The following is a 132,757-nucleotide window of genomic DNA, read 5'->3' as shown; positions in this document are numbered from 1 at the left end:
CCTGGGGCAAAGACACTTGAGAATCACTAAAACAGGCCCCTCCCCCAGAAGATCAACAAGAAGCCCAGCCAGGACCAAGTTCACCTACCAAGGAGTGCAGTTTCAATACCAAGGAGAGCAGCAGAATTCCAGAGGAGGAGAAAGTAAAGCATGGAACTCATGGCTTTCTCCCCGTGATTCTTTAGCCTTGCAGTTAATTTAATTTTTTTTTCTTTTTCAATTTTTTTCTCTTCTTCTGCTACATTTTTTTAACTTTTACCCTTTTCTTTTTTAACGTTTTTTTAACTAGTTTATCTAATGTATATAATTTTTTTCTTTTTTATTTTTTTCTCTATTCGTTTCCTTTTTTTAATTGTTTCTTTTTTTTTCTTTTCTTTTTTTTTTTTTAGAATTTTTTTTTTTCCCCTTTCCCCCCCCCCCCCCCCACGATTTAGGATCTCTTCTGATTTGGGTAAAGCATATTTGCCACCCTTTCAGTATTTTACTTGCTCCTTCATATACTCTTATCTGGACAAAATGACAAGGCGGAAAAATTGACCACAAAAAAAGGAACAAGAGGCAGTACCAAAGGCTAGGGACCTAATCAATACAGACATTGGTAATATGTCAGATCTAGAGTTCAGAATGACGATTCTCAAGGTTCTAGCCGGGCTCGAAAAAGGCATGGAAGATATTAGAGAAACCCTCTCAGGAGATATAAAAGCCCTTTCTGGAGAAATAAAAGAACTAAAATCTAACCAAGTTGAAATCAAAAAAGCTATTAATGAGGTGCAATCAAAAATGGAGGCTCTCACTGCTAGGATAAATGAGGCAGAAGAAAGAATTAGCGATATAGAAGACCAAATGACAGAGAAAAAAGAAGCTAAGCAAAAGAGGGACAAACAGCTACTGGACCACGAGGGGAGAATTCAAGAGATAAGTGACACCATAAGACGAAACAACATTAGAATAATTGGGATTCCAGAAGAAGAAGAAAGAGAGAGGGGAGCAGAAGGTATATTGGAGAGAATTATTGGAGAGAATTTCCCTAATATGGCAAAGGGAACAAGCATCAAAATCCAGGAGGTTCAGAGAACCCCCCCTCAAAATCAATAAGAATAGGTCCACACCCCGTCACCTAATAGTAAAATTTACAAGTCTTAGTGACAAAGAGAAAATCCTGAAAGCAGCCCGGGAAAAGAAGTCTGTAACATACAATGGTAAAAATATTAGATTGGCAGCAGACTTATCCACAGAGACCTGGCAGGCCAGAAGGAGCTGGCATGATATATTCAGAGTACTAAACGAGAAAAACATGCAGCCAAGAATACTATATCCAGCTAGGCTATCATTGAAAATAGAAGGAGAGATTAAAAGCTTCCAGGACAACCAAAAACTGAAAGAATTTGCAAACACCAAACCAGCTCTACAGGAAATATTGAAAGGGGTCCTCTAAGCAAAGAGAGACCCTAAAAGTAGTAGATCAGAAAGGAACAGAGACAATATACAATAACAGTCACCTTACAGGCAATACAATGGCACTAAATTCATATCTCTCAATAGTTACCCTGAATGTTAATGGGCTAAATGCCCCAATAAAAAGACACAGGGTATCAGAATGGATAAAAAAAACAAAACCCATCTATATGTTGCCTACAAGAAACGCATTTTAAACCCGAAGACACCTCGAGATTTAAAGTGAGGGGGTGGAAAAGAATTTACCATGCTAATGGACATCAGAAGAAAGCAGGAGTGGCAATCCTTATATCAGATCAATTAGATTTTAAGCCAAAGACTATAATAAGAGATGAGGAAGGACACTATATCATACTCAAAGGAGCTGTCCAACAAGAAGATCTAACAATTTTAAATATCTATGCCCCTAATGTGGGAGCAGCCAACTATATAAACCAATTAATAACAAAATCAAAGAAACACATAACCACTGATCCAATAATAGTAGGGGACTTTAACACTCCCCTCACTGAAATGGACAGGTCATCCAAGCAAAAGATCAACAAGGAAATAAAGGACTTAAATGACACACTGGACCAGATGGACATCACAGATATATTCAGAACATTTCATCCCAAAGCAACAGAATACACATTCTTCTCTAGTGCACATGGAACATTCTCCAGAATAGATCACATTCCTGGTCCTAAATCAGGTCTCAACTGGTATCAAAAGATTGGGATCATTCCCTGCATATTTTCAGACCACAATGCTCTGAAGCTAGAAATCAATCACAAGTGGAAATTTGGAAAGAACCCAAATACATGGAGACTAAACCGCATCCTTCTAAAGAATGAATGGGTCAGCCAGGAAATTAAAGAAGAATTAAAAAAATTCATGGGAATAAATGATAATGAAAACACAACGGTTCAAAATCTGTGGGACACAACAAAGGCAGTCCTGAGAGGAAAATATATAGCGGTACAAGCCTTTCTCAAGAAACAAGAAAGGTCTCAGGTACACAACCTAACCCTACACCTAAAGGAGTTGGAGAAAGAACAAGAAACAAACCCTAAACCCAGCAGGAGAAGAGAAATCATAAAGATCAGAGCAGAAATCAATGAAATAGAAACCAAAATAACAATAGAACAAATCAACGAAACTAGGAGCTGGTTCTTTGAAAGAATTAATAAGATTGATAAACCCCTGGCCAGACTTATCAAAAAGAAAAGAGAAAGGACCCAAATAAATAAAATCATGAATGAAAGAGGAGAGATCACAACGAACACAAAAGAAATACAGACGATTATAAGAACATACTATGAGCAACTCTACGCCAACAAATTGGACAATCTGGAAGAAATGGATGCATTCCTAGAGACATATAAACTACCACAACTGAACCAGGAAGAAATAGAAAGCCTGAACAGACCCATAACCAGTAAGGAGATTGAAACAGTCATCAAAAATCTCCAAACAAACAAAAGCCCAGCGCCAGACGGCTTCCCGGGGGAATTCTACCAAACATTTAAAGAAGAACTAATTCCTATTCTCCTGAAACTATTCCAAAAAATAGAAATGGAAGAAAAACTTCCAGACTCATTTTATGAGGCCAGCATCACCTTGATCCCAAAACCAGACAAGGATCCCATCAAAAAGAGAACTACAGACCAATATCCTTGATGAAAACAGATACAAAAATTCTCACCAAAATACTAGCCAATAGGATTCAACAGTACATTAAAAGGATTACTCGCCACGACCAAGTGGGATTTATTCCAGGGCTGCAAGGTTGGTTCAACATCCGCAAATCAATCAATATGATACACCACATTAATAAAAGAAAGAACAAGAACCATATGATACTCTCAATAGATGCTGAAAAAGCATTTGACAAAGTACAGCATCCCTTCCTGATCAAAACTCTTCAAAGTGTAGGGATAGAGGGCACATACCTCAATATTATCAAAGCCATCTATGAAAAACCCACCGCAAATATCATTCTCAATGGAGAAAAACTGAAAGCTTTTCCTCTAAGGTCAGGAACACGGCAGCAACATCTTCCTAGGAACATCGCCAAAGGCAAGGGAAGCAAGGGCAAAAATGAACTATTGGGATTTTATCAAGATCAAAAGCTTTTGCACAGCAAAGGAAACAGTTAACAAAACCAAAAGACAACTGACAGAATGGGAGAAGATATTTGCAAACAACATATCAGATAAAGGGCTAGTGTCCAAAATCTATAAAGAACTTAGCAAACTCAACACCCAAAGAACAAATAATCCAATCAAGAAATGGGCAGAAGACATGAACAGACATTTCTGCAAAGACGACATCCAGATGGCCAACAGACACATGAAAAATTGCTCCATATCACTCGGCATCAGGGAAATACAAATCAAAACCACAATGAGATATCACCTCACACCAGTCAGAATGGCTAAAATTAACAAGTCAGGAAATGACAGATGCTGGCGAGGATGTGGAGAAAGGGGAACCCTCCTACGCTATTGGTGGGAATGCAAGCTGGTGCAACCACTCTGGAAAACAGCATGGAGGTTCCTCAAAATGTTGAAAATAGAACTACCCTATGACCCAGCAATTGCACTGCTGGGTATTTACCCTAAAGATACAAACGTAGTGATCCGAAGGGGCACGTGCACCTGAATGTTTATAGCAGCAATGTCCACAATAGCCAAACTATGGAAGGAACCTAGATGTCCATCAACAGACGAATGGATAAAGAAGATGTGGTATATATACACAATGGAATACTATGCAGCCATCAAAGGAAATGAAATCTTGCCATTTGTGGCGACGTGGATGGAACTAGAGGGTATCATGCTTAGCGAAATAAGTCAATCGGAGAAAGACAACTATCATATGATCTCCCTGATATGAGGGAGAGGAGATGCAACATGGGGGGTTAAGGGGGTAGGAGAAGAGTAAATGGAACAAGATGGGATTGGGAGGGAGACAAAACATAAGTGACTCTTAATCTCACAAAACAAAGTGAGGGTTGATTGGGGGAGGGGGCATGGGAGGGGGGTGGGGTTATGGACATTGGGGAGGGTATGTGCTGTGGTGAGTGCTGTGAAGTGTGTAAACCTGGCGATTCACAGACCTGTACCCCTGGGGATAAAAATATATTATATGCTTATAAAAAATAAAATTAAAAAAAAAAAAGATACAGATGAGAATTTTTTCTAACCTGATGACAGGCATCAGCCAGATTCTTCAGAGACCAAAGAATCTCAGCCAACTCCAGAAAGGATAAATATAAAGAAACAATTTATGACAAAACATAGGTAAAATGCTCAAAAACAAATAGAGAAATTTTTCGATCAGGTAGAGAAAAAAGACACATTACCTTCAAAAAGCAAGTAAAAGACATATGACTGACTTTCCAAAACTAACAATAGAAGACAATGGCAATGGAACAACATCTTTAAAGCAATGAAATGAAAAAACTGAAATTGCTAACCAAAATCCTATATCCAATAGAAATATTTTTCAAAAATGAAGGTGAATTAAAGATGTTTTCAGTCCCTCCTCAAGAAAATCTGAAAGAATGTGTTGTCAACAAACCAGCACTACAGGAAACATTAAAGGAACTTTTTTAAGTTGAAGGGAAAGGGTTGTAGATGAAAACATGAAAGAAATAAAGAACAGTAGAGAAGTTAAATACTTGGGCACCGGGGTGGCTCAGTTGGTTGGGTGACTGCCTTCAGCTCAGGTTATGACCTCAGAGTCCCAGGATTGAGTCTTGCATCAGGCTCCCTGCTGAGCAGGTGGTTTGCTTCTCCCTCTGATACCTCCCATCTTGTGCTCTCTCACTCTCTCTCTCTTAAATAAATAAAATATATTTTTTTAAAAAGTTAAATATATGGGTAAATTGAAAGAAAACTTATGGTTTAAAAAATAGTAATAAGTATGCTTTATGAGGTCTGTAACACACTATATGTATAAAATATGACATATCAATAATTCAAATGTGGGAATGGTAAATGGAATAAAAAGTACTCTAAGATTTCTGCAGTCTTCAAAACTGATAAGAGAACCAACTGTATATAAATTAAGGATATTTGTTCAAATCATTACAGTAATCACAAAAGAATAAAATAAATAGGGTTTTAGCTAATATATATAGTATATAAATAAAGGATTAAAAATATTGGTTTATATCAAGGAAAGAGGAAAAGTAAAAAACGGGGGTGTCTGGGTGGCTCAGTGGGTTAAGTGTCTGACTTCTGATCTCAGCTCAGGTCTTGATCTCAGGGTCATGAGTTCAAGCCCTGCACTGGACTCCACACTGGGTGTGAAGCCTACTTAAAAAATTAAAAATATATATAAAATAAGAGCAAAAAAATGAGACAAATCTTTTTTAAAAATTGGTAGACAACCTTACATATAGGTCTATATCCATAATTACATCTAATGAGAAGGGACTAAATGTTTCAGTTAAAAGACCCACTATGGGCACCTGGGTGGCTCAGTGGGTTAAGCCTCCGCCTTCAGCTCAGGTCATGATCTCAGGGTCCTCGGATCAAGCCCTGCATTGGGCTCTCTGCTCAGTGGGGATCTTGCTTCTTCCTTTCTCTCTCCCTACTTGTGATCTCTCTCTGTCAGATAAATAAATAAAATCTTCAAAAAAATAAATAAAAGACCCAATATTGTCAAACTTCATTAAAACATAATATGTTCAACTACATATTATTTGAGACACTTTAAATACAAGGACACAAAAGGGTGAAGAGATAAGCAATGGGAAAAAATGAACTAAGCAAACACTAACCCAAAGAATGCTGGAGTTGCTACATCAGTATTAGACAAAAGAGGACTGGAACCAGGGTAAGACAAGCAAGTACAAGTTATTAGGTTCATTGCATGGGAGAGTGAGTGCCTTTTGAAGAATGAAGCATCTAGGGCCCAAATTTTGAGGAGGCCATTATCCTCAGGGCTGGAAAAGTGCAGAATCAACAGCAGAGGATTTCCTTACATTTTGCATTCCAGTTCTAGCCCTACAGCAAAACAGACTTGCAAGCAAGAGCTATTATTAGACCTAAAAAAGGTTATTTCATGATAATAAAGGATGATAATAATCTCAAATTTATATATGCCTAAAAAAAGAGCTTTAAAAAATATAAACCAATAACGGATACAGCTTCAACACATACACACACACACACACACACACACACATGAAAGAGTAAAACATAATCATACATGGATATTTTAACATACCATTCTCAGTAACAGATAGCACATACCTTTGTCATTATAAGACATTCTTTCTGCGTCTCTGTACCTTTAGATGACTGTTTTCTTTCACAGTATTATATTAACAGACTGTTCTACTCCAGTGTGACCTCATCTTATCTAATTACATGAGCTACGATCCTATTTCCAAATAAGATAAGGTACTGCAGGTTATGGGATTCATATCGTTTTTGAGGGGGCATATAATTCAACTTAAACAGACAATTAAAAACGAAATGCTATTATTTGTATTTACATTTATTTAAATGTGATTAAAATTTCTTTTCATGTTTACTGAGCATTTTCATTTTCTGTTAATTGCCTATTCATAGCATTTCTGATTTTTCAATTGGGTTGTAAATATTTATACTTTCAGGGGCTCTCTATAAAGTACAGAAGTTAATCTTGCTTGTACATCATGTGTGTTTAGTATTTCTTCAGTTTGTCATCTGTCTTGACTTCATATATATTTACATATAAATAATTTAAAATTCTATGGATCAAATTTCTCTCTTTTTTGTTTAGTTTAGTTTTGCTTTAGGATTTCTAAGTTTCAAGTTTTAATGTGAAATGCCTTTCCCACCTCCAGGTTAATGAATAAAGCCATCTATACTTTTCAAATTAAATCTTCCAACCATTTGGAATTTATTTTGATGTTAATGTGTAATACCCCTTTTATGGATAATCATATAAATAGTCAGTTGTCTCAGTAACACTTACTGAATAATTTGTCTTTCCTTTTCCCCTTAATTGTAAAGAAATGCCACTTTCTGCTTTGGTCTATTTCTTATTTCCTCTGTAGTATAAATTTGTTTGGATTTTTGTAGCTTTGTCTTTTGTTTTAGCATATGGAAGGGCCATTCTCCCATTAAATTCTTTTTTTTTTTTTAAGATTATTTATTTATTGATTTTGACAGAGAGAGACACAGGGAGAGAAGGAACAGGAGCAGGGGGAGTGGGAGAGAGAGAGAACAGGCTTCCCATGCAGCAGGGAGCCCAGAGACAGGGCTTGATCCCAGGATGCTGGGATTCTGAGCTGAAGGCAGACGCTTAATGACTGAGCCACCCAGATGCCCTAAATTCTTATTCTTAAACCTTCCAAAAGAATTTTTTTGTCACTTGGTCAAATTATAAAATATACTGCTGGCATTTTATTTGATATTTCATTTAATTAAAAAATATGACAACTAGCATTTTAAAAACAACAGTTCCCTAGCACACAAATTACGGTCTCTAAATACTGCGTCCTAGTGAAAGAAAGTAGCGGTCCTTGGGGGCATGGCTAATTATAAGATCAAAACAAAAGCAAAAACAAAACAAAAAACAAAAACCCCAAAAAACAAATATGAGGATCCTGGGGCATATTTTCAGAGTAAATAGCACAGAAAAAAGTAAAGCCTACTCGGGTTGTGTCAAAAGTACTCAAGAGTATATTTTGAAATGTTTGCCACTGGCCAAAGTTAGGATATTCTAAGTATTAAAAGGATAATAACTGTAATAGATTGGCACATATAACACCATATGTGTTTTACATATATATATATATATATATATATATATATATATATATATATTGGCAAATATAACACCACACAACAACTGTAACAATAACAAATTGGTCATCATCGAATGATGCTAGAAAACTGAATATTTTTAAAAGTAGAAAATAAAGAGAACAAATCAAGAATTAATCTTGTCTTTCTACATAAACTCTCCTATGGGTGATCAAATAGTAAATGAAAGAAATTTCTCTTTATAAATATATTCCAGCTAACAAAGAAGGAAAAAGAGAATATCGTTGTTTTTCAATACTTAATAAATTAATGCACTTGGACATTACTCATCAACAAAAAGAGAGGCTACCACAAGTTATTTGCCTTTTAATGGAAAAATACATGATCAAAGACAAAGTCATTTTGCTATATTAAAAAAATAGCCTAAATTAGAGCAAACCTCCACATCCAACTAGCAATTTATACTAAATACACAAAAAAGACAGAAATGTCCCTACCATTAAGATACAATCCACAAAATTCAGACTGTAGGATGCCTTGAAGGACAAATGGTTTATTTTTTAAAAACTGCAAATGGTAGACTTTTGGATTCTAATTCAAAGGAGCAAACTGAAAAACAATATAGTATTTATGAAGCAATTGGAATTTTGAGCACTGACTAGATTCTTTTTTTTTTTTTTTTTGTTCATTCACCAAAAAGAGAAAAGGGTATATCAGTTTTACAACATGAGTATTTCTTATGGGATTTCCAGATCACTAATATCTAAACTTTGAGAGTTATTTTTTTTTTAATTTTTTAAATCATTTTTAAAATTTATTTTCAGCATAACAGTATTCATTGTTTTTTGTACCACACCCAGTGCTCCATGCAATCGGTGCCCTCTTACACTGTTGGTGGGAATGCAAGTTGGTGCAGCCTCTTTGGAGAACAGTGTGGAGATTCCTCAAGAAATTAAAAATAGAACTTCCCTATGACCCTGCAATTGCACTACTGGGCATTTACCCCAAAGATACAGATGTAGTGAAAAGAAGGGCCATCTGTACCCCAATGTTTATAGCAGCAATGGCCACGGTTGCCAAACTGTGGAAAGAACCAAGATGCCCTTCAACGGACGAATGGATAAGGAAGATGTGGTCCATATACACTATGGAGTATTATGCCTCCTTCAGAAAGGATGAATACCCAACTTTTGTAGCAACATGGACGGGACTGGAAGAGATTATGCTGAGTGAAATAAGTCAAACTGACTAGATTCTTAATAGTGGAGAGTTACTTTTAATATTTACATTTGACAATATTATTTTGTGTTTAAATTTTTGTTACAGGTACTTATTGAAATATTTAAGGATAAAAGGATTTATCTCCTATTTGCTTCAAAGTAATATGAGGTTGAGGAATAGGGCAGATAGACATAAACCATGATCAGTCACTTACTGATAATTATTGAATCTGGATGAGGGGCATGGTAACTAACCATCTCTGCCTTATGCACGTTTAAAATTTTCTATAATAGGGCACATGGGTGGCTCAGTGGGTTAAGCCTCTGCCTTCAGCTCAGGTCATGATCTCAGGGTCCTGGGATGGAGCCCCGCATTGGGCTCTCTGCTCAGCGGGGATCCTGCTTCCCTCCCTCTCTCTTCCTGCCTCTCTGCCTACTTGTGATCTCTCTCTGTGTGTCACATAAATAAATAAAATCTTAAAAAATTTTTTTTCTATAATAAATTTTTTGAGTTTTCCTATCCAAAAAGGTATTGTCTTTTATTTACTTCAGTATTTTGTTCTCGTCTTAGGAGAGATTGATTAATTGATTGACTGATTTTTAGGAGATATTTAAAGGTTTCTCCTTTTATTCTTAAATGTACTTCTAAGGATTTTGTTTGCTACTGTAAATGGTATGTTTCCTGCCATATTTTTTTCGAGCTAGATATTCTTTGCATATAGAAAAGTTATTCTTGTACAATATTAATAAAGAAGCCCTCTATTCAATTCTCACTGTTTCTCAGACATTTTCAGTGTGTGTTTTTAATTTATATAATTGTTACAGACTGTGTCTCCACTCTTCCTCACCCCCCAAATCTATGTTGAACCCCAATCCTCAATATAATAGTGTTAGAAGGTGAGACCTTTGAAAGGTGTTTAAATCATGAGGGTAGAATCCTCATGGGTGGGATTAGTACCCTTATGAAAAGACCCCAGAGATTTCCCTTGTCACTTCCACCCTGTGAAGACACAGAGAGAGGACAGCAGTCTGTGAACCAGGAAGCAGGCTTTCACCAGACATCTAATCTGCCAGTGTCCTGGTCTTGAATTTCACAGGCTCCAGAACTGTGAGAAAGACATTTCTGCTGTTTAAGGGCTACCCAGCTTGTGTTATTTTGCTATAGTAGCCTGAACTAAGACAATAATCATATAATTAGAAAATGTTGATAAATTTGCCTTTTTATTTTCCCTAAATTTATACTTTCTATTGTGTTTTCTTACATAGGCTGTTAAGGCCAAAGCAATGCTATATTCTAGTTATAAAGGAGTATTCTTATCTCATTCTCAATTTCACTGGTAATAATTCTAAGTTTGGTACTGATTCGTTGTTTGGGACTTTTTTTTTTAAAGATTTTATTTATTTATTTGTCAGATAGAGAGAGGGAGAGCAAGCGAGCGAGCACAGGCAGACAGAGTGGCAGGCAGAGGCAGAGGGAGAAGCAGGCTCCCTGACGAGCAAGGAGCCCGATGTGGGATTCGATCCCAGGACGCTGGGATCATGACCTGAGCCAAAAGCAGCTGCTTAACCAACTGAGCCACCCAGGTGTCCCTGGGACATATTTTTGATCATGTAAGAAGTACTAGTATGTTCATATGCCTTTAAGTTTTTGTTATGTTTTGCTTTGATTGGAAATAGATTTTTTTAAAAACAATGTTTCTTATTATAAACATATGTAATATACATTTCCACTTAAATTCATTTGAAACTTACAGAAAGTAACCAGAATATAAGCTATTTTTAAAATAAAGGGCAAACATACTCGTCCTTCAAAAGTTCGGAGGTATGATAATAAGGTTCTGTGAAAAAGCAACAACACTGGTACCAGCATTTTGGTTACAAATCGGGTTTCTTTCCCAATACCTTTACATGAAAAATCTTTATGCAATAAATTTTCAATTCCCAGAAAACAGAAATAGATGGAGCCATAACAGTCTAGCACAAGGGGGAAAAATGTGTAAGTACCTGGTTCAATAAGTGAGAATTGTCCTGTTATGGCATAATTTTAATATAGTGGTAATTTTTTATGTTTAAATATTATAGTGTTCCATAGAATCTAACAATGTAACTAAAACTAATTTGTAATTTTAATACACTTATTCTTTTAATGAATGTGCAGAGAACTGGATCAACTCTCCATTCAATGAACTTTTCTTATATAGATGAAGGAAGAGAAAAAAGTGTGAGTTAAACAACAAGGACAATATGTCCTCTGAATTAGACTGATATTTAGTAAGATTTCTGTTATTTGGCAATGATTTCCTAACAGAGCACATTTCTGAAATAATAATGAGAAATATTGGGATATATAATTAGACAATTTTTCACTCCAGCTTCTATTGTTAAAGATTACCTCTAATCACTAAATTGAAGGTGAAGTATAATTTTTTAAGAGAATGAACACTAATTGAGATCATAATTTTCTTGACTTCTCTTGGCCTCTGTTTTTCTCTCTATAAATAAGGGGGTGGGTCCAGATGCCCTCTAAGATATTTTCCAGCTACCAACTTCATTTAGTTACCTATTTTAAAAGTCTCTAATAAATAGTTACAACTGTATATAAAAAAATGACAATCTGGCAGTTTTTAGTCTATCCTGTTTGTATGTATGCATATAATAAAAATTGACCTTAAATCTGTCGTCTGATACATATTTTTTGCCATATTGCTTCCTTTGTTCATATATTTTTGCTATATGGATTTTTTAAACTTTAAATTGTATATATTGACACTTCTCTATGGAAAACTGAAAAAAAAAGTACACATTTAAATTTTGTCCCACTTATTATTCTCTATAGCCTACTCTTTTATCTATATGTTTTATCATTTTTTAGTCCTTCAGAAAGTTGCCTTCATAGTCTTAAATTACCTATTTAGGTTTCTATGTCTCAAATTCTCCATTCTAAGTATCTATGAACTCCCTGCTAGGAAAAATGAAGAAAACAGTATATCTACATTTCTTTTCATATCCCGGCCCACACCCTTATTTCCCAACTCTCTTGCTGTTCTTTATAACATTAGTATAACCGACATTCTTATCTAAGTATTTCATTGTTCCTTTTATTGTTAAGCAGACAAGAAGAAAGAAGTGATAACAGGCTACAACCCAATTTAGATGATTTAGGACAGTTAGGACTTTTGAGCTGATGAGATTTAGAAGAGCTTTTTGGACTTTGAATTGATGCTGTAATAGGATGAGACTTTGCATTGGGATGGATGTAAATCTTTGGGAACCAGAGAGCAAATTGTGGTAGGCTTAAGTTCACATTCTAATTCCTGGAACCTGTGAATATGTTATTTACAAGACAAAATAGACTACAGATCTTTTTTTTTTTTTTTTTTTTTTTAAGTTACAGGGCTTGAGATGGGGAGATTATCTTGGATTGTCTAAATTGGGGTGGATACAATTTAATCACATGATGTCATCTGAGCCTACTGTTGCCACTTAAGTAGAAAGTTTCTCAACTAAGTAATGTGGGTGGCCTCTAGAAGCTGGGAATGACCTTCAGTTTACAGCTAGTAAAAAAATAAGAACTTTGATCCTACAATCATAAGGAAAAAAAAATTCTGCCAGCAACTCCTATATAGCAGGAAACAATTCTCCCCTAGAAACTCCAGAAAAGCATGCAGCCACCTGCTTACTTGAGCTGGTCCACTGAGACCCACAAGAGATTTCTGATCTTACATAAATGTAAAATAATAAATTTGTGTTGATTTAAGACACCAAATTTATGGTAATTTGTTAAGGCAGTAAGGGAAAGGTGGAAACTGTTTTAGTTCATTTTAATCCTTCCTTATATTAAGAGCATTCCACTCATGTAATCTCTACTTACTTCTTGACCATATCAGGATCCTATTAAGAGGAAGGAGTGGGTGGTAGGGATAATAGACAGCGATGGCCAGTGCCTGCCACAGGTAACTAGTCCCCCTGATTTGGTTTATGTCTCTAGTCCTACCTCTCAGACTTTCCCCTCATGCTTTATGATCCAGCACTTCTAATCTATGAGATTATCTTCAGTTTCTATGCTCTTGGTAATTCAGTTCCCCCCCTTTCTGGAACACCTTTAGCCAATTGCTTCATATTATCCTATTAACCCACCTCCTGGCTCCCTTTCACTCTCCTACTTCTTAAGGCATATTCTTTCACTAAGTCTTCTTGACTTCAAGATTACATTACAGTGTTTATTCAGTTCTGTGTCTGCCCTTTATCCATACACAATTATGCTTTTGTTAAACCTAAAGCTAGCCAGTTATTTCACTAGCAGAATGAGTTTATTTGGGAATAGCAGAGGAATTACAATTCAGGACAAGCAAACTATAGTGATCATAGGCAAGTCCAGAGAACCAATTGAGAGAGGTTTATTTCTATGGAAGACAGGACAAAACTGTGAAGGACTTTCCTGAACAAAAGTGCATTGGAGGGGCGCCTGGGTGGCTCAGTGGGTTGAAGCCTCTGCCTTCAGGCTTAGGTCATGATCTCGGGGTCCTGGGATCGAGCCCCGCGTCGGGCTCTCTGCTTGGCGGAGAGCCTGCTTCCCCCTCTCTCTCTGTCTGCCTCTCTGCCTACTTGTGATCTCTGTCTGTCAAATAAATAAATAAAATCTTAGAAAAAAAAAAGTGCATTGGAGTGGGGTAAGAGTTTGAACTTTTTTAAAAAAAAAAATTTTAACAATTTTATTTGAGAGAGTAAGAGAGCGCGTGAGTGATGAAACATGAGTGTGGAGTGGGCTGCAGACTAGGGGAGAGGCAGAGGGAGAAGCAGAGGAAGAGGCAGAAGCAGACTCCCCACTGCAGACCAGGAAGCCCAAGGTGGGGCGAGGGGGTTCCATCCTACGACTCCAGGATCATGACCGGAGCCTGAACCAAAGGCAGATCTCAACTGACTGAACCACCCAGGTGTCCCTAAAGAGTTTGAACTTCTCATTGGCTATTCCTATTGCTGGGCAAGGAGAAAAGTTTACTGGGGCAGTAAATTAAGCTTCTTCCTGCTGAGGATGCAAGGTATGGCTCTTCCCTCCCTCCCCGCCCCCCCTTCTCGGCATGCAATTGACAACCCGTGGTAGTCCCAGAGAGCTCTCCCTTCAAGGCTTCTCCTGCTCCATTTGAGATGATATTTCCTTTATTTTCACAGTATATACCATAATAAATTATGTTTGTGTTTACCTTCTGTCTCTCTTTCTGACTCTTACCAGTGGCTACCGCTATGGTCAAATGTTTGTTAATATGATCATTATACCTAATAATATTCATGACTTGAGTGTTTGAATTATGTGTTCTTTATAAAGAAATTATACTGAACAGTACTCACTATAGACCTACACACACTTTTCATAGTTTACATTATTAAAGTTTTTTTAAATGTACAAAAGTGGAGAGATTATAATTAATCCCCATTAACGATACTTCAACTTCAATAATCATCAATATTTTCATATACATTTTAAAATCAGAAAGCCAGTACTATATATCCCAGCAGCATGACCTATTGTCAACAGGGATTGACTTACATCTAAAATGAGGAAACATATTTCAATTCTCCAGGATTATAGTTCTGGGGAACTTTAACAGCAACGACAGACAAAACACTCTCAAAAAGAACCATGAAGTACTACCAGTGACCAAGAAGGAAAAAAAAGAAGGTTCTCTTACAGACTAGAATCTGAAAAACAAGTGTCCTGGATGGCCATCACATGCTACAGGTCTTGTCCATGAAAGCCATTCCTGCCAATTATGACTTAATTCAAGAGAAAGCTCAAGTATTTTGTTTTCGTTTCCGTTTACAACAGCCGACTTCAGTATTAGCAATTGAGAAAACGCGTCCCTGCTCTCTTGGATAAATGACATTCGCTGAAGATTGCTTGAACTCATTTATCCCAAAACAAAAGCAGCGGGCTGATGATGTCATTAGAAGTTAACACGGCTGTCCCTCCGGCCTTCCTCTGCGCCCGCAAGGAGGTAGGGGTTTCTCGTAGGACGGCGGGAGGGGTGTGCGGTGTTTAGAGGAATCCCATCCAGAACCCATCCAGATCCCAGGCAAAGGAGCATTCTTTAAAAAGGTAGGAAGAACGAAAAGACAAAGGCTCTGAACCTAGGCCTGGGATAGGAACACGGCTTAACAAAGCGAGCACCTAAGGTTCCTCACTCTCCCTACCTCGAATGGGGGGCGGAGGGGGGGGGGGGAGGAATAGGCCCGAACTACACTTCCCAGAATGCAAAGCAGTGGGGCGGTGCTAAAGAAATGGTGTGTTTTTACCTTAACGTGGCTCCAGGAGCTTCGGGTTTGATTATAAACTGCAGTCGCTCTTCTTGGCTCTCCTTAACCTCAGCCTAATTGGCTCCGTAGTAGTGGCGTGGGAGGGCGCTTAGACGTCACGGGCAGCGGTTGAATGGAGGCTCTCAGCCCCGCGACCTGACGGTAAATGAAGTCCCATCTCTGGTCAGAGCCGTAGCTTCTCTAACTATGTTGGAGCAAGAGAACTACATTACCCAGTAAGCCTCGGGGCTGGGAGACGGCGTGGGGGCGGCACCTCACGTCTGGTACAGTCATCCCAAGCCTCTTCCGCGGGACTGTGATGGCTGGAGAGATGACGATCTTAGGTCAGTGACCAGGGGTTCCTTGTGGTTGTTGTGGGCACCCGCGCAGTTTGGGGAGGCCGGGATGGGCGTGGGTGGTTGTCACTTCCTGGGTCCAGTTGGCGCAGTGGGAAAGATTCCGGAAAGGTGACTTAAAGGCGGTTTTTGGTTCTTCGGGGCGCCGGATTGAGGGTCGCGTCTAGAAACGGTCTGGGCCAGAGTAGGCCATGTGGGGCCGGCGGCGACCCTCTGCGTACATCCCAGGGACATCGGGCCTCGGGAAGGGTTCTTTTCGAAAAGTCGTTGATTTTGAATCGTTGGTTGAATTGGGGCCTTTGGGAGGCTGCAAGAACGTGCGTCTCCAGGACCCCTTTGTAGAGCAGTACCGGCGGCCTGAGCTGTAGACGCAGGGGATGCTGCGTTTTGAGAAGGCCAGGCCTCTTGGAGGTATAGTCTGATGCACTCTCCGCCAGTCTGGGTTAGTAATCAGCCGTCCCCGAGCGAGAAGATAATGAAATGTTTCTGGCGTTCTCCACGTAGGAGCTAGAGGAAAGTGCGGTTGGCACTTGATTTCTTTTCTTTTCTTTTCTTTTCTTTTCTTTTTTTTTTTTTTTTTTGAGTTATGTGTTGATGAGGATGAGCTCACAATTAGTAAAACAGACTCCTGCCAATTGACGTTTTGGGTCGTATGTAACACGTATGGACATAGTCTCCTGAAACCAAGTAACAGATTACTTGTAAATTCGAAGTGGCATCTTTCTTCATCCCTAATGTTTACGATCTGCGTGGCGTTTGTTCATATTTGTGTGTGTATGTATGTGTGTGTGTTTCTTTAAATCATTATTTGTTGAGAATCTGCTGTGTCCTAGGAGCCATTCCTAGTGCAAGGGATACAACAGAGAATAAAACCTGCCTTCAGGGAGCTTTATGTTGCATTTAGGGTTAGACATTTATGGTTCTCCTTCCCTAAATATTAACTTCTGCAAGAAGTATTTGCTTAATTCGTATTTAAATACAGAAAAAGTTAATTGTTTCTGTTAATTAATTCTGTTGTAAAGTAGCAGTTTCATATTTAAACAACTTTCAAAATAATTTTCCCAATTTATCCAGTTCATCCTTTTGAAAGGAAAAAGAACATGAGGGGATAAAAAGTTTTAGCCCTTCAATAACAGAGTTTTTGCTGTCGAAATTCTAATAATGGAGTTTCTTTTTAGTAATGATAAAGTTGTCTATAAAGCTATGAGATCTAAATATTAATTGACCAAGAAATTGAATTATATCTATATTCCATTTATCTAGTTTTTGGTAGAGATAAATGGCTTTTCCTGTCAGCATCAGCACAATTATTTATGTTTTTACTTTATCTTCACCCATAGGTGACGTAGTCAGACATACAACTACAGGGTTTTGGTTTTTGTTTTTTTGGTTGTTTCTTCATTTTAACAGTATTATAGTCGTTTTGCATTATGAAAAACTTGATGTCTGAGGGAAGTGTTATCTATAGTACTATAAAAGAAAATATTTGAGAGTGCATTAGTCTTGTTTCAAAGAGTGATATTAAAGAGACTTTGCTATGGTAATTTAGCATATTGTACTAGTTTAATAAAACATATATTTTAATTTGCCTATATTTCAGGATCAGCTGTTTTGACTCTCCTGTTGGCTGGCTATTTGGCACAACAGTATTTACCGTTGCCTACTCCTAAAGTGATTGGCATTGACCTTGGTACCACCTACTGTTCTGTTGGCGTGTTTTTTCCTGGTACGGGAAAAGTAAAGGTCATTCCAGATGAAAATGGGCATATCAGTATACCCAGCATGGTGTCGTTTACTGACAGTGATGTATATGTGGGTTATGAAAGCTTAGAGCTGGCAGATTCAAATCCTCAGAACACAATATATGATGCCAAGAGATTCATAGGCAAGATTTTTACCCCAGAAGAGCTGGAGGCTGAAGTTGGCAGATACCCATTTAAGGTAAGTGATTAAGCTAAAAATCTATTGTAATTTTAGTTCAGCATACTGTTTCAGTTGATGCCTTGGCCTCAAGTTACAAAACCTTCTGTTTCAATTTACTGAGTCTGCATGGAAGCTACATTATAACAGGTTGTCCTACAGCAATTCCAGGATGAGTTAATTCATGGGCTTCACAGAGCTACTGTGTTCTTGCTTTGCCATTTTCAGAATATCTTCTCTCAGAATATCTCCTTAGCTCTTTTTTCACTGTAGCAAGAAAGCTGATGAAACCCCATGAAATATGGTTGGATGGAGGGATGATGGATGTCTGCTTGCCTGCCTGCTTAGCTCTTCCATTGTAGCAAGAAGGCTAATGAAGCCCCATGTACTATGGATGGATGGATGGATGTCCAGATAGATGGATAGATGCTCTCTGTGTTAGGATAATCATATTTATATACTTAAAAAGAGAGAGAGTAGGAGAAGAGTAAATGAAACAAGATGGGATTCGGAGGGAGACAAACCATAAGTGACTCTTAATCTCACAAAACAAACTGAGGGTTGATGGGGGGAGGGGGTTTGGGAGGGGGGGTTGGGGTTATGGACATTGGGGAGGGTATGTGCTATGGTGAGTGCTGTGAAGTGTGTAAACCTAGCGATTCACAGACCTGTACCCCTGGGGATAAAAATATATGTTTATAAAAAATAAAATTTTAAAAAAAAGAGATAATAGAGGCATGCGATTTTATGACTTGTTTGAAACTCAACAATATGACATGGTTCCTTAGAATGATATTTGGAGTTTTTTAAGTTTCTAAGTGTTGTGATTTTTGTTGTTTATGTTTCATGTGGGATCTGATAGGATAGTGTCTTTGGGCCTCATTTTAATAGTATCTGTAGCTTGTTTTTATTTTTCCCTGATAGGTTGGTAGATAGTCAAGTTTTCATCATTGAAACCTAATTATGTAGTCTAGAATGATGGGGGTAGAATTCTTATAATTTCTTAGAAGAATAATTCCCTTTACTCTTGATATGAATAGTCTTTGGTGAAAGTAGGATAGTATGTTTTAGAATTAACCTAGTTTTTTAAATGCACAACCACATTAGCAGGGATAGTGACCTAATACATGTTTTCATGGAAATATGAATGTAAGTGATATTTGATTCTTTTTTTTTATTTTTAATTAAAATTTTTTTATTAACATATAATGTATTATTAGTCCCAGGGGTACAGGTCTGTGAATTGCCAGGTTTATACACTTCACAGCACTCACCATAGCACATACCTTCCCCAATGTCCATAACCCTACCACCCTCTCCCTACCCCCCTCCCCCGACAACCCTCAGTTTGTTTTGTGAAATTAAGAGTCTCTTATGGTTTGTCTCCCTCCCGACCCCATCTTGTTTCATTTATTCTTTTCCTACCCCCTAAACCCCCCATGTTGCTACTCACCTTCCTCAAGTGATACTTGATTCTTGGATAAGAACATAATGAAGTACTAAATTATTCTTGTTAATATGTTCCAGAGCATTTTTTCAGGTATCTATTATTTTTGGAAACAAGTTAACTAAATAAAAAAGATCCTAAGTCAAATACATGATCCAGCAACTTTTATTCCTTATATATTTCATCTTTTTTTCTTTCATTCATTTAACATATATATTAAGAATCTTCTGTGTTGCCTTCATATGCTTGATGATGGATTATTTTTATTTTGCTGTTATTGTAGATTTCACTTTATGGATTTTTAAAGTATAGCTTTTAATAACTTCTAATCTTAGTAAATGATAGATTACAAATAAATGACCTTATAAAGTTTTTCTTGAGTAAGTCCAGTGTGTATGTATATATTTAAGTATATGTGTGTATGTGTATATGTATGATTTTACTTTTCTTTTTTTTTTTTGGCAAATCCTATCCACAGGTTTTAAACAAAAACGGAATGGTTGAGTTTTCTGTGACAAGTAATGAGACCATCACCGTTACCCCAGAATACGTTGGCTCTAGACTATTGTTGAAGTTAAAGGAAATGGCAGAGGAATATCTTGGAATGCCAGTTGCCAATGCTGTTATTTCTGTACCAGCAGAATTCGATCTAAAACAGAGAAATTCAACAATTGAAGCGGCTAACCTTGCAGGTAATATCACCCTTGCTTGAGCTATATTTTTCTCAAAATGTTCTTAGGTTGAAAATCTTCCGTAGTAAGGTGTATCACTTTGAAAACCACCTAACTAGGCACATAAATAAACCCAAAGTGGGTTAATTAGGTGGATTTTGATATGCTTACAAACAAAAATTAAGAAAATTCTATAGCACAATGTAAGTTGCAACATACTATGACAATAGCCAGTCAGGTAGGCCTCTAACAAAGGCTGAGAACGTGGGTGCACATTAGCAATGAGGAATTTTTTTCTACAAACTTTCTTTAATGTTAAGATGACTGAAATATTTTTTTGAAAATCTGAGGTAGAAGAGAACTCATTTGAAGCCATTCATTAAATATCGAGTGCCTTGGTAAATGAAACAAATAAATCTCCGTTCTCATGGAACTTATATTCCACTGGAGGGAAACAGAAAGTCTGTATTAAAGATAAGTATATTCTGGGGTTTCCCACTCTTAGCATTATTGACATTTTGGGCTAGATAATTCTGTGTTGTGGGCAACTGTCCTGTGCAGTATAGGTCAGTTAGCTCACCCCTAACCTCTGCTCTTTAGGTGCTAGCTGCCCTTTCCTCTCCAAGTAGTGACAACCTTTTGTCTTCAAATGCTGTCAGATATTCCCTAAGGGGCAGAATTGCCCCTGGTTGAGAACCCTGATAAAACATACATCAGAAAGTAACATGCTATGGAAGAAAAAAAGAACAGAACAGGAAGAGGATTGCTGGTGGTGATCAGGAAGTGGGGGACCTTGCAGGTTTTAGAGTGGTCGGGTAGGCCTCATTGAGAAAATAACGTTTAAGCATATTTGAAGGAGACGACGAGGTTGTTAGCCAAGCTGATGTATAGGGGAAGGGTGTGGCAGGGGAGAGAATAGTCAGTGTAGCAGCCATAAAATGGGAATTTGCTAGTGCTTACGAAGATGGGAAGTTGGTCAGTGTGACCAGAGCGGAGTGAGAGAGCTAAGGGAAAAGGTATGAAAGGTTTTTAAATAAATTCTTCAGAATTGGAATAGTTTTTTATGGCTCCTGATACATAAATGCCATATTACTTTCCAACCACTCATGACATGTGGCAGTTGGTTAAAGTAGGAAGTTTGTGCAAGGAAATCTGATCTTTTGTGCCTAAACTTTCACTGTTTTGCATTACCTTCAAGATCAGATTTGCTGTATATTTCAGATTTACATTTGAGAGTCTTAAATTTTAAGTACGTTTTTAAGAGTCATTGTACCGATGGGAACGCTCTATGGTCTGTGGTGTGAGTGGGAGGGGTAGAGAGGAATAAATCTACATCTAAAATTTTTTTATAATCTCTTCTGTTTACTTACCTGCTTTTTTTCAAATGCTCTGCATTTGGTGTGGATTTGCTTGAGATTCTTTACCCCTCTGTTCCTCTCCTTGCTCGCACGTGCGTACGCTTGCTCTCTCCAAAATAAATCAATAGAAATAAAAAAACAAAATTTTTTTTCACTGCGCTCACTTTAAAAAGAGCGTAGTAAGCTTATTTCATTTCCACAGGAATTTATTATAGTGTATAACGATTAAAGTTTTATTACTCTTCTATTCCCAAGTAAAATAATGAAAATTAAAAGGGGCTAGGATTTTTTAAATTAAATATTAAATAATACAGAACATAATGATATATTCCACTAAATCTGGGCTTTTCTTATATTAATAATTTTTAAGATGATTTTAATGATTCCATTTAGAACAACCAATATTTATCATTCCCATTTCACTATTTTTTTTTAAAAGATTTATTTATTTATTTATTTATTTGACAGACAGAGATCACAAGTAGGCAGAGAGGCAGGCAGAGAGAGAGAGAGGGGGAAGCAGGCTCCCTGCTGAGCAGAGAGCCCGATGCAGGGCTTGATCCCAGGACCCTGGGATCATGACCTGAGCAGAAGGCAGAGGCTTTAACCCACTGAGCCACCCAGGCGCCCCCATTTCACTATTTTTGATGGGTTTGTGACTGCTCCCATTGTTACTCAGTGGAGTCCTTGTCACATAAAACACATTAACATGGTATGAGGTTGAGTGGGAAGGAATTTTGATAATGCTGTCCTCTGATGACTTGTTCTTCCTTCCAACCAATCTTACAGGACTGAAGATCTTGAGGGTAATAAATGAACCCACAGCGGCAGCTATGGCCTATGGCCTCCACAAGGCTGATGTCTTTCATGTCTTGGTGATAGATTTGGGCGGAGGAACTCTAGATGTGTCATTGCTGAATAAACAAGGAGGAATGTTTCTAACCCGAGCAATGTCTGGTAAGAAAAATACATGGAGACTGAAAGAGGTTCAGACGTGCTTTTCTTATTAGCACACCTAATGTGTTGATTTTAAAACTTTTTTCAGGGGGCACCTGGGTGACTCAGTTGGTCAAGCATCCAACTCTTGCTTTAGACTCAGGACACAATCTCAGGATTATGAAATTGAGCCCCGTATGAGGCTCTGCATTTGGTGTGGATTTGCTTGAGATTCTTTACCCTTCTGTTCTTCTCCTTGCTCGCACGTGCGTACGCTTGCTCTCTCCAAAATAAATCAATAGAAATAAAAAAAACAATTTTTTTTCACTATACTTGGACTTCATTTTGGTGGTCTGTATATGTGATTTTATAACCACCATTTATATATATAATAATAACAAAAAGTGAAGTCTAAAAAAAAATGAGCACCCTATCAAGCAAATAAATACATTGCCAGTTGTAGCTCACTCAGCCAGTAGGACTTCACGGCTGTGGTGAAGGGAACAGAAAGCAAGAAAAATCCTTTAAGTATTTACCCTAAAGAGACAAATGTAGTGATCCGAAGGGGCACATGCACCCAAATGTTTATAGCAGCAATGTCCACAATAGCGGAACTATGGAAAGAACCTAGATGTCCATCAACAGATGAATGGATAAAGAAGATGTGGTATATATACACAATGGAATACTATGCAGCCATCAAAAGAAATGAAATCTTGCCATTTGCAGCAACGTGGATGGAACTAGAGGTTATTATGCTGAGTGAAATAAGTCAATCAGAGAAAGACAATTATCATATAATCTCTCTGATATGAGGAATTTGAGAGGCAGGACAGGGGGTCATGGGGGGTAGGGAAGGAAAAAATGAAACAAGATGGAATCAGGAGGGAGACAAACCATAAGAGACTCTTAATCTCACAAAACAAACTGAGGGTTGTTGTGGGGTTGGGGGTAGGGTTAGGTTGGCTGGGTTATGGACATTGGGGAAGGTATATGCTGTGGTGAGTGCTGTGAAATGTGTAAGCCTGATGGTTCACAGACCTGTACTCCTGAGGCAAATAATACATTATATGTTAATAAAAAAATGAAAAAAGAAAAATCCTTTAAAATGAAGAGTGATCAGTTTATTTCATTTGATAACATGTTTTACAAAATATGTTTAGAAAATCTAGTAATAGTGTTCCCTAGGAAATTATAGGATTTTGTATTCTAAATCTTTTAAGTTTTTTTTTTGTTTTTTGTTGTTGTTTTTTTTTTTTAATTTCAAGAATGGAGGCTGTTTGAAAAGTGAAGCTATAAGTTATAGGTTGTCTAACTTTAGCATTTTTCTTTTTCCTACCTGGACTCTTTAGAACCGTATTCAATGCCAGGGATTTGTATTAACATTAATCTTTTGCTTTTAAATCTCTCTCTCTCTCTTTCTTTTTTAAATTTTAGCTCTTAAGCAAGCAAAAGGATTGAAAGAAAAAGATAAAATAGCTACTGTTACTTTTTAATTATTAAGACTTTTTTTTCTCTTGAGAGTAACATTCAGTGTTTTTAAATTGCTATTAAAAGCTAATCTTTCATCAACTTTTATCTTTGGAAAAATTATTTGATATCATTAAGTGATAGTTCATTTTTTATTAAAAATTTTTAACCAGGGGCTCCTGGGTGGCTCAGTGGGTTAAAGCCGCTGCCTTCGGCTCAGGTCATGATCTCAGGGTCCTGGGATCAAGCCCCGCATCGGGCTCTCTGCTCAGCAGGGAGCCTGCTTCCTCCTCTCTCTCTCTGCCTGCCTCTCTGCCTACTTGTAATCTCTGCCTGTCAAATAAAATAAATAAAATCTTAAAAAAATTTTATCCACTGTTTTTAAATAATATACATTAGAGTTAAAATTATTTTAATCCAATTATTTTACATCAGTCTTTGAATAAAATCTAAATAGTTAAGTATGTTAAGCAAGAGATTTGTTATTCCTAGTATATTGTTTTCATACATGCTACACATATATATATATATATACATATATATATATATATATATATACACGTACACATACAAATACATAAGTATAACATATGCCTTTTTATTTCTAACTTAGGAAACAATAAACTTGGAGGACAGGACTTCAATCAAAGACTTCTTCAGTATTTATATAAACAGATCTATCAAACATACGGCTTTCTACCCTCTAGGAAAGAGGAAATTCACAGATTAAGACAAGCTGTGGAAATGGTCAAATTAAATCTGACTCTTCATCAGTCTGCTCAGTTGTCAGTATTACTAACAGTGGAGGAAAAGGACAAGAAGGAGCCTCAGAATAGTGACACTGACCTGCCAAAGGACAGATTTTCTCCTGCTGATGGCCACCATGTAAACAGCGTGGTTGGAGCTGGGCTTTCTGAAAAGAAAAGTGGAGAAAGTCAGGTGTTATTTGAAACAGAAATATCACGGAAGCTCTTTGACAACCTTAATGAAGATCTCTTCCAGAAAATACTTGTACCCATTCAGCAAGTATTAAAAGAAGGCCACCTGGAGAAGACTGAGATCGATGAGGTGGTTTTGGTTGGGGGTTCTACTCGTATTCCTCGAATCCGCCAAGTCATTCAGGAGTTCTTTGGAAAGGATCCCAACACTTCTGTAGACCCTGACCTGGCAGTGGTGACAGGAGTGGCTATCCAAGCAGGGATTGATGGGGGCTCCTGGCCTCTCCAAGTCAGTGCTTTAGAAATTCCCAATAAGCATTTACAAAAGACCAACTTCAACTGAATTATGGAGGAATGATTATTTGTGATTGTCTGATGAGCACTTCCTCTTTATCAGACCACCTCCTCCAATAAAGAAAAGTCTCTAAAATACTCAGAAATTTACCTGAAAGGTAGCATTTAGATACACAGAATTTTACATAACGTTTGGTTTTAGGATTAAATGTGACCAGATTGAGCCTACGTGATTTTGGAGAGATCTCATTCCGACAAATACTTTTCACATGATAGAGTTGAAGTAAAACTGTTGCAGGAGCATGGGTGGTTTTGTTTTCTGGATTCTGTAAGTAGATAACCACATGCACTTAAAAGGACATTCTGTAAACATTGCCTAGTGCCAATATTACGATTCCCAGTTCTTACTAAATTGTATTAGCAGGAGCTGGTAATTGATTTACTTGGATATCACATGTAACTATTAGTTTGAACTATACTTGAAGGACAGTATTGGTGTCAGGTTTTTACATTGGCTGGGAGATAGCAGTATTAGGAATATAAGCTGCATATATAATGTTCAGTAACTGCCATATTATGTAATAAATTTACTTTCACAAATTCCATTACGTGTCCTATTTACATAACCTGCATTCTTCAGATTTTTAAATTATTTATTGTATCAACTTTCTTTCTAAAATAGCTACAGATTTATTCAGGTGTTTTAATACCAGACAGTAAATGTAACCAATGTATATTCCAGTTCTTTGGTTGACATCATCATCTTTCTCTGCTTGGATTTCCATGATTCTGCCTGATTAAACACAGTTGGGAATTATTTATTTCATTTTACACATGTCTTAATGTTACAATAGAGCCATCATTACTATCTCTTCTTTGTTACCCAAGACCTTTGCAGACATTGATAAGTACCAGTAATTAGCCACAGTATTTATGTTTTTGTTTCTTTGTTTATTTTCAGTAAGCCCGGGAGCATGTAGCTTGCATTTGAACTATCCAATCATACTTGATTCAGTTTTTACTGAGATTTTTTTTCCATGTATTAGTTTTGAATGAGGAAAACATGCTCACTTGTAAAATATTGTTGTTTCCCACTATCGTTTTACAGTAGTCCCAGTTGGACTGCTTTTAGCCTTAAGGTGGTTAGTATGTGATGCGAGTAAAAAAAAAAAAAAATTAAACATTGAAAGTAATGTGGCAATATAATGTGGAGGGCAATGTGGAAAAATTTCTACAAATCAGCATTTGTAGCAGTTTTGTTTTGATTTTGTTTGTTTCCTTTTAGAAATGCTACAGGGACCAAGAAAGAAAATGTAGCAAGTAGTTCTATTACTGTGATGCCCAAAGTTGAAGGATTTTTTTTTTTTTTTTTCTTTTCCTTAATGCATGCTTCATACTAATATTCAAAGATTATACTCTGGTCAACATGTTTGTTAATGTAAAAAGTATGTCTGCTTTATCTGTTGTTGAATTTAAAGGTTATTCAATTTCCAGTCACCGAAAAAGAGAACTAAGCAGACATTTCAGCAACATCGAACATTTCAGCTTCTCACAGTAAAAAGCTTAATGTTAATATTTTTTGCAGATCTAAAAAAAAAAAAAAATTGTAAGCGATGAGATTGCTGTTAAAACACAATTTCAATCACATAGTTTTGTGTACAGATTGTCTAGTAAGTAGATAGAAAAGTAAAAAATGTTTGTTGACATATTTTATTTTAAAACTAACGGAGAAATGCCAAAGATGAATCCTTCACTGCATTATGGAAATCTTCAAGTGTTCTCTTGGACTTGATATGAATCTTTAATAGACTTTAAAATTGGAAAAGATCTTTTTGCTTAGGTCTTAAGAGGAAAGTATTCAATCTATCAAAGTCTCCACATATATTATCAGCTTTAACCTAAAGCATTTTAACATTTTTTAAAAAATCTTGACTCTCTCAAATACATGAGATAGTTCAGGAAGATCTGTTACCACTTTTTAGTGGAAACAGTTTGCAAAACAGGGCAGCTAATCTCATACTAATGTTAGAATTTAAATAATTTGATCGTGTCCAAAAAAGAGAACGGCGGTGCTGGAACTTGGGGGCAAAAGTTTAGCGTATTCTTTAGTATAGTTACGCCTTTAAAAATACAAAGCAATGTCTATCTTCAATCATATTTTAGGGGCCTCTGTATAAATGGTCTTGAAATCAATGTAGTTTATTTATTTAAAAAATCAAAATGCATCCCAAAAGGGATCGTTTATGCCTCATAATCTTGACATTTTCCGTAAAAGAATACGTTTTGGCTGTACATGTAACTAGTGTTTTTTGAAGTGCATTAACTTTTTAAATATTAACTGTTGTATGAGTAGAATATGTGAATGAGTAATTTATTTTGTATCAGGAATGTTTCGGTACTGTGTTTTCACTCCAACCACTGATTGAACAGATGCTACCATGTATAACATGTACTGAAATTTATATAGTTATTGTGCATAACAGATTGTGCCTCTTAAATTTGTGTGTGTACAGGTAATTCACATTTGAATGTAAATAAATACCACTTTGCAGTTTGTTTTTTAAACTGTGTACTTTCTTTTTCCATGCACGGCTAGGCCAGAGTACATTTTTGAGGTTTATAAGTGAAAAGGGAAGCAGGGCCGGCTGATGGGATGCTCATGGCGCGTGAGCTCGGTGGCTCTTGCCCTCTCCCCTGCATCCTGATGCTGGGGTTGCTTATGTCCTTTTCCACTTATTTTCCTAATTTAGAGGTGACAGTTCCTTTATCATAGAAGCAGCAGTTCCAGAATTCTGAATACCAATTCATGACCTTTGACTATAATGGAACAAAGACCTAAATTAATCTATAGTTAGTGAATAATCCTACATAATAGACTACTGTAATTCTTTGGTGGATTCAGTAATACTTCATCATTTTCTAATAAAGTTTGTCTTCTTTGGATAAAAACTATATATACATATTTTATCTATTTAAAGAAATTCATTTGATTAATGTAGTCTTTTCAGATGAGCCCTTGAAGATAGTAGACTTGACTTTCCAATTGTTCCTGTGATTCCTTCATGGTTTTTCTAACCACCATTGCTGAGGGACTCATGAGGAAATACAGTGACACTCCCGTATTTAGTTTATTTAACCAACAAAAACACAGTAGCCCACTGAGATAGGCAGCCTACAGTGTAGCTTTCAGTGACCCCTATTTTCTGGTATTCATCTTTTGTGATCTTCCCTTGAATGTGTGCAAGATGGGAGGACTCCCTGCTAATGATGGGAGGTAGGTACATGGAGGTGAATAAGCTCCCCAGCGGACAGCACCAACTTCCGGCTGTGAGAGCCTTCTCAAAAGCGAGCCCTCTCTTCCTTAGATAATGCGGCCACAGTTGAAATTCAAGTATAATCTCATGAGAGATTTAAACCAGAATAGTCCAGCTAAGTGGATTCCTGACCAAGGAAATTATATTTTTGTGGTTTTAAGCCATTAAGTTTTGGATTAATTTGTTGTTCAGCAATAGAGTACTATGTACCAGTACTGCTCTAAATGTTTAATGATAGGGGCACCTGGGTGGCTCAGTGGTTAAGCGATTGCCTTTGGCTCAGGTCATAATCCTAGGGTCCTGGGATCAAGTCCTGTGTTGGGCTCCCTGCTCAGTGTGGAGTCTGCTTCTCCCCCTCCTTCTGCCCCTCTCCCCGCCACTCACTCTCTCTCAAATAAGTAAATAAGTAAAAATCTTTAAAAAAATGTTTTAGTGATGACCACTTAAGTTTTGTTCCAGCAAACCAATGAGTAGGTACTATTATCCCCATTTTCAGATAGGGAAATTAAGGCACAGGTGTGTCAAGAAATTTCCCTAGGATTGATTATACAGCTAGTAAGTGGCACAGAGTCAGGATTCAAATCCAATCCATGCTCAAATGCAGTGCTGTGCTGCTTTATCCATCACATAGTAAAACTCCATAGGACCGACTTTATTCAGTTACTTAACTACTGGATGGTATCCATGGAAGACTTCTTATTTAGCAGATGATAGTAAAATTAAAGATTTTGATAATGCTATTTAATCCTTTATACTTCTGACTAAATAACTGGTTTTTGAGAGTACCTAGAGCAAAAAAGTACTTGATATTACAAACGGCTGTAGTAGAAAGATAAAGAAATAAGCAAAGAAGTTCAGTGACTCGCCAATTTATGTGGGATTGTAAGAAAACGCCACAGTAAAATAGGTTATTATTTTACCTATAACTCTCAAGCCCCTGATTCTATAGTTCTCAAGTTTCTGCAAGTTACTGAAAATTTTCCTGAAGTATGAAAGAAAATAAATTTGCCTTGGTAAAGCATGTATTTACTTTGTAATAGGAATTAATTGACATTAAGTAAAAAAAATTTTTTTAATTGACATTATTTGGATGTTAAAGCAGGACCAAATGCTGTTTTACACCTTATTGAATTAATTATCATCTAGCTTACCTAAAAAATCTCCTTGTAACTTTATTAACGTATGCATATCACATAAACACACATACATTTCTCCTGTTAAAGAGTTCATCCATTCACCTTAAATCATCTAATGTGGCCTATATAGTATTGGAAATTGGGAATTGGATCTCAGTTAGTACTTGTAATAACTGCTCTTCCTCTGTCTCCCACTTTGCTAAATTAAAGTTATTTTGCTGAGATTAGTTCTGGTTGAAAAAGACTGTGGCAGAAAGTAGTTATGGCAGAACCTGCCGAATGCTATATTGCAGTATCTTTTCTATCAAAGAAATAAATATGTTTAAAGCAGCAACACCCACTGCTTTAAAACCTGTTTCCCATCTTCCTTTGCAGCTAGGGGTGGCTAGTGATACAATTCTGACCACTGAGATGTAAGCATAAATCCCTAGGTAAAAACCCCACAGGCTCTTTTTTTCTTTAAAGTTTACACATTTGTGCTATTAAATGTTTTGTTCCTCACCATTCCTTTCTCCTTGCAATGCAGACAAAAGCAACAGGTTTTTCCAACTACCAACGAAGATGGGCTATGGATGATGTTTGAGCAAAAGATAGAAGCAGCCTGGTGGTATTATCGAACCACACTGGCCAACTTTGTCCTCTCTACCTTGAGACTTCTTTCTACTTAAGAACAATAAACCCCACAAGGGGTGCCTGGCTGGCTCAGTTGGTAGAGCATACAACTCTTGATCTCAAGGCTGTGAGTTTGAGCCCCACATTAGGCATAGAAATTCCTTAAAAAAATTAAAAATTAAAAAAAAAAAAACCCTTAGTTGTTTACCCTTCTTTCTTTGTTTTCCTTCTTTTCTTCCTTCTGCTTTTAAACTTTAAACTATTAACTGCATGGCTAAACATTTGGTCCAAGTGTCATTTGTTGGACTTCTGGTTTTGGCCAAGATGGAATAAGGAGTAACTCATTTGACTAAATAATCAGACAAAATATATGAAACAACAGGACTTTGTGCACATCATGGTCAACATTAATTCATATCCGTTACCTCTGTAAATCACTGATATGGTAGTACAGGGAAAACAGATGGCTGTTCTGTAATATCTGGAGATTGTTACACAAAGGTTGAGAACCGAGAGCCAAAAGCAAATGTTCAGAGGGATTTAGTGGCGACTGAAGTGTTATCAATACACATACCTAGTTCCTATTTGTGCTCCACTGCCACTCATTCCAAATCATTTATTCCAGCCTTACTCTCCGATCATCACATTATATTTTCTACTACACGTGTCGGCAAGAAACCAATGATCATTCATAAGTATATTAATGAGTTACATTTTTTAAGCATGAATTCAAAAATCGATCCTATATCACTTCCCTTGGTGCACACAAAGCAATGCATATGTGTTATTTTTGTTCTAAACATTGTGGAGCAAATATTTTTCAAATCTTTCAGATTTTTTAATATCACAAATATTTCTTAATTATGACCTATTTTTACATTTTACTCCTATGTCTGTCCATTTTCATTTTGTTCTTTGTGCCAGGAGATAAAACAAGATGGCTACCTTTGATCAACTATATGACTAACTCTGTGCTCAGACTGCTCAATGTATGAATAACCAGTGGGCAACTCTGCGTACCTCATCAGCAACCATCAAAAGAAGCCAGTCGGCCTTTTCCCAGTTGATACCTATTACCTTATTAATTTTGCCACAGAGCAGCCACATGGATTACCTAAATACTCTTCATCTCCATAAGCACATTTAGAGAAATGTAGCTTACAGTATAGCGGCAAGTCTTGATTTCCTTATTCTACAGATGGCCCACTCACTAGCAAAATGACAGCTAGCAGAATATGAATCAGGAAAGCTAGAAGGAACTGGATCTGTCCTGATTGCTCCCTTCTCAAGTGACATAATACAATAACCCAACAAAAACAGGATACCATATTGTGTAGCTCGGGGGACTGTATATTATTTTAATCTCCAGTTATCCCAAGTTGCTGTGAATAGAATAGACTTTCATAAACATTGGCTTGATTTTGCCCTTTTTATTTACTTAACGTGTGTTCCATGATGTGGGTTTGTAAATGTGAGACTACAACTAAAGGGGCTGTGACTGTTGATATTTAAGGTATGTGATTTAATTTTCAAAAACTTTAGGAGGTAGATAAAATTGTTACTCCCAAGTAAGCCCAGAGAAGTAAGTTAACTTGCCCCAGCTGACTCAACCAGAAAGTGGTGGGAGTGGGATTTAACTCAGGCACTCTGTCCCAAGATCCTGAAATCTTTTTAACCAGTCACTATATTTTCTTATTTTATTTTTCTTGGTTATTTTTCCTAAAAGGAAGTCCCTACAGATCAGTTACAACTATTTGTGTGTATTAAAATACAGCATTATGTCTTCTTTTTAAAAAATATTTTATTTTTTAATAAGAGAGAACAAGTAGAGGGAGCAGCAGCAGGAGAGAGAGAAGCAGGCTTTCCACTGAGCACAATGCAGAGCTTGATCCCACGACCCTGGGATCATGACCAAAGGCAGATGCTTAACAGACTGAGCCACCCAAATGCCCCAGCATATGTCTTCTTAATACTGTTTGATATCAAAAAAAGTATATGAAATTTAATTTAAAAGTATATGAAATTGGGACGCCAGGGTGGCTCAGTGGGTTAAAGCCTCTGCCTTCGGCTCAGGTCATGATCCCAGAGTCCTGGGATCGAGCCCCGCATCGAGCTCTCTGTTCAGCGGGGAGCCTCCTTCCTCATCTCTCACTGCCTACCTCTCTGCCTACTTGTGATCTCTGTCTGTCAAATAAATAAATAAAATCTTTTAAAAAGAAAAAAAAGTTAGTTTTAAAAAAAAGTATATGAAATTGCCATTATTAAACCATTTTGACCTACAAAATGGCTATTTCATATGGTTCAAACTTAAATGATATATTTGTAAAAGCAGCCTGCCCCCAAATTTTAATTTCATTCACTATGCTTACAAAGCTGTTGGTTTAAAATCTTTCTCCCCCACTTTCAACCACCAGACTCTTTAACTAGTTCTCCCAAGAATGAGACATTTAATTGGAACTGGAAAAGACATCAATTTTCTCACCATGTAGACCTGGATTCCACATACTGTTGGCCAATTTCCCCTTGAAATCTTGTTTTTGACAAAATGGGGTAGATAATAATACCTTTCTTATATTCTTTTTTTTTTAAGACCTTTCTTATATTCTTTAGTGAAGACTGAAGTAATAAAAGGTCCCAATGCCTTGCACATTACGTGGCATATGGTATGCTTTCAATAATAAATATCCTCATTATCCTTTAAAGAATTCAACTTAATCCTGCTTAGGATTTTCCTTCTATTGGCTAAGGTAAATATTTCTACATATTGAAATTATAATCATTACTTTCTTAATATATTTTATGGTTAAAATCTTTAAACAAATCAGACAATCATCGAATAAAGGTGGTTTTTTTTTTTTAAATAAAATTCAAACTACCTCTCTGTAATCCAGTCATATTGAGAACCCAGCTCTTTGCTTACAGCGGTCTTCAATGACTGGATAAGCTTGGTGAACATAACTGAAATGAACATGTAATATTAATTTCTTAAAATATGGCAAAAGTATCTTTGAGTACTTTGGGCTTAGTCTTTTTGTTTTTATTTAAATTCCAGTTAGTTAACATATAGTGTAATACTGGTTTCAGGAGTAGAATTTAATGATTCCATCACTTATATGTAACATTTTTTATATTTAATTTTGCTTTCTTTTTCTCTTAAGTATACTATATATTTTAGATATATCTGTACATATGTTATACATATTTTGTTACACATATATCTGTATATGTATATATAAAACTGCAAATATCCTAAATATACAGCTTGGTGAATTTTCACGAACTAAACCAATACTCAGGCCCGGATCAAGAAACAGAACTTCCCCGTTATCCCAGAAGCCCATCTTGTGTACCCTTCCATCTTTACCCCTCAATCCTTACCAAGAATAGCCAGTATCCTGACTTCTAATAGTACTTAGACTACTTTTCCTTTTTAAAAAAACTTTTGTATAAACAGAATTACAGAATCACATACTAATATTCTTTTGTCGTTGGCCTCTTTAATCCAACATACTTGTGAGAGTCATCCCTGCTGCTGTCTGTCGCTGTGCACTCATTCTCATAGCCGTATAGAGTTCCACTGTGTGACTCCACCGTAATTTATCCAGGCTATTTAACCAGTTTGTTTTCTCTATCGGAGTCTTTTTTTTTTTTTTTTTTTTTAATTTCTCCTCTGGGGCGCCTGGGTGGCTCAGTGGGTTAAGCCGCTGCCTTCGGCTCGGGTCGTGGTCTCAGAGTCCTGGGATCGAGCCCCGCATCGGGCTCCTTGCTCAGTGGGGAGCCTGCTTCTCTCTCTGCCTCTGCCTGCCTCTCTGCCTGCTTGTGCTCTCTCTCTCTCTCTCTGTCAAATAAATAAATAAATAAATAAATAAAAAATTTCTCTTCTCATCTTTGTTTTATTTCTTCACTTCTACATATGAGTGAAATCATATGGTTTTAGTCCTTTTCTGACTTCTTTCACTTAGCATTATACCCTCTACATCCAACCATGTTGTTGCACATGGCAGAGTCTCATTTTTTTTATGGCTAGGTGATATTCCATTACAGAGATTTTCTTTATCCATTCATCTATCAATGGACACTGGGTTGCTTCTATATCTAGGCTATTGATAATGAAAACACTGGAAGAATATATGCTACAATAAACATTGGGGTGCATATATCTTTTCGAATTAGCATTTTTCAGTTTTCTGAGTAAATACCTAGTAGCATAATTATGGGATGATATGGTAATTCTATTTTTAATTTTTCAAGGAAACTCCATTCTGTTTTCCACAGTGGCTGTACCAATTTGCATTCCCACCAACAGTGCATAAGTTTCCTTTTTCTCCACATGCTTGCCAACACTCATTATTTCCTGTCTTTTTGATGTTAACCATTCTGACAAATGTGAGGTGATATCATACTGCAGTTTTGATTTGCATTTCCCTGATGATGAGTGATGTTGAGCCTCTTTTCATGTCTGTTGGTCACATCTACGTCCTTTTTGGGAAAATGTTTATTCAGGTCCTCTGCCCCTTTTTAATTGGATTACTTGACTTGAGGGTTGAGGTGTAAAAGTTCTTTATATATTTTGGATATTAATTCTTATGAGATATATCATTTGCAAATATCTTCTCCCATTTTGTAGGTTGCTTTATCTACTCATTGATGGTTTCCTTCACTGTGCAGAGGCTTTTTATTTTGGTACAGTCCCAATAGTTCATTTTTGCTTTTGTTTCCCTATCTGAGGAGACATATCCAGAAAAAATACTGGTAGGCCAGTGTTCAAGAAATGACTCTGTTTTCTTCCAGGAGTTTTATGGTTTCAGGTCTCTCCTTTAGATATTTTTAAAAATCTATTTAGAGTTTATTTTTGTGCTTAGTGTAAGAAAGTGGTGCAGTTTCATTCTTTTGTAGGTAGCTGTCTGATTTTCCCAGCACCATTTGCTGGGAGTCTAGATCTCTTTCTTAATGGAATTCAACAGATATTTATTCATTGTTTACTGAGTACAAAACATACTGATGGGCACTTCAGGGATTGTAAAGACAGGATAACACTTCTAGTGGCTTACATTCTAATGGGAGGAGGTTTTAGATAATATAGTGTTTTATAACTTAAGGCAACTTTTCGAAAATACCTGTAGGGAATGAAGCTAGGTTGTACATGGTTTTGCATAGAAGGAGAAAAGGTAAATAAATAGTTGGTAGGTATTCAAGAACATGTTAAAATATTTTATTAAAATCATCTTAGAAGGAAAATACCATTAAAATTTGAATACTTCAAATCTGAAGGGCAATTCAAGAAATAATATTGCTTCTATTACAATAAAACTACTAAGTTAAAAAGTCCTTCAAAACATGATTAGTATTACAAGAAAACAATCTTCTTGTGAATGTATACTATCTGATTTCGAAGTCACTGAGGTTAATCCAGCCAAAAAAATAATGTTGCATAGAAAGTACTGTTTTTACTCAAAATCAATAGTAAGAAATATTATAAAATGTTATTTTAAAATAAAGTACACCATAAAATACAGTTAATATATAGTTACTATTTCTAAAAAGTGACTGAATAACTCCTAATATTTTTTCTGTGATTCCCCCATCATTTTATACACTGTACAGCAGCTCAACACACATCACATCTGTCTATAAATACCTGCATTATATTACTCGAAAATGCCAAGTCATTAATTCTTCAAACATTGCTCGGGTGTCAACTAGATGAAAATGACTATGCTAGAAACCCAACATATAAAGATGACTGACATTGGGTACTTGCCTTCAAGTAGCTTTAGTGGGAAGACAGACTAAAATAATTAAAATAGAGCATGGTCCCTGCCATGACACCAGTAGGCACACGGGGTTGGTGAGGCTACAGAGAGGGACTAGATCAGATCAGAGAGCAGGGAGGAAATCAAGGGACACTTCACAGAGAAGGTGACTCATGAACGAAGTCAGAGACTTAAAGGATACGTGGCATGTAGCACTTTGGGCAATGTGGAGAAAGCAGACACTCCAGAGGCACGAGTGGAAGAGAGAAGGTTGGGTGCATCCCAGGGTAGTTGGAACGCTAATGCTTTTTGGTATTTATGCCAACACGTAGCCGGGGACCTGCCTTTGTGCAGTTCCCCCCATTGCTATTTTTAAAAATACTAATCTATTTTGTATTCAGTATAATCAATCTATAGCTAAAAGTATTTATTATTTTGTCACTGAGTCCTGTGTTATTCCAGCTTCTGTTAGCATTTCAAAGAAAAGTCCTTTCTGGCATATCAAATTCTGTGGTGTTTCAAATTCCGTAATCCTTCCAGAGTCTAGAACAAGTACCCTGCAATGCGAAAAGAATCCAGTTAGGAACCTTTAGTCAATTTCCTGGTTTACCCCTTTTTGTTTTCTTGCTAATGTAAAATGTAGTTTACTGTGTGAGTTATGTCACTATCAAATACGGGTACCACTGAACTCAAGGAGTATATCCGTTTTCAAAATATTCTTTTGGCATGAATGTATTCTTTTAATTGTTTGAAAAATATGTTTCCTACTCTTAAGGAAAATATTGTATTTCTCAGCATGGATACAATCCTTTATGAGCAGTAATTAGTATGTTTGGTATAATGAGTGGCTAACTCTGTAGAGATAGATATGTATTATTTCTGACAAACAAGTAAAGCGTACCTATCTGAATCAAGGATAGAGTGCAGTCTATGAGCAATCGTCAGGATGGTACAGTCGGAGAACTCTTTCCTGATCGTGGTCTGCACCAAGGTATCAGTCTCAAAATCAATGGAGGCTGTTGCCTCATCCAAAATGAGGATTTTTGTTTTTCGAAGCAAAGCACGAGCAAGACAGACAAGCTGCCTTTGTCCAACGCTGTTGAAAAAAAAAAAAAAAGGCAAAATAATTTCAATAGTGGACTTCATGGTTACACACTTTCTGTTCTAAAATTCCAATTATATCACTACTCCCTCTCTTTCTCAGCCACACATTCATTCTTTCTTTTATTCAAGAAACACTTGTTTTGTCAAAAGAGAAAAAAATCTCTACGCGGAGTTTACATTCTCGTGGGAAGACAGAAACAAAATAAACATGATACATGAGTAAAATGCACAGTGAGAAGAATTCAAGCACACAGAAGGGGAGGTATAGAATGTGGGCCTGGGGTAGACATGTCTAGAGAGACAGGTATTGAGAGATGGGCCTGCCAGAATAACCTCACTGGACTGGAGGCACAGCCTTTTAATTCAAGACCCTTAGGAAGGGGAGAGTGAGCCATGCAGATTTCCGGTGGAAACTTGTTCTTGGCAAAGGGAGCAGCAGATGCAAAATCCCTGAGGCAGCAAGATCTGGCCTGGTATATTCAGGGAACAGCAAGGAGGTCCGTGTGGCAGAAAGAGTGAGGTAGGGCGAGCATCAGAGAGACGGAGTCATGCAGTGCAGGGCTGGAGCTCACTTTCTGTTGGTCTCTGATCATGTGAAAGGAGCTACCATTGGGTATCAAGCAGCTACGAAGGAAAAAGGAGCCCCTAACAACCTTTTTAAGGAAGAAAGCTATTCAAATAGGAGTCTTTACAAAAGAAGAGTCAATTAAATAGTAACTTTTCATACCAGATTGTTCCTTTTTTCCCTTTTCTTTCCTTCACCAGTGGTATCCCAGCCAGTGGTTACCATTATATTCCTTGAACAATCGTGTGCTTTCATCAGACCAAGGCGATCCTTGGTGACTCAGGCATGACTTCCCTTTAACACTAACTCAAAGTTTCTAAGGAGCCTTGGAATGTGTAAGTTGGCCAAGCTTTGTTCTTAGCAGCTTACCTGAGGTTTTCACCTCCCTCTGAAATCTCATGCAGCAGCTTCTTGGGAAGGGACTGCACAAAGTCTTTTAAGTGACACAGTTCCAGCACCTCCCACAGCTCGCTATCAGAATACTTGTCTAGGGGATCCAGGTTCATTTGAAGGGTACCAGAAAATAAAACGGGATCCTAGAGAATAAAATCGTCACCAGTAATCTTACTTTCACATGAGGCACAAGCACATTTAAAAAAAAAAAAATCAGATTCAGAAAGTAAAGAAAAAACAAAATGATCAAACCTAAATAGTTATAAAATTCATTTTATATTGAAAATAAAAGAGAAGAAAATCAGGATAAGCTGTAAATGAGATTAAATCATTATAAATTTCATCATCTTTCTCCTTCTCATTAACAATGTCAACATCAGCCACAATAATAATGATGATGATAGCTGCCATTTAGTCAAAGATATAGAATAAATGCAAACTACAGTATGGATATAATATTATCAATCAGCAGAGCAACTCAAAATGATGGAAGTCATTATCCCCATTTCACAGAGACTGAGCTGGAGGGTCCAAAGAGCTCTTGTTGAAAGCCACACAGACGGTGAGTGGTTGAGCAGAATTTGAACAGGACAAGTCACGCTCTTTCCAATATACCAACATGCCTGGTGAAACTGTATTTTACTACCCTGTATTTATTTATAAGAAAGGAATGACTAATATCTCTTTTCTTCATTAAATGTTTTTCTCTGCCTGAATTCCCTTCAAATTTGCTTTTGAAGTAAATTCATGAATATGAGTATATGTCTAAACAATATGAAAAAGAGATTGTATTTTAAGATTTTTATTAGAAGGTAATACAAAGATAGTCAGCTTAATCTCTAAAACAAAAATCAGCTAAAACAAAAATACTCAGCTTAAATCTCTCAAACTCAACTGAATAACTCATCTTTGACTGTAGATGCATGTTCTTGAGCCAATTTGCATATTTGTTAATGATAAAGTTCCTTTGATGCCACAGACAGACAAATCAAAGGACTTAAAAAATATCTAACTAAAATATTGTTCTTTTCATCTTTTTAAATGTCTTTAAACTTCAAATCAAAGAGGCAAAATTTTACACTCACTCTACCAATTAGGCAAAGGCCTCAGTAATTTTTTTTTTAAATCTTAAAAAAAAATTTATTTGACAAACAGAGATCACAAGTAGGTAGAGAGGCAGGCAGAGAGAGAGTGGGAAGCAGGGTCCCCGCTGAGCAGAGAAGCCAACGTGCGACTTGATCCCAGGACCCACAGATCATGACCTGAGCTGAAGGTAGAGGCTTAAACCCACTGAGCTACCCAGGCACCCTAGTAATTTTTTTTCTTCCAAAAAATAGCAATGCATTTCAGTCTGATCTCTTCATTCAAATTTTATTATTTGCATTTACTATTATGAAGGAAACTTGTAAAGCAACATACCAGTTTTTCAAATGGATAAATGCTTTTAGGAAAAATGTTTTAGAGTAAGAGTGTTTAATAGGATTTAGTTATGTAGTGATTTTTCATAACACATTTAAATGCACTGGCTTCTAAAAATGAATTTAGACACTTGGAAGGAACAGACTTTAAAAAAAGAAAAAGAAGAAGAAGAAGAAGCAACAGCAGCAGCAGTAGAAGAAGAAGAAGAAAAAGAAGAAGATCACCTAAAGGGAGTTAAAAGAAAATCTACTGACAAAATAGGCTTTACCTGTGGAATAATATTAAGTTTGCCCCGAAGGTCATGAAGTCCAATAGTTGATATGTCAATGCCATCGATAATAATTTTGCCTCCTGATCTTTCCACAATTCTAAACAGACAATTTGAAAGTGTTGATTTGCCTGCTCCAGTCCGTCCCACAATTCCAATCTGTAATGAAATGATCATAAACAGTTTGCACTGTGCTTTTGGTAAGGGACCTGGGCCTTTTTGCACTGACAACAAGTACATTAGGTGTTGGCTCAGCGGGATTTAATTTTGCCTAACAGAGTAACACTGCCTGACATGGAAGATGTAATGTGACTTCTAAGGCATAGTCTTTATCCAAATACTCATTACTCAGTGGAAAAGCCTGGGGTAATATATAGGTTTTCTCTACTTTTGAGTAATTTAATAACCACCTAACTAGAGCACACCAGCAGTCGCAGGAAGAACAGACAACCCCTGAACCATCCTGGGACTAGCTATTCAGAGTGTGGCCAAAGATGACTCTGATAACGGGGTAGTTTTCTTGGGACTTTCAAAATGAGACTTCTCTACCCCCTCTTCCGCAGGTAAAACAAACTAACAACAACAAAGGGGACAGGAACCCTTTGCCAGAAGGACAGAAAACCCAAAGGAATGCTTGCAGATTTCCTTGGTTTATCAAAACAACTCTGGCATTAGAACTATTGAGGATGGCTATGGGTAACATCTGAGATCTTGGATTCCTGGACAAGATAATCAACCTGACATAAACATCAAGTGATTGTACATAGTCCTTTCACCACGAAGACTAAAGCAATCCCTAGAGGGGCATCTGGGTGTCTCAGTTAGTTAAATGTCTGCCTTTGGCTCAGGTCATGATCCCAGGGTCCTGGGATGGAGCCCCATATTGGGCTCCCTGCTCAGCTGGGAGCCTGCCTCTCCCTCTACCTCTGCCTGCTGCTCTGCCTGCTTGTGCTCTCTTCTCTGTGTCAAATAAATAAATAAAATCTTAAAAAATAGATAAATCAAGCAATCCCTCTTGGTGTTGATTTGTATCTTGGTTTTAATGGGAACATTAAGCCAAGAAAACATTAAGGAGGTTGGTTTGCCCTGATAAAAGATCTTAAATCTTAAACCTGACCCACTATACTAGAAATATCAGATTCTGTTGAATTAATTGGGATCATTAAAATTCTACAATGACTTCCTTTGTTCCAAAGACATTTTTTGTTCTTGATGCTCCTGCGGTGGACATGGTTTAGACAGTTAGAAAAAAGAGATGCTTGGGGTTATAAAAGTCAGGTCTCTGAAAAAGAAAAAGTGGGACATTATTGTCAATTTTTTTCTTCATTTTTTACTTTTTTTCACTTGTAAAATCTTTCTAAGGAAATAATATTTTTTCATAAAACAGTTTGAAAAATGCAGGAAAAACTAGAGTAGTAGAAATTATTTATAAACCTGTCACCTGAAAAGAACCACGATTTATGTTTTACAACTGTTTTCTAGGATTTTTGCTAATATAGTCTACCCATCTGCTTTTTTAAAACAGAAAATTGGTATACTATCAACAGTTTTGAATACAGATTTTATTAACCAAATTAAATCTCAAGTATTTTCCCTTTTCACTAATAATCCTGGAAAACATGGTGTCAAGGACTGCGTAAATATTCTCTCCTATGGATTTGCTGTATTTTGGGTAACTTAATTTTACTGTCTTCTTACTGCTCTTTACGTAATAGAAGGAAGTAAAAATAAAGTATACTACTGGGTATATATCCAAAGGAAACGAAATTAGAAATCTGCACTCCTGTGTTCATATTCACAATAGCCAGGACACCAAAGTGTCTGTCCATAGAATGGATAATGAAAACGTGTATATATATACATATATACATATACACTGGAATAATTCAGCCATAAAAAGGATGGAAATCCTGCCATTTGTGCCAACACAGATGGACCTGGTGGACATTATGCTAAGTGGAATAAGCCAGAGGGAGAAAGGTAAATACTGTACGAACTTCCTTATATTTGGAATCTAAAAAAGCCAAACCCATAGTACCACAGAGTAAACAGTGGTTACCAGGGACTGAAGGTGGGGAAAATGGGAAGATATAGGTCAAAGGGCATGAATTATCAGATGAATAAGAAGAATGTGTTCTGGGGATCTAAAGTGAGATGATTACAGTTAATAGTTCTGTATTGTATACTTGAAATTTGCTGAGATAGTAGATCTTAGGTGTTCCTACCACATCCAAAAAAATCAAAACAAAACAAAAACAAAAACCTTATAACTATGTGAGGTGATGGATGTGTTAATCGATTGTGATAATCATTACTCTCTCTATATATGTATATATATCTCACCATCACGTTGTATACTTTAAATATATACAATATTTACTTGTTAATTATAACTCAATAAAGCTGAAAAAAGTATGCTAAAATTATGGGGCGCCTGGGTGGCTCAGTGGGTTAAAGCTTCTGCCTTCGGCTCAGGTCATGATCTCAGGGTCCTGGGATCAAGCCCCACATCGGGCTCTCTGCTCCTCAGGGAGCCTGCTTCCTCCTCTCTCTATGCCTGCCACTCTGCCTACTTGTGATCTCTGTCTGTCAAATAAATAAAATCTTTAAAAAAAAAGTATGCTAAAATTATGTTTCATAATACAGTATGCACAATTTAAAAACACCTTTTGTTTTTAAAGAGGAAAAACTTGCTCTGTATATACCAATGACATGAGTCTATTACTTCTATAAGAAATTTGAACAAAGACCATATTATATTCAATACCATATCATAGTTAAACCTTAACAATGAATGAATTCAGACAAAAGAGAAAGTGAAACTTATGAAATATATATGGTACCTTCTCTTCACCATGAGTCTGGAAAGTGATATCTCGTAATGCTAAACCAAGATCATCTCGGTATTGAGCCTGGTAATTAATAAATTCCACTATCCCTTTCTCGGGCCATTGTGATGGAGGCCTTTTAGACATTATCCAGGGTGCCTTAAAACAAAGAAATATTATAATAATCACAAGGAGGGAAATCACGTTTCCCTCCAAAAAATAATTATCCTGCATATAAATAAAAGTGATAGAAAACATCCATGGATATTACGATCTCCTGAAGATAATTTTAAATATTACCCACGCAAAACTTCTCATGTAGTTACAAGAAAAGCTTAGAAATGTTTTTGGGGACACCTGGGTGACTCAATTGGTTGGTCGTCTGCCTTCGGCTCAGGTCCTGATCGTGGAGTCCCAGGATCGAGTCCCATGTCAGGGTCCCTCCTCAGTGGGGAATCTGCTTCTCCCACTGACCTTTCCCCCTCTTTCACTCTCTCTGATTCTCTCTCAAATAAATAAATAAATAAAATATTTAAAATAAAAAAAATTTTTTTTAAGTTTTTGGAGGTAACAAGGCTTCCCATCTCCTATACAGTTATTAACAAGAATCTTCTAGGGGCGCCTGGGTGGCTCAGTCGGTGAAGCAGCTGCCTTCGGCTCAGGTCATGACCCCAGGGTACTGGGATGGAGCCCTGCACTGGGCTCCCTGCTCAGCGGGGTGTCTGCTTCTCCTTCTCCCACTCTCCCTGCTTATGTTCCCTTTCTCTCTCTGTCAAATAAATAAATACAATCTCTAAAAAAAACAAAAAGGAAGAATTTTCTAACTACAAAGTCGCTGAAGGTAACCTTTTTGAAATTTTAGCTGAGAAGAGGACCGTTTGTCATTCATTCATTGCCCAAATACTATTTCCTATGCTAGTCAGTACTTTAGCTGATGGGATTAATCCGTGAGCAAAACAGATAAAAATTCTTGTCCTTACAGAGCATACAGGATGCCAGAGAGAGACAGAAAGAACCATACAGCATATGTAGAATGTTAGATAGTGATAAAGCTTCAGAAGATGGCGGTGTAATTTTAAGTAGGGTGGATAGAGAAGTCTTGGTTGGACAGTATATGGGAACAAGCCCTGTGGATTCGGGCTGAAGCGCTTTCCAGGCAGACAACTAACTATACATGCTGAGGTCCTGAGACAGGGGCCTGCCTGAGACACTGAAGGAACAGCTGGAGGCAGAGAGTGTGGTGTTTGGGCAGCGAGAGAAAGCGTGAGGGGGGGTGATCACTGGTGTCAGAAGATGGATTAGGTCAAGTGATGACTGACAGGAGACCACTGGTGATCTTGACAAAGGCAGGTTCAGTGGAGTGATGGGATTTAAAGCCTGTTTGGCCAGAGTCCAAAATAGAATGAGAGACGTATAGGCAATTCCAGAGAATTCTTCTGTAAAAAGGTGCAGAGAAATGGGATTCCAGAAAGATAAACAGAATTATCTGAACAACTGACTTCTTCCACGTAAAAGCTTTTATAACAATACTCGTCACACCTGCATCAAATTACATAAAGATGACTTTTTTAAATGTGTGGGTGTATGTGGTTTTTTAATATGAAAAGAATATATATTATAAATTTATACATACATAAATAAGAAGTTTATATACAAAAGTATATATACAAAAAATTAGAAGGTATATAAAACAATAAAGTTATACAAGGTATATAAAATATATACAAGGTATATATTTTATATATATATATATATATATATATATATATATATATATATATACAAGGTATATAAAAAAATAAAGTTATACAGTGGTCATCACATGGCAATAGATTGAGCAAACTGAATGTTGATAATTGGAAGTGGTGAAGGTAGGTTAATCTTCCATGAAATTTGTGTGAAAAAGGAAGGTAAGACCTGGGGAAGAAACTGGGGGGGGGGGGGATTCAAAATTTAGGGAAGAGTTGGAAGATGCAGATAATATTTAAGCATGTTTATAGGTTGAGAGAGGCAAGGGGGTCAGGGTGCTGAGATGTAGAAATGAAAGGAAGTGGTTAATGGAGCAACGTTTGACAGAAGACATGAACAGATATTACCAAAAATTTAAGAGGAAACTCTGGTTTTCTCTTTGAAGGAGGGACACCTCTTCCTGAGAGTCATGAGTGAAAGAGGAACATTTCATGATTAGATACCTTTATAGGTGGTTTGAAGAAGATACAGAAATTCAAGTCAACTTTAACACCTGCCTTGTTAATTCATGGAACTGGGAGGCAGAAGTAACCGAGATGAGTAACATACGCAGGTAACTCAAACATTATACTCTGTCAATAGTGTAATCCTTCTCCTTTCTAATTATAATTAATTAAAAGGAACAAAACAGACTGATGTATTCTCCTCCTCCTTTCCATCCACAGAGATGTTAATGATGAGTAAATGGAACACAAAGAATAAACAATAAAAATGTAGTTAATTTAAAAAGTGCACAGACTTCCATTATGAGATGATTATAGTAAGACACTTTTCACAATGTACAATCCTCACAAAGTTATAATCGTAAGTTGCATATTTTATTCTACTTTGGTAGAGGACAAATCATTACACCTTCTAAGAACAGGCACTCATATTTAATCTCTACAATATAACATATCTTATAATTTGTATACTACTGCAATTCAGTTAACTGGTATTTTTTCTATTTTAGTGATATATAAAATAATGGTGTATTTAACAGTAGATTGGGTTTTAATTTCATTGAAATGCTGAGTATTACAACATGAATTTGGAAAAGCAGGTTGTTTAAAACTTATTTTTTTAAATGTCAATTTAAGGTGCATTAAAATGTCTTAATCCTGCATCTACTTATTGGTTATTTGGGACTGCTTACCTCTTTATCCATATTTTCATATTCACAAACTCTTTCAATGGAAACTGCATTGGTTTCAATTTCACAAGCTTTCCTCACCCAAAAATTCAGAGATTGAGTAATCTGGAGGAAAAAAACCCAAGCTTCATGAATGGTTCTTTAGTTTTTTACATAATATGAATAATACTTTATAAAGTTTCACTTTCCATCATTTTCATATATTTTATCTCTTCTGATTATGCAACAACTTTAGAAGTAAGCATATTTACACATAAACACACAAGTGTTTAAGTATATTAAAATCATTCATATCATAAATAATGGTTTTTTGGCAGAAGAAATAGTTCAGCATATGTTGAAGGAGTCCCTACTTGGGTGTAAGGAATGATGAATATTGATGAATCTGTTTCAAGAAATGTACACCCCGGAGTGCCTCGGTGGCTCAGTTGGTTAAGCATCTGCTTTAGGCTCAGGTCACGATCCTGGAGTCCCAGAATCGAGTCCCACATGGGGCTCCCTGCTCAGCATGGAGTCTGCTTCTCTCTCCGATTCTCCCCCCTCTCGTGCTTTTTCTTTTTCACTCTTTCTCTCTCAAATAAATAAATAAAATATTAAAAAAAGAAAGATATGTATACCCCGTGAGAAAAGAGTTGTGCACAGTATTACCTTTGGCATTCCTCACTATCTTTCATCAGAAGGAGGATTCTAAGTTTTGACCACTCTTGTCTCCCCTTTTCCTTTCTTTCTTTTTTTAACTCTACTTTCTTCTTACCATATCCACAAATATAGGTTGTAATCCAAGCCTAACTCTAAAAGTCAAAAAACTCTGCCAATTCAGTGTTTTCTCAAATTTGGTGCCAAATAATTTGATGGCCAACCTGACTTGAAAACTAATATGGGGCTCTTTGAAGTCTTTACTTAACACACTTAGGGTAAAATACCCACATATTTCACTGCAGAACAAGTAGTCTGATTGTGGGGTTCTGCCCTAGACCTTGACTATGGTATGTATATCATATTTCCTTTCTACAAGCCCAAGATCTGAATTCTGAAATGCAACTTGCCTTAAACGTTTTGGATAAGTGATGAAGGGTAAGCACTCAAATCATCTACACTTATCGTTTAAATAATGTATAAGTATATTTAGTAGTTTAGGGAATATTCTATTTACAAAGAGGGCATGAACACACTGAAACAACTAGTACTTTTCAGTATAATACAAAACAGGGGTTATCAGAGAAAAACTTTTAAGCATAGAAGAAGCAGAGCATATGTTCTCCCCAGAGTCTGTATTATCTCCTTGGTTAGGCTGGGCAAACTGGAAGCACGGGCCACGGCGCAGAGAGGCTTACAACGGTCACATTCTATAAATCTATAAGGCTATGAGAACAGGAAACTTCTAGGTAACTATGCCACCCCAGGCGTTTCCGAGTCTTCCAGCACTCAGCCTGTTCTTTTTGTGAGCTAACTTGGAATTGCTGAGCCAGCTTCCTGCTACAGAGGAAGAAATGAGCCTCCAGGGCCTCTCATTACTTAGCTAATACGATCTATAATTCAGACAGGCAAAGGAGAAGAGAGTTTAATTAACTGGATTATAAACATATTATATACCACAAAGTCATTATTACTTACATTTAGGGCATAGGATATGGACAAACCAACTATTGCTGAATCTATAGACTTGCCAGCCAGCACAGCGAGCAGGGCTGCAAAGAATACCATTAAGTTGCCAAGGAATTCCAGTCTGACAGACAGCCACCTGTGATAATGGAAAATATTCCTCAGCTGAGATGCAAAGGTTTTGGTACACCGGGTGTGAAATCTCTCCTGGGACATGAAAATGTAAACATCGATGGCCGCTTCCTTTTTTCCTCACGTACTTACAACCCAATCACAACAAGATCACTGCAGTGACAAAAGACTAAAGGATTCCTCTGCATAAAAACACACTTTACTTTTGCAGAACTTTGCTTTAAAACTTAAACAGAATTAAACACCAGTTATGCTACATCATATTTTAAAATCCTCTCAGAAAATCAATCACCTTTTGGATTACTTGCCCTTTTTTACATGATAAAATTAGTCTCCAAAAGTTAAAAATGTGCCCAGGTACCATTTAATATTTCTTTTTTCTCCTTTATGTGAAATGATAATTTTTTTTTTTTTATTTGACAGAGATTACAAGTAGGCAGAGAGAGAGAGGAGGAAGCAGGCTCCCTGCTGAGCAGAGAGCCCGATGCGGGGCTCGATCCCAGGACCCTGGGATCATGACCTGACCCGAAAGCAGAGGCTTTAACCCACTGAGCCACCCAGGCGCCCCTGAAATGATAAATTTAAAATATAAATTATTGTATGCAAATAAAATATATTCTACAAATACAAAATATAACACAGAGTCGTATTATTAGTAATTCCAATGGTATCCTATATAACCTTCAAAAACTTGAGACCTGAGGTGCCTGGGTAGCTCAGTCAGTTAAGCCTCCAACTCTTGGTTTCAGCCCAGGCCATGATCTCATGGGTCATGCGATCGAGCCCCTGCATTGGGCTCCATGCTCAGTGGGGAATCTGCTTGAAGATTTTTACCTTCTGCCCCTCTCCTTGCTTGCTGCCTTTATCTCTCTCTCTCTCAAATAAATAAATCTTAAAAACAAACAAACAAAAAGGCGCCTGGGTGGCTAGGTGTGTTGGGCCTCTGCCTTCAGCTCAGGTCGTGATCTCAGTGTCTTGGGATCGAGGCCGACACTGGGCTCTCTGTTCAGCAGGGAGCTGTTCCCTCTCTCTGCCTGCCTCTCTGCCTACTTGTGATTTCTCTCTCTGTCAAATAAATAAATAAAATCTTAAAAAAAAAAAAAAAAACAAAGCTTGGGACCTTATTTTCATGTAAAGTAGTATGTACTTTTCATTTGAGTATAAATAGGTGCACTTTCACTTAAATGTATATTAAATATTAGAAATATGTAAGGCTTTCTTCTTTTTTAAAATAATCTGATGAAATGCCATTACAAAACTCTCTTTTTGTTTAAAAATTAGTGCACAAGACATCTAAAAAGAGACTGGTCTTGAACTAGGTATACTGATACGACTCACCTGTTTGAAATTATGTTATTGTAGAAGCAGACCAAGTTCTCATTCACTACCTCTTTGTTTTGCTGGATGAACCTCTGTTCATGTCCAAATGCCCGGATAGTGGACACCCCTGATAAGGTCTCACTAAAGTGTGAAATGATGGGAGAGCGAGAAGCTCCTGCCAACCGTCGAATTTGCCGAGAACTCGCCACGTAGTATCTCTAACCCGAAGACAGAAACAGGCAGTTGGAAAGATGTAGCAGAAATTGCTTCAATGGTTTGCCAATGGCAAGACACTTGAGTGACCCAAAAAGTGAAGTTCAAGTTTTAACTCCAGCACCTGTGAATGTGGCCTTATGTGGAAATGGAATCATTGCAGCTGTCATTAAGGATCTCAAGATGAGATCATCCTAGACTTAGGGTGGGTCCTAAATCCAGTGCTGGCTGTCCTTGTAGGAGACAGAAAAAGAGAAGACAAAAACACAGGGAGAAAGCCATGTGAAGATGAAACTGGAGGGATGTACACATTCGCCAAGGAAAATGGCAAGGATTGCTGACAGCTGCAGTTAGGAGAGAAGCATGAAATCAACGTTCCCTCAAAGGATCCAGAAAAGAACCAACCCTGCCTATACCTTGATTTTGGATTGTTAGCTACCAGAACTGTGAAAGAATAAAATTCCTGTTGTTTGAAGCTACCAAATTTGTTACCGGAGCCTTAAGAAACAACTACACCCTAACAGTAGAAAGCCCCAATTCTGGACAGGATGGCTAGAACAGCATTGGGCAAATCTCCACTTTGATAATCCTTTCAAACAACCATTACTGAGGACCTACTACGGAAGAAGCTCTGTGTCACAGGTTGGCAATGTGACTAGGGCGTTAACCCATTAAACGAAGGAAGTCAACCAAGTGTACCAACAATAGTATTTTTGTACCTAGATATCATCATGAGAAAATTTTGTTGCTGTTGTTGATGAAAAACTCCTACCAGTGCAGCCACACAAGTATTACTGGCTACCTCTCCTCTAACTTGGATGAGATTGGTCGAGATAAGTGGAGACTGGAGAGCTGGAGGGAGAATGCCCTAGGTTAACCGGACCATCATTCACCAGCCCCAGATAATTGCTACAAACTAGAAACGCAAATCAAGAGTTACCACATCCTGCAATTTTTTTCAAGGAAATCTTTGGATCTGGAGTTTTACATAAAATCCCTGATTAAAATGTCCTCATTTTGGTAAAAACCTTGAGCAAGCTGAGCAAAAACCTATTTGAAACTACCTGTCAAGCTGCAGCCTACGAGCTCTACTCTGTGCAAGTGCCCTGGAGAACACAGAAGACTGTGGCATTCTGGGACTGCAAGGGGACTTAAAAGAGATTGTCATAAAGAAATTTTGACTCTGGGCCTCACCCTGATAGATTCTTTATTTCCTCCCAGTTTTATAAAAATGTGATTAACAACAACAATACACAGACACATAAACAGACACAGACATTGTAAAATGTGACTTAAAAAAAAAAAAAAGAGGTACAGGGGTGCCTGGGTGACTCAGTGGATTAAGCCTCTGCCTTTGCCCCAGGTTGTGATCTCAGGGTCCTGGGATCAAGCCCCGCATTGGGCTCTCTGCTCAGCAGGGAGCCTGCTTCCCCTCTCTCTTTGCCTGCCTCTCTGCCTACTTGTGCTCTCCCTCTCTGTCAAATAAATAAAATCTTTTAAAAAACTAAAGAGGTACAATTAGAGATTCTGATTCAATAGGTCTGGGGTATGGCCCACAGATCCAGGGACCATCCTTTGAGTAGCACTGATATAAAGCAAACCTCCTATTTTATAATGGGAAGCAAGGAAGCCTGGAAACACAAGTGATGTGCCAAGCATAGGAGTCAGGAAACAACTAGAATTTGAGTCTCCTGAATTCATATTCAGGGCTCACTCTATATCGTGTCCCTAACAAGATATGGTTTCTAGACTCATTTCCACTCCTGGTCATCCTATTCTAATTTGCCAACCACAAGACCATCACATACATTTTCATTTGTGATACGAGGGTTTGTTTTTATTTTTTTTAAGCAGATATAATTGATTATCAATACCACCCCTCATATTCTAGATTTTTTTTCTTTTAGCTCTAAGACACAGTGTCTTCCCTGGAGGACTTACAATCTCATTGGCGAGACAATTTGTGGTCTAAAAAAAAAATAGCCTGTAATACTAGCGGTATAATAAATCCATAATACCTGGATGAGTCTGAGCTCTTTGCACTATTTTGGTAGAGAATAGTTCACACAGAAATGAAATATGACCTAGGCCATGAAGGGTAAGTAAGATCCAGTCAGGCAGAGAGAATAGGGAAAACACAGGAAGTAGGAGGAATAATAATAGCATAGGTGTAGAAATGAGAACATGATTAACATTCTGGTTTGGGAAGATTAAACTCCAATATGAATTTTAAAAACTTGAGTTTTGGGAAAGCATCGAACTACAAGAACCATATCCTTTTCTGTAAAGAGCCTCAAAATACTTTTGTTTTTAAATTAAATATGTGTTAAGAAATTTCCTTTTACACTGTAGCCTCCCGGTGATATAACCTTGGAATGTGGTTGACCGCATTTTAATTGGAATATAAAGATATGTATCACGAGAGATCTATTTAGTTCCTCTAGGAGTCTTTTGCTGATATTGGGGATAACGGGACAAGAAGGCAGTTACTGGTTTCTCTTTTGGATTTATAGGAAAACTTACTTTCTGCTAAAATGTAAATATAAGACAGATTCTGTGGTGGCCATAAAAATGCACGATTCCATTCTGCTGCAGCAGGGGCCACAGCTGACTGACGGCCTGCCCGCTGCCCCTCTGGATCCACTACTCTATGAGCATGGAGGCCATGTTTCCCACAGGTGGCTTCCAGGCAATGACTGAGTGCGGCAGGGGTACCATAAAGCACCCTTATGGGTGCATAAAGTAGGCCCATTTCAGGGACACGTGGGACACTCCAATGCGTGACACTGATTGTAGACTTCCCATTCATGCAATAAATCTTTCATCAAACTGTCCTATAATCCAAGATGTTTCCTACCCAATCCTCTTCTCTCCCTCGCAAGAATCAGACCTGCATCCCTGTCGGAGGGCTCACGCAGCCTTCTGTAGCTCCCTCTCCTTTATCTTCTACAGGCATTCCCCAGGAACTCTCTGCTATACAGAATTCTTTCTTGGAATCTGCTTTTTGGAGAACATGAACTAATGGGCCGTCGAAGTGGGTCTGAACCTGAAATCCGACTGTGAACTTATGTTATTAATACACATAAAAATCCATGTACTTACCTGTATAGTGAGATAGAGGAACATCAAGGGAATAACCCCAAGAATGAAGAGTGGTAAAGCTCCCCCAATGACCAAAACTGTTCCAATAACATCCAATGTGCAGTTCACCCAGGTCCGCAAGTAGTAATGGAAACGTATATCAATTATAAACATGTCCTGAAAAAATTGGTATCAGGTCACTTTATTTTTAACTTTTCATGACTTAAAATGAGGAAAAGAAGAAATATATCACTCAATGTAAAAATTTAAAAAAAAATTTCTCAGATGTGACAATCTGATGATTGAATAAGTCTAACTACATGGTCTTTTCCCTCCCCAATTTACCCTTGTATATTTTTCCCTTGTGGTCAGTTGTAATAGTTAACAAGTTGTAATAGTTAACAAGATGTTAACTATTCTAGCAACAAGATGCCCATGGTCAAGCAATTTGGATTTCCCAATGAAAACTACACAGCACTTAGTATATATGACTAATGTCAGACTCTGCTTAAAAAACATTTAAAAAATGGAGTCCAAACCCCAGTAACTAGGTGTTCAGGAGCACTGACCTAATCACTATTTACTACTCTGTAAAATACTAGTGAGCCATTCTTAACCACTGAGAACATGTTCAGTGGTCTTTTGGATAGCTGGATCCTGTCAAGATTCCAAGAGGCAGAAAAACAAAATAATCTCATCTGCAAAATTAGAAACTGAAAGATGGAAGTGGACAATGAACGAAAGAAGAACATAGGAAGGTCATGCATCAATTCACAAATAAACAAATCTATGTTGTCAAATCTATGGCATAAGGTATGACCTAAGAAATTCCAGGGAGTAGGAAGATACCCAACATAGAGGCATGGACAACTACTCAGTTCATGACAAAAAGGACACAAAGAGTGGAGATGGAATTTTATTAATCTCAGTCTTGCTTTGGGATTTCTCTGTTTATCTCATATTCCAAATAGTGTAAGCGCATCATAGTTTCCTGCCTGTCTTTAGAACACATCTTCCCATATTCTCACCTGTTTAAGACCCAAGCATTTGACATGTTACTGTATAAAAGTGACATGTTTTCATTAGGGTCCCAGACAAATGTCCACTGAGAGATAAAAATGCTAGAATTAGTTTTTCCATACATTTTCAAAAAAACAGTGTGTACATTGGTATGATGAAGCAAGATTTACTATTCCACCACACATTTATTATGTTAGGTACTTTCTTTTAGATTTTCATGTTTTATTCTCACCTCCTCCCATATACACACCAAAAATCTTTTACGTGTCCACACAATATATCAGCATATTTTATGGTTGTGGGTCTGTACTATCTTATTCAGGAACCACTAGCGATATGTGTCTACTGAGTGAGCACTTGAAATGTGGCTACTGCAAACTGACAATGTGCCATAAATAATACAAATCAGTTTTTGAAGACTGTGTAGAAATAAAGAATGTGAAATATTTAGTTAATAATTTTAAACAACTTTAAGCAAGTTTGAAATGTTTCAGACATTCTCTGTCAAAGTATATTATTATAATTAATTATTTCCAGCGGTCTCTTTTTTACTTATTTATTGCAACCATCAGAAAATTTAAAATTACTTATGTGGCTTGCATTCTATTTCTTTTGGACAGTGTAATTTTAAGTGTTTGATAGAAAACGAGGAGGAAAACCCTGTAGGTAAGCAGAGACACTCTGGGAAGCCCCACCATCCCCCATTCACCATAAGTGAGTTGACAGTTTTCTTAAAAGCAGAATGCTTAAAATCCAGTTATTGTCATATAGACTTCTATTTTCTTTACTTTCTCACCCCAAACCAGTGATTCTCAAGCTAAATGTATGTAAGAACTGGAGTTGCAGGCACCAGAGCACATGTGCTTTTTGGATCCTTTCAGCCATTTTCAGGGGTTATTTTGATTATGTGTATGAGATGTGGTACTGCTGTACATCAATAATAAATGTTCCAAGAATTAGAAATAAAATAACAAGGAAATCTATACTACACATAACCCGTATTTTCAGGATGATATATATATATATATATATTTTATAAATACTATTACAAGGTCCTAAATATGGGTCATCGTTTTTAGGTATGCTGTTCAATAAGGTGTGGCTTTACTGACCTTGGTGAAGCGGTTGATGATCTGGCCTATGGGATTGGTTTCAAAAAACCTGAGCGGGAGGTGCAGCACATTATCTAGCAGTTGAGTATGCAAAGTTCGAGAGGCAGCCAGGGATCCTCTGGTGAGTATATAGGCTCCAGAGCAGACAAAGAGACCTAAACACAAAATGGTGGCAAGGGTATGTTAACCTCTTAAAGGAATTTTGCACCTTAACTCTCAAAACGTTGCTTATCATAGTATCTTTTAAATGGAAAACTCAAAGAGCAAACTTAATCATGTATAATTGTGGACCAAACCAAGTATAGATATACAAAGCGCACTGATAATAAATATACACTCCGATGGGTTGCCATCTCACCAAAGAAAGGCTCTCCTTATTCACAGGCACAGATTCTAGAGAAATGCACAAAACATAACAGGACAACCAGGTTCACAGAATACTAGCAACCTATTAATTTTGTGATGGCCTACGGGACAATATGGTATTCACTGGTGCTGCTAGCCAAATAATTACAGTTCTCCTAGCTTCTAGGTCCATGACAGAATTGTTCTTTCTAGACTCCTTGTGATTTATGGGACCTTATAAAGAGTTCTGAGCAAGCTGAAGGAGAAATAACACGTAATAACTGGTTACAGCAATTAATTGCTGATATTAGAACTGCTGAAGTTTACTAACTTTGTACGGTGCCTGCCAATATTTATAATGGTGGATGGATTGCTTCTTCAGCTTGGGTCCCAAGAATAAGGATAAACCTTTTATTATTAATTAATTAATTTATTTATTTATTTATTTTGGTCTGTTAAGCTACTGAGATTTGGTTGGTGGAAGGGCTGTTCTTGTAACAACTTGAAAAGGCAGACATATAAATAATAAACATATAGCTGTATTGGAAGAGGTTGGAAACAGTCATCAGCATCTATCGATTCTATAACAATAAAACTATTGTTACATGCATTTGACAAGCTATGCCAGGAAAAAGACAAGTTCATAAAAGAGCTATCCATGTGTGAGAAGAAATGAAAGGAGAAAAAGTTGTCAAATTGGAGAACTTGTAGGGCTGGAAGAAGACATGCTTTGTTATAGTGATTGGTCAAAAACGGATATGTGATTCAAATTGTTTCAAGAAGAGTAACTTCTGGATTTCTATGGAAGGAAGTTCTTTGAGAGAGAACATTTCCAACACCATGTGAAGCCTGATAACTAAGGCGACGCAGAGCTGATAAATAAAGAGTAGTGAACACTTCATCCGAGCACAGGGACAGAGTGCATATACAGACCAATGCCTGGACTTTTTAGTTTGGGGAGTCAGTAAGTTTCCATGTTACTTAAGCTAGTTTGCTCTGAAGCATAGGGGATACACAATTGCTCCGCTGCTTCTAATACAGAAAATTGCTAATAAAAGTGTATTGCCAATATGGTTCTCATTCCTTTGTTAAGTATGTGTAAAACAAAACAATGACAGTTGACCCCGACCATCTTAAATTATTTCAGCTAATTGTTTTATATTTTAAATATCACATGCTGCTGTTAAATGACTTCTTAGCTTTAAATATTTTCTATTTTTTTCCTACCTCACTCTCCCTAAACTTCCTTTTTCCCTTTTCAATAACAGGTTGTCGCCCTCTTTCCTCAAATAAACATTCAATATTTATATTGCCACTAAGCATACATTATGCATGAAGTTCACCACTCTTTTCCATATTCTTAGTTTCCTATGCAAGAAGCACTAATTTATTCCCAAGCACTTCAACAGTCAGCGAATCTCTTCTGAATATATTCAAACTCATCAGATAGTCTATTATTTCCTTCATCCTATGTAGCCCCCTTCTCTTAGCAATATACACTACTCTCTTGGATCCCTCTTTCTTTCTCTAAACTGGAATGGTTGCAAGATCAGACACTTGCATTCTTCAGTTATGGGAAATGTTAAATATTATGAATTTGGTAATTTTCACTTGCATTTTTTGACTTATGTGAGTGTTGAACTTCCTGGATTATTCCTCTAATTTTCTTATTTATCACTTTTCATCTCTTTTTGATGTTATACATCTGGGATCATTTCTTCTAGTTTATCTTCTCACACTTGTACAATCCTTTTACATCCTTTAAATATTTCAAGAATTTTTGGTCTAAGATTGAACTTATTTCATCACATTTTTGCACTTGCTTTGTGAATATAATATTTTGAATCTCTGAAGACACCAATTTGACATTTTAAGCTTCTCTTTCAAATAAGATTATTTTATTTCTGGGCTCCATTGCTTTATTTGTTACCTCTTATTTACACTGTTGGTTTGATTAAAATGCAAGACCATCCATCATTGTCAGTGTCAACATATGAGATAAACATATGGTTAATTAACAGAGGTACCTGGTATGGCTTCCTTCTGCTATTGAACACTTTAATTTCCCCCAACAGTGTTTCCCTCTGAATGGACGGGATTGCTTCAAATTCCATAGAAGTGGGCAGATGTAACTCAGAGAGTCAGACTATTGGGATCCAGACATGGAGACTGGAGCTTTTCCAAAAGCCACTTAAGGAGGATTTCTTCTATGCATGCCACACACACTAGGAATCCTAATTTCCTCTTTAGATATCAGCTTTCTAGTTTTCATTGAATTGCTGCAATGCCAGTTGGTGTGCACATGATGGTGGTGATGATTGCAAGAATGACCGATGGGCCAGAAGAACAATGGTCTACTGAATTATTTAGTTATTTCCATGCAACTTAATCCTACTCTTTACCTGTGACCATGAATTTAGTGTTTCTCTCCTGCTCAAATGAACATCTCCCTCTTGTGTTACAGCTTCTCCCCTATACATTTCTGGCTGCAGGTTCTTCTACCCTTGATTGACTATCAGTTTGATTGTTTATTGTAGAAATTTATCACTCAGAAATCTTCTCAAGTCTTTCCTTTTATATTTATTCACTGTCATCTCATTGGAATTTTGTAAGGTGAGTAAAGTAGATGATTCAGTCACTCATCTTAAACTAGAAGCAGCTATGTACTCATTAAACATTGTACTTTGAAAATAAGGTGCCTATATTGTTTACATTGAATTGGAGAAGGGAATTTTCTAACAATGAAGCATAAAAACATAATATACTGGGGATGTTTAGAGTGTCCTAAAGATTCCAAGGGGAATAGCTGGGGCTTTGGAAAAAATGTGCAGAACTATTTCTTGTTTAGAAAATGAGGTCAGATTTTTACTACTGTTACAAAGTATAACTCCTTAACATTGGGCTTTGAATTCTAGTTTCTTTTAGAATGTTGCTTTCTATATTATTTACAGTAGGTCTGTGGTATTAACATGTGACAAACAATGTTGCTTATGCTTTAAAGCACTCCTGCCCTTTTTATTTAGTGAGCTATGATGATGTAAATGAATATAGCCTGCTCTTCATTGGACAAGATTCTGTAAGATGCAGCTGTGGTCTACTGAAAAAACCCAGAAATTACACATTTTTATTTCTTAGGCTTACCCACTTACAGAAAACTTATAATGGGATCTAATAAATAAGCCCTCAGAAAATGTTAAATTTTAATGCAAAAAAAATTAAAAATGAAAGAAAAATTAGGGAGGATTCTTTTTCTTAATTAATTAATTAATTTGTTTATTTATTTTTACCAACACGGGGCTTGAACTCATGACTCTGAGATCAAAACCTGAGCTGAGATCAAGAGTTGGATGCTTAACTGACTGCCACCCAGGCACCCTGAGAAGATTCATATTTTAATTATTGAAGACCACTCTACACAAAAAGCCAATCAGGAAAAAATCCTTTTGATTAGACTGCATAATCTGTTGCCTCATTACAAAATATTTCCTATATCTACTGATAGCTAATTTTCCCCCCTTCTGATAGTTAATCAAAATAAGAGAATCTCTTCAACAAATGGTGTTGGGAAAACCGGACAGCAACATGAAGAAGAATGAAACCAGACCACTTTCTTATACCGTACACAAAAATAAATTTTAAATAGATTAAAGACCTAAACTTAAGACCTGAAGCCATAAAAATCCTAGACGAGAACACAGGCAGTAACCTTTTTGACATCAACCATAGCAACTTCTTGCTATATATGTCTCCTGAGGCAAGGGAAACAAAAGCAAAAACAAACTATTGGGATTTCTTCAAAATCAAAAGCCTCCTCACAGTGAAGGAAACAATCAACAAAATGAAAAGGCAACCTATGGAATGGGAAATGATATTTGCAAGTGAACTATCTAATAAAGGGTTAATATCCAAAACATATGGAGAACTTATAAAACTCAACACCCAAAAAACAACCCAATTTAAAAATGGGAAGAAGACACAAATAGATATTTTTTCAAAGAAGACAGATGGCCAAGAGACCTATGAAAAGATACTCAACATCACTCATCATCAAGGAAATAAAACTCAAAACTACAATTAAGATATCATCTCATGGGGTGCCTGGGTGGCCCAGTAGCTTAAGCCTCTGCCTTCTGCTCAGGTCATGATCCCAGGGTCCTGGGATCGAGCCCCACATCGGGCTCTCTGCTCGGCGAGGAGCCTGCTTCCTTCTCTCTCTCTCTCTGCCTGCCTCTCTGCCTGCTTGTGATCTCTGTCTGTCGAATAAATAAATAAAATCTTAAAAAAAAAATTTCAGGTATCTAACCTCTATAACTAAAATGCTTTGGGTTTCCAGGAATAGAGCAAGCCTTCATATTATCGTGCTTTTGTGCCTTTTTGCATCTTCTGTGTTTGTTTATCTGTTGATCAGGAACTTACCTCTGCTCAAATTCTCTGAAGCCAGTCCCCTAACTGACTGTACATGCGCATTCCCCAAGTATCTATCATTCACCCTTGGAGCTCTTAATCCTCATTCATAGTGATCATATCTGCTCTAAGGCTCATTTGTTATCTCTATTAGAGTAACTCAACATCTTGGAAGAACCACAGAGCTATAGAGTGTTAGAGGTTGGAGGAAATGTAGAAATTATTGAATCTAAGCCCTCCATTTACAAATAAATGAAATCTGCTTCCCAAACTTCCAGATATGCATTTAAATTTGCCTACTGGGAGGAAGAAAAAAGTAGAAAAATGTATCTACACTTTCTATTTAATGTGTCCAAAATTGGATTCACTGTTGAATTGAGTTGAAGTCAACTGAATTCCCTGTCCCACCTATTAAGATTTCCCCCTGGTTTCCTTATTTTTGTCTTCATCATTCCCCAGTTACCCAAAATGAACTTCAAAACCATGAATGAGGCCCTCTTCTTAGCTTCAGATCACCCATTCTTACATATGTTTTCACTACAAGGTCTTCCCTATCTATCCCTTTTCTCCAACTACATTGCCATTCTAGGACCATTCATTTGTTTGCTCATTTATTTTCCTTCATTCTTTATTCATTCAATCCTATTCCATTCCCTACTCATTGTTTAGCACTGAGATGAAGAGACAGATCAGAGATCTTTCTATATTAGATTATCTCCCATCCAAATTTACACCTAGAAGATACCTGACTACTCTTTCCCTATCCATCCCAAATTCTCCCTCATCTCGATTTAATGCCTCCAATAAAAGACCATCATTCTTCATCACTGCTAATTCATTCTCAGTTTGAAAAATTACTCTAGTTCACCTCTTTTCCCTCAAATCTCAAAGTTTTCCACTTGCCTTTCCATCTGTCATGTCCAACAGGTCTCCAAACTACCTTCCCACCTCTAATTTCCCTACTCCCCTACCAATAACCTGAAGACCACTCAAATTGGCACCCTCACTCATGTTTATAGTCCCCTTTCTCTCCCCGCCCTGTCTTTATTCATATCTTTCTCTCTGCATCTGTCACCTCTCCTTTTCTGTGATTTCAGTCTCACAAAATTCAAATCATTCTTTTAGTGACACCTCAAATGATAATGATTCCTTGGAAATTATATATTTTTTTAAGGTGTTTTTTTGTTTGTTTTTTTTTTTTGTTTTTGACAGACAGAGATCACAAGTAGGCAGTGAGGCAGGCAGAGAGAGAGGAGGAAGCAGGCTTCCTGCTGAGCAGAGAGCCCTATGCGGGGCTCAATCCCAGGACCCTGGGATCATGACCTGAGCCAAAGGCAGAGGCCTCAACCCACTGAGCCACCCAGGCGCCCCTCCTTGGAAATTATCTTAACCCCAATATGGCTTTTTCCTGCTCTGTGTCCCTGCACATTTTCTTTTATTACTTTTATAGCACTTACTGCTTGCCATGTAGTTTTAGATTTTATTTACAATGTATGTTTGTGACTGACTCACTTACTGATCTTCATATCAATCACAAGTCTCACACATTCAGTGAATAGCCATGTTGTCAGGAAAAACCTTTCCAAATACTTTGTCAAGAACAGAGTGGGCCGTGGTGCCTGGGTGGCTCAGTTGTTAAGCAGCTGTCTTCAGCTCAGGTTATGATCCTGGGGTCCTGGGATCGAGCCCCACATGGAGTTCCCTGCTTAACTCTCCCACTCCCTCTCCCACTCCCCCTACTTGTGTTCCTGCTCTGTCTCTCTCTCTCTGTCAAATAAATAAAATCTTTTAAAAAAAGAAAAAAAGAATAAAGAGAGGACCATGTAGCAGACACACATAAGTTTTGGTTTACTTTCTCAAATATGATCAATTAAAAACATATGCATTTGAATTATCTGAAAATATTTGAAAATATGGTATAGGTTTTATTTGAAATAAAATTATGCCATATGCTTGCATTTAAATAAATTAGGTCAGAAAGAGAAAAAAAGAAGCCCCTGGACTTATTTTTTTACCTTGCATTAGTCCCAATAATCCATAGATGTTAAGTTTATTGCTTCTTATTTGATTCCATCCTGTGAACTCATTCATGTGTTTTGCTTCTTTTACCCAGGCACTAAGCCATAGGTTCTGTGCAACGCCCACCAAATTCTGCCCAAGGTAAGCAGCCACACTCAGCCACACCCAGAGCCAGCCAAAGGCTTGGAGGTACTTCAGAATGATTGAGAACTTCACCTAAAGGAAAAATTAATATAAAATTAGGTTGCTGTACTTAAAAGTCACACAAGGTAGATTTAAATCCTACATGACATTTCTTAAGCTTTGTGATCGTGCTCAAGTTACGAACTCTTCTAACTCCCAGATAACTCATCTGTAAATTGGAATTTTAACAGCAGTCACCTTATAAGTACATGTAAAGTGTCCAGCATAGTCCTGAGCACTTAAAAATGAAGCATGTTCAAATAATATTGGTAAATATCATTAGTAAACAAAATATAGATATCTAAGTAACATGTAATCCTAATTAAACACCACTATAATAAACCAACAGTTTCATTTAATGTAATTTCTTCAAACTATTTTATAGCAACCCTCCTCAAATGAAAAATATATGGTATTTATTGATAATGCATGTAATCTTTTATATTTGTGTGGTTAATAACAAATAATACTAGGAATTCTGGTGCTTACCCCACCAACAGGAATCTTTTCTTTTTTCATTAAGAACTGTTTTCCTTGATTCAGTGAGGGCCTAATAAAGCAAGACAATGCACATTTTGTAGTTTTCAGAGCAACCACTTTTTTAAAAGCTATACATTATCAACCATTTTACTGCATATTCTTCTGCCCCAATAACATTGTTCCTTTATCTTTTCAAATGGAGATTGTTTATTCTCCGATATCCCATATATTTTAAAGTCAGAACATATAGTCTGATTTTTTTACTGCTTCTTCTAGATAATTATCCTTGAGTCAATTCCCTAGGTTATTTACGCTAATGCTACCCTATCAGATTATCATTAAGGGGCACCTGGCTAGCCCAGTCAGTAGAGCAGGCAACTCTTGATCTCAGAGTTGTGAGTTTGAGCTCCAAAGTGGGCATGGAGCCTACTGAAAAGATAAATAAATAAATAAAATTTTAAAACTTTTTTTTTTTTTTTTTTTTAAAAAGGAGGCTCCTAGGTAGCTCAGTTCATTGAGCATCTGACTCTTGATTTTGGTTCAATTCATGATCTCAGGGCCACGGAATCAAGCCCCACAGTGGGCTCTGTGCTCAGTGCAGAGTCTGCTTGTCCCTCTCCCTCTGTTCCTCCCCCAGCTCATGCACTCTTTCTTTCTCTCTCTAAAATAAATAAACAAACAAATAAATAAATAATAAGACTGGCATCGGGCTCATTGTCCCACTTTGTTCTGCCACCCTCCTGGGTAACGTCACAGTTTATACAGACAGCTTATTAAACTCAATGTCTTTTCAATCTCATGACCTTCCTACTTTCCTACTTCTGGATCCTTCATCTGCATTCTGCTTTGACCATCAACTGTCAGGACTTCAAGCCATGAATCTTAATACCAGGAGCTAACCCACCTCGGAAAACACAGCTTTAAACGTTTCAATCTCTGGCCATAACCCCTTCTATTTCTTTTTTTTTTTTTTAAGATTTTATTTATTTATTTGACAGAGAGAGAGATCACAAGTAGGCAGAGAGGCAGACGGGGGCGGGGGGGGAAGCAGGCTCCCTGCTGAGCGAAAGCCCGATGTGGGGGCTCAATCCCAGGACCCTGAGATCATGACCTGAGCCCAAGGCAGAGGCTTAACCCACTGAGCCACCCAGGCGCTCCACCCCTTCTATTTCTAAGTTGTACATTCAATAACTCTCACTACATTTGGTTTAGTTCCATCTAGATTTCCAGTTTCTAAATCCTTATTCTCCTCAGATGATTGATGATTCTGGTTTCCAGATATTCCTGATTTTAGCATTGACTATCCAATATTCCAGGAAAATCTCAGTCCCAGGCAAACCTATTACCTCTTTCTTTTGCCTTCATTATCCGGCCTGTACTCCATGATTATAGTATTATCCAAACTGCAGTAATATTCTGAACTCTCAGACTCTGCTTTCTTTCCATTAAACCTCCATGTTAGAACTCACATGTTGGTCTTCATCACACTCGCTTCAACAAAATCATGCAGCTCTGTGAATTGGTTCCACCATGAATTAGCGTCTTCCCTCTACCTGGGCTCTCAACAGTACCTAGAAATTCTTGCATGAGTCTCAGAAGGGGCCCCACATCCTACTTGATGGAGAAAGTAAGGGCAGACAGGAAAGTCAGCCAACAAATCTCTACATTTATATGCATCTCTACGTAGCCTTTTCTAATTCTCTTCTATGGAAAACAAAGGAAATTCTTTCCTCATATCTAAGAATAACCATATGATCTGAATCCCATTCTGTCCCATTTCCTCAAAACACATTTATTAACTGTAGTGTTTCCACACTGTCCTGTCAAGGAGTCACTTGATGGTACTTGCTAGAAATACAGATTACAGGATTTCCCCCACTAGAAACCTGCCTTTCAAACAAATGATCCAAGGGATTCTCATCTTAAGGCAAATCTAAGGAACCCTGAGTTGTTCCCAATTTTTTCTAACCTTCATCTTCTCCTCCCTACACCTACTCCTTCCCATCACCCCATAGAGAACAACATATTCTTCTCATCTTAAAGCTAATACCATCACCACAAAAATGATAACTACTCTCAACTCTGTGTCCCTACTCAGTTACTATCTACTTCTTGCCTTCCTTTTATAGCCAAACATTTTCTGCTAAACAACTTTGTCTCCTTCAACTTTCTGGCTGGAAGTGTTTCTTTCAATGGTGTCCTGATGAAATGAGTAAAACACTTATTGTTATATCCATGGGATACCTTAAAAAATATTTCACTTTAATTCTTCATGACATTTAAAAATCATCGACCACTCCCTTGTTAAAGGAATGTTCCCTTTAATTTCCCTACCACCGTGCATTTTTATTTTCTCACACCACTCTGGCCCTCTGTGAGTTTCTCTTTAGGCTCCTTTTTCTGTCTTCTCCTTAATGTTTACATTTCCTCAGGCTCAGTTCTAATCATGACAGTCGATCCTTGAACAACACAGGCTTGAACTGCGCAGGTCCACTTACAGGCAGATTGTTTTCAATAAATATACATATGGTACTATAAATGTATTTTCTTTCCTTTTTGATTTTCTTAATAAGATTCTCTTTTCTCTAGCTTACTTTACTGTAAGAATACGGTATATAATACATGAAACATATAAAATACGCGTTAATTGACTGTTGGCTATCAATAAGGCTTCGGGTTAACTACGGCTATTAGTAGCTAAGCTTTTGCAAAGTCAAAAGTTATACTCAGATTTCTGGCTACGAGGGGAATTGATGCCTTAAACCCTCACACTGTTCGAGCGCCAAATCTATTTCCTTTATATGCTCCACACTTTTCTGAGTAATCTCATTCACTCAGTTTCAGTGACCTCCTTCTTTGTGGGTGACTCTCAAATTGATTGTTCTAGTCCATACCTCTCCCTTGAGTTCCAGAACTATACAGTAAAATGTTTACCTCATTGCTTTGCTGTTTATCTCTATACCACCCTAAATTGAACCAGGTATTTTCCTACCTCCTTTAAAGCTTTCTCTGGCTTTGTAAAGGGCCACAAACACTTCCTCTGTCTCAATCTTGGCACCTTTCTAACCAATCACCAGGTATGTGTCAATTCTTCTAGAACTGTATTATTGGAAAAACATTTGGAAAATACCTAACAGGATGAAGAAAAGTAATGCCAAAGGAGGAGGAAGAAAAAGATGCTTGAGAGTACTGCCGCAGTCTTTTCTCCACGTGTGTAGTACCATAATACACATGTTCTAAAACCATTCTTTAACTTTTAAACAATTTTGTATATGGTCTTTGTAACCCAGCATGCAATGAACCTAAAATATTATTCTATAACTGCATTATATTTTTCATTTTACTATATTAAGATTCATTTAACAAACTCAGTAGTTATACTGACTGTAGATTTTCCCCACTTTTTTGCTATAAATGTCATTCTTTTTACACACCTCTCTCATCGTCCCTTGAAGGGACACAGGAGCATGTGGTATGCTAAGTTTTAAGTCATTTGATATACCTAGATCAAAGTGACCTCTGGAAATACTGAACTGAGTTTAATTTCCTCCATTTCTACATGTTTTCCATTTTATTTAGCAGAATAAGAAAGGCTTTATTTGATCACTCCAGTGGCTCTTCCCTTTCTATCTCTGGCACTAGTGTCAAGAAACATTCTGTGGGAGGTTGCAATACATGGCCTTTGTAGAATCAGCTTCACCATCAGGAAAAGATACACTATTTAACAGACACTTTCATTGGAATAGCTCCTGGTATATGATTTGGGTTAATTACTGTCATCATCCTTCAAGCCCTTGGCATGGCTTCTGTTTGGATAAGCAAATTCAGCATTGGTATCAAGCCAAAAAATTAATTCTTAATGTAGTTGGATATAAAACGCTATGAAACCCAACTGTTAAAAGGGAATTAAAGCATCCTAATTAGACACAACTAACAAAGACAAAGAATTTATTGGACACTATACAGGAGGGCATTGCTTTTGCAAACTATAATGTTATTGATTCTTTTTCCACAAAAATACTGCATTTGGTTCCGGAAACTTTGTAGTGAATAACAGGTTCCATCTGAATTTTAAAAGAGCAAATTATTTTATGCTAGTTTATGCTAGTAAGAAGTTTTAAAAATGAGTCTTGTGTTGTCCTTCAGAAACCCTCAGGAAAGTTGGCACAATACCCGTCTGCATATTTTTGTATAAAAGATATAAAATTAACATACTGAAACCATTATCCCTGAACTGAGCAAGCAGTTGCAAAGTACGGAATATGTATGGGAGGATTAAAGTGATTAAAAGAGTCTGACATGAAAGACAGAAGGGGGCAGTCTAGATACTGAAATCACAATCCTGATTCACTTTATTCAAGGAAGATATTAATAAAAATTTTTGAAAATAAAATAATTAATGTGTACTGTAAATTTAAACCAGGAAGTGAGAAGTAAAATGTAGAAACAGTTCATATTATTTTAGTCCCTATTATAGAACTGAATGAACATGGCATAAATTAATTCTAAGTCTTAAATTTCAGACATTTATTTAGTCCAACTGCCTTGTCACCCTTCTCCTGATAGGCAGTTAGCAACTTTCCCCATGAAAGACCTAACTCTCCCATGAAGAAGACTCACTGCATTCTCTCTCTCAGTACATCCCATTGTAGAGCGTCTCTAACATCCCATTGTAGAGTCTCTAACTGCCGTAAAGTTCCTGCCTGTGTGTTTCTTCCAGTCCCTTGTCTATCTTAATGCTGCACGAGGTGGAAACTGGACAATTCCAAAAAATAGAAAGTTAGGTTAAAAACTCAGGAAAGTTTTCTAGATGTAATATTATCTTACCAAACAGTGAAGCAGGTAAAAAAATGAAAGCTAGAATGAGAAGTAGCACAGAAAATAATAAACCAGGAAATACACAGGAAGTAGCCAAACATGCACATATTTTGGAAAAAATAGGTCTCTGGTCTCTCAAACACAAGATAAAAAATGATTTAAATACTCTGATGACAAAAAAAAAATAATCTGATGACAAATAAGAAAAGATGAGCATGGGGGAATTCATGGACCTCCAATCAACATTTTTATCGCAGTTATTGAAGAGTAAGCTTGAAGCTTGTTGTGCTGACAAGAACGTAACATACTGGAATGGAGGCGATCTCCCCAGTGTACTCCTCGTTGGAGAAGTAAGTTTCAGAATGCTGGCTTCAGTCTGAGCCTCCACAATTTGAGAAATGTTTAGAAATCAATTCTGTAAATAAATTTTTATAGGGATTGGGATTCTTGTTTCAAGAAGAAACTTCCCAAAATTGATTCACAAAAACTTCAAGGGATTCAATTTAGGTATTATGACTGACAATGATTTTATAAATAAGGACAACTGATTTATTATAGAGAGAAGGGTATGATTAAGTTAACAACAATACTTACTGATATTTAAGTTTTAAGATTTTTAACAACTTACATATTGACGGCATGGTGAAACTATACACAAGTGAAAATTCTCCTAATGATCAGAGATATGTAGATTTTATAGCACATGAATTTCAAAGTCTGTTTCAATGCTTCTAGATTCACTTCTCTGGGGAATCCTTAAAAACTGACACTCATTTAAATGAAAGGCACTGTCATAATGGTCAAAAAAATAAAGTAGAATAAATAATGGATCAAAAGACCCTTGAGTGTTCTTTCAGAATTCAGTTACTTATTCATCCATTCAACAATTATTTATTGAACATCAGCTCATATGTTATAACAACATATAACTCATATATTCAGTGTTTAGTTGAAATTTGTTATTTAGGTAGCAATAAAGCAACGAACAAATAGACAAAAATTTAGACTGTTATAAAGCTTAAAACCAGAAGTAAAAGATAAAATAAAAGGAAATAATTTTTGCAGTATACTGAAAATTAGTAAGAATTATAGGGAAAAAAAATAAGCCTGGAAGGAGTTGGGAAGTATTGTGATAAAGTGGAGCGGCTAAAACAAGGAATTTGGGAACACTGAAAAGAAATAAAATAAAATAAAATGAAAAAAGAGTAAAATAAATAATATTAATAAATAAATATTAAATTTATAAATAAATATTAAATAAATAATAAATAAATAAATAAAATAATAATAAAAAACTAAAAAACAAAACAAAAAACCAGAGTGGCTAAACCCAAAGTCTTCATTGATAAGGTAATATTTGAGCAAAGACCTACAAAAGGTGGGTGAGCAAGTCATATGGGTCTCTGGTAGAATGATTTAGTTGATTTGTTGACTCAGCTGAAGCTGATGTAGAGGCAAAACTCAAACCAGCAGCATCCACATCATCCACACATCCTTAGGAATATCCACTCTTTTCAAAATAAATAAATAAATTCAAGGTCCATTTTTTAATTCAAGGTCCAATCTACAAAATTCTGAGCCAATGGATCTCTAAGTGCTTGCTTCTTTATCATCCACCCCAATTCTCCATTTTAGCAATTCTGGTGAGTGGCTGCTCCTTGTAATTCTGGCACCGACTTCTTAAACAGTTTATTCCTACTATTTCTTTTTTTTTTTCTTTCAGTCTCCTATTTGCAACGACTGGAGGGAATACTGAGGCAAGTAACGGATTATGGTAATTTGTTTTAATTACTGTTCATTTTAATCACTTTTGAAAAAAAGAAGTATAATATAACAAAATACAATCAGGGTCCATGTTTTATGATTTTTATTTCTCTCACTTTCTTACGTCCTCCTTTCACTTCTTCCCTCCCTCCTTCCCTTCATACCTTCTCCCCCACTTCCTCCTTCACTTCCTCCATTCCTCACGTCTTTCCTTCCTTTCTCTTGCTTCATTTAACAAATTCTTCGATTCCTACACCTAGTCCCTATTTCTAGGTCATATATCTTGGCCTGATAACTATACCAGTCCATTGCAGAATTCTCATGTCTAAAGCTTATTTTCACATTCACATCAGCAGTGAGTACAAATGTTATGAATTGGGGATAGTGCCCGCGTGCGTGCACGCGTGCACACACACACACACACACACACACACACACAAAATTCTGCTGCTAGAATTTGTCTAGAAGTTAATGAGAGTCTAATGAGCATGTATTTCCCAAACTAAATCACATCCATCTCTCTTAAAACCTTAGGGGCATCCATCGAGAGTTTAAAATTTGGAGACCACTAAGTACATTTTGTAGCCATTGTAATGTGTAGATCCTTTATAAAGGGAGCATTTTAAATGCTAAAAGGATTGTAATTAATTATTTGTAATCCCATTGAGCATCGTATTATCCTAATACTCACCTATCATTTTGCTCCAACATTTGGTCTTTCAGTATAGTTCTGGAGTTGATTACACTGACTCGCTTTAAAGCATGAGCTGGAGAGGAAGATGGTGAGTGCTTTTATATACATATAGGCAAATAATGCATAAAATAGATGATGAATGATTAAATCAGTTGGGGAAATTTTGGGGTTCTGGATCCACAGGTATACAGGGAGCCCTCTCATTTTTCCCATTATTTTCCCTTCACTTGAAGTATCTTCTAACATCTTCTAAAACTAAGATTTCATAATGAAAAAGCCTACAGAAATTCTTTTTTTGGACATTAGAGAGGAGTGCTAACTTGTTTTGGACTTCCACAGAGGGGCTAGGTATTTGCCCAAGAGGAAAATGACTCTAGTCTTTAAAAGAAATATGCAATTTAATGAAGCCTTATAGACAACTGTGATTATTATGAAGATTACTACTGAAACACAATGGTAAATTCCCCAAATCTCTGTCATGTTCTTTCTAATGTCACTAATACTAATAACAGATTCCTATGTGGAAGATTCTATAATTATCCCTTTATTCTAGAGATAAAAAGACTGAGGCACAGAGAAGTTAAGCAGGTCACCCAAACCAAGGTCTCACATCTAGAACTACAAGACTGAGGTTCAAGTTACTGCTTGTGAATTTGATGGGAAACATCTCAGAGCTTGGCTGAGTTTTGTCTTTTTTTTTACAGTAGAATACTTAAACTCCTTGAATTTCAGACTTCTCATCTTTAAAACAAAGGAACTGTTCTTGGGAATTTCTACAATCTCATATATGAATTCTGTTTTTTCTTATTTCTAGAGAACATGGTATTCCATGTCTCACAGAATGAAAAGTTGATCTGGAACTATTTCAGCCCCTCCTGCCTAAGGCATGTTTTCATTTCTATCATTTATAATAATAATTTTAAATTTATATATTTACAATTTATCGAGTGCTTTCACATACATTACATAATTTGAGTACCAAATGAGCTTATAAAATAAAGAAAATAGTTGAGCTTCTCCATATTTTGCAATGGAAAAATAAAACACAGGATAAGTGACTTGCCTGAAACCAACAGTCATTAAAGAGACAGAGTGAAAGGAAGAGAGACAAAGACAGAGCAAACAAGAGTGAGCTAAGACACACACTCCTTCCTGTCTCTTCACGCCAAGTTAATGTACTTGTTCTACATGTTTAATACAAAGTTTAAGAGTTTGGCTGGCCTCTGGCATGAAATAGAGGTAGTATGGGATTGAAAGTCTGCCACTTACAATCTGTCTTAACTTGTACAAAATATCTGATCTCTGTAAAATCATGACCATGTGGTCTCAGGTGGTTTCCGGGAGGATTAAGCAAAGGCAAAAGTTGTGAATATATTGACTTACTATCCATGACGTCCTAGCTATCACCGGGATTATTAGTGTGGGTAAGAAGTAGCCTACACTAAAACTATTAATATGTAAACTTATCATCAGGCCTCATATCTTTTTTCATTGACCTTTCTTCTCATCTCTGATTGATTCTCTAATATAATATTCCCTTAAGTTGAGATTTGTAGACTTTTCCAAGCTGGATGGAGTCTTTGAGACCTGATGTATCCAAACCCGAATTATACTATAAAAACTACTTTTTTCTAAGTTATCTGTTATTAACCCTAAGAGTGAAGGTGAGGAAGACAGGAAAAGAAGTAAAAGTGGTTAAGTCATAAGCAGTTTTGAGGGCAAGGGAATGATAGAAATGTGCTTTGTGCAATTCCACATCAGCCACCAGGAGAAAAAAAGACTTAGTTCAAGTCCCATTTTTCATAAGTGGGAAGAACCAGAGGTGTTAAGTCATCCTATGAAGACTCACTTAGTTATTCAGAATCAGAACTAGAGCCTGGGGCAACGTAAACTTGGCCCAGAGTTTTTTTCCACAAGACTGTGCTTCCTGTTGCTCCACCTTGGTGTCACCTAAGTTAACACGAATTTTAAAATGGAAGGATTGTGTAACTTTTATAAATATTCTTGAATAGACACAAGATCAAAGAAGATAAAATAGATAAATGATAGCTCACAGGGTGTTTTAGAAGTGGGGATCATACCTCTCAAATTCCACTCCCTGTCCAGGGAACCCTTTTCTTCTAAATCCCAACAAAAATGCTCTCAGATATAATTTGAGTTTTCCCTACTATATACACAAATAAGAAAAAGAAATGCTGCATAGAAACAGGCCTGTGCCTCCCATAGGTGGGTAACAGGGCAAGAATATAAATGAAGGCCCCACATACCATAGTCCTAATTATTTAACAGTAACAGATGGAACCAGCCAACTTATCATTAATAAGTTCTATGGCTTATCCTGACCAATACAGCTTCCCAACCATCTGAATGCTAAGGTCTATGTAAGAGTGTTTGGAACTCCAAGAGCTCCTTGGAAACATGACAGTCCTAGGTGAGGTGGTCCCGGTTAAGGCCCCTGCCCCCTTCTCTCCCACCCTGACCCCATCCCGTACTATGTCTATGGACACCTCAGCCAATGTGTCCCAGCTTTGTTCACCCTAACCCACCCCTCCAAGAAAGAAAAAATTCCTCAGGTCAAAGAGCGGAAAATGCCAGTAGATTAGCCAGGCTTTGGGAAGATAGGACTGAGGAGCAAGTTTATGTCATTTGGGCAGAGAATTCTGGAATCCCAAATACCTGGAATGCTCAAAAAGTAGACGTTTGGAAGGGGACCCTGATAGGCACAAATCCCTGGGCTCTTGACTACAGAGCCAGCTAAGAAAGGCCAGAACAGGGACTCTCTGAAGCACACACTATAGTACTGAGTCATGCTGGGCCAGGTCTAAGGGCAGCATTGTAAGAACTTGATCCTGGGGGCATGTGGGTAGCTCAGTCAGTAAAGTGTCTGACTCTTGATCTCAGCTCACGTCAGATCTCAGGGTTGTGAGATGGAGAGCCCTGTGTGGGACTCTGGGCTCCAGGCTCTGGGCTCAGTGCAGACTCAACGTGTCCCTCTCTCTATCTGCTCCTCCTCCTCCCCCTGCCCGGCTTGTGTTCATGAACACTCTCTCATTCATAAATAAATAAATAAATAAATGATTAAAAAAAAAAAGAACTTGACACTGGATGTTATCTGGTTTGAAGCTATTGTTTAGTGAGGTGCTTTATATCATGAAAATCTCCTTCTGCCTTGCTCTGTGTGGCCCCTAAGGGATTACACTATACATGGCTGACCTTTTACAAATACCTATCTAACATCTAGTATCGACATGTGTAATTTTATGGTTGCTTTTAAAAGACCTTTACATTTTTTTTTATTCAGGATCCAAAAAAATCAAAATCCCAGAAATCTTTTTTTTCAAAAATATATTATATTTTTAGTATAAAAATTATCTCTACTCATCACCTTCCTGAATTTTAACAGAGAAGACACAATAGTGAAGTCATTAGGAAAAAAACAGTTCAATTTGCATTTTTCTAACTCAGGCAAATTTCTGATAGAGGGAGTAACATCTATTAATGTCAGCCCAACTTCAAGAATAATACTGCTTTCCATTTGTTACCATAGAGGACTTATGTACGTAAGAAGGTATACAGAAATAAAAGAGAATGCATGATACTTGTTTTCAAAACTGGGGTTTTAAACAAGAGCAAGTTCCACAACTTTCAAAAGACACACTGTTTATATTTTATGGTAAATTAAATATTGAATATAAAACTTATGCATTGCCTGTTTTTCGAGCTACATTCTCCAAAGTAATGCAACTTGTATTTCATGTGACCTTTAAAATAAATGGCTACATGAAAAAGACACTGGCTCATAGCATTCCAAATCATCCCATTAACTCCTGAGCAGACATACTTCTGGCAGATTCACTTGTTCAACAGCTACTGGGACCGGTAATGTGCCTAGCATGAGATTACCTAAGTGCTGAGAATACAGAAAAATGACAGACCACATTTTCATCCTAAGAGATGCTCACAGTCCTCTCTTTCCTATACATACTGTAAACACAAATTATTACTTAGTCTGGCCAAGAACGCAAGAGATCATTTCCAAAATTGCTAGCCATTAAGAGAAGAGAAGGTGTTTCTTTTATTAAGAAAGACCACAGCCATCTAATGATGCATCAGAAATCTCTGAATGCATCTACAAACAGAATATTTGAATTTGAGAAAGGAATAAAGACAAGAAATATAAAAAACAGTAGTATATAACTAAAGTGGATTAGTTTATGTTCAAAAAAGAAACATATCAACAAAAGTGCTTTGTTTTTTTGATTCCATGATATTCAAATAATGAACTGTACTGATTCCATTATAAAATGGTTTCATATTTTCAATGACTGATCTCGTTATAAACTGGTTTCATATTTTCATGACTTTTCTAACTATGTACAGTGTAAAGTGATCAGTGGATATGAGTTCATATAGGAAATACTGAGATAAAGCTCTATATTTCTAATGAAGTAGTTAATTGATTTTATAGTCCTTTCTCAATGGTATTCTGGGAAGTTATAGGACAAGGATTCTAGAGGTCTATCTGAGAAAGCATCTGTATTTGGAAAAAATGATGATGCACATAACACTTCCTTTCATTTCATTTCACTTCATTTCATTTTTACAGAGAGAGACAGCGAGAGAGCACAAACAGGGGGAGCAGCAGAGGTGAGAGAGAAGCAGACTCCCTGCTAAGCAGGGAGCCTGATGCAATGCAGGGCTCGATCCCAGGACTCTGGGATCATGACCTGAGCCAAAGGCAGACGCTTAACCGACTGAGCCACCTAGGTCCCGCTACGCTTTCAAAGATGGGAAATAACTGACCTTTAGAATATTAAGCTAATACTTGACTTTAAACATCCCTGTGTCTTAATTAGGTAAGGATCAAACTATTTAAATAAACATTTATAATCTTAATTTAGAATGGTAGGAGTAGGAGTATAGTAGCAAAAATTAGTAAGTAAACTCAATTGTTATCTCATAAAAGTTAGACAAGTATCATTCCCCTTCCTCTTTCCTCAGATTCCTTTTCTGTTTGTTCATTTCTCCTCCTTGGCATGCAACAATGTTTAAAGTATTTATTACTTACTTGACATGGATTTATGCTCCCTGTTCTTAATTTTAAAGAAAGTAGAATGTTTAGACCCATTATATTCTAGACCCGCTGTAGAGCTTATAAATCATTTAATCTCTCATTTCATAGATGAACAAACAGATCTTGGGGCATAACATTTTGCTTAAAAAATTGTAAAGGAGGTTATTTTTTAGCTGATGTGTCCCCATGTATGTTTCTTTTCTAGAGAAAGGAAGGTGCCAGCTCCTGACTTAAGCGGGATGAATGAAGAAAAATGCATTGTAAGAAATCACACAATTAACGGACTTTCAGGATGGCTAGACATACTGTGACGTAGGCTTATTTTTCACTGTGTCTTACCTTTTTCTTGTTCACTAAAGGCCTGAAGCAAATTTGTGAGGTTTCTGGTTTTAGACAGCAGCTCGTGGTACGTTCCCATGTGTGCAACTCTGCCACTCTCCATTACAACAATCAGATCCATCTGTGGCAGAAGTGTGAGGTTGTGTGTCACTAAAATACGAGTCTGAAAAACAGTGTTTTATTCCTTGGGTTACAAAACAAAAACAAAAACAAAAAAAAAGGTAAAAATACTTTACTTTAAAGAAAGATATAGGGTTTTTTGTTTGTTTGTTTGTTTGTTTTTTACTAGTTCAGAATGTAATTGTGAGTAGGTACCAGTTTAAGGCAGCATATGGCTATTTTGCAATGAATGATTATATGCTGTTAGACAAAAAACAGACAAACAAAAGATTGCAAGTGTTTTTACTGTCTGGTTCAAGTATTCTTCATTCATTAAAAATGAATTAATTTCATAACAAATTAAAAAATTTCTCATCTGTTATTCGTGCTCACTTTTTAAAGGTCCTATAGCATCACAATAAAGTGTTTGATTCCAGTCATAATTCATAGTATTTCTTTTTAAGCCTTTCTATATTATTGTACACATTCACATAAGATTGAACCAGAAGTTTTTATCTTGGGCTCATTTTAATAAGTAAAGAAATTTATCTATTATTTACTTAGATATATACTTTAACATTTTATGCATTTATTTAATGTTTGCCAGAGTGCCTTATATTAACAAATCTGTAAATGCATACGATGAAGGAATGAGTATGGCTTTGTGGTCAGACAGACTTGTTAAAATCTCTGCTGTTCTTTTTTTTTTTTTTTTTTTTTTTAATTAAAGTACAGTTGCACACAATGTTATATTAGTTTCAGGGGTATAACATAGTGAGTCAACAATTCTACATATTGTTAAAACCTCTCTTGTTCTTGGGGCACCTGTGTGGCTGAATGGGTTAAGCCACTGCCTTTGGCTCAGGTCACGGTCTCAGGGTCCTGGGATGGAGCCCCGAGTCGGGCTCTCTGCTCAGCGGGGAGCCTGCTTCTCCCCCCCCCCCCCCCCCCCCCCCCCCCCCCCCCCCCCCCCCCCGTCTCTGCCTGCCTCTCTGCCCGCTTGTGATCTCTGTCTGTCAAATAAATGAATGAAATCTTAAAAAAACAAAACAAAACAAAACCTCTGTTGTTCTTAAGTTAAGCAACCTGTATCAAATCATTCTGAGCCTCAAGTTCCCTCATAGGTAAAACAGGAATAATGATTAATACCTACTCAGAGACTTGCTATAAGAACTAAATGAACTAATTTAGTGTCAGACATGATATGCCCTTGGTAAATATTAGTTCCCTTCTTGGCCCTTTCACAAGAGAACTGAATGGTTACTGCTATATTAATAATACCATAATTTTACATATTATACACAATATGTATAATTTTAAGTAAAAAATAATCAGTAAAATAATACTTTTTTATGCAAGTACTATGCATGAAAATACCATTTAAAAAAATCAAGTAAACAAAAAACAATTCATTTTGACATACAAATCCCCTTAGTGTATGATATCAGTCTATAAGGTAACAATCACATGAGTTATTGTCAGAATAAACTTGGAAAAAGAAACTTCAAAAAATATTCATTAAAATTTATCTATAAAAAGATCAACATGACATCCCCTTTTTCATATGAAATATCACTACTTTACTTCAACAAATGAACAAAATGTTGGAATTTAGGCACAATGGTATGCAGATTATGTTCCCCTTTCCCCCCAAAAGCGTTAAGTGACACTATGGCTACCTTGTTTTTCAAAATACCTGAGGACCCAATCACTTTCTCAAAAAGTTGCTTTCCAACATGAACGTCAACTGCAGCAAAGGGATCATCCAGGAGGTAGATGTCAGCTCCACTGTACACAGCTCTGGCCAGACTTACTCGGTGCTTCTGGCCCCCACTTATATTCACACCCTGAAAATGGAGGAGGAGGAAGAAACCAAGACCACAAATGTGTAAATCTCAAAGCACACACAGTGACATCCAATTTCTCTTCTGCAGCATGGACAGAAAACAACTCAAGATTAACCCTCAAATCTTTCTTTATTAGAAAATCCAAAGGCCTAGCCCCCAACCCCAATTTCCAAGGTCTACTAACTTGTGCAAATTAACAGCTATATACTTTCTCTCAACTGCTTGCTCTCAAAAGTAGATGCTAACAATTAAGGAGAAAGGAATTTCCAATCCCCTAACTCGGAAAAGTCATGCCTTTGAAATATTAAATAAGACTTTTGGCTGCCAACCATATATGGACACCAGTGATCATTTTTAAACTGACACATGGAAAATGGAGAATAATAATAGCTAAATTACCAAAGCAGTAATCACCATGTCCTATTTTATTCTGTAGAAAGATCAGTACAAGTCTTGTTGGCAAAAGTACAACTCTAAGAAGCAGGAATAAGGAATATACATCATTCCCTGTGAGAATTAAAGTTGACATGTACAGCCACATATAGAGAATTATGGGGCCAGGCCCAATTTACTTGATTTATTTTATATTTAGTGTTTATAGATCTAGCTTAAAAGCCCTCCCTGCAGCATAGAATTCAGCCAGTTACCTCTAATTGTAAAATGCCATTGTTTTTTTGCTTTTCTCATCCTCCACCTACTCAACAAATACCTCCTTTGTAGAACCATATTCTGGGTGCTACACCAACACTTGGCATTCAAACATAAATGAAACTGAGCCTCTATCATGAGGAGGTCACAGTTTAGCAGGGGAGAGGCATGAAAACATATATAAAGTAATATGATACCTGTGCGTGTATGAATGTGTGTGTGTGTGTGTGTGTGTGTGTGCGTGCATGTGTGTGTGTGTGTGATTATAACAGCCCCCAACTCATGGGTGTGTCATGAGCATCTAATAAGATGAATGTAAAATATTTACAACAAATCCAACATCAAGTACCGATCCAACCTCGCTATTATCACCCAATCACTCCTCTCTCCAACGTACATACCCCCCTGCCTTGTCATGGCATAGCCTGGGATTATGTAATCACCTTGTTTAAAAACCTACAATGCCCACATCTCATCTGCCATCGTCCATGAGCAACAGCAAGTTCCTTAGTATAATACTCCTGTTCTCGTCTTAACTCATACTTCCATACTGTCCCAACGTGACTGCAGTCTGCCAACCAGACTAGCAGACACTAGTCTGCTCTGCTAGGGAGCCCAAACTCTCCCTTCTCAATTCCAAAGCTATTCACTCTAGGAAGTCCTCTCTAAAAGCAATCTTCCACCCAGTGTTCCAAGTAAACTGACTCGTCCCCTCCATCCCTGTCCTGGCGGTACTCCAGTTACTCATCCCACTGCCAGAAACGGCTATACCCACATCAGTCTTCCTCACAAGACTAGGAGCTAAATTCATCCTTGCACTCCCAGTACACAGACTGCGTCTGATGATTAATAAATATTAATAAAGACAACTGATAATTTCATTGGCAGAGACCCACTACACTGAAAAAAGCAGGGTGACAGCTCTCTTGCTCACCACTGTGTACCCCACAGCACAGTAAAGGCATATAATACAGTAATAAGTAATTGTGGTCAATTGAAGAATTCCAAAGGGAAAGATAAATGAAAGTGAAGAAGATTCTAAACAGCTGTAAGCAGACTGTCTTTTGAAATATTCAATTACATGTTTATTTTAAAGCATATCATCAGATTGGGAGATATTTAATAATAAAAAGCTAAAGTTATAAATAGCAATAGTATTTATGCCTATATTAAATATATACTTTATATTTTGGAAATTTTTCTTCTTTAGATTCTTTTTAGTTACATACTATCAACTATTTCAAATTATTAGAGATAGGCTTTATCAGCATAATATTCAATATATATTAACAATTTTGAAGAAGTCACATTTCTGTGTAATTTTAGCTATGGAGCCATTTTTGCCTGCCGACAGTGAAGACACCAGAATAAAAACAGAGATGTGGGGAAAAAAATTAAATCTGTTTAATAACTTGAGAAAATACATCCGCAAAGTAGCAGACCATGAGCGAAGCCAACGTAAGTCTACTTAAAAGGTAAATTTCACCTCATTCTAGATTTTTAAAATGTGCACTTGCTATAATTTTGTTCTCTATTTTATCAATTTATATCAGAGGACTAGGAAACAACAGGGGCCAGGGGTAAAAATGCCTAACAATGCTACACTGACCTGACACTCTTTTCAGAAATGCAAAGCACTTGGCAAGGATCATTTCCTCATCTCCACAGCACACGTGAATCGCAGGCAGAGGCCGCTTTTGCATTCATGTTTAATTAATGGAGATTTTAGTCACGGGTCGGAGATAATCTCTCGGGGTTCATGCTTTGGCTCATGCTATCTTGTTTTGTTTTAACTCCAAAACACTGGGCAGCATAATGACTATTCATTAATGCAATGAAAATAAAATAGAACAAAGACTATGGGAAACGAGATCCTCTTAAGCAAGAATGAGCCAACATGGAGAAGGCACAGTGATGACAGCATTGTCCCTGAGCCTTTTTAGAACCTGGCCTCGGTGCCACCGCTGGAGACGGGAGCTCTGTTGCTGCTGTCCTAGGCTTGACTTTGTGCACAAGAGACAAAGAGAAAACAAAAACAAAAACAAAAACAAAAACAAAACTATCATTCACTCATTAGACAGTAAGCCAGCAGCTAAAACAAAGCGCTGATGATCCCGTTGGTGGGCTCTCATTCCCCCACATGGGTCCTAACAACAGAATTTCCTGCTGATTTTAAATCTGTTTTCCAAATAGTCAATTACAGATAATTATTTGTCCTTAATATTGCCATCTCTTTCATAGAAATTCTGTCATGATTTTTAAAAAATTATAGTTGTGTGTGGCTCTCCAGCACCTCAGGAAAAAGACTATAAATATTTTATTAGTATGGCTGAATGGAGTTTTATTCCTGCATATGATAAATTATATTTTCCTTACTCTTTCTCCAATCTCAGTTTGATCTCCATTTGGTAACTGCTCCAAATCAGGAAGGAGAGCACAGGCTTCCAATACTCGCTCATAAAACTGCTTCTGCATGATGGAGCCAAAGAGAATGTTTTCTTGTAAAATGCAATTCTGAATCCAGGCCTGCTGGGCAACATAAGCCACAGAACCCTAAAAAAGGAAGAAATAAAAGAGATGCTCTTAACAAGGAAAAAGAAAAAGTTGCATGTACCACATTAAAGGAACATATTCAGTCCATGGTTTTGCTTTCTTTAACTTTAAACTGAATTTCTTTAAAAAAAAAAAAGAAACTAGGTTATTTCTTAAATGTAACTATATCCTCTTGACATTTTAATTTTATATATGTTTATTAGAGACCTCTTCAAATGAGTTACTTTGTGCTTATTTGTTTTCACTGTAGTTTCTATCAAAGTTTTCTGCCTCTGGTAGAGTTTTCTGGAAGCAGAGACTGAGTGTATTAGTCAGCTCCAGTTGCTGTAACAATATACTACAGACTAGATTGCTTAAACAACAGAAATTTCTCTTCTCACAGTTCTGGAGATTGGAAATCTGACAAGTTGTCGGCAAGGCTGGTTTCTTCTGAGGCCTATCTCCTTAGCTTGCAGATGACTGTCTTTTCTTGAGTCTTCACATGGCCCTCCCTCTGTGAGGGTGCATTTGTCTTAATTTCTTCTTAAGAACATCAGTCATACTGGGTTAAGGCCCACCTTATTATATTTTAACTTAATTACCTCTTTAAAGACTCTATCTCCAAATACAGTCACATTCTTGGGATTAGGACTTTAACACATGAACTTGGGGGGAAACACAGTTCAGTACATAACACTGAGACCGGAGTGTGAGTTTTTTATTTGGGATTAGTTCTTGGGGAAGGAAAAAGGGTAGGAGGATTGGGTGGATGGAGAAGTCACACCATGATCCAGATCCAACAAAGCTTTGACCAACCCTCTAGGCAGATACAGAGTATCACCCCTCAGAGCTGTTCCATGTTACTGTAAATTGGCCTAGAGTTCTGTGGTGCGGCCTCAGCCAAGCTGTTCTCATCAGGCCAACACTGAAGGAGCTGACTTGCTGCATGAACTCCCACGGCTGGGAGGCAAGCCCTTTCTAGATGGGGCATTTGGGTGGCACATCTCTATTTCCACATACTCACTGTTCCTAAGCTCATTTTCTGATGATTTTATAACTCAAATGACTCCTGAATATATGACACTCTACGGTATAACATATCCTTTTAACTGACCCTTCTTTTCTTAGAAAGGACCTACAGTATTTGAACTAGAGTCTTACCTTTCAGTCTGCCCCATGGTCTCTATCTATACATTGATTTTAGAGAATTTATTTTGACTACTGAGCATTGTATAACAATACAAGACACATAAAGTACTTCTTGACCTACGACCCTTCAGATATGTATGTAACTATTAGCCTTTTGATTTCTCCAGGTACTTTAAAGATCAAAGATAAACTTTTTTTTTTTTAAGATTTTATTTATTTATTTGACAGAGAGAGATCATAAGTAGGCAGAGAGGCAGGCAGAGAGAGGGGGAAGCAGGCTCCCCACCAAGCAGAGAGCCCGATGCGGGGCTCGATTCCAGGACCCTGAGATCATGACCTCAGCCGAAGGCAGAGGCTTAACCCACTGAGCCACCCAGGTGCCCCAAAGATTAACTTTTAATTCTTCTTTGTTGTGCACGTAAGACATGGAGTAGCTTTTGATCCCAAACAATATAATTCTGACCTGACTTGATTTTGAACACAAAAGTAATTGCTCTTGAATTGCCTTGCCTAGTGAATAACCTTTTATTAAAATAGTATTAAATCAATTCTCAAGTGATAGAGATTTTGAACACTTACGTATTTAGCAAGATAAGGGGAACAGAGGAAGAACTCAGAAAAAAGACTGAAGAACAGGAAAAATGGTGCAAAATATAAAACAGAAACTAAATACTACATTGAGAAGTACAGACTTGATGTGTTGGTATGAATGGAGCTGAAGAAGAGTTGATCCATTTTCACAGAGGTATAAATTTTTCCTTTAATTTTTAGAATAATTATTACTTCAATTTCATATACAAATGAAAATGTGTTAAATGTGTTTTTGTTTCATTTTATTTTTAATAATGAAACCACAATAGAAGTTTTGCTAATTCAAAAACTGTCTTCCAATCTCTAATGTTCCTGATGGACTGAATACTGAAAACTGCATGAATGGTACCTGGTGTGAATCTTTGATATTAAGAACGAGGAGACTGAAGGCTGAATGTTGTGATATGATATGCCTCAAAAAAATGCTCACCAAGAACAGAAAGATAAAACACGAAAGCACCTTGTAAATATTTAGTGTTAATTTTGTTGTTGTTGTTATTAAATTAGGAAGGATAAGAATGACAGTTATAAATCAAGGATTAAAAATGTTTTGAGGGGTGCCTGGGTGGCTCAATCGGTTAAGCATCTGACTCAGGGTTTTGGCTCGGGTCATGATCTCCTGGGTGTGAGACTGAGCCCTGAGATGGTCTCTACACTGGGCAAGGAACCTGCTTAAGGTTCTCAAGATGCTCTCTCTTCCTCTCCCTCTGCCTCTCCCCGTCCTTCTCTCCCTCTCTTTAAAAAAAAAAAAAAAAAAAAAAAATGGGGGGAAATAATTCAGAGTGTGACACCTCATATCCTGCCATTGCTCCAGACCAAAGAACTTCCTGAAGGATGAAACTGTCCATTATACTGACAGATAATATCTTCTCTCCTCCACAACCCTTCCTTAATATACACAAAGGGTGTCCTCTCTGTCTTGTGACTAGTAACTGCATTGTTATGATTTTTTGCATCACTATGAACAGTTTCTTAATTTCAAACCCTCAAAGGTATCAGAAATAATCTTTAAATCTTACCATGAGAGCTTTAACAATCATAATAAAGACAACAATAACCATAAAAATTCACAGGGAGCTAGCTGACTCTGTGCCAAGAACCAGGCTAGGTTTTTGGACATTAATGCATTAGATGAAATCCAGAGTTGATATTGTTTTTATCTTGATCAATTCCTAATTATATTTCAAGATCAAGTGAAAGGCTACCATCTCTAATAATTTTTCTAACTCTTCAGTTTGTTGTTTTTTTAATACTTTGATTCATTCTTTTATATCTGATTTAAACATTTATCATAATTGATTTTAGTATTCCCCCCACTAGACTATAAACTGTAAAAAGAGGGGATATATCATATTCATGCCTGTTTCCCTGGTACTAAAGCCAGCCACCTAGTATGTGTGCAATAATTGCTTGGTAAAAATAGCTGAAGGCACTCAATAAACGAAAATAAAGTCAATATGACAATCATATTTTTAAAGGATACTCACTGGTCTAAGAGAAGTTACAGTCATCTTCAACTATAGACAAATGACTGACTGTATCATTATGAAGAACAGAAGAGTACAAAGATGGTACACTTAAGGTTAAAAAGTCATATTATTCATTAAGTATAATCTTATCAGGGGCCCCTGGGTGGCTCAGTGGGTTAAGCCTCTGCCTTCGGCTCAGGTCATGATCTCAGGGTCCTGGGATCGAGTCCCACAACTGGCTCTCTGCTCTGCGGGGAGCCTGCTTCCTCCTCTCTCTCTCTCTGCCTGCCTCTCTGCCTACTTGTGATCTCTGTCTGTCAAATAAATAAATAAAATCTTTAAAAAAAAAAAAAGTATAATCTTATCAGAAAAAGTCCCAGATACCATAGTTGATTCTAAAATAAGTAACAGTAATGCTAAAAGAGAAAAGAAAAAGGACTAATCATTAGAGGACTAGAATCAGGAAAGATATAAGGATAAGAGGAAATACATATTATGAAGAAAAGATAGAGTTGGAGTTGATTCTTCCTAGAGAAAAAAACTGTGAAGAAACTGGTCTAACATCCATAGAACCCCACCATCTTGTCAGAAATGAGGAGGGATTAGGTTAGTAGTTTACCTAAGAGCTAGTTAAATCTAAGGAAAAACTCATTAGATAGTCTAGTGTTTCAAAAACAACAATAGCTGATTAAGAACTTGTAGAATTCTTATTTCTGTTCACTTTTAAGAACAGAACAAAAGGCTTGGAGTAGTCCTCTCTATAGTCCAAGGGTTGAAATTAAAAGAATTTTTAAAAATAATATTACTGGTTTTCTGATAGTTTTTCTGGGTCAAAGATCCTTCCCCTGAGCAACTATAAGTCTTCTTAGAAATGTGGCTGTAATTACTTAGGCAACTTCGCAATGAATGATAATTAGAAACCAAATCAAATTAAAATATAAATCATATTAGTTTCTCTGTAATTGGCTGCAATTCAGTTAATATCATCAAACAATTACCATAAGCATTCAAACATGATTCACTAAAGTATTTGGAGGACAGAATGCTGTTACTAAACCATCCACAGCTAATCAATTTTTTGTGGAAATTGAAATGTTTGCTACAAACTAGAAATGCCCATTAAACACTTACATCTTCAATTTGATTTGATAAATTCTTATTGACGCTAACCATGTGCTGGCCATAGCCTATTATACTAGGAGATGTGGAATGAAAGCATTGTTGGCTTTACCTTTCTTTGAACAACTCCTGTAAGTTTCTCCATCTCCCCCAGAATGGCAGAAAGCACAGATGATTTTCCAGATCCCACTTGCCCTACAACAGCCACTAAAGCTCCTTCTGGAATCTTTATGTTCAAGCTGCATGACAAGAAAAGGGCAGAGATGATACAGGAAGTTCTTATTACATTTTTAATGGTTTTTCCCAGATAAGTCAGAGCACTGAGGATCGTCCTTGAGATTGCTGCTCTTCATATGCTACTACAATATTCTAGGAATACCCAACCTTCCAAAATGCAAACAACAAATGCTGCAGTGGAAACAGAGGAAATGAATAGAAAACAAGAGAGTTAAAAAAAAAAATCCGTAAAAATAGAAGGTATCTTGAGAGGTTTAAAAAAAAAAAATAACAACCTTTTAAATTTCAATTCAGTACCATCATCTTCTCCTTTAAAAATGCTAAGAAATAAAAATATGGAACACTATAGAATTAAATGCTAAAAAAATTTCTGTTTTTAATTTTTCCCAAACCATGACTTACTTTTTTAGTACTGGAATCCCTGTTTTATCCCAGGAGAAGGAAGCATTTGTAAAACCAATGGCATGATCTGAGAAGAACAATAAATACAATGATGCATTGTAGAGTCAATGATTTTCAACCTGGAAGTCAAATAAATATTGAATGCAGAGGAAATGCTGACCTCCTATACAGTTTGTTTCAATATTTTGAGGATGAAGCTCTTCAGTGTTGAGAAAGTCTTCCAAACGATCCAATGATACTCTTGTCTATCAAAATAAACACAGATGGAATTTATCTGGGGGTCAAGTAGAACTTCAATTAGAAAGACTTGCAGCATGATTAAAAATCTGCGATGCAAATTGAAGACAGTGATATAAATATTCAGCAAGCATAGCTTGAATTGTTCTAATGTTTATAAATAATTTCATTCCTGAAAGGAAAGAATGGCTTCAAGAATCAAAGATCAAAACAGATGTCATTTATGCAGGAAGGTATGAGAAAAAAAGAAACAAAAATTCCTCCTTAAGACTCTAGTAAAGACATAATAACTAATTAATAATTATAGAAAGATTAGTTTTTAAAAACAACATCAGAATTGTTGAATGAATTCAGCTTCTGAATATTAAACAATAGCTTTGGCAATAATAACACCGAGTTTCAGTAAAATAGCTACAAAAGTGCTTAGCTACAATTAGGATAAATAAGATCAATTTTGTTTTCCTGAAACTGACTTACAAGAAATCTCTAGTGCATTTTTATTCACTCAATGCTAGAAGACATCTATTGTTAGTGGATAAGATGTAACTGGGCCATGGTTTGTTTACCAAGTGCATCATATTAGTATGCAGGGCTCATTCTCTTTCTTTCCTTTCCTTCTCTTTCTTCCTTTTGATAATTGCTCTCTGTTTTTATTTAGTGAAGGCAGAAGTGTACCATTAGGAGTTGGAGAACACTTTGAGATACCAGACCTTTAGCTAGAGTCTAATTTCAAAAGCAAAACAAAACTTATTCTAAGAATGGCATCTTTCTTAAGAGAAGAATGCTACGAAACAAGTGTTGTTACAAGCATCACATCAACAGTACTTCTATGCCCTCTGTTGGTCATTATTAGTAAAATGACAACAACAAAAAAGGTATCCTGTAACAAAGGTGGATTATTTGGTATTCCCTATCTAATTAATTCTTTATTCAAATAATATACTACTATTACTACTATAATTTCCATATAATTAATACAATTTAATATCATTATTACCATTATAGTTACCATGAAGTAACTATAAGTTACTATTTATTCAAATAATATAAAAGTTTTAAAGGCAAAGTCCTTAATCAAAGAGCTGGTTCTAATAAGCCAAGCTTCACTTTGTTTATGAACTCAGACTTGAGAAAAAGGATCAGGGGCGCCTGGGTGGCTCAGTGGTTTAAAGCCTCTGCCTTTGGCTCAGGTCATGATCTCAGGGTCCTGGGATCGAGCCCCACATCAGGCTCTCTGCTCGGTGGGGAGCCTGCTTCCCTTCCTTTCTCTGCCTGCTTCTCTGCCTACTTGTGATCTCTATCTGTCAAATAAATAAATAAAATCTTTAAAAAAAAAAAAAAGAAAAGAAAAGAAAAAGGATCAGTGGGGGACACCCAGGCAATCCAAACCAGACATTCAAAAAATTTAACAAAAAATAGCAGGACAGAGGATTCAAGGAACTCACTTCTTCATATTCCCTGTGGTTTTAGCAGCTTTCTACTCATTATAGTATTCAAAGCGTCTCCAGAGACTGGAGATTACAATGAAGGTAGGCTGAACCAAATACCTCACACAAGGTTGGTTGGCAGACTGGTATTAGCCATGCACGGGTCTCCCTGCTTTATTCATTCAGTGCAGAGGAAATGCTGCTGAACCTTCGGAAAACATTCATATCCAGTTCCATAAAAAGCACCTCACTAAAAATTTTTCAACTGAAAACAGAAAATGAGCCTTTTGATGGCACAGCATCTGACACCAGTTTTAAAAAGCTAAATAACAGAAATGAACACTTCGCAAAGAAAACAATATCCTATATTGAAATACTTAAAAATCATTTTGATAGAAAAAAAGCATAGGCAAAGAAGACATGTCTCCTTCCATTCTTTAAAGTTTTCTATTACTCCTTAATTCAGGGAGATTAATTTTGAAGGCAGCGTGAAACTACCACAAAAAGCAAAATAAATAATGAAAAAAAGAAAGAGAGAAAATGTGTAAAACCATAGACTCCAGTGGATGAATGATTCTTAGTTTAAACATATTTTGGATGTACCTGAACTACAGCTGAGATCACCATTGGTAAATCAAACAAAGGAAGCCTCAAAATATTAAACAAAGACATAGATGTAAACACTTTGGTGGCTGTTAAAATATTTCCTTCATCCAATAAGAAATAGATGCCAAATGTTGCCAGGGACACCTGAAAAACAGAGACATGTTCCTCACTTCAATGACTCAATGCTAAGAACAGGATGGGTTAAGGTTCCAAAAATAGGGGAAAAAATTTAAAACCTGTTTTATTGTTGTTTACAAAAATTCAATGTCATCCAGTGTGATTGCTGAAGAATATAAAATAAACGTTCAGCACACTAAGATACACAGATCATATAATTATATATCTTAGACCATGGCATCCTTGGGACCATGCAGTCCAGCTCCCTTCTGTAAGACAATACGTTCTTAACTAGAGTCACCCCTCCCATTTAAATTGTATACTACTGGAAGTCTGGGTGGCTCAGTTGGTTAGGCATCTGCCTTCAGCTCAGATCACGATTCTGGGGTTCTGGGATCAAGTCCTGCCTCAGGCTCCTTGCTCAATGGAGGGTCTGCTTCTCCCTCTGCCTTTCACTTCCCTTGCTTGCTCTCTCTCTCTGAGAAATAAATTTAAAATAAAATAAAATGTATACTAATTGACCTTTTTTTCAAGATGGAGTATTACGTAAATTTATTTTCCAGTGGTATGTGTATATTCTGATTCATATGTAGTGGTTATACTTTCTGTGAGTCATAAAATTAACTGAAGAAAGTACGAATAACTTATGGCCCATACCATTTATATTTACTCTTGTAAATTTCATTTAGAAAAGGCAAAAAAGTTCATATATGCATGAGAAGGTACTATCACGTACCTAAGACTTACCTTAAGCAAAATCTTCTTGGACATTTTTACCAAAGAATTCCAAATGTAAATATTGCTTTTATTTTCATAATACCAACATATATTTTTAAATAAAAAATAACAATATTTTAACTTACCAACGAAAGAGACATATGGAATTTCTCCTGACTCTCTGACTATCGGGAATGGTAACTTTAATTAAATCTGATGCTTCAGTTCTATGTGGTTTCGTTACCCTTTGGCTTTTACTCATTGCTTTACACCTCAAGGCAATTTATACTCTAGTTTATATAGCATGGGACTCCTAATGTGTACATGGTATGATAGAGAATGGCCTCTGTTCATATCAATTTGCCTCCAAATACTAATTCTATAACTTTGAGGATGTATCCCAAACTAGAATGGACTTCCATTTCCTATTGTGAAATGAGAAAAGTGAGACTTTATTATTGCAAGAATGAAATAAGGCAATCTCTATAACTTATCTGACATGCAGGAGTAATATTCAATAAATGTTTATTCTCTTCCCAGCTCCATATAGTGTGTGTTGGGTTTTGCTTAAAAGGGATTAATCACACAAATCAAGACATTCTATAGCTGAAACGAAACTCTGGAATACAGGTTATATGGTTTAAGAATAGAATAGCATAGGGGCGCCCGGGTGGCTCAGTGGGTTAAGCCTCTGCCTTCAGCTTGGGTCGTGATCTCAGGGTCCTGGGATCGAGCCCTACATCGGGCTCTCTGCTCAGCTGGGAGCCTGCTTCCTTCTCTCTCTCTGCCTGCCTCTCTGCCTACCTGTGATCTCTCTGTCACATAAATAAACAAAATCTTAAAAAAAAAAAAAATAGAATAGCATATGTTTGAGCTGTGAGACATTTACAAAGAAGTAAAATTTTACTATTTGTAAAAAATACAGACCAATGAGAAAGCACATATTTTCCCCTTCTTTAAAACTTCCATTCCCTAATCTACATAAATCAATGACTGCATTTCTTGAAAATTTTACTTCAAATATAGAAGATTTCATTTTGGACACCTTAATTCCAGGTAAATTGGAGGTGAATCTACAAATCGAATTTGAAAATCAAAATGGGAAATATTATATACACTCACCAAGAATGGAATGCAAGTTAATGTCAGCATAGAAAATACAGCAAGATACCCAGCTGATTTTTGTACTTCCAATTCCTGTTCTCGAATTTCAATAATCTTCTTTTGATAGGAAGATTCCCATGCATAAAGCTTGAGAATCTGTAAAGGAATCAGACAATGACTATTTGATAATCAACATCATAGAAGAAATAAAAACATGCATACATGCAAATATACACAGCCTACCCCCCACCACATACGCAATTGTAAAAGTTAAAAAAAAAAAGCTGGTAAACTCATAAAGTAAAATGCCCCTATTTTTAGCTGAGTCAAAATATTTTCTTGAATTGTGATTTCTTGGGGAGGTAGTGGCTGGAAGAAGAAAATCACCATCTCTCTCTAGCCTTAGGTCCTTCTTACCCACCAACAGCTTATTCTTGAGTCAGACTTTGGCAACATCCCAGCTCTTGGCATAAGCTCCATAGCACATTCTGTTTAGCTTAATCTTGGTACTTTTCCTGCTGGTCCAACTCTCACTTCAATCCACTCCTCATTTCTTAATAGCTACAGTCTTCTCCCTGGACTCCCAGTTTCTTGGAAACTGATGGCATGGGACTTGAAGCCATTTTTCAGAAAGATGACTGGTGTTTTGAGATTGTAAATTGGAATATAAATAATTTATTTTCTGTTTCTCTGGAGAACCCTAAAAATCTCTCACTGGCATTGTGAACTTAGACATGACACTTAATTGCACAGAGACTTGGTTTCCTTGTATGAAAAATGAGACTGAGAAATTATTTTCTTGAGATTTATAAAAATTATATGAGGAAACAGATATAAGTAGAGTGTATGATCCATAGAAAATGTTCACTAAATGATAGCTACCATCATTATCAGAGAGAGGCCATGGCATCTGTTATCCTTACCCCAGGAATGCTGACCGCCCACACCTTTAAACTATGCTATACTTTCAACTTGCCTATAGTTGGTCCTCTACCAGTATTCTCGTTAGTCACTACTGGGATTGCAATTTCAAATTTTAGACTTTGCTCAAATCTTCAGGAGATGTTCTTTATTTTATCTACACTGTCCTAGTCTTACTAATAATATAAATTTCCTTTTAAGAATATCAATATTTAAAACCTATACACATACACTGCTGTACTTTTTATGAATACAGGGGTTATCAGTTAATCCACTGAGAGGTCCAAGATTCATCTGGATCACATTACTTTGGGAATGTCTGACCTTAATCACATAATCTCAGTTATTCAATAATTTAATCTGAGTTAAATTTCAGAGCTACTTAAGGCTATTCTTAATTTCAGATAAATAAATGAATATTAGTCTCTTTTCAGGGTATCTTTTATCTAACAATATCTTTCACTTTAGTAATTTTCAATGTTGTAAAAGTTCTACACAGCACAATACAGCATAATTTTTATTGATTCCGAAAGTGAATCAATGTGTACATATCATGGGCATATCCTATGTTTACAATGGTAGATGCACCAGACAGAGGAAATTTCCAATGAAACTATCAGTTCCAGAAGGAAATTCTATGTGGGCTTTGTAAATTTTGCCCTTTAGAAAAACTGTTAAGGCATAATCCAGATGCAACAGGATTTGAAATTCTATCTATCTATCCATCTGAAAGTTCATGAGGTTGGTTTCACTGTTTTATCATAGAGAAAATATTAACGGCATGGGGCGTAAGTAACTTCCTTATGGAACAAGTAACTTCCTTATAACGTACCTTTTGCAGAATAACATTTGTATGATAATTTCTATTCCACATAAAAGAACCTGAATGACATGTCATCATTTCCCGCATATAAACCTGCCTGCACACTGAGGATGACATTATTGCCACTCTCACCTGCTTCATTCCTTCTCTTCTACCCAATCCCTTCAAACAAGCCACTTTTTGCGTCTTTTGGGGTATTTGTGTTCACTTTTTGGGTGAGAAACAAAAAGAAAACACCTGCATTTTATTTGGTTTTATTTAAATACTATTTTAGCAATAAGAATTCCTATACATCTGAAATCTGAAATACTCTGCCAATAATTTTATATACAATTATATAATTACTTTGATATTAAGAATGATAAAAAATTCATTTATTGACTAACATTGCTATATTCTAAATAGTGAAATTAAAGTCATATTCCTTGTATATTACCTTAATTCCATGTAAGATTTCATTGAGTAGTTTTATCTGTTTATCTTTGTTCTTCGTTTGGCTTTTCTATTTAAGGGAATAAAATGATAGCATATTTGAGAAGGTTGCTAATAATTTAACTTACATGGCCACAGCTATTTAAAAAATACAGTCTATTTTTTCCATTTTATATAATATTTAGTTGAAAATCATCTTAAAATATTCATATATTATTCTACTGATAATGTTAAAAATTAGTTATAAATAGATATTTTAAAACCTAAAAGTAGTCAGCAGTAGATATAATCAAGGTGTACATTTCACAAAATAGCACAAAATATAGTATTAATTTAGATGTAATTTGTTTAAAATTGAATAATAAAATAATAGCCATCTTCTATTAAAATGGGATAAAATTCCCCAAACTCTATCAATTATTTACATATATAATACATATATATCATAACAGAAGTATCACAGGAATAAAAATAAAGGTCTGTATATTGTACATACACTATCTTGAGTATTAATACTTGTGATTAAAATGTGTATTTTAAGACTCCTGGGTGGCTCAGTCAGTTAAACATCTGCCTTTGGCTCAGGTCATGATCCCAGGGTCCTGGAATCAAGTCCCGCATTGGGCTCCTTGCTCAGCAGGGAGCCTGCTTTTCCCTCTGCCTGAGCCCTCTCTCTCTCTCTCTCTCTTACAATTAAATAAAAAAAAGTCATTTAAAAAAAATGTGTATTTTCAAATACTGGCTCTTTTTTGGCAAAGCCTATGTAATTACTGTATATTTATTCAAATATTTAACATTTATATTATTTTATCCTTATTAGTGCTTGGATATTGCTTCTTAAGAGTTTCTTCTAATAATACTGTCACAATTATGATATAAATAATCATAAGTACAATATTTGTATATCTAACAAAGTACAGATTTACATGTTAATATCCATAATATTGTTTGCACAATTAAAGGCCTATTTTCTGCTTAGCATATTTGTACATAATATTGCACTCTTTGAAAGTTTTAGGCCTCTACATTAAGGTTCCCCAAATCTATTTCTAGTCCTAAATATCTGAATTTAAATTATTTAAAATATAAAATTTTTTAAAAAGCTAGCTTAAAAGTATTTATTAAAATTATAAACAAGCTTGTTATTCTAAACACTAATGTGTCAGTGGTTCATAATTACTTCATAGTTACATGGTATTTTCTGGTTCTCATCTTTAAAGACTAGTCATCTTTTTTAATTATTTGGTAATGAATCTGAATTTTAAAAATTCAGAAAAATATAAAAGAAGGTGTAAATCCTCATCACCTCAATGTATTAAGGTAATAAGTGAAAAATCTCCCTCCTTCCATCTAATTCTACTTTCTAGATAACATACATTTATTTATTTATTTATTTATTTATTTATTTATTTAAATGTAGGCTCCATGCTGAATCAATGACCCTGAGACCAAGAGCTGGCGACCTGACCAACCGAGCCACCCAGGCGCCCCTCTAGGTAACTATTCTTCAAAGACTGCTTTATCTCTAGATTCTTTTTATGCATATACAAATTCATTCATATCTATATAACTTCATTTATGCATCTCTATCATACCCACATGCATTGGCATATTCACATTTTAAAAACTGGATTAAGGATAGTTATATACCTATGTACATAATATACACATATACATACATACATGTGTTTCTTTCTTTTTTCCCCTAATATCTGATTGACATATTTGCATGTCCATATATAGATATTATTCATCTTTGATCCACTTAAAATAATAAGTGCCATAAGCAATACAGCTGCACCTGTGTCATTACTTTAACACATGAAACCATTTGTCTCTCTCCTGACGGCGTGTGTGGCTTTCCAGGGCACTGAACTGTGTCCTGTTTCTCCATTCCTACAGTACAGCACTGTGCACACTGTCTGGCACATGGCAGGTGTCAAAAAAATTAAGATGAACAAATGAATGTAAAGGAAGAATATTCAAATGAATTCAGTTAAGCACTTACTATCTCCTTGCTGTACGAGGTCACTCCTGGATCACTGTAGCCCATTCTTTAGACACAATGAGCATACGCTCACCCCCAGGCTGTGTGTACACCATTTTTTCTGCTTAGTAAATCTTTTTCTCAGATACCCACATGGATTCCTCCCTTACCCTGCTGATATATCATTTCCTTCCTGAGGACTTTACTGCCCCTGTATGTGAAATGGCGCTCTTTGTTACTCTATCGCCCTAGTCTAAGTTCTGTTTCTTTGTATACAAATTAACACCAGCATTATCTTCTTTATTTATTTCTTAATGCTTTTCTCCTCTAATGAAAGCAGGAACTGATCAGCTCTCCTCACTGCTGTACTTTGCACAGGACAGATATCCAATCAATACCGGCTGAATGAATGAATGAATGATAAATCTGGATTATTTCCACATGTACAGAATTAACTAGATGGTTACTGTCAACTCTAGTCAGAAAATTCAGCTTCTGTTTGACATATGTCAAAGGACGCTGTCTTTTTCTTACCTTTAGCTTTTTGACTCTAGTTGCAACTAAAGCATTTACTGGTATCACAAACACAAGGACTGCCACCCCTGCTAACACAGCTGGACCCAGCTCTTGCCAAAGAAGTGATATGGCCATCAGGATCTGAAAAGGGGCTGACCAGAGGAGACTGAGGTTTGCTGTCAAGTCCATGAGCTGCTGGGCATCTGCTGACATCAAGTTAGTAATTTCCCCAGTTGAAAACCTCTTTCGAGAAACATTAGATAGAAGTAGGGCCTGAGAAAAGAGAGGCAAAATATTTAAAGAGTTCTGTAGATGATGGGGCATCTTTATCACCAAATTATGGTAACTTTTAATGTCAAATTTCAGTACATTTAGGAAAATCTACAAGATTATTTATGTGTTAGGATTATGAAACACTGAAACTTTTAAAAATGTTTTTAGATGAGGAAGATACAATTACTGATCAAAACACATAGATGCAATTACTGATCAAAACACATAGAGAGTAACACTTGGATTCCCAAGCAAATATATTCACCAAAACCCCTCCACAACTTATCAATTACAAAATTGCAATCTAGCCTAGGGGTGCCTAGCTGGCTCAGTCAGAAGAGCATGCGACTCCTGATCTCCAGCTCATGAATTCAAGCCCCATATTAGGCATAGAACTCACTAAAAAAAAAAAAAAAAGAAAGAAAGAAAAGAAAAAAAGAAATCTATCCTAGATTTCTAGCATTGAGGATCCCCTCCATTTGCTGCCACCCCTATAATGCTAAACCATCTAAATTTTATCAGTACAAAGTACATAAATGATTCAATAATTACCAAATGAATGCTGATGAATAGTAAATGCTTGAAACTAGAAAGTTTCAAGATGACACTGTCCCAGTTCTCAAGAAGATTATAATTTGGTTGTGGAGTCCACTCCCCACCACCCACATATACCTCCTACACAGGATGGTCGTAAGCATAAAAATAGTTAAGAAGGGCCATGGGAATTTGGAGAGAGAAAAATACTGGAAAGGCTTCTTGGAGCAGATGGAAATACATCTTTTCTTCCAGAGCCCAATTCTCACTTTCTGTGCACATTATTTTAATATTTGTATATTGAATTCAATATTTCCAAGCTTAATTATTGTTAAGTCTTACTAAGGTTGATCTTAGAAATTCATTTATTAAATTCTCCACCCATTTAAAATTCCCAGTGAAATGCATAAGTAAAATGTCATAGTGGTCGAGAATTGGTATGTGTACTGGAAGCCAGGCAAAAAGTCCATTCATATGCCAAGAATTTTAAGGAATTTCCACTACACTGATTTAAAGAGACAGAACAGAGAGGTGGAACTAACAAGTAAATGAGATAAAGAGTAAATGAGATACAGGAGGCACTCAAAGTCTGTTTTTTCAATAAATGAGTAAGACAAAGCCTCCCCCAAAAAAGGCCCATGTGGAAAATAAGTAGTCAGGGTCTTCAGAGGTCCACTCTTCTGACATTCCCGAACTCAAAGCAGGAGGGCTTCATGAAAAGGGGGAGGCCACAGGGCCCACTGGAGGGACTGCTCAGTCCTGAGACATTCACAAGGTGCCAGGATCCCCTACGCTCTATGGGCTACTTCAGTGTCCAATCCTCATTTACATTTCTACACAGTGAATTGGAAACATTTCTGTTACTGATTAGTAAGAGGGGACAGCTGTGCTGATGATACAAGAGAATGACCACTACAGACACAAGTCAGGAAAAAGGAAAAATACTAGTCCCTATGACAGTCAAGCTTTAGCCATGTCTCCTCCAAAGGTAACTCTTTACTCCTGATTTGTTACTGACCACCTAACGCAGCCAAGGAAACAACGGAAATCTGAGCCCTGGAACTCTCATTTCATTAAGTCTCCAATATCTCTCCAAAGATGTCCACTATTCTCTCATAAAATCCACCAGCAACTTAAAATTATAAAAAATATATTTTCTCTCATCCTTCTAGAAGGAAAAAATAAATAGTATTTAGTACTTATAAAAATACTAGCAGATTGAAGAGTTCAAAGTAGCTCAATTAGCCAAGGAATCAAATGAATGACCTTCTACTGGAAAAAACATATCACAAGAAACATAAATATATGGCTATCTCTTTGTAATCTTTATAATGGAAGAACATGATACCCATTAAAAATGAGTAAGAACAGAAAAATTACTTCAAATTGAAAGCATAAATGTCAAATTTAAAAAAATGTAACGGAGGCACCAAAAATCCAAATGGATATTACAACAAATGGAATTCTTAAAGTATGAGTAGATATGCCAAAAAACCTTCCCCAGAAATTAGAGAAAACATGTTTTTAAAAATGAAATGATTTTTTAAAAACACTTCAGGGATAGAGAAATTTCAAAATCACACACACACAAGATATAAATATATACACATTTATGTATATGGTACATAAACATATTATATTAATACAAATATTAATATATTTACATTTATATTTCTTTATAAATTCAGAGTAATGAATAACACAACTTCTAGAGGAGAATGCCTAGGTTCCAGGGCCAGTTACTCTGTTTCACATCTCTTTGACTATGGGTAAGTCACTCATTGTTCTGAGTTTAAGTTTCCTTATATTATATGTCCACACACACACACACAATCATTATATCTACAGCAACCTCTGTATCTACAACTGATTGTATCTATTTCTATGCACATAACAGTGCTTAAAACAGAGTGCAACAGATACATATGTTAATATATGTTTATTATATATGTATTATTAATGTTTATTACATATGTATATTACATATACAGATAACACATAAAATACACACATATATTACACACATAAAACACAACACATAACCCAATTTACAAGCAAAGAATAAGAGGAAATAATTTAAAAAAAATAGAAATCTCGGCCACCTGGGTGGCTCAGTGGGTTAAGCCGCTGCCTTGGGCTCAGGTCATGATCTCAGGGTCCTGGGATCGAGCCCCGAATTGGGCTCTCTGCTCAGCAGGGAGCCTGCTTCCTCCTCTCTCTCTGGCTACTTGTGATCTCTCTCTCTCTCAAATAAATAAATAAAATCTTTTTTAAAAAAGTAGAAATCTCTCTAAATGAAGGAAAGATTTTAAACCAAAAGCAGTCAGAAAATAGTAGTCTAATTAAAAAACAGTATACCTCCTCTTACCCTGGTGAAATCTGTAAATTTTATAATGTTAAAATTATCTTGAAAAAGAAATACTTACAAGCACCCAAACACAGAAAAATCAAAACAAGACATTTATCCTAAAATGGTGGGGTAAGAGGTAGGGGTTGGCAGGCACTTTGTTATGTGCTGAGTGAACCATATGTATTATGAGTGAAGATGGGCATAGCAAGGTGGAAAGCAAAAGAGCAAAAAAATTGAAAATAGTAGGAAAAAAGTTTAAAATATATACGAAAGTTTCTGCTATGCATTTATTTAACTTTATGCTTAGATATAAGAATAAATGTACTTAAAAACAAAATCAAACAGATTATTTTTTTAAGATTTCATTTATTTATTTGAGAGAGAGAGAGAGCACATCAGCATACACTCGCAAAGAACCTAAACAGGGGGTGGGGCAGAGGGAGAAGCAGACCCCCTGCTGAGCAGGTAGCAGGATCAGGACCTAAGCAAAGCCAATCCCTTACAGGACTGAGCCACCCAGGCGCCCCCTCAAATTGATTAAATACAAAAAAAGAATCATAAAGAAATCATATAACAATGTATTTTCTCAATATGTTTTGTCACGATATATTATGAAGCACTGGGTATTATACGTAAACAATGAATCTTGGAACACTACATCAAAAACTAATGACATTCTGTATGGTAACTAATGTAATAAAAAATTTAAAAATGAAGTAAATAATAGATTATAAAACAGTGTATTACAAATATATATGTATGCAGGTAAAATAAATGTTAGGAGAAAAATACACCGATGCTTATCTTTGCAATCTATAATTATGAATGGTTGCCATTTTCTCTTTCCTATTTTACATATTATGCATATTTTCTGCAATATACAAGAGAAAATTTGCCTTAAAAATTAATTGTTTTCAAAATATTAAGGAAAAGACTAAAGAGCACTATATAACTGGATTTTGTTCTGCATGGCATTTTTAACATCAAGAGCACTGATTTCTCTCAGTATTTTTGACTGCCAAACAAACTTTTATGTTTCTGTAAGGGACAAAATTCACAAGCCATGAAGGGGAATTTAGTTACTGCTTATTGCTAAATTATACAATCTAAACTGCCTCTTTGTTATATGAAACAATTTGGAAAAATATTGTAATATGACAGCACAATTATACTGGATGATGCAACATGTTCTAGAATTGTCTGGTAAAAAGTATTTAAAAAGATAAAAGAGAGAAAGCCAGAGTGAGGTAAAGAGAAAACCAATGGTAAAATCTAAAACCATATAAAAAGTTGGGAGTTTATAAATACTCTTCAATCAAAATGATAATCAACCAATTTTCATTTACAATTACATTTTAATCATAATCACTTTCACAAAACTCTGTTATTTTTAAATTCCATCCAATTTTGAGATTTCTTTTCTACAATATTTTCTTTACCTAGTCTACAGACACACACACACACACACACACACACACACACATGCACAGCACAACAACGTGATTTATCACTTCCTGAAATTTCATTGATTTCATTTGTTGAATTATACTCTAACAAGACCCGGATGAACCAGATAAGGCTCCAGCCTCAAAAACCTCTCTTGACTGGAAATATTGTGATTATCCCTGCCCTCAATTCACTAACATCTCACTTTATCATCTGATGATGAAGTCTGTTTGCAATTTCACATTCTCCCTCTTGTATATTTGCTCCTTTCTAGACTCACTGCCATGGTCCTGGTTCATATCTTTTTTTCCAGAACTACTGAAATAGTTCTAAGGTACCCCTTATTTCCAAACCTCTCTATTTTCATTAGTTTCTCCTGTTCATCCATCTGCCCTATGACTCAAATGAGTCCCAATTTCCTCTAGAATTAAAGTCCATTTTTATAATGTATCTTTCAAGTTTCTGAAAAAAGAGCTGCAGTCCCTTCTGTTTTACCGTTCTACCCCTCCCCACTATCCTACTCCATAAAAATATGATCTCTAGCTAAATTAATCTACTCATCATTTTCTGAGCAAGCCATGTATTCATCTGTGTACTCCCTCCCACAACATATTCCCAACAGTAGAGTCTTTGCCTCATGCAACTCACCCTTCTGACTTAAACCATGCAATATTATGCAATATTAACCATGACACTTTCCTGCCTATCCTAGCTATAAGTCATCAAAGTCACATAATTTAGAGCTGGAAGGGTCCTAAAAATTCCTCACCCAGTGATTCTAAACCAACAGTTAACTTACACTTCTAAAGAGATACGGTATACCTAAAGGTGGACCCTCCTAACATTTATAGGAACTCATTCTTCTTCAGTTTTTTTTTTTTTTTTTAATTTATTTGACAAAGACAGACAGAGAACACAAGTAGAGCGAGCGGCAGGGGGAGAGAAAGAAGCAACTTTTCCGCTGAGCAGAGAGCTCAATGCGGGGCTCTCGATCCCAGGACCCTGGGATCATGATCTGAGCCGAAGGCAGATGCTTAACCAACTGAGCCACCCAGGCGCCCCTCTTATTCAGTTCTTCTGTATGCAAAAAAGTATGCCAGGATTCTCTTTTTGACTCTAAGTGCAGGATCTGGATTCTGCTTTTCCTCTTTCTGACTACATTTAAGTGTTTTTATTTTTTAATTTTTTAATTTTTAACTTTAATTTTTATTTTTTAATTGTATTAAATTTTATTAATTCTCTTGCATTTTAGAATTATCACAATTAAGATTAAGAACAAATCTTTAAACTACACATATAGACAGTGTAGGCACTGCACTATTGTCCAATAATGGTGGCCACTAGCTATGTGTTGTTATTAAATGTAATTAAAATTAAAAATTCACTTTCTTATGAGCCACAATTCAAGGGCTCAACAATATGTGGCTAGTGGCTACCAAACCAGGTAGTATGGATGTATTACTTTTGTTTAGTTAAAAAAAAATGTTTTCGAAGTCAGTAAGTTTTTATTATATTTTGGTTATTTTACTTTATTTCTTTTTTTTTTTTTTTCAGATATCTCCTTCAACATAAAACAATACTTTGGTCTCTAACTCAAAGCTATTCTGTCAGCACCCCATGTTCCAAATCTCTCCTGTTTTTCCTCCCCCACCTTTTTAAAAAATTGTGATATATTTAATTGACATATATTAGTTTCATGTGTGTAGCAAAATTATTTGGTATTTGATACACTGCAAAATGATCACAAGTCTAGTTACATTCATCACCACATATAGTTACAAAAATTTTATTTTTTGTGATTAGAACTTTTAAGATCTACTCTCTTAGCAGCTTTCAAATACACAATACGGTATTTTTTTTTTTTTAAGGATTTTATTTATTTATTTGAGAGAGAGATAGAGCAAGCACAAGCATGGGGAGGGGCAGAGGGAGAGAGAAAGGGAGAAGTAGACTCCCTGCTGAGCAGGAAGTCTGATGTGGGGCTCGATCCCAGAACCCTCTGATAATGGCCTGAGCTGAAGGCAGTGGCTTAACTGACCGGGCCACCCAAGTGCCCATCACAATACGGTATTATTAACTATAATTGCCATGCTGCATGATACATCCTCATGACATTTATTTTTTAACTACAAGGTTTTTACCTTCTGATCACCTTAACCCATTTTTAAAATCACAAAGATTATACTGGACAGTGTTTGGTGGAAGAATGCCCCCAGACTGCCCATATTAAACCCTATTAAACTAACTGATGCTGCTTTTGAAGCATATCCTATTTCTTAGTCCTCAAGAATTGTCATGGGGCCTGCACCTGGGAGCTAAGGGGTAACAAAATCTGAGCTTTGAGACTCATGAACTCTTAAAGTGATCAAGTGGAATGGGGCCCATGTTTTTCCCACAAACCTTAAAAATGATATTCCTTGAACTTTATTCCAAACCATCAGCAGTAATGTGGATGGACAGAGAACAAGAAAGTCCTAACATTTCCCTTCCTCACCAAGAAAAGGATCTGAGACCATGTTTACCCCACTCTTATAGCAAGTCCCTAATGAAGTAGAGCCAATGTCAGATTAATATGGGTCCTCTGGTGCCACTATGAGAGCCATTTTGGATATTGAAGGTATCTAAATACAAAAAGTCAGAATTCTACAACCTGTAAGGAGAATGGAAATCTGGGACGCCGGGGTGGCTCAGTCGGTTAAGCGGCTGCCTTCGGCTCTGGTCATGATCCCAATGTCCTGAGATCGAGTCCCACATCAGGCTACCTGCTTGGCGGGAGCCTCCTTCTCACTCAGCCTCTGCCTGCCACTCTGCCTGCTTGTGCGCTCTCTCTCTCTCTGAGACAAATAAATAAATAAAATCTTAAAAAGTGGGGGGGAATGGAAATCTAACTACTCTAATTAGTTCCACAGAGACAGACTCTCTGGAAAACGGGTGTAGGATACAACACTTAGAAAAAAGGCGAACCTTATATCACTGCCACGTGTATGTACCATCTCAGTGCCTCAGTACAGGTTATAACAACACAGGGTGTGACTTCTGCTGCTTGTTGGATGGACTTGGCATTAAATCATAATGCATACACCAAGCCCTACTGAGCTGGCTTGATTGCTGTACTCCTTTGATCTTGAGTGCTCTTTGTTCTTAAACCACCTCTAGGGAATTGGTGGTTTCTTCCCTGTAGTCAGGGTTACCTCTCCCATTATTATCTCTGGGGTCTCTCTACCCTTGAAATAGACTCACCTACAATGCTTGATTTTCTTTTTTTATTTGACAGCTTGTTCTAATTTCTACTGCAGTCCACTCTTTTATATTTGTATATCCATCCAAATCCCGTTTCCAAACTCCAGTGCTGTAATCACTGAATGAAATCCTGTTCCATATGGACTATAGATCAAAAACAAGTGTTAAGATTTAAACTGATCCCTAGGGGCGCCTGGGTGGCTCAGTGGGTTAAGCCACTGCCTTTGGCTCAGGTCATGATCTCAGGTCCTGGGTTCGAGCCCCACGTCGGGCTTTCTGCTCAGCAGGGAGCCTGCTTCCTCCTCTCTCTCTGCCTGCCTCTCTGCCTACTTGTGATTTCTCTCTGTCAAATAAATAAATAAAATCTTTAAAAATAAATAAATAAATAAACTGATCCCTAGACTCTTTGATATCCTTCCTCCATATTAGGATTTCTCAGAATTTACAGCTTCTAGAATTATGACCCTAACAGTATGTACCTGCATTTGGGCTAAACCATTCCTTACCCCCATTTTGGCCCAATATGGCCAAATGGCCTATAAGCTTCATGCCCAGCTCAGCCCAAATTATAATATTTCCGTCCGCTAATACAAATTCTACACCTTTCCCAAAGGCCATATGAAGTCTTCCTTTCTATGTGAAACCTTTTTTAACTGCACACAATCACTGTAGATTTCCCGCTTATCTGACCTCTTATAAAACCTGCATTTAGTTCCACATATTAATATGTATGCTAATGATTCCCCCCAATTTCTTGAAGGCAGTGGCTCAGTTATTCATTTACTCAGTCATCCAACTTTTATAAAAATACATTAAAGTCACTCTCCCAGATAATAAAAGTACAACAGGAAAATAGGTTTCTATTCCAAATCTTAAGGAGCCCACAATTTACAGAAGAGTACAGAGTAAGAAGGCAAAATACACTTGACTAATTCAGGTGATAACTATGAGAAGGAAGAAACTCTTTAATTGTTTATAACTATGAAGCCTAAGTAAAAGGCTCTGAATGGTAAAGAGGTGGTACTTAAAATTGCATTTTCAAGAAAGAACAAATTAAACTTCAGCATGATCACAGGTATAAAGATCAGCCAGGTTGTTCTGGAGGTGGGTGGGTACAGAGGCAGAGCCTAGAGTGAAAGAGAAGCAGATAATGATTGTATAGAGAAAGATGGCTTTGCTGCACAAGAAAGCAAGTAGAGCCAGCAGAGGAAGAAGAAAAAAGTAGTATGAAGAATCAAAATGATCATGAAAAGAAGAAACTTTACTGATACATAAACACAGACAACCATGAAAAAATTCATCACCTTCATTTTGGGAGGAGGAGGAGTTTGGTGATGCAACAGTGACAGGGCTCACCAGAAGTTGCAGGGGCAGTAAGGACTATAGAGAAATTAATACAACCAACACGGATGAGTCAAAGTTCTTTTAAAGCAAAACAAATGTGAGTGCTGTAAAGTGTGTAAACCTGGCGATTCACAGACCTGTACCCCTGGGGCTAATAATACATTATATGTTAATAAAAAAAAAAAAAAAAGGCAAAACTAACATACACTCAAAGGGCACCCAAGGAACCTTTAATACTCTCCTATTTTAAAGTATGCAAAAAAAGAAACCATTTAGAAATGGAGAATTTCAGGGCACCTGGGTGGCTCAGTGGGTTAAGCCTCTGCTTTCGGCTCAGGTCATGATCTCAGGGTCCTGGGATAGAGCCCTGTATCGGGCTCTCTGCTCAGCAGGGAGTCTGTTTCCTCCTCTCTCTGCCTACCACTCTGCCTACTTGTGATCTCTCTCTGTCAAAAAAATAAATAAAATCTTTAAAAAATTTTTTTTAAAAAATGGAGAATTCCTTAATTTTTTACCTTTTTGTAGATGAGTCCAATTACAGCTGTCTTAATTTTTGCTGAAGTGAGCATGTTAAAACGTTGGTATTGCTGAAGGACCAAGGTTTGCAAAAAGACTACAACAAAAAGTGCCAAAGCATAACCATAGCCACTCCATCCAAAATCTGGGCGATGTTCACAGAAAATGATCATTTGCCTGGATGTCATAAAGAAATTGAGAAAGGGGAAGAAAGGTTAAACATCTGAGGTAGTTAAATGCTTATAGGAGTTAAGTGTTGTCCAAATGTTACACACACTCACATGTTTACCTGCTCTTTTTCTCTTCTTGCCAAGTTGGCCTCTTTTCTCCCCTCTTTATTTTTAATCCAAGTATTATATAATAAAGTAAACAGAATCAACAGTTATCTTCAGAGGCTTTTGAGTACAAGGTTAATCTCTAGTTTTCTTATGGTAATCTCACCAATGAACTGTTCTGGCCTAACTTCATCATACAAATTGAGACACAAAGACCGTTAAAGCTTCTTTTTTTATCATTATCATGAATTTTGTTAAATATAGGGAAACATGACAATTAGAATGTTAAGTAGTGAATCTCTCAGAATGGCACACAGTTTTTTTCAAAGGCCTGAATTTTATCTCACCTACTTGTCCATATCCAGTTTCTCTCTACTCTATCTTCCCACATTTCCTCTTAAGTTTGGTGACAGCACGGTCACACTGATCACAGTCAGTGCTGGGGTACAGTGGGGTACAGTGGGGATGGTTCTAATCATAGCTCTCTTGGTTGCTTATTGTCCTTCAACTGTGAACACTGGTTACAACTCCAAACGCCTCATATCATAGTTAATAACTTTATATAGGTGCTCTTAACTTTTTAAAACTGTATCCGTGTGACTAATAATACAAATTTTAAAAGCCTACATATACTCTACGTCATGGTGCAAACAACTTGGATATATTCTCTCAGATACTACAGATTAATGTCATTTTTTTTTTTGCAGCCTCAATTCTTGGTTGACTTAAGTAGTTTCTGTTATTTTATAAGTAAAATGTATAATAATGTTTTAGAAATGTATACATATATATTTTTTACTCTGAGTTCTGGAAATGCAGAAATGTACTTGTTATTGTAAATATCCATTTTGAATTAACTTAAGGTTATAACTAGAATGAAGCCACATGTGATTAGATAGAGTACACCTAAATTTTTTTAAGAACACTGACTTAAAAACTCATTCTTTGTGTCAGTTTACATTTTTTTATATTTTTATATTTTTAAAAAATAAAAAATTAATGTCTAAGCCTTAATCTGGTTTTTTTTTGCAGTTTGGACAACTTATGGGTAAAAAAATTAAAAGCAATTTGCGCTTCCTGAATTGCTTTATAAACCAAGAACTTCAAAAGATTAACTTTATTGGAATTGTACTTTGCAATCAAATATATACTAGTGTTTCTAAAGTTACTATTAAAACCTCTAGTCACTGAAAATTATTTAGAGCACTGTGTATTAAATTATACCACAGCCCACCCAGATGAAATTACAGGAAGTTCTGTATTTCTGAGTGGATTTCTATCAGATGCCATCCACTGGAACACCAAATTATTTTTACAAGAGTAACTTACTGGGGCGCCTGGGTGGCTCAGTGGATTAAAGCCTCTGCCTTCGGCTCAGGTCACGATCCCAGAATCCTGGGATCAAGCCCCGAGTTGGGCTCTCTGCTCAGCGGGGAGCCTGCTTCCTCCAATCTCTCTCTGCCTACCTCTCTGCCTACCTCTCTGCCTACTTGTGATCTCTGTCTGTCAAATAAATAAATAAAAATCTTAAAAAAAAAAAAAAGAGTAACTTACTAAATGTCTTTTTGGTCTATGAATTAAGTTTCCTGAAAGAGGTGCACTATTCTTCTTATTGTGGGTGTATTTACCAATTAGACATTTTTCCTTTCTCATAAAATCAAACAACTAAAGGACTATCAACAGGTACCATAGTGGTTCTACAAATATAAATCAGGAAGTATTAAAAATAATCAATGATCAAGACACAGTGAATACCATAAAACCAAATTCATCAGACATGAATACTCACTGGTTTGACTAATATTACAATAAAATTCACAGAAAGGGGGAAAAAGAGTAAGCATAACCATCAACAAGAAACACTTCTTCTAATAGTAAGTTAATTAAGGTATTATTTTTATATATTTTTTAAAGATTTATGGGGCACCTGGGTGGCTCAGTGGGTTAAAGCCTCTGCCTTTGGCTCCAGTCATGATCCCAGGGTCCTGGGATCGAACCCCACATCGGGCTCTCTGCTCAGCAGGGAGCCTGCTTCCCCTACTCTCTCTCTGCCTGCCTCTCTGCCTACTTGTGATCTCTGTCTGTCAAATAAATAAATGAATAAAATCTTCAAAGATTTATTTTTATTTTTTTTTATTTATTTGACAGAAATCACAAGTAGGCAGAGAGGTGGGGGGGGGTGAAGCAGGCTCCCTGCTGAGCAGAGAAAATATTAAAGGTATTTAGCTACTCTAGAATGAGAATCTCTTGAAAATATGTGACTTTAGATAAGCCCATTTATTCAGTATTCAGTTCAGGACAAGTATTTGAGTTCTATGTGCCAGGCTCTGTGCTAGGCAGTAAGGACACAGAAATTGAGTAACACAGAATCCTTTACCAGGAGGAGCTCATAGTCTAGGCAGGGAGAAAGATAACACCAACCAACTCATTTCAATGCAATACTGACATAACTGTTTTGAAAGTATGGTCAAGCTAGTGTGTTATAAAAGTGTGTCACAAAATAAGGGAGAACATTCTTTACCCCATAGACAAGGATCTAGTGATTATTTAGCATCCTGTAGACTGCAAATATTTGGAGAAAACAGAGACACTGAATTGCCATGAACTATGCTATTTTGGATAACAGTCACCACAGGGAGATTCTAGAATGAATTTTTTGAGCAGTAGTCACTGAAAACTAGGAATCAGAGCATGACTAAAAATGGCCAGGAATCTCTTGCTACTCCTCTCACTCAGAAGTCAAACCTAACTATTCTAAGTCTCCTCTCCATCCATCTGGGCTGATTCAGGGGCCTGCTTGACCAAACTAATGTGGCACAAGTGACATCCTGGAGTTTCCAAGGCTAGGTCATAAAAAGACTAGTTGGAGCCTCTTGGCATGTTCAGTCAGAAAAAAATCCAGCTGCTATGTAAGGATTTCAACTGCTCTGAGACTTCTGTGCTCAAGCTAACCATTTGGAGAGGCTTGGAGCAAGAGAGACAGACAAGACAGAGTTGGAGATCTGGCCACTTTTAGCCATCTTAGCCCAAGCATCAGTATGCATGCTAAGAAGCCATCTTGGACATTCCAGCACCAGCACACATAATAAAGAACCAAGACAACCCCGCTGACAGCCAAAACCAAGGCCCCCAACATATATCTCCATTTGAGCTTCTACAGCTATCGGTAGCTGAGCTAATCAGCTAAGGCCCCCATCATGGTGGATCAAAGAAAAGCCATCCCTCTCTGAAGTTCAGATCCATAAAATCATGCCTTATGTCTGTAGCTTAGTGGTTATCACGTTTGCCTCACAGACATTGGTGAACATAATAAAATGATCATTGTTCTATGCCACTAAATTTTGACAATCTTAATACTATAGCAATAGATCACCAGAAGAGGGCAGGAGAGGAAGATGTTGGTCAATACTTTTCTGAGAGACAGATTTCCGGCCTCAGATAACAGAACTCTACCGCCAACTCCTTAAAAATAGCTGCAATATACAAAGGTGAGTGGCAGAGGCAGGGGAAGAAGAGGTATGTTACCTTTTCTGGTGGCGGTTTTAATCCAGGAGACATCTGGCTTATATCTCCATAGACAAGGGGGCCAAACAGATGTTGGGGTGAAAACTGAAAGGAGCAATTTTCTAACAACAAAGAAACACCTTCTTGCCTTAGATTCCCTGACACCACACTCCTTTGGTTCTCCTCTCCTTGCACTAAACACTCCTTCTCATTGTCCTTTGATGGATATTCCCATCTTCACCAACTCCACACATTGGAATAGCTGATGTCTTTACTTCTCCTTATCCGTGCTAAGGGGGTCTCATTGACAAAAGTAGTTCGACCTACCCAGTATAATTTGGAACAATTCCCCAATTTGTTACTCCAGCCAATATTTTTCCCAACTCCTAGCTTATGTAGATAATTCCTCAATCTTTCTGGATTGGCTAGATGGCTGTCAGGGATCCCCAAGGCCACTCCCTAGTTAAATGACTCATTAGAAGGACTTACAACAGTCAGCATCTAGTCATACTAATGACTATGATTATTACATTAAAGGATATTAAAAAAAAAATGAAAAGCAAAGAGAAAAGGTACATGGGTCCCAGAGAAAACAGACACAAGATTCCCAAAGTCCTTTCTCAGTAGGGTCACACAAAACACACTTAATTATCCCAGCAACTAGTTGTGGTAGCATAGATGAAGTATTGTCTACCAGATGAGCTCATTAGAGATTCAGCATCCAAGGCACCCTCTCCCTAATATATGCCAAAATTCCAAACTTCTAGAAGGAAAGTGGGTATTCAGAATGAACTATATTGATTGTTGAGTAGTTTGGACAAATTGAGCCACTCTAAACAGTTCTGGCAGTAGGACTTCTCCTGATATGCAAGTTCTAGTTGCCAGCCAAAAGCCACCCCCCTAGAAGCCACCCAAAGGAGAGCAGTCAGGCCTTCCAAAGGACAGCAGTCTGTCAGTTCATTCCTTCTTGCAAAATGGCTAATATGTTTTCAGATTTAGCAAGTCTAGGACAGCCCACTTCCTACTCTACTCCCTCCTGAGCTTCTACATCTCAGTAAATGGTGCCTCATTTACCTTGTGACTTCAAAAAAAACTCTGAAGGCATCCTTGATTCCTCTCCTCTCTCAACCTACAGTCAATCCATTAGTGTACTATGTTGACTCTACCTTTAAAAGAGCCAGAATCTGTATTTTCTAGAGTTGAATACAAACACTAATAAATATACATCAAGCTATGACTTGCTCTTTCTTTTAGTTAGCATATTACTGCTTTTGAGAATTGTACTTCAAAAACTGTACATTTTATTCCCATTCTGCATCAAATTTTGTATCAGTTTTTTATAAAGAACAAATATTACATTTAAAAAATCATTCTGATAATATTGAAATTCAACAAGTTGAATTTTGAGGAAGAATATACTGAAACAATGGCAGAAAATAAATATATCTGATTTCTATCTCTAAGAATTGTAGGAAAGCAGAGCAGCTGTACCATATCTCTCTTCACTGCCAGATGCCTGTGTGATTTTCCACTAACAATTCTAGTATAAATACAGCTAAATGAATTATCTTCTAATATAAATAAATGTAGGTCATAACATCAGATTGCATGCCATATGTTATTTTTTAAATAAAAGGAATATATGGATTCTGTAAACTTGGTGCTTGACATTTCTCTGAATATCTTCTTTACTCTTGAGGAGCCTTGAAATTAATGACTAACTCCTACACATGAAGGTTAAATGCTTATTAAAGGGTTTGCTGGGCATCTCATGATGGCACTTAGGATATTTTAAATCCAATTCTAACAAAACTTGGTGAAATTACAAAAAAAAAAAAAAAAAAAGAGCCAGAATCTGACCACTTGTTATCACCTTCATTGCCACAACCTAGTTGAGGCCCCATTGACCTTCACCTGGACTATCTCAGTCTTCCAACTGGTGACACTTCTACTTTTGCTCCTCTTTACATTATTTTCCACACAGCAGCAGAGTGATCCTTATAAAAGTTAAGTCTAATCATATCAAATCCTATTCAGAATCTTCCCAAGTTTTCCCTTCTAAAACAGAATAAAAGTCAATATCCCCATCATATTCCATAAGGCCCTTTAAAATCTTTTTCATGCCCAGACCTTCCTAACCTCAATCTATCACATTTCTTCCCAGCTACTTTGCTCGAGCCTCACTCACCTCCTGCGGGTCTTCAAAGACACCAAGCATGCACGTGCCTTGTGGTTTTTGCCCTTCCTGTTCTTCCTATTTGCAATGGGTATGGTCTTGGCTTCTTCCCTAACTTCTTTTAGGACTTTTTTCAAATGGCACCTTATCAACAATGTCTTCCCTAACCTCCTTAAATTAAACAGCACTTCCACCTCTCCCCAGAGTGGCATTTCCTACCCCCTCCCTTGTACTTTTTTTTCCTTAGCACTGATTATTTCTTAATATCATTTATATTTATTCATCTGTTTACTATTTATCTCATCCCTGAAGGTCATCAGAGCAGAGACTCTCTGATTTTTGTCCACCCCAGGGTCTATGAAGAAGAGGGGTATGTAGCAGGTGCTCAATAAATATTAGATAAATACATTTCTGGATATTATCTAGATTTTAAGGAACTAAGGATTAATTCTGTTTTCATGAATTAAACAGTTCTTAAAATAGTTCCGCAGGTTTCTTACAGTATAAGTACCTAATTAAATAGTTCTCCCACAACTTGGGAATGTATTCAATATTAAAATATTATCATATAACTCGAAGGGGGTGAGGATAAGAAGAAACTAAAACTTATCCACAAACAATCATCCAGATACACCTACTGTAAATTTTTTGGTGTATGTCCTTCCAGTACTTTTTCTCTGAATATATAAATATTTATATATGCTTAAAATATTTTACATGCTGACTTATAGCTTTCTATTTTGGCTTGTTAGGATATTCTGAACACTCTTCCATTTCTTGAAATATTATTTTAATGGCATTATGTCTAATGACTAAAGAGGATATACCATAAAAAAATTATCATAGATTAATTAAAAAAACCTTGTTTCCATAAACCATATAAGAGATAGGGCAATGACTTCTTGAAGAAGGTCCCACAGAGTCAGTCCCAATTTCACTGTCTGGCTGTAAATCCTTGCATATAGATACTAAAGAAATAACAAGAAAATTCTTCTAACAGTGTGTCTCTCTCTATGTATATGGGTGTATATATAAACCCACACGCATTTACATTTATTTATATATTATTACCCTGGCTGATAAAGTTCAACTCCCGAAAGGTCACAGCTAAGAAAAATAGTGAGGGTATGTACATTTCATTTTCTAAATATATATTCAAGACAGGCATCCCAGGTTTTAATAATAATTCCTGCATTTTCTATCTATGTGAACTTAAGCAAATTACTTAAACCTTTGTTTCTGATCATGATAATGAGTGTAACAATATTTCCTGTCTCATAGGATTGTTGTAAAGACTGAATAGGTTAATTAATACAAAAATTTTAGAACAGTACTTAGTATATGGTTGATTTCAGTAAATATTGACTGTATTACCATCATTCACATTTGCGTTATAGCAAAGCTAACAGAATGTCCATATCCTAAATAAAATTTGCAATAAGGGCCTTCCGTACTCTTTTTTAGTACAACTTTTAGAGTGGAACACTTGCTTATAATTTACCTGTGGGGAGATAAAAAAAAAAAAAAAAAAAGAAGAAGAAAGAAGTACACAAACAACAAAAAAACCAAGACTACAACTTACTTCATTATGAGCGGGCTAGTGAAGGACAAAATATCAGCAAACACTTTAAATAAAGCAACTTGAATCAGGACAAACTTAAAAGTGTTCCACAATGCATAGACCAGAGATGGTTTCCTGGCATGTGTCTCTTTAGGAAAGGATGCCTACATAATGAAAGAGAATAAGAAGCAATGAGAAAATTGGACAGAGCTAATAGAAGCAAAAAATGAAATATATATACAAACTAACCATAAAACTAGTAATGTGCTCTAAAGATAAGGTAAGAAGAATGGGATAAATTCAGTTAAACTTGAAAATATGATCTATATCATTGGTATGGTATGACTTCAGATCACTGATATTATTTACACCATGTAATAAAAACGGGAAAGAAAAACAGTTGTATTTTTTTACTTTTGTCAATGTTGAAACTGTTTTATTAATGTAATTAATATTAATATAGATACAGTGTTATCTTCAAATTATATTTTCTTTTTGAGAATTCTGAAAGGGACATACATGTATGTACATGACACTAGGTAGATATGGAGTACCTATCCGTCCCTGCCCCATTAAATTTGATCCTGGTCACCATATTATACCTGGAACAACAGATATAAAGCCATAGGGAGATACAGAAACCATCTTTGCCACAAGAGTTGAGCAAAAGATACTGGTGAAGAGCCAAAGATAACATATCAACACACTGTTCCTGATATTAAAGGGAGGGGTTGCTGAATAATTTGTTGAGAGAAATTAGTTGCAATAACCAACTCTGCTTATGAAAATAGGTTGTCACTTCACATATTTTAGGGACTTTCTAAATTAATACTAATAATATCTCATGTTTGGAAAAAGGTCTTTCTAGTTTTACGTAGTAATTAGGTACTTAGGATTTAATAATTAATTACCTTTACTTCTTGCCTCTCTTGAGTCCTTAAGACTTCCTTCCTCCATTGTTTTTCAAAGATAGGACACACAATATAGGAAGAATCACTTTCATGTAGCTCACAAAGGTCCTCTCTTTCCAAAGGTTTCTTATAGCCTAAAACAATTACTCTAAAAATCAAAGAGTAAGGTAAACAATTCAGCAAAACTAATAATCAAGTTAAAAATAATTTTTGCATGCATTTATCTTATTCTTTGATGTATAAATTATTTTTTAAAATCAGGATGCAATGACTAGATTGTACTGTGAAAAGTCATACAACATATCCTGCAGTTCAGTAATGTGCAATAATCATTTGTAGCTTTCAGAAGAATTACCTGGACTTCCAATTATTCAGTAAAACACTAACTTCATTTACTCATCTCATATTGGAGGCACCTACTACTTTACCTCTCTTATTGAAATTTAAATAACTAACTTTCACAGTAAGGTGTTCACTTCAAAACCCCAGCTCCTCTGTCTTGTATCAGAGGAGAAATGGACCCAACCTCTGCATTTGCAACTCCTCCTATTCCACTCGGACATCATATTCCCTTTTGCACTTAACTTTACAAATTTTCCAACTAGATGTGGAATACCTGGCTCTGTCCCATAAACTTCAGCCTTGGCCATATTACCTTTGACCAACAGAATATGAGCCAGGGTGACAGTGCTGTTTCTTAAGGTGCCTTAAGAAGCATGGCAAGTTACTGCTAGCCTCAGCACCTCTACTCCCCCCCATTCAGTGAGCTTACCCCAGGGGACACTGAATAATTATGCAAGAACAATGAGTCTAAATCAGGACTGTCCCAGGCAAACTACGAGGCATGGCCTAGTTACGAATATTGTTGTGGAAGACAGTAAGTTATACTTACCTTACAGTCTTCCTTCCGTCTCATCATCATCTGACACCTATTCAGTTGAAAATCTTTTGAACTCAGGGTAACTCCTATCTCAGCCACAGAGTCATAAGTATGACTGGTCTAATGTAGTCCTGGTAATCTCAGTACCTTTGGCTTGGCATTAATAATTTAACTCCACTATGGTTAAGGATACCGAAACAAAAGTCTGCTGAGGAGAACTTTCTTTTTCAAAAAGAGGCACAAAACTTCAAGAGGAGAAAATGTTTGCCTTCTTTTTCCTTTCCCTTCCTCCTTCCTGCCTGCCCTGGAGGCATAATGCTCTGACAGAAATCATCTCTGCCACCCTGGGTGAAAAGCCAAATAAAAAGGAAGGGAGGTGGAAAGAGAGAAAAACTCTGGGCCCTTTACAACATAGTTTACCAGCTGGTTCCTAGCGTTCTGCCCAATAACAAGAAAATAAATACCTATTTGTTTCAGCCATTATTATTTGGCTACTCTGTTGCCTGACATGTTCCTTGTGGTTTTTTTTTTTTTTCTTTTCAAATTTTTACTTAAATTCTAGTTAGTTAACATGTAGTGTAATATCGGTTTCAGGAGTAGCATTTAGTGATTCATCACTTACACATAACACTTGGTGCTCATCATAGCAAGTGACCTCCTTCACCTCCCTCCATCAACCCTTGGTTCGTTCTTTGTCGTTAAGAGTTTCTTATAGTGGGATGCCTGGGTGGCTCAGTTGGTTAAGCGGCTGCCTTCGGCTCAGGTCATGATCCCAGCATCCTGGGATCGAGTCCCACATTGGGCTCCTTTCTCGGCAGGGAACCTGCTTCTCCCTCTGTCTCTGCCTGCCACTCTGCCTACTTGTGATTTCTCTCTCTCTCTCTCTCTGACAAATAAATAAATAAAATCTTTAAAAAAAAAAAAAGAATTTCTTATGGTTTGCTTCTCTCTCTCTCATTTTTTCTCCCTTCCCACATGTTAATCTGTTTTGTTTCTTAAATTCTACACGAGTGAAATCATATGGTCTTGTATTTGTTTTTTCTCTGACTGACTTATTTCACTTAGCGAGGATGAGGAGAAAGGGGGACCCTCTTACACTGTTGCTGGGAATGCCAACTGGTGCAGCCACTCTGGAAAACAGTATAGAAGTTCTTCAAAAAGTTGAAAATAGAGCTACCCTAGGACCCAGCAACTGCACTACTAGGTATTTACCCAAAGGATACAAAAGCCAGACAAGTCCCTAAGTGATATAGTTCAGATATGCTCAGTTTATGAGCCTGGTGACACGGCTTGCTCAGGAAGAAATTAAACTCATGTTTAAACCCAGGCCTTCTGACTCAATAGTTTCTGTTCTTTCCATTATGAAGTACATTATTAGTCCAAGAGACCATGACAAAGTATTACACTACTCCAAACTGGGACGGCTTTCACTGTCATTATTACTGAACAATCTCTATTGATTGACCCTCAGATGGATTTAAAACCTACAGTAACCAGAGTCTGCACTGGATTCAATTTCACTTTTATTACACTACATAATACGATATTACAATTCCTATTTAACAAAAAGGTTTAAATGTAGTAAGAAAGGAGCTTCAGTAATCATGTTTCTGTTGGCTCAAATACCCTGGACATTTTCCTGCAGTGCACTTTCAAAAACATATTAAGCAATAAATTACTTTTATGTCATATTAAGTCTTTCTATCCCATTCCACAAAATAAATATTCATTTTCAAAATAAGATTGCATTGATTTTCACAAAAGCATTTTTAATAATGTTTACTGCCTCAGCATTTTGAGTTAGAACAGTGCAAAACTCAGCGGTTTTGGTTCACGGGGCTAAGTGACCCCTGGCTTTCATGCTGAGTCTCCAAATAACGCAGCATCGGAAAGTGACACTTGGACTGAATTGATTGTGATGCACGTGGTTCAGTTGTTTAACTACGGTGACATCCCTTTTCCCAGGTGTGTGCTCCTTTCTCCCCTCTTGGCTCTCTTTTGGTACATTTAAATAATCTCATCACCCTGGCTCGTCTTTCTATCACACAGAAGCATCCAGGAAAAGAGGAAGGAGTGTGTCTTTAAAGCAAATGATGAGGCAGCTTTTTGGGAAAAACGAGGACCAAGAGCTGACCCTCCCAATAAAGGGACTGTAGCATGCGTAAACTATCCATAAACTCTGGACCTGATTCGTAAGCATGTATCTTGTATTTTTTAGACTGATACTTCTTTTCAAAGGTCATTCAGTTAAATTAATTTGATCCTCGCAGCTCTCTAAAGCAGGCAGAGCCGTATTAATTTCCCATTATTACATGCCGTTAAACACCAGGAACTCCAGGGACTGGTCAGGTTTTTAAATGTGAAATAAACCACTGCTTTCAATTCTGTGATCTTAGAGAGAATTTCGAGCATATTCAACATAAACGAGAGGGAGTAAGCATCTCATCAACTGATGTTAAAAGCAGTAAACCAGTAGCAGTTCGCTAGGAAGATGAGATGAAATGTAAATTTTGTAGATGGATAATACTGGAAAACTTGGAAAGTAAAGATATATATGTAGTTGTATTATCAATTTCATTACTATTAATCATTTTTTTTAAACAAAGGAGTGACTGTGTTATGGGAAAAGGCAAAGGTCAGTCTGTCCAAAACTTGTAAGATAGGACAAAGTCAGGTAATATATAAATTTATTAATATGTGAGTAAAGGGAGGACAAACTGAATAGTGTATCCCTGGTTAAAATAGTGATTCAACTGTGACCTATAAAAACTTTAACTAGATTTTTCCATGTATGTCAAGGGGATTACTCTATGACAATGATTATTATACACTGATGACAGATTATATTTGCTAATAAAGGCTTCATAATTATTTGATCATCAAAATTATCTAGACAGCTCCTGCCTTAGGAATTAAGGCTCATAAGCATATAATTCCCTAATTATTTGTATCATCTGAGCACATGTTAATTGAATTATTCATATAATTACGAGAGCTTGACTTTGGCCTAGGAAATAATTTCTGACTTTATTCTATAACTCAAAGAACAGATCTGAGAACACAATTAACCACTGTCTTCATAGAGGCATTCTCTTAAACAATAGCTATATTTTAGCTGCAATTGTTTAATTACCAGATAAGAAATCAAATTAGATTCATGCCAATGGCAGGTCCAGAGAGCAGCATGCTATAAAAATATTTCCTATCTAGTTCTGAGATGTTAAATCTAAACAGAAAATAAATGTGATATTCAACAATTACAGCTTATTGGTTTATTTGATTGATCTAAGATACAGACTTCAAGACACTGAGGTGTTATATCTTAAAATCCGCGAAGCCTTATCTTGCTTATTAATTTAATTTCAGCTCCTATTTTAGCCCTCCTAAAATGGTGTTTGTAGTAATTAAGATAAATGCATATAGTCTTTACAGTTTGATAAAGTTTTAAAAGTACATTCCCTTAAAATTAATTTTATTTGCATTATTTAAATTCCATGATATCCTGTGACTGAAAAATTATAGTCTAAAATTTTTAAAGCCAGAACAGACATCACTCTTCCTCTCAACATGAATGAAATATAATGCAGGTTTGAAAAATGTATTTATACATATACAAATTTGAAAAATCAAAATCATTAAATGTAAATAACTCACTTTTACATAATTCCCATGTAACCATTCTTTTTTCTATTGTGTAACTTAATGTAGCATATTTTTTTTTTAAAGATTTTATTTATTTGACAGACAAAGATCACAAGTAGGCAGAGAGGCAGGCAGAGAGAGGAGGAAGCAGGCTCCCCACTGAGCAGAGAGCCCGATGCGGTGCTCAATCCCAGGATCCGGGATCGGGATCATGACCTGAGCTGAAGGCAGAGGCTTTAACCCACTGAACCACCCAGACGCCCCTAATGTAGCGTATCGATATAAAACTCTTGCCATCCTCTGTAAGTGACTCCTAGATTTGTATTAACTTGGAATTCTTATAATTCAACCGAATTATTTGCTTCTGTCCAATTATTTACTCACCAAGTATATCAGTTTTCTACTTAAACTGCTTTCATAACAATCACCAACGAACTTTATTTACATTGCCAAATTCAATGAAGAATACTCAGTTCTTTTTAAAATCTACCCCTTTTCAGTACTGGGTGCAACGGACCACCTTATTTTCCTCCTGTTTCGACAGTTTCCTTAGCTTTCAAACACACTCTTTCCTTGGTCTGTCTCTTACACTCTGAATGCCTTTCCTTAGCTTCCTCGGTAATTACCCTCCTTCCACCATTTGAATACTGAGGATTCTCAATGTTCTTTTTGTTCATCCCCTTCAGTAGTTCCTCTCTTTCTGGATGACCTCATTCACACTCATGGCTTCAACTACTGACATACAGTCAAAGACTCCCAAACCCATATCCTAGATCAAAAGCCTATATATCCAAACACCTATTAGATATTTTTCATAAGGATGAGTCAGACATCTCCAATTGAAGCTTCTCCAAACTGAACATACTGTTCTTCCACCACACCTGAATCGGACAGTTATCTGAGCCAGAAACTGATTAACGTTTTTCCCAGTTCTTCAATGTCCTGATCTAATCAGCTCAATCTGTTCATGCACTTTTGAATCTGGTAATTTCTCTGACCATAAGCCTAAATTTACAGCATAATTGAAGAACCTCCTAACCACCCTCTGTTTCCATTCTCACCTGGTACACACCATCGGCACACACCTGCAAAGGGGATTTTCTGAGGAGCGAACATGAATTTCATGACACTCTGCTTGATCTCTGGCCCCATCGACACACCGTAGTGTAGGAGGGTCAGTCCATGCTTGTCTCTCCAGTTTGCATACTTTGCTCGACTTGGAATACCACTTGGCTCACTCTCACACATTGTTACATGTTGGGTTCAAGCATTAATTTCTTGTAAAACATTCCCTAACTGTGCAAATGTGGTTAGATGGCATTCCTGAAAACTGTGTTTATCGTGCTTATACTGCCTTTCACTTTTTTGGGTAACTGACAACATAATTTTTAATCTTTCTAAATCTACTATAAATTCCTAGAATATAGGAACTAGGGCACCTGGTTCTGCATTTTTAAAGGTTAGCATAATGCACAGCATCCAGCCCACAATCAACCTTTTCTTTTTTTTTTTTTTTAAGCATTCATCTACTCTTGAGAGCATATTTATAGATCATATTGGGCAATTTTGTTTCTACCAACTGTAAAGCAAGGGGCATAAGGTTAAGATAATAAATTTGGTTTCATGTATCATTACCTTTCTGTTATGGGGGAAAGAAATACATCTCTAAAGAAAGCTTCTGAATTTATAAAATTGTAAAACTCAATTCTTCTCTTTTACTATGATTTAATTCTGTGTTAAAGCCCTCATCACACATTATAGATGAATTGTTCCGTGAGGTAAACCACAATATATGTCTCATAACACTGACTGTGTATGTGTTTTAATAGTAGTGTGTGTGTATGTATATATACATATATATATATATATATGTATATATATGGCAGCATTCCTAGTAAAGAGTAGACTATCAAAGTGAAAAGAAAAGCATGAAACATGGACTCAAAAACTGACTTCCAGGGACGCCTGGGTGGCTCAGTTGGTTAGGCAGCTGCCTTCGGCTCAGGTCATGATCCCAGCATCCTGGGATCGAGTCCCACATCGGGCTCCTTGCTTGGCGGGGAGCCTGCTTCTCCCTCTGCCTCTGCCTGCCATTCTGTCTGCCTGTGCTCGCTCTCTCTCCTTCTCTCTCTCTGATAAATAAATAAAATCTTAAAAAAAAAAAAAAAAAAAACTGACTTCCAGCACCAAGTTGGTGTACTTCTTCTTGGATATCAATGGACAAGTTAATTCCTCTTCCTAAGCTTCAATATTCAATTTTCTCATATGCAAATGCCTATCTCATAAGACTTGGGGGAGAGTTAAGTGAAATTATACATACATATATACTGGATGTTAAAAATAAATTCAAATTTCTGGGACGCCAGAAACACTGACTCAGTGTTGGCTCAGGTCATGATCTCAGGGTCGTGAGACATACCCTACCCATGAGCTCCACGTGGAATCTGCTTGAGATTCTCTGCCTACCCCTCTCCTTCTGCCCCTGCCCCTGCTTGCTCATGTGCTCTCTTTCTTTGTCTCTCTCAAATAAATAAATAGAATCTTAAAAAAACAAAATTAGATTTCTCTCCTTCCATAGTGCTAACAGGGTTATAGATATTATACAGAGACAGACATATTGCAGGAGCATTAGCAATCTTATCTGTAGAACTACTTAGTATGTTATTATCTATCATTTCTCTGTAATAAAATGAGAAAAAAAGTCTTTACAAATTAATTTTATAAAAATATTCATGCTTAGATTAGAGAAATAACATTTAGGTATCATTTTCCTTGGACTCTTCCTCAGGATGGTATGCTACAAACAAATTAGTAAAATTCCTACCTGCTAAACCAGGAATACGTCATCCTGCTGAAGAATGAAGCACTTTTCTCTGGGTTGCATTTCTAAAAAAAAAATATAACAAGTAGTGCATGAAGAACATGCCTTTACTTTAAATTTGAAATATCTTCGTCAATAGGTGGAAAAGTAAACATGAAATAATTTCAACTACTAACAGCTGCAGGTATGTTGATATTATAATCCTTAAGGAATAAAATTATTAGAATGGTGGTTGGACTAGAGGCATTTTAAGATTTCTCCCAACATTATCATAATGACTCTGTTTACATAACAAGAAACGATGTAGGAAAAAAAAAAACCATTTCTGAAATTTCTACTTCTCATTCTCTCTCTCTGTATATATATCTCCTTGAATTTCTATGACTGTGTATATATGTATGTTTATGCATATGTATTCATACATAATTTAGCATCTACATATAAGCTAAATTTAAAACATTTTAATCACTGAATTAAAGATAGTTTTGTCTCATTTTCTAAAAATATAAAAATAAGAGAGTATAATAGGCATTTGGCTCACTTCTGTGTGCTTAATTACATATTTTAGAATAAAGGTATAAATACATAAATGTTTATTTATCACAATTACATATTATTTTGAGAGTTTGTAACATTACCTTAAAATTCTTTCTGTTCACCTGGTGAGTTAAACAAAAAGAAGGGCTTAAAAAGAAGGCCTCAAAAGTAATCATTTTGTTTTTAGAGTCGGAACCAATGCCTGTATTTTAAAAAGTGAGACTGATCACTACAGTAAAGTTCATTATTAGAAACTGTCCCATATTTGACAATTTTAGCACCAATCCCCTCTAATCCAGTTCTGATTTCATACATAAAGTATTAACTATGTTTTGAAAAATTCTTGTCCTAGAAGGAATGTGTACAACAAAATTCCATCCTATACAGCAAAATGTCCTGAGTAGGGAGGAGAAAACATTATTCACTCCATATCTGTTCCCTGAGTTACAGCAAATGATATACTGTAAATCATTTACTTAATTGCTATCTGTCCTTGTATTATTGTTGCAAAGAGTAAATGAAATGATAGATGTAAAACTGGGACCACAAACAACCACTCATACATGTGAACTATAATGTCATCATCACTACTATTACCAAACATATTATTTGGAAAATAAGTGCACATATTGTGGAAAATGTTTTGAAAGTTCTTGAATTAACCCACAAGTCACATTTTATTTCACAGGGAGTTGCCAATCTGATAATTTACCACCAATGTGAAGATCTGATTCACCCCCAAAACATGTGTATTTCTGTGGCGGACCGCAAATGGCTACAAATCCTTAGCAGCTTTTACCATCAAGAGGTAAACTCTATTCTCCACTCCCTGAACAATTTTGATCGTGAAAATGCCATGAGAGTAACACCAAGAGAGCTCCAATTCTAAGCCTTGAGAGGCTTGCTGTGCTCAGAACCCTGAGTGTCACCATGTGTCTGATCCCAAGCTGACCTGCTGGAGGATGAGAGACCCCACAGAAAAGACCTGATGTGCTCATATGACAATCTGTCATCCTGGCTTGGAAAGAGCCAGACACATGAGTAAATTAGTGTTAGATGATCCTGTCACCAGCCAGCTTTCCAGCGGACTATGGTGCCTAAAAGAGTTCAGCAGAGATCAGCCAAGCTGACCCAAACCAGGTCATGACCCAACTGATCCAAAGACTCAGGAGCTAAGTAAAAAAAGTGGTTGTTTTCAGCACCACATCTAGCAAAGCTACTAGAGAAGGTTATTTTAACAGACCCAAACCTCAGTATTTGACCTAACATTCCCTCTAGGCCCCTTTTCCCGTGTGAAAGTATCTCATAGGAGGCTCTTTGAGTCCTTTGGTAAATAGCCCCCTTAGATGTGGGCCAGGCATCTTACACTAAACTTATCATAATAAATTTCAAATTTACCTCCCAGAAAAAAATTACAATGGACAGGTAAAATATCTGGTGAAGGGAATATGCCTTCTCAAACCCCAAGAATATACAAATGACTTTTCAATAAATACTGAATTCTTAGCATGGGTCTCACTGAGTTCATTATTGATATATTGCTACAGAGTAACTTCTATGTAGAAAAGCAAACAGGACAATTCTAAGAGTATCTTTCAGTGTTCTAATGTACTCCGATTTTCTCCATTAAACATTTCTCAATCCTTCTAACTCACTATTTTCACTATGACAGCGCTTCTGGTCTGCAGATCTAACTGGCCCCAAATGTTTCCCATTTCCCTTGTTGCCCTGAGCCTACTACAGGCCTTTGTTTTCTAAGCCATTTTCTTTTCTGTTGTACTTATTTACCATTGAGTGTATAGCAGGAATCCCATAAACACACCTTAACATTGCTGACTTAAGGGCGATTTTCATTTGAATGGAGGTCCTGTTATTTCTGGGTTTTGACAGAGAAGGAGGAGCAGGAAATTTTTAGACCATGAGACCACAGCATAGTCAGGGTCCAGGATTAGTGAAGTGTTTTGCTTTCAGTCTTCCTTGGGTTCAACCTTGAGATGTGGTCCCATGACGAAATGGTTTGTGTGACTACTGCATTTAAGAATAGCTCATAACCCCTAACTTCAGGAGCTTCCTTTGTGGGCATTGGAAAAGTGTTCTGGGATTGGTGGAGAAAGTTAGGGGAAGTGAAGGACAGCCTCATGGAGAAGGGAAAACATCCAGAAATCAAAAATTTATGTTTCTTAATCACTTATTATGTGCCAGATTCTGTACGAAGTATATTACCTCATTAAATACAACATGTCGGGACACCTGGGTGGCTCAGTGGGTTAAAGCCTCCGCCTTCGGCTCAGGTCATAATCCCCGAGTCCTGGGATTGAGCCCCGCATCGGGCTCTCTGCTTAGCAGGGAGTCTGTTTCCTCCTCTCTCTCTCTCTGCCTGCCTCTCAGCCTACTTGTGATCTCTGTCTGTCAAATAAATTAATAAAATCTTAAAAAAAAAAAAAAAATACAACATGTCTTTGTGGGGTGACCGGGTGGCTTAGTCGGTGAAGCACTGCCTTTGGCTCAGGTCGTGGGATCAAGCCTCATCAGGCTCCCAGCTCAGTGGGGAGCCTGCTTCTCCCTCTGCCTCTCCCCCCTGATCATGCCTGCTGCCTCTCTCTCTCTCAAATAAATAAAATCTTTTAAAATGTATATATAACATGTCTTTGTGGTGAAACTATTTTTGTCAACCCCATTTTACAGGAGAGGAAACTAAGGCCCAGAGTTTAAGAAACTTAAGGAAGTTTAAGAAACTTAAGGAAGTTTAAGAGACTGGATCTAATGCAGTTAGTCCACTCCATCTTCCAGTCCTAATTCCACACTCTCAACTCTGTTACAGGCTGCTGCTACTTAGAGATACCTTTCCTCCTGTCCACATCCTTCTACTTCACTTCTGGCTAATTCTCACTTGTACTTTAATCCTATTTAAGATCCATTGCCTTTGGAAAGGGAAAAAAAAAAAAAAGATTTATTGCTTTTGGTAATTCCTTTCCTCCTAATCCCAGCCTTCAAGGTTTATATTCTTATTCTAGGTTACCATAGCAATCTCAACATATTCCTCAGGGAGGATTTAAAGGGGCTTTTCACAGTGTCTTTACTGAATTTACCCTCACTCTTTCCTGACTATGGAATCTTTTGCTGACAGGTGCTTCTCCCTTGCTAGACTTAGTTCTTCTGGAAGACAGAAAACTATATTTGATTTATCTTTATATTTTCAGTTTTAGCCTAGAGCGTAGCTCATAATAAACATGTTTTGCGGAGGAATGAAGGAATGGCTGCCCACCAATCACAAGTATTTATTAGTATTCTGATCATAAGTCACTGTGCCAGGGCTAGAAACTATCAGAAAGTCATGTTCTTAGCTTATAAGTAGATGGGATTTCTGTCTGAGATCTATTATGTCAAAACATAAGGTCTCAGCAATGAAAGGTAATCATATAAGGTCTTCCATAGGCTTTGAAGCCATCAACTCTTTTTTTTTTTTTTTAAATTTGGCATCACAGAGATACCAAAAAGAAAATGCAATTAAAACTAGTATTTTCGGGGAGCCTGGGTGGCTCAGTGGGTTAAAGCCTCTGCCTTTGGCTGGGGTCATGATCTCAAGGTCTTGGGATCGAGCCCCACATAGGGCTCTCTGCTCAGCGGGGAGCCTGCTTCTCCCTCTCTCTCTCTCTGCCTGCCTCTCTGCCTACTTGTGATCTCTGTCTGTCAAATAAATAAATAAATAAAATCTTTTAAAAAATAAAATAAAACTAGTATTTTCAATCCTGTCTAAATGGATTCCTGGTCCACAAAGCTAGCCAGGTTGAATTAATAATCAAGGATATAAATGATGTTGAAATCCTACAGGAAGAACTGCAATTTTGGGTGAGAAATTTGTTTGAGTTTTATAATTTTCCACCCTACAAGTTTGTGACTCACTGCCTTTGGCCACCTCTGTAGTTGTACCAATGATGTTAAACCTGTAGTTGTACCAATGATGTTAAACCCGTTTCTCTGCTTAAGCCTGCCATCTCTCCTATAAAGTTAAAAAAAAAAAAAAAAGAAAGAAAGAAAGAAAGAAAAGAGAAAGAGAGGAAGAAAGAAAGCGGGAAAGAAAGAAAAAAAAAAAAAAAGGAATACTGTCCTGGTAGAGCTCTTTCACATTTTCAAAGGATTTATTCAGCATCTATATTTTATAGACTTTACATATAATTTGCTTTACTTTTAAAGACATTTATAGTTTCATTTTATATGTACTTAGAAGAATGCTGTCATATTTATTTGACACTTGGAGTCACTAACAAGAACCAGGATTAAAACAAACTCCCCTGATCCTGAAATTTTTTTTCCTTTCTAGAATTACAGAGCTACTTGTGGGAGGGGCTATTTCTAAGGCTTTGTCTTGTGGTGAAAAGCAAAACAAGTGGAATTTTGGTTAGGGAAAGTGCTCTAACACACCGCTGCAGGGTTCGTCGCCCTGTACGACTGTCCCGGCATGTGACTTCCACTGCGGAAGAAGCACGTGTCGTCACGAGGGCAGAGCAAGGCACAGTCAAGTGCCCGCCGTTTCTGGACTGCCCCGTCTAGTCTCCCAACACCCCTCAGTTAACCCCTGTCGGTTATCGGTGTTACTGATCCCGCATCTCCCCGGCGGTGCCGGCGGGTTCTGCCACTGCTCGTGGAGCGCCATCCCAACCTCTCCGCCTTCGGTGACGCCAGGTCCATGCATGCTCTTCTCACGCGCTCGTTTCTGGTGACGGGGCAGTTATTCCCCCCTTCAAAGATGCCCCTTTCTCCTCCCGCCGCCACCTTGACGGAGATCTGGACGGCTCCGATTTCACATGGTCCTGGGGACCGGCGTCAGCTCTCACGACTGCGCGCGCGCGTCCGTGTGTCTCTGTGGGTGACGACTGCTGCGAAAACGCGGCTCGAACGCATCCGTGCCCCGGGCCGCGTCCGAACAGGCGGCCTCCCTCTCCCCACCCGCAGCGGCGAAGAGCGCCCGCCTCTCCCTCCGGGACCAATGAGCATTACCTGCGCCTCAGGCCCCGCGGGGACCCTCTCGTAGCCGCTGCCAGCGCCCCACCTCCGCGGGCTGGAAAACATGGTGCGCGGGCGCCCGGCGAGGGGATGCGGAGGGAGGTACCGAGGCGGGAGGTCCGTCGCCGCCGCGCCCCGAAGTGGGGAGGACGCGCGCACTCAGCCAGACCTAGTTGGCAGTCGCCCCGCCCCGAGCCGGCCCTTCCGGCGGGCGCGCCCAGGGTGAGGCGGGGGGCGGGGGGCGGGGGGCGGGGGGATCCGCGCGGGGTCGGGGCCCGGACCGGGACCGGCGTGGAGGTGGGGGGGGGGGGGGCGGGGGGAGGGTTGGGGGGAGGGGTCGGGCAGAGAGGTGGAGCGGGGAAGGGGAGGAATGTGCAAAGACGGGACCTTCTGGAGAGTACGAAGATCTCTGCAGCTGGGGCAGTTTGCACTTGACTCCGTAGTTCTCCACGCCTCAATTTGCAGGACTGTGCTGTTAGGAAAATGTTTCTTTACGATCGGAGCACAAAGCGCGTGTCTCCCTGATGTTTGTAAATAGCGTATTACAGCTGTCCCGGACCAAAAACTGTTAAGGACAACAGGTGGCAGTAGAACTTTATGGAGCGAATTTCATTGCGATGACTTTAAAATTAGAAACAAATGAAATACTCCCCTTATTAGAAAACCATGACAGTATATGAAATCTAAATTTTACTCTTCAAATTAATTATAAAGCAACATAATAAATGAAAAGCTAAGTAGTATCTAGAATCAGCAAAGGGCTAAACGAGAAACATGACACATAGAAGGGAATATGAATATTAAGGATGACATTTTGAGTTTTAATAACTCTTGGCGAACCGTGAGCCTTGTACAAAGAAGTGCTGATGTATACAATACTTTGAAGAAGATACGCTGATCCCTGAGTTGTGTCATTGGTCTGAGAAAATATTTTGTTTCAGTTAACTTAGAACCTGAAGCAACAGGAGTAATTTATTTTTATTTTTATTTTTTATTTTTTTAAGTAGGCTCTCCCCACCCCCACATGGGGCTTGAACTCCTGATCCTGAAATCAAGAGTGGCATGCTCCAAGACTGAGCCAGCCAGGCATCCCAAGAGGGAGTAATTTTAGAAATTCTGAATAAGGAGATAAAGTTAAGACAATGTGATAATTTCACAAGGATGGGTAATTACGTTTCAGGACTAAGCAAGATTCTGTCTGCTTCTTGAAATTCATGTTAGAGGTACATTGAAAGAATTGAGATTTAGGATTGAAGAAAGCCTGTTTCCTGGAGAAAAAGGCCCAAAGATGGTACCCGGATGAAGTTTGGGTTTGCCCATAGAATGAGTCTAACTGTGAGGAACCAGATAACTTCCCTGTAAGGATTAGACTAAATGATTCATCAGAGAATTAAAGTTCTGGGGGATGTTTACAATACAGTTTATTGGGCTTTCGTCCTCTCTAGACCGTATTGGTCTAGCCCTATGCAAAAAGGAAGTTGTAGATTTTAGTTTAAAACAAACCTGTCTGTAAAGAATTGAGGTTGCAGCTTGGGGTTTAGAAACTTTTTCTCACTTCTTCCAGAACTTTACACAAACTCCAGTGCAATCTGGGGACATTTCATATTCAGCAGCCGCAGCCTGAGAGGTCCCTTCTCCATCTGTACTTTTCAAATGCTCACTGTGTGGATTCCATGTGGAAAATACAAGATCTTGTGGAGTTAGTCCTTGCTTTTCAGATACAAGGAAAAAAGGAACTTGGAACCTGTGCCTTGAAAGAGGAAGCCAGGAAGAGGCCTAAAAATAGCTCAGGCTTTAAATTCAACATGTGTTTCCCTTCCTCTTCTTGGAATCAGTCCCCTCAGAAAAGGCTGGTGTTCTGGCAACCAAAAGCAGAGAGATTTCCACACAGACTCTGTATAGACACACAATTCACTAATCAGTGGGAGGAGATAGAGATCCCCAAGGTAATTTAGTAAAGGTGAGAGACAGCTATAGATGTATTGGGGAACTGGAATGATGAAGTCTCCACTCAAAGGAATTGGGGGGAAAAATCTCTGGGAGCCCCCACAGAATTCCATTTTAAATTTGTCCTTTTTTTTTTTTTTAAGATTTTATTTATTTATTTGACAGAGAGAGATCATAAGCAGGCAGAGAGAGAGGAGGAAGCAGGCTCCTGCTGAGCAGAGAGCCCGATGCGGGGCTCGATCCCAGGACCCCGAGATCATGACCTGAGCCAAAGGCAGTGGCTTAACCCACTGAGCCACCCAGGCGCCCCTTAAATTTGTCCATTTTGAAGAAGGCTCAAGGTAAGACTGTGCTAATGAGATGGAAGACACAAGGGTTTTCAAGAAAGGAATGACCATTTTCATTGCCTCAGTGAAAAAACAGCAAAATATTCAGATTTGCCTAGGCAACAGAAAGTATAAAATAAATGACCTTGACATAGGCAAAACACTGCTGCAAAATTAGCATTCTATCACTGAATTCTCACACTAGCTGGATTGTGATATAAATATTTCCTCCTTGGGGGGGAAAAAATCATGGAGAGATGAAATAAAAGGGCATTGGATTTAGTAATGGTGGAGCATGTTTTATGTCACAGTTCCATTTTCTAGGTTCATTTTGAGGATTTTTAAAAGACTTTATTTATTTGATAGGGGGAGCACAAAAGCAGGGAGAGTAGCAGAGGGAGAGAGAGAAGCAGAGCCCAATGCAAGGCTCCATCCCAGAACCCTACGATCATAACCTCAGCCAAAAGCAGACGCTTAACCGACTGAGCCACCCAGATAAGACAATCTTGAGGATTCTTGTCCTCCCCGGGATTCTGTTCAACTTTACAAGCTCTGCAGGTGCTCAGCTCATCCTTTTCTTATTGAGGGCTTCACAGATCAGGGTCAGAACCTCTGAGGCTGATTAGAATAAGGCTGAAAGAAAGAGCCACCTGTTTCCCATTGTTAGCGGAGCAAACGCTTGTCACCACGGCAGAAAGCGGAGAATTCTTTTCCTCAAGACAACTGTAGATTGTGTTTTTATGGGGGGTAGAGTCTGCAGTAGACTTTATTTTCATTGCTCTTGTTAACCTTGGTATTAAAAATTCAATTAACAGTACTTTTCAGTTCATGGCATACTACCATCATTTTGTGAAGCACCATTTTTCTTTTCTTTTTAAGATTTATTTATTTATTTATTTATTTGACAGAGAGAAACACAGCAAGAGACAGAACACAAGCAGGGGGAGTGGGAGAGAGAGAAGCAGGCTTCCTGCCGAGCAGGCAGCCCAATGAAGGCTCAATCCCAGGACCCTGGGACCATGACCCGAGCCAAAGGGAGACACCCAGTGACTGAGCCACCCAGGCATCCCATGAAACACCATTTTTATTTTATTTTGTTTTCTTTTTATTTCCCCACTGACTTGATTTCCAAGCCCTTTATTACCCAACATAGGTCATTTATCTGGAGTGGCACAAAAGTATACAAATGGCATTTTCCTAGAAGTCATTACAGTACAATTCCTTTCTCCCTCCCCTTATTTATTAATTTGTTATTTGTAGAGATCTACTCATGTGAGGTCATGCAGTACTCGCTATTGTTCCTGAATTCTCTGTGGTACTTTTTTCTATGTAAATACAACAATTTATAGGAACTTGAATGTGATTAAGCACATAGACTCTGAGGTAAGACTTCAGGTTGAAGTTCAGCTCCACCATTTAACAGCAAGTCATTTAACTTCTCAGGGCTCACTTTCCCATCCATAAAATGGAAGTGATAGAGATGCCTTCTTCATAGATTTGTTGTGAAGATGACACAATTTAAGCATGTATAAGTAAAGCACTAAGAACAGCATGAGCACATGGTGAAAATTGAATGAATTATTATGATGATTATGACTTATCTAGTCACCTAGTGAACGAGATGTAGGCTAAGTCCAGCTCCTTGCTCCCATGGTCAGTGCTGTGAGGACTATCTCTCTGAGGACTGCTTGTAGACTTGTAGTCTAAAAATCTCCTAGATCAAGAGCTCTAACTCAAACTTTCTGGACTCAGGAACCCTTTACATTCTTCAAAATTACTGAGTATGTAACTAACTTTTGTGTATATGGAGTATCTTGATGGATCGCTATATTAGAAATTAAACTGAGATTTTTAACTTATATATTTATTAATTTATTTAAAGATAATAATAAACAATTACATGTTTTCATTAATGATAGATTACTTATGAAAAATAACTATATTTAAAGAACAAAATTTTTTTCTGAGAATACTGACATTGTTTTACATTTTAATGCCTGGTTTGAGAAAAGATGGTGGAACTCCCATACCTGCTTCTGCATCCAATCTATTGCAATATATGCCTTTGATCGAAGAAGATGAAGAAAATCTGGCTTCCCACACATATGTAGTTAGAAGAGGTGGGTTAATTTGTGGCTTTTCAGGTAGTTCTGGGTATTTTTCTTAGCTATAACAACAAAACTGTTAGTTTCTTAACAGTTAGTTACAGTGTAGAAGCTGAAACCCTATCAGTAAACCTTCTGTGCTACATTTAAATTCATTGGTCTGTCTTGCATTTTTTTTTTGTCTTGCATTTTGTTTTCTTTTCTTTTCTTTTTTTTTTTTTAAAGATCTTATTTATTTGATAGAGAGAGATCACAAGCGGGCAGAGAGGCAAGCAGGGAGAGAGAGAGAGAGGAGGAAGCAGGCTCCCTGCAGAGCAGAGAGCCCGATGAGGGACTCGATCCCAGGACCCTGAGATCATGACCTGAGCTGAAGGCAGAGGCTTAACCACTGAGCCACCCAGGTGCCCTTGTCTTGCATTTTGAATGAGCCTTTTATAACTGTATGATTTTGTAGCATGATGTATTGGTTATTTGGTTATATTGGTTCCCTGAGTAATGAGTATCTTTCAAATGTTGACACGTGGGGTGCCTGGGTGGCTCAGTGGGTTAAAGCCTCTGCCTTCGGCTCAGGTCATGATCCCAGGGTCCTGGGATCGAGCCCCACATCGGGCTGTCTGCTCCGCAGGGAGCCTGCTTCCTCTTCTCTCTCTCTCTGCCTACTTGTGATCTCTGTCTGTCAAATAAATAAATAAAATCTTTAAAAAAAATGTTGACACTTATCATTATGTAAAATCAAGAAAAAGTTTATTGATATCACCACCAATGTCATCAAAAAATTATTTAAGTATTGGAATGCTGTCAAGCTCGAAATGCTGGATACTTGTAGTCTAAAAATGTAACTTTCTCTAAAAAGCTTGAATTTTTCATTGACAACAAACACTATCAGTTATATTCCTTGAAATGGCAGAATCACTTTATTTTCTCTTGAGCAAACTCTGCCCGACATCCAAGTCTGAATAACCATAGTTTGTCTTCCGTCATTCTTTCACGTGAAAATGGTGTTCCATGAAATAGTGGCCAATCCAGCTTCATTTCAAACTACTGTATAAGTGTTTTTCCTTGAAACTACCCTCATACTTAAGAATGCAGCAGAATTACTTTGTGGGAACTTTGAAGTTCATCTCACAAAATACGAGAAATACATACTCAAGGATCAAGACTGAATATTTGTCCACGTACACATTTTAACTTAGTGTGAGTGCACAGTGGTAAAGAATGTGATGACTATTTGTACTCGGCTTTGCTGCATGGACTTGTTCCAAGGAGCCAGCAGTTTCACCCATGATTACTTTTACATCACGGGTCCAAATATTAACAAAGTGAGAAAGACAAGTGAAAAAAGACTAGGTACCAACACTAGTTATATGTCTGTGGTACACAGCAAGACTAGCGTCCAGGAAAGTTCTGAAGAGGGTTTACATTAAATTAAATGTAAATTTAGGCATGCCTAGGTGGCTCAGTGGGTTAAGCATCTGCTCTCGGCTCAGGTCATGATTCCAGGGTCCTAGGATAGAGCCCCACATCAGGCTCCTGCTTGGTGGGGAGTCCGTTTCTCCCTCTGCTCCTCTTCCCTGTTCCTGCTCTCTCTCTCTCTCTCTCTCTCTCTCAAATACAAATTTAAATAAATTTTTTAAATGTAAATTCAAAATTTAATGTTAAATAATAGAATTCACCATTGATTCATATTCTATCCCAAGGAAAATAAGCAGCAATGAAGTCAAATACTTCTTATTGATAAATATTTTCACTGAGTCATTATTTATGTATTTGGAACAAAGAAAAAGTAAATTATAAAAGTAGGACAACCTTTGAGTTAATTATATATACAACCACATAAGGCAATATTATGCCATGATAAAAATGACATTTATGATAAAAGTTAATATCTGAACATGCTAACAATATAATTATATAATTTTTAAAGGCTATAACCTTCATAGATGACATCAACTATAAAATATATGTAATTAAATTACTACAGTACAAAAATATTAAATTATTTAAAATGTTAAATTAGGGTGCCTGGGTGGCTCAGTTAGTTAAGTGACTGCCTTTGGCTTAGGTTATGATCCCAGAGTTCTGGGATCGAGTCTTGCTTTGGGATCCCAGCTCCATGAGGAGTCCACTTCTCCCTCTGACCTTCTCCCCTCTCATGCTCTCTCTCACTTTCCCTCTTTCAAATAGATCAAGAAAATCTTTAAAATGTTACCTTATTTACTGTTTGCAAATAATCAGATGTTTTAGTAGTCCCCATTGGATAGTGAGATTATGAAAGATTTTTATTCTCTTTATCATTTTTTCAAAATTCCCTATAGCAAACATGCATTAATTTTTAAAGTAAACAAAAATAAATGTAAAATGAGGGTGCTTTCACCAATAGGCGATGTGTTTTTAAACAGGCACATAATTCTTCAACACAAGCTTTGCACCTCCATGGCTCACGTTTCCCCAGATGATTTATCAGCGTAGGAAAGGAGATGATTGAGGGCTGGTTTGAAAGCAGGGCTTGAGTGTGAGAACAGAGGTAGAATCTCAGTCTGCATTTGCTAGCTGTGTGAAACAACGCAAATCACTTCACTTCTTGTTTCTTAGCCTCAGTTTTACAGCCTAATTTTTACCTCACAGGGTACCGGAAGTACTATACTAGAAACTGAATTAGAAACCAGATTAAAATGTTAGGCATAGAACCTAATACGCAGGTAAGCACTCAGTAAACATTGCAATCATACTACATTTAGAGCCATATCTAAAAAGTGTAAAGGTTAGGGCCCTGCTCAGATTGGAAACCAGAAATATAAAGCAAGGCCAGTGAGCAGAATTATGAGGCTGACTTTTCAGATCTCCTTCTCCACAGGAGAACAAGAGCGTTTCAAGGAATGATTGGATTCACTCAACAAAGAGAACCTGTAAAATATTAAGATGCAAGAACTGAAAAGGCTTGTGACGGTCACTGTGGCTGTCCAGATTGGATAGAAAAGTGATAGGCCGGGCGCCTGGGTGGCTTAGATGGTTGGGCGTCTGCCTTCAGCTCAAGTCATGATCTCCAGGTCCTGGATGGAGCCCTGCATCAGGCTCCCAGCTGGTTCAGGGGGCAGCCTGCTTCTCGCTCTCTCTCTGCCTCACCCCCTGCTTATGTGCTCTTTCTGTCCCTCTCTCTCAAATGATGAATAAATAAAGTCTTTAAAAAAAAAGTGATAGGCAACCAGAGACGGAAACATCTGAGTATAAACCTTTGTGAGTTATATTTAAACAGTCACCAGATCGATTCCAAATATGCCCTAGGAGGGATAGACGGAACAACTTTCCACCTGAGTCTGACAACAGACTACTGCCTGTTAAGAGTGAACTTGGGGGCGCTTGGGTGGCTCAGTGGGTTGAGCCTCTGCCTTAGGCTCAGGTCATGGTCTCCGGGTCCTGGGATCGAGTTCTGCATCAGGCTCTTTGCTCCACAGAGAGCCTGCTCCACCCCCCCCCCCCCCCCCCCCCCCCCCCCCCCCCCCCCCGTCCCCTCCTGCCTCTTTGCCTACTTGTGTTTTCTCTCTGTGTGTGTCAAATAAATAAATCTTAAAAAAAAAAAAAAAAAGTGAACTTGGCTTTCTTTTACATACATGAAAATCCATGTGCAGTTTCGTCATTTGGAGTTGGCAGCTTTATTCTTGATTGAACATGGGTGCTGGTTGTTTTTTTTTTTTTTCTCCCCAGTAATAAGCATAAGCAAATTTCTTCAGAATTTCCATACTGATCACAATAGCATTTAGCAGCCAAAGGGCAGGTATTAATTTTGACAGGGAGAATCAAACATTTTTTAAGTTAGAATGCCTTGGTTTATTTCTGTTAAATATGCACAGGTTTTTCTCTATGAAGCTCAAACCGAAGAATCTGACAGCATTGAGAAAATTGCCAACTTTTTAATCCCTGCCTTCTTCCTAAAATGAGAGTCAATAGCAAAATGGAGTGAGAAGAACAAGTTGGCCTTCGAAACAAAAGAGCCAGTCATTTGACCAGCAACATGAGTTAATTTGAGAACAGCAAAGGAATTGCAATGACGAAGAAGCAGACGTTGGCAAACCAGAGGGAGGTCTGGAGAGTGCAGGAGAGGGGCTTGCTTTCATAGGAGGAGGGAAGAAGCTGGGCGGGGCTGTTCTGCGGAATTCAGAGAGGTGGTGGCTTCTCATTGGCTCAGTGTGGCAGTTTCTCATTGGCTGGGCTATTGATGGGCATAGAGAAATTCTTCCTTCTTGCTGGGTTTCTTCCAGTTGGGGAATGCGAGGTGTGCTTTTCTACTGATTTGTAGTGCGTGAGAGCGCCCCCTTCAGGGCTTCCTGACTCCATTTTAAACGTGGTTTGTTTTCTATATATATATATATATATATATATATATATATATTTTTTTTTTTTTTTTTT

General features: G+C 37.2%; 2 protein-coding genes across 4 annotated transcripts; one reads left to right on the top strand and one right to left on the bottom strand.

Moving 5' to 3' along the window:
• The first annotated feature begins 15,964 nt into the window (after positions 1-15,964).
• Positions 15,965-27,673, top strand: LOC111151051 (heat shock protein family A (Hsp70) member 13). Of its 2 annotated transcripts, XM_022508784.1 has the most exons (5): positions 15,965-16,062; positions 17,675-18,015; positions 19,920-20,133; positions 22,260-22,427; positions 24,490-27,673. In XM_022508784.1, the coding sequence occupies exons 1-5, from the start codon at positions 16,038-16,040 to the stop codon at positions 25,155-25,157; spliced, it is 1,416 nt and encodes a 471-aa protein (XP_022364492.1). In that variant the 5' UTR covers positions 15,965-16,037; the 3' UTR covers positions 25,158-27,673. The 2 variants fall into 2 exon arrangements, with proteins under 2 accessions (XP_022364492.1, XP_022364499.1); XM_022508791.1 differs by lacking the exon at positions 22,260-22,427.
• A 7,764-nt stretch (positions 27,674-35,437) lies between these two features.
• Positions 35,438-124,018, bottom strand: LOC111148404 (canalicular multispecific organic anion transporter 1-like). 2 transcript variants are annotated; one of them, XM_022504935.1, is made up of 28 exons: positions 123,970-124,018; positions 118,438-118,499; positions 111,092-111,239; positions 110,202-110,344; positions 102,664-102,841; positions 92,980-93,234; positions 90,463-90,528; positions 88,301-88,438; positions 86,342-86,488; positions 84,235-84,319; positions 84,075-84,141; positions 83,548-83,674; positions 78,952-79,128; positions 75,760-75,927; positions 73,982-74,144; positions 68,566-68,641; positions 61,302-61,362; positions 60,626-60,845; positions 53,862-54,016; positions 51,751-51,906; positions 48,454-48,653; positions 46,996-47,122; positions 45,385-45,486; positions 42,516-42,659; positions 39,673-39,831; positions 37,962-38,128; positions 36,825-37,019; positions 35,438-36,480 (listed from the first exon to the last, which is right to left on the bottom strand). In XM_022504935.1, the coding sequence occupies exons 2-28, from the start codon at positions 118,458-118,460 to the stop codon at positions 36,354-36,356; spliced, it is 3,774 nt and encodes a 1,257-aa protein (XP_022360643.1). In that variant the 5' UTR covers positions 118,461-118,499; positions 123,970-124,018; the 3' UTR covers positions 35,438-36,353. The 2 variants fall into 2 exon arrangements, with proteins under 2 accessions (XP_022360643.1, XP_022360637.1); XM_022504929.1 differs by lacking the exons at positions 110,202-110,344; positions 111,092-111,239; positions 123,970-124,018 and having other exon boundaries at positions 118,438-118,458.
• Between the last annotated feature and the right edge of the window lie 8,739 nt (positions 124,019-132,757).

Source organism: Enhydra lutris, unplaced genomic scaffold (genome assembly GCF_002288905.1).
Source record: "Enhydra lutris kenyoni isolate GAN:26980312 unplaced genomic scaffold, ASM228890v2 scaffoldscaffold2, whole genome shotgun sequence".
In the NCBI taxonomy this organism is placed as follows: Eukaryota; Metazoa; Chordata; class Mammalia; order Carnivora; family Mustelidae; genus Enhydra; species Enhydra lutris.
The sequence above is the reverse complement of the archived record's forward strand: the minus strand, read 5'-3'. Positions and strand labels throughout refer to the sequence as shown.

Coding starts and splice junctions, on each gene's coding strand:
- LOC111151051 (XM_022508784.1), top strand. CDS start 16,038: ATGGCTGGAGAGATGACGATCTTAG. Junction 16,063..17,674: donor TGGAGAGATGACGATCTTAG/GTCAGTGACCAG, acceptor CCTATATTTCAG/GATCAGCTGTTTTGACTCTC. Junction 20,134..22,259: donor TGAAGCGGCTAACCTTGCAG/GTAATATCACCC, acceptor CCAATCTTACAG/GACTGAAGATCTTGAGGGTA.
- LOC111148404 (XM_022504935.1), bottom strand. CDS start 118,460: ATGACGTATTCCTGGTTTAGCAG. Junction 88,439..90,462: donor AAATCTTACATGGAATTAAG/GTAATATACAAG, acceptor ATTCCTTTACAG/ATTCTCAAGCTTTATGCATG. Junction 45,487..46,995: donor CCATATCCTATGCCCTAAAT/GTAAGTAATAAT, acceptor TTTTTCCTCCAG/ATTACTCAATCTCTGAATTT.